General features: G+C 36.5%; 12 protein-coding genes and 2 pseudogenes across 16 annotated transcripts; 7 read left to right on the plus strand and 7 right to left on the minus strand.

The window, feature by feature from the left end:
- Positions 1–1,127: 1,127 nt before the first annotated feature.
- On the minus strand, positions 1,128–7,036 carry rps24 (ribosomal protein S24). Of its 2 annotated transcripts, XM_059517369.1 has the most exons (6): positions 6,944–7,036; positions 6,257–6,322; positions 5,938–6,147; positions 5,301–5,414; positions 1,641–1,666; positions 1,128–1,203 (listed from the first exon to the last, which is right to left on the minus strand). In XM_059517369.1, exons 1-5 carry the CDS (start codon positions 6,944–6,946, stop codon positions 1,661–1,663), a joined length of 399 nt encoding a protein of 132 aa, XP_059373352.1. In that variant the 5' UTR covers positions 6,947–7,036; the 3' UTR covers positions 1,128–1,203; positions 1,641–1,660. The 2 variants fall into 2 exon arrangements, with proteins under 2 accessions (XP_059373352.1, XP_059373353.1); XM_059517370.1 differs by lacking the exon at positions 1,641–1,666.
- A 1,572-nt stretch (positions 7,037–8,608) lies between these two features.
- On the minus strand, positions 8,609–11,113 carry LOC132110308 (pyroglutamylated RF-amide peptide receptor-like; annotated as a pseudogene).
- A 4,036-nt stretch (positions 11,114–15,149) lies between these two features.
- On the minus strand, positions 15,150–29,601 carry LOC132110623 (paladin-like). Its single transcript, XM_059517371.1, has 20 exons — positions 28,560–29,601; positions 28,076–28,261; positions 27,498–27,600; positions 27,151–27,330; positions 26,468–26,632; positions 26,184–26,344; positions 25,325–25,400; positions 24,672–24,823; positions 24,494–24,587; positions 24,182–24,286; positions 23,954–24,049; positions 23,707–23,841; positions 23,196–23,312; positions 22,908–23,087; positions 21,877–22,074; positions 21,667–21,807; positions 21,465–21,536; positions 20,717–20,857; positions 18,855–19,010; positions 15,150–15,451 (listed from the first exon to the last, which is right to left on the minus strand). The coding sequence occupies exons 1-20, from the start codon at positions 28,604–28,606 to the stop codon at positions 15,302–15,304; spliced, it is 2,655 nt and encodes an 884-aa protein (XP_059373354.1). The 5' UTR covers positions 28,607–29,601; the 3' UTR covers positions 15,150–15,301.
- A 1,781-nt stretch (positions 29,602–31,382) lies between these two features.
- Positions 31,383–34,979, minus strand: eif4ebp2 (eukaryotic translation initiation factor 4E binding protein 2). Its single transcript, XM_059517372.1, has 3 exons — positions 34,671–34,979; positions 33,643–33,819; positions 31,383–33,457 (listed from the first exon to the last, which is right to left on the minus strand). Exons 1-3 carry the CDS (start codon positions 34,801–34,803, stop codon positions 33,426–33,428), a joined length of 342 nt encoding a protein of 113 aa, XP_059373355.1. The 5' UTR covers positions 34,804–34,979; the 3' UTR covers positions 31,383–33,425.
- Positions 34,980–35,425: 446 nt separating this feature from the next.
- LOC132111131 (inorganic pyrophosphatase-like) lies at positions 35,426–39,538 on the plus strand. The gene is made up of 11 exons (XM_059518298.1): positions 35,426–35,568; positions 36,702–36,766; positions 37,128–37,181; positions 37,427–37,546; positions 37,761–37,847; positions 37,957–38,083; positions 38,169–38,296; positions 38,375–38,460; positions 38,703–38,778; positions 38,931–38,970; positions 39,225–39,538. The coding sequence occupies exons 1-11, from the start codon at positions 35,508–35,510 to the stop codon at positions 39,254–39,256; spliced, it is 876 nt and encodes a 291-aa protein (XP_059374281.1). The 5' UTR covers positions 35,426–35,507; the 3' UTR covers positions 39,257–39,538.
- A 635-nt stretch (positions 39,539–40,173) lies between these two features.
- Positions 40,174–42,566, plus strand: sar1ab (secretion associated, Ras related GTPase 1Ab). 2 transcript variants are annotated; one of them, XM_059517374.1, is made up of 7 exons: positions 40,174–40,312; positions 41,049–41,115; positions 41,205–41,324; positions 41,464–41,529; positions 41,719–41,822; positions 42,143–42,274; positions 42,387–42,565. In XM_059517374.1, exons 2-7 carry the CDS (start codon positions 41,058–41,060, stop codon positions 42,501–42,503), a joined length of 597 nt encoding a protein of 198 aa, XP_059373357.1. In that variant the 5' UTR covers positions 40,174–40,312; positions 41,049–41,057; the 3' UTR covers positions 42,504–42,565. The 2 variants fall into 2 exon arrangements, with proteins under 2 accessions (XP_059373357.1, XP_059373359.1); XM_059517376.1 differs by lacking the exon at positions 40,174–40,312 and adding an exon at positions 40,716–40,949 and having other exon boundaries at positions 42,387–42,566.
- Positions 42,567–44,073: 1,507 nt separating this feature from the next.
- LOC132110625 (peroxisomal leader peptide-processing protease-like) lies at positions 44,074–47,140 on the plus strand. Its single transcript, XM_059517373.1, has 4 exons — positions 44,074–45,199; positions 45,316–45,446; positions 46,302–46,487; positions 46,738–47,140. The coding sequence occupies exons 1-4, from the start codon at positions 44,136–44,138 to the stop codon at positions 46,938–46,940; spliced, it is 1,584 nt and encodes a 527-aa protein (XP_059373356.1). The 5' UTR covers positions 44,074–44,135; the 3' UTR covers positions 46,941–47,140.
- Positions 47,141–47,896: 756 nt separating this feature from the next.
- Positions 47,897–77,084, minus strand: LOC132110628 (testican-2-like). The gene is made up of 10 exons (XM_059517377.1): positions 76,863–77,084; positions 65,964–66,009; positions 61,757–61,871; positions 60,297–60,405; positions 59,081–59,195; positions 57,668–57,787; positions 56,730–56,948; positions 52,556–52,618; positions 50,427–50,564; positions 47,897–49,984 (listed from the first exon to the last, which is right to left on the minus strand). The coding sequence occupies exons 1-10, from the start codon at positions 77,049–77,051 to the stop codon at positions 49,839–49,841; spliced, it is 1,260 nt and encodes a 419-aa protein (XP_059373360.1). The 5' UTR covers positions 77,052–77,084; the 3' UTR covers positions 47,897–49,838.
- A 5,651-nt stretch (positions 77,085–82,735) lies between these two features.
- On the minus strand, positions 82,736–88,412 carry LOC132110629 (dnaJ homolog subfamily B member 12-like). 3 transcript variants are annotated; one of them, XM_059517380.1, is made up of 9 exons: positions 88,222–88,412; positions 86,346–86,517; positions 86,049–86,194; positions 85,780–85,956; positions 85,585–85,664; positions 84,719–84,828; positions 84,228–84,400; positions 83,422–83,552; positions 82,736–83,314 (listed from the first exon to the last, which is right to left on the minus strand). In XM_059517380.1, the coding sequence occupies exons 1-8, from the start codon at positions 88,352–88,354 to the stop codon at positions 83,428–83,430; spliced, it is 1,116 nt and encodes a 371-aa protein (XP_059373363.1). In that variant the 5' UTR covers positions 88,355–88,412; the 3' UTR covers positions 82,736–83,314; positions 83,422–83,427. The 3 variants fall into 3 exon arrangements, with proteins under 3 accessions (XP_059373363.1, XP_059373362.1, XP_059373361.1); XM_059517379.1 differs by having other exon boundaries at positions 82,736–83,310; positions 83,418–83,552; XM_059517378.1 differs by having other exon boundaries at positions 83,418–83,552; positions 88,222–88,411.
- Positions 88,413–89,325: 913 nt separating this feature from the next.
- Positions 89,326–92,127, plus strand: LOC132110310 (tRNA (uracil-5-)-methyltransferase homolog B-like; annotated as a pseudogene).
- A 1,606-nt stretch (positions 92,128–93,733) lies between these two features.
- Positions 93,734–103,786, plus strand: LOC132110631 (acyl-CoA desaturase-like). The gene is made up of 6 exons (XM_059517382.1): positions 93,734–93,927; positions 94,121–94,322; positions 95,652–95,782; positions 96,068–96,273; positions 99,634–99,866; positions 103,445–103,786. The coding sequence occupies exons 2-6, from the start codon at positions 94,136–94,138 to the stop codon at positions 103,642–103,644; spliced, it is 957 nt and encodes a 318-aa protein (XP_059373365.1). The 5' UTR covers positions 93,734–93,927; positions 94,121–94,135; the 3' UTR covers positions 103,645–103,786.
- A 2,418-nt stretch (positions 103,787–106,204) lies between these two features.
- On the plus strand, positions 106,205–112,283 carry LOC132110630 (protein Wnt-8b-like). The gene is made up of 6 exons (XM_059517381.1): positions 106,205–107,222; positions 107,890–107,923; positions 108,889–109,027; positions 109,674–109,799; positions 110,431–110,573; positions 111,530–112,283. Exons 1-6 carry the CDS (start codon positions 107,152–107,154, stop codon positions 112,091–112,093), a joined length of 1,077 nt encoding a protein of 358 aa, XP_059373364.1. The 5' UTR covers positions 106,205–107,151; the 3' UTR covers positions 112,094–112,283.
- Positions 112,284–121,457: 9,174 nt separating this feature from the next.
- LOC132110632 (hypoxia-inducible factor 1-alpha inhibitor) lies at positions 121,458–129,115 on the plus strand. The gene is made up of 9 exons (XM_059517384.1): positions 121,458–121,903; positions 123,193–123,443; positions 123,630–123,778; positions 124,231–124,376; positions 124,939–125,045; positions 126,404–126,467; positions 126,562–126,672; positions 127,135–127,227; positions 128,885–129,115. The coding sequence occupies exons 1-8, from the start codon at positions 121,676–121,678 to the stop codon at positions 127,189–127,191; spliced, it is 1,113 nt and encodes a 370-aa protein (XP_059373367.1). The 5' UTR covers positions 121,458–121,675; the 3' UTR covers positions 127,192–127,227; positions 128,885–129,115.
- Positions 129,116–129,691: 576 nt separating this feature from the next.
- On the minus strand, positions 129,692–132,311 carry LOC132110633 (CUE domain-containing protein 2-like). The gene is made up of 9 exons (XM_059517385.1): positions 132,140–132,311; positions 131,455–131,529; positions 131,213–131,356; positions 131,021–131,082; positions 130,796–130,920; positions 130,540–130,710; positions 130,097–130,161; positions 129,952–130,012; positions 129,692–129,867 (listed from the first exon to the last, which is right to left on the minus strand). Exons 2-9 carry the CDS (start codon positions 131,526–131,528, stop codon positions 129,721–129,723), a joined length of 849 nt encoding a protein of 282 aa, XP_059373368.1. The 5' UTR covers position 131,529; positions 132,140–132,311; the 3' UTR covers positions 129,692–129,720.
- Positions 132,312–142,968: the final 10,657 nt, after the last annotated feature.

The following is a 142,968-nucleotide window of genomic DNA, read 5'->3' on the forward strand; positions in this document are numbered from 1 at the left end:
ATTTAATCAACATTGTCAAATGTAATGAAACCAATTAGTGTGAAGAAAGGATATTTAATGACCAATGATAATTCCCGAGTATGAGAGAAGTGCACACTAAGCACATGCTTTACGATACACCTGTAAAATCCTCAGATTTCCCCCTCCGGTTTGCTGTTTTTATGAATCACAAATCACTAGGCCAACCCAGTTCTCAGCAGACAGGGTTACTCTGGTTACATGGGAACCCTGAAGACATCATTTGCCCAAGACTGTCAGAGCCTGCCCCCCTCCCTCCACATCAGAAGACCATGAACAGGTCAGTGCCATATTTGCTGCTAATTAATTGCACAAACACATAAGCAAACAAAGACCGAAGCCATCCATGTAGATTTAGCTTTAAATTAATTGCATTGTAATAATAAAGAACACATCCCAATTAATGTCTTTTATAGTTTTGCCAGTCCCAGTTCCCCCAGTTAGAATTTTACATTGGACTGACCAGAAGCTAGAGTGCAATAGTAAATCTGTAGTTACAGCTAAAGTATCATTTCTGCACAGCAATCTTTAGCTCAGGTCGACTGTAGTAAAATTGGATGGCATCAAACTATCGATCATGCTACTGCATCATATTTTGTGTTCAGCAAACACTAGGATTGTGATTATGTATTACCACATTAACAGTAGTCAACTGCCATTATAGTTCAGCTGAGGTAACCAAAAGAACATGGATAAAACTGGCCATTATTTAGATTTTAACATGGCTACAGGAGGTAGTGAAAAACATTTACAGTGAGTATAATTGTGAAGAGGTCACAAAACCAACACACTACCGATCAAAGGTTCAGAATTGGTTACTTTTAACAATTCAAAGTCTCTTATGCTCAAAAAAAAAACAGTAATGTGTAATATTCCAACTTAAAACGTTGCTTTTATATTTCAATATTTAAGTTAAAAATATCAGGTGATGTCACAGATATCAGATGTTGTGCTAGTATGTAATAAAGTTTCACTGTGCAGGGAGCTGGCTGTTGTAAATCAGTGATTCTCAACTAGTTCTGGGGAGCCACTGCTCAGCACATTTTGTATGTCTCCCTTATTGAACACTAAATTGCATCTCTGATTGAGCACTCAAAGACATCAGGAACCACTTTTTTTAAAGAATTTATTTGTTGACAGTGTACAAGAACATTTTCAGGCCGATGGTCTTCCCTGAAGGTCTTACTGTAAGAGGAAAGACAAAACATTACAGTGAGATTGATATAACACTTTAATACACAAACTACTCATACAAAACCTCTAATTATCAAGGACAAGCTCTCACTTCAAGGGGAAATATAACTAAGGGAGAGGTTGCTTCTGAATAATCCAGTGGGTCCTGTCAAACTTGCAGACATGCAGTCAAGTGGCTAGTTTACTTCAAATATGTGAATGCCAACCACACACATCATGCTCCAAATTAGTAGGTATTTATAAGTCAGATAAGTTGACTGGAACAATTCAAGTACATACATTAAAAAATATATATTTTCATCTGTGTTAGAAACACAGGATCCTTTAAATATCTGCAAGTGAGATGAGGCATTGGGATAGAACATGCAAAGCACTTCAAGTAACCGGTAAAAGTGGATAACAGCACACCATGCCTATTTCCACTCTACCTTCTGAAACCTCAAGTCTTTCACTTCTGAAACATCCAAGGGAGGCAAAAGAGGGCAAAAGATTGGACAAAAATGAGAACTTTCAACTAACAAGTTCGTGAAATGCTCTCTGAAATACTTTCATGGTGGGTATTTAAACTAGAGCCCGACCGATATGTTTTTTTTTGGGGTCAAAACCAATATTAGGGAGTAAAAAAAGTCTGATACCAATATATCAGCCAATATTCTGTATATATTAAAGCACAGTACCAGTCAAAAATGTGGACAGTTTCCGATTTGTGTCCAAACATTTGACTCGTACTATATATAGAGTACAATATATACATATTATATATATACATACATTTTTGCAATTATCACTCAAATGTGGTGATCAAACACTTATAATAGTGACAGAGATATGTTATGGAGGCAAGGCATTTAACAATTTAACCCAACTTTACTATCCAAAATGAGTCTGACATCAGTGCATTGAGCAGTAAAGTAAAAGGTTTATTCAACTATAATTCAGTTGAATTCCATTCAACATTATTCGGTTGGAAGTTTATTTCACTTCGGAACATTCATTCACAGATTTGAGCTACTGTCTTCATACACATATTAAGGGCACAAAGTAACGCAGGGTAAGTTGTAACACACGTGGTGTGAATATTTCTGTATTAAGTAAATTTTTAATCTCAGTTTTTATTATTCATTTAAAATGAGACAAATCTGCTATTATTTTAATCTCCAATCTTTTATCAGTTCAGATAATTTTTTTAATGCTTTGTTAACTAGCAGAAGACGCCAACCAGTTTTATATCCCAGTTGCACAGATGGGGGACATTGTAACACTGCATTACAATGTGCTATTCTATGACATTAGTGATGTTATTAACACTATTCACTTTGTGCAATGTGGTCATTATCAAACTCCAAAATCATATATATAATTTTTTAAATCATATATATATATATATATATATATATATATATATATATATATATATATATTTTTTTTTTTTTTTTTTTTTTTAAATTAAAATAATTTAGTTTGTCTTCAGTTAAGATTTTCAGCTGTCATAGGGTCGAATTACAACATGCTCCTCATTTTTTTGAGAGTAAATAAAGAAAAATGTATACACTAATTATGAAACAAATCAACATTTGTACTAGACAAGTAAAATTTCTGCGGATAAAATATTCTGAACCCCACGTGGATTTACACAAACTGAGAAAGTCCAAGTGTTACTTTGTGCCCCACTCTCTACTAACTCTCTAAATAAATACTAGGGCTGGTCCAAATACCATATTTTGAGCTTCAAAGCTTTGGTAGTAATTAACACCGAATATATTGAAAGCTTTGGAGGAAGGATATCTACGTGTCTGTCGGTTTGCATTTTTATTATGTTGAGAACAGTTCATCCAATCAACTTCAAATGTGGCAGGTGTGTTGCTGCAGACCCATTTTGGTGCAATATGGACGCAACATGTTCAGAATGAATAAACTTAAACTACAGAACAGCGTGAGCAGGAAGTGGCGTGCCTCACACGGTCTGGGATTATATACTCCAAGAACGGACTCTGCAATAGTTACACGAAACACACAGGTCTGTTAGAGCGATACTTTTAATAGATAAATTATTATTAGGCTGGGCTACTGTATACTTTTATGGCTGCCGTATTTGCAAGTATTTTCCAAGTATTTTCCAAGTAAATTAAGTGCACATTTTTATCATGTGTAAAATTACTGATTAACATGGGAGGACAAAAGCAGCTTGTTATTTAAACATCAACAATATACTATATTTCTATACAGAACTAATTTTCAAACTTGATGTGCTGTTGTAGCAGGACAGTTTCAGATGGAATATCTGGCACACTGCCTTTGTCTTGTCCTCACTCCATTTAAAGTGCTCCAACACAGCTGAGGTCTTTGGCATTTTTGCCTTCTCTTCCAGATGAACTAAATCATGACATTCACTCATAAGCCACGTTCACTGATTCATAAGCCACTTTTCCACTATTGGGCCAAAGCAGTTTCATTCCGTGCTGATCCGGGACAGTCAGCTGGGATACGGTTTAATTTTCCACTATGGTGCTTATAACGGATCTCTTTGGAATGCAAAACAAATGCGTCGGTCGTGCCTTGGTTGTGTAATATAAATAAGTGACATGGACGATGATCAGATATTTCTGTTTTTGGGACTCTTTTTTTCTGATATTTACGTCATTCAATAACAGAAAAATAAAAGACAACTCTTGACGTGAACAATAAAAAAAAAAAAAACGGAAGGCTACAATGACAGACAAACTGTCTCGGACAATTTTCTTTTTTTTTTTTATATTGAAGAGATTTATATCTGTTCAACTTGCATGTCTGTTTGATCAAATACCGTGCTTCTGCTTAGCCAGCTATGGAGAAACTGGTAGACAGGCAACAGTGGCGACATCACGCACTAACAGCACGGCCGAGAATGATTTGCAATCGTGCCATGCCGTACCAGGCTCAAGTGGAAATACAACTGTAACCGTACCTGACAGTCCTTAGAACTGTTCGGCCTGTTTAAAAAAAATTCTATATTCAAGCAAGCACGAATGAAGACCGTTTCGCAGGGGATGCCAGGTATTAATAATAATAATTAAAAAAAGGGATTATTCGAATCTCAAAATCGAAGATCAAATGCCTACACACCGAACGAATTAGAATAATCCTTTTTCACGTCTTGTGCACTTTAATGCCCATTCAATGTAACATGTACGTTCCCTTGGAACTGGAATCATGGCGGAATTTCATGTGAAGTCCACTTGCTGCCAGAGATGCTGCTCAGTGCTCCTGTAGTCTACACTGAGCAGCATAGAGTGCCCTCTCGCAGCTGTAGACGGTAATGTTTTCTCTTGGATCTTAATGAATGCGACTTATAGTCCAGTGCGACTTATATATGTTTTTTTCCTCATCATGACGTATTTTTGAACTGATGCGACTTATACTCAGGTGCGACTTATAGTCCGAAAAATACGGTACTTAAGCTTTAAAGCGTTTCATCCAGATCGCCAGTAACAAACAATGGAGTGCGCTCTGCTGGACAAATTACACCATTTCAAGCATTTTATCTACAGTATATGTTCTGCAAAAAAATAAATAAGTTAAATCGGCTGCATATTCGATGATACCGATATATCGGTGACAGGCTCATATCAGCAAAACTACATATCAGTCAGCTATAATGTAAACTAAGCCCCATAAAAACTGTCACATGAATTTGAAAAATCTGACTGTCACATGAATTTGTAAACCATTTTCAGAGAGCAACTGCAATACAGCTTGTTCTACCGATTACTACTAAGTCCAGCACTTCAGTATTAGTGAGCACACTAGTTCACTACTCGAGTGGGATTAAACAGAAGTGCCTGTAATAACTTCCAATCACATACTGGTCAATAGTAGCATTATAAATCAACATAGCAGCTAAATGTTTGGAGTTAACTTTACAGATCACTTCAGACTCTCCTTCCACAGCAGTTAGTCTACTTGTGAAAGTATTTACCTTCTACAGTCCAGATGTACATTTGATAAAGGAGGAAAATGACATGTTACACATTAAAACCCAAGATAATGACAACGAAACAAACATCTATGATGGGCAAAAAAAAAAAAAAAATCCTAAAAAAGAACATTACCTTCTTGCCCGAAGCACCAACAGAAGCTTTCTTGGTGCCTCTAACTTTCTTCATTCTGTTCTTGCGTTCCTTGCGCTGTTTTCTAGAGGTCTTTTTCTTCTCATAAAGGCCATGCTAAGGAAAACAAAAGAGAGCTTTATAAAACATGTAAATGTAATGAATAAAACGATTTTCACTGATAAAAGCGGTCATTTACTAATGCCACTTCAAAAATACCTTTTCATTTTAGGAAAAAAAAAGTTTTGAACAAGAGCGAGTGGTTAAAACAGCAAGGGTCAACAAAAATAAATTTTGATTAAAAAAAAAAAAAAAAAAAAAAAAAAAAAAACTGAAGGTTTGCGGTGCTTGTTTGCAAAGCAGCACAATTTGATTATCGAAAATGACTAAAAAATTACCATTAATCCTACAAAATAAAATATTAAATATTAACTAAAGTGTTTAAGAAAATCTTACTGTCCAACTGTAAAAATACAATACTAATATTTATGGCCATCTTAATTTCTTCATTCTTGAATATTAAACTAAACTTTGGCATATGATAAATACCACATTTCACTCTGAAACATGCAATGTATACTGAAATAGCAGCCTTCTGATTTAAATTAAATTAATCCTGTAAGCATCATGAGTGACGTACCCTTTGCAGCCTGTATTTGGGCTCATTTTTCTTTGCATAGTCCAATGAGTCGTAGATCATTCCAAACCCAGTTGTCTTGCCACCGCCAAACTGAGTTTTGAAGCCAAAGACGAACACCACATCTGGGGTGGTTTTGTACATTTTTGCAAGCTTCTCCCTGATCTCGGTCTTGGGGACTGTTGCTTTGCCTGGATGCAGGACATCGACAACCTGAAACATTAACAAAACAGAAAAAAGTAAAAAAAAATTGATTAAGTAAATACTAAAAGTGCAAACTAAATTACATTAAGCCAGCATACAAAATCTGCCATACACTTACCATTTGCTTCCTTTGAAGCAGCCGGTTTGTCATGAACTTTCTGGTCCTGACGGTGACGGTCTCGTTCTGCAAATACACATTTGTTAGAAACAGCTGAAATATCGAGGTTCAATGGAAAACTATGAGCTGGGCTTATGTTTAACTTTGATTAAACTATTTCTCAAAGAGCAGAATTCATAATTCTTGTCATGACATGATTTCTTACCCTAAACTGTTGCTTGATAGCCATGTACCGTAAAAACCCCACCAACTGTACTTATTCGTTTTATTCATAGCGATATTCAAAATGAAGCGTGAGCATCTTGTACAGACGCAAAGCAAAAGCAGTGAAGCATAAGACACTTGCTCTTTATATGGTTTACACTTCAGCTACATTAGCTTCATGGGCTCGATAACATACATGGGTCGATACAAGTTTTAAACTTTTATATATTTCAGGTCTATGGACACATATATACCTGTAATATTGTAGCCCTCCTAGCCACTATTAGAGGAGTAGCACGATGGTATGAAGACACATTATCTTACTCTACCGAAAAGTTCGTGCACATTATATCCTCTAAATGAAGGCATATATTGGTTATTTTATATATGTAGTGTGCTTTACGTCAACAATGTCAATATGAAACCGGCGGATGGAGAAGATTTAATTAGATTTTCATGACCATTTGTCCACAATCCACTCACCATCTTGGCGTCGGCTCGCTCAGGGACGAGGAAAAGGAAGAAGGACCTGTAGGTGCCCGAAAATATGCCCGAGTGGTGGTGTAGTATATTGAAGTACTGCCTGAATAAAAAGCGATGCTAAATAAAAAAAAAAAAAATTTAAAAAACGTTTTTATTTAAGAGACAAGACTTGAAAAATACTGAGATAAAAGTGTTATATGGAAATATAATAACCCACAGACCAATAAATTCACAGTTGTAAATGTAAGTCACGACTGGATGCTTAGAACGAAAGCATTTGTATCTTAATTAATTCAGTCAGTTAATTAAGATGCTAATATTTCTAAAAGTTTAATTAAACAACGAGTAGTAGGCTAATGCTTAAATCACTGATGTTATGAAATTACGACTTTCTACAGCTAGTCAGTCTCGTATTCTTCCTACAGTCCTGTTGTTTTAATCTGTCATCTGATTTATATTTATTAATTGTTTGCTTGACTTAAATAATTGTAACTTACTATTACACTTTTACCCAATTAAATAATTAGTGGTGATTTGACGTTGACTGACACAAAAACAAATACACAAGAGATCTGAGAGCAGAGTTTATTTAAAAATGTATCCTTGCCATCCTTGCCTTGATATCTTATGGGTAGCAAAGAAAAGAAATAAAAATGTTAAATCTTTTATTTAATGGTCTGTCACTGTCTTTGAGACTTTTGAATTGTGCTGTTGTTGTTGTTGTTGTGTGTGTGTATATAATATATATATATATATATATTAAAAAATTTATTAAAAATGTTCATGATAATATTAAGCAGCACAACTGTTCAACATCATGGATCGATAAAGGATCATGTGACTCTGAAGTAGTGAATGCTGCATATTCAAAATATATTAAAATATAAATCTGTTATTTTAAAATGTAATAGTACTTAGCAATATTACTGTTAATACTGTATTTTTATTTATTTATTTTTGACACAAGAATACAGCCTTGAGCATAAAAGACAAAATCTTACAAAGTCTTATTAACTCCAAACTTTAGAACATTGTGTGTGTGTGTGTGTGTGTGTGTGTGTCTATATATATATATAGTACAGACCAAAAGTTTGGACACACCTTCTCATTCAAAGAGTTTTCTTTATTTTCATGACTATGAAAATTGTAGATTCACACTGAAGGCATCAAAACTATGAATAAACACATGTGGAATTATATATGGAATTATATACATAACAAAAAAGTGTGAAATAACTGAAAATATGTCATATTCTAGGTTCTTCAAAGTAGCCACCTTTTGCTTTGATTACTGCTTTGCACACTCTTGTCATTCTCTTGATGAGCTTCAAGAGGTAGTCACCTGAAATGGTCTTCCAACAGTCTTGAAGGAGTTCCCCGAGAGATGCTTAGCACTTGTTGGCCCTTTTGCCTTCAGTCTGCGGTCCAGCTCACCCCTAAACCATCTCGATTGGGTTCAGGTCCGGTGACTGTGGAGGCCAGGTCATCTGGCACAGCACCCCATCACTCTCCTTCTTGGTCAAATAGCCCTTGATGCCTTCAGTGTGACTCTACAATTTTCATGGTCATGAAAATAAAGAAAACTCTTTGAATGAGAAGGTGTGTCCAAACTTTTGGTCTGTACTGTATATATTACAGGATACACCTTAAATGCATTAATTGCTCTCAGCAGTTTCTCTCCTCCAGAAATGACAGAGATGTGTGCATTTTTGATCTTGCAGATTGCACTTGATCAACTACATGTATTGTGGGCACGAGAGAGAAGTCCTCTTCTTCTCTGGCAGACTTACAAAAAAGTACCTTGTCCTTTGTCGATTTGTCCTTCACATCCACATGTTGACTGGACTGCTGAATGCAAAAGGGAAAGGTGGACATGCAGTTCTTCTGGAAATTCTCATTCATGAAAGCATAAATAATAGGGTTGTTGAAGGAATTTGAAAAACCTATGGCCTGTGCAACAGCAATAATCATACTGACTGTGATATCATCGTACGTCTTGTTCAGGTAACCTGGAAACAAGAAGATGAAGCTGAAATCTGAAAGAATACACTTTGAGACTGTAATGTGCACAGACATACTACCGGAAACTTTGTTTTTCTTCCTGTATTCAAACAGCATATGAACTGTATGAAAAGGTGCCCAACAGACAGTGAACAGCACAACAATGGTGACCATCATCTTGATGGCCCTTTGCTTCTTTCTGTTGCATAAAAAGGAAGGATTGCATAATGAGTAATCATTTGCAGTTTTTAGTGTTCAGTCCCTTACACATTACCAGTCAAAAGTTTTAAATAATTTTTTTTAATGTTTTTTTTAAATAGTCTCTTATGCATTTATTTGATTGCAAAATATGATTTAATGTAACTGTTTTCTATTTGTTATATTTTAAAATATAATTTATTCCTGTGATGGCAAAGCTGAATTTTAGCAGCCATTACTCCAGTATTCAGTGTCACATAATACTTCAGAAATCATTCTAATATGCTGATTTGCTGCTCATAAGTCATTTCTTATCATTATCAATGTTGAAAACAATTGTCCTGCTTAGTATTTATGTGAAAACTATTATACTTCTTTTCAGGATTCAGGTTTTTTTTTTCAAAATTATTTGATGGATAGAAATGGAAAACTTTATACTGAAATAAACATATTTTTTGTAACATTAAAATATAAAAATTACTGTTACTTTAGATCAATTTAATGTGTCCTTGCTTTTTATTTTTAGTTACTCCAAACGAATGGTAATGTGTCACAGTTTATAAATTAAAGATATTAAGCAAAAAAACAGCTTTCAGCATTGATAATAATTAGAAATGTTTCCTGAGCACCAAATAATCATGTTAGAATGATTTCTGTAGGATCAATTTAAACTGAAGACTGGTTTAATGCCTTTTGAAAATTCAACATTGCAATAACAGAAATAAATTGCATTAGTAAATACATAAAAATATAAAACAGTTATTTTAAACTGTAATTATATTTCACAACATTACAGTATTCACTGCAGCCTTGGAGAGCATACAAGACGTCTTTCAAGAACATTACAAAATCTTAATCATTCTTACTTTTAACTGTAGTGTATATTGTTAAGAAAACACTATAAAACTAGAAATGGTTTTTTATAGCATGCACTGAGAAAGGTAAAAAAATGTTACCTGGATATTTTGCTGACCTCCCTTTGGTTCATGGCATTGAGCACTGAAGAGTCTCCAATTTGTTTGTGAATCCAGAGCTCAATACCAATTCTGGTGTAGAGTAGCAGCATGGCTACAAGAGGCAGGAGGAAGAGGAACACTAGAATAAAAGTAGCATACTGCTTCCTGTGGGTAGGCTACTTGAGCTCCAGCGCTCCTGACAGCACACATGATGGAGATCATAAAATCATATTTCACCTGCACACAGAAGGAAAGAACATTTGAAATAACTGATAAGGATATTAAAACCATTATCACTAACACGTAAATGTTTAAAGAGTTAACTTCCTGAGACAGTCTTTTAACAGTGATAAGGTGAAAGAAAAGTCCAGTTATTTAAAGAATACTTTGAGAACAACAGCTCATATAAAAGTGAATTGCGTTTCTCTTATCAATATGTTTTATTTTCTGAATTACAGTATTTTTGGGTTTATTGTCAACAATTTCTAGATGGTTTAACTATTCGGAAATTAAACAAAATTATGTATCATTAACAGGCAAAAAAGTGTGTGTGTGTGTGTGTGTGTGTTCCCTAAATAAATAACAACAACAACAACATATTGCAAGCGCACTGAACATGCATATCCTTACGAGCTCTGTTTTATAATAACAATGCTCATAAGCGACACTCACCCCCGAACCATTGAGATGAGATGTCCTGCAGCAGAGTGAATGGGATGCAGAAGAGAGATATCAGGAGGTCGCTGACGGCTAGAGAGCAGATGAAAATATTTGTGGCGGTCTGTATCCCGCGCATTCTTACGACAATATAGACAACCAGACTATTGCCAATGAGAGCCAGGAGAAAAATCACCGTGTACACAATAACAAAAACAGTTTTGTTGCTGGCTAGTAACTCAGGGATGTAAATCAACGGCTGAATCTCAATAAACGTCTCAATAAACTCGTGACGAGTAATATTGTAAAATTGTAGTAGCTGCTCCAACACTTCAGAAATAATTTTCGTATCCCCCATGTGTAAATCTTGTCTTTAGAAGCGGGACGAAAGAAATCAAAGTTTTACAAAGCGCAGACTGGTAAATCAGTGTAGTCTACAGTCTCTGCACACTGAAGCAGCAGCAGCTCTCTTGACGAGATACTTCATCGGCTGTGCCTGTGGCTCAAAACCTATGAGTCGTCTTCCCTAACTCCTTATGACGCCTGTATGACGCCCAAACATGCCGTCTATGAAGGCAGCTCACTAAATTTGGCCATGTGTTCAGTAGAATCCATATTGTATAAATTGCCTGATCACTTGCAAGATATAATAAAATAAAATCATGCACACTTTTTTCACATTTGAAGAAAACAAAAAAAAAAAACTAAATATGAAACATATAATGACGAACAAAGAATAAAAGTGGTAGACAAACATTAAAGATGTATAATGTAATTAATATACTAGCACATTCTTGAGATAATCTCATGAGATAATAATTAATTATTAATAAACGTACATTTATTTTTGTGATATTTACCTTGTGAATTGTATATTGTGAATATATATATATATATATGATTCTTGAGATAGAACAACACTTTACTTAAAAAAAGGTAGATTACATTTCTTATTTGGAAATGAGTGAGAGATTATCTCAAGAATGCAGTAGTATTCATAGGAATTTTTTGTTTTATCTCATATGTGCTGATAGCTTACATAAATGTAACTTAATACGGAGTTCACTTTTTTAACTCCAATTTAACTGCTTATACGGCCGTCAATATTCTGTAGAAACCCTTATCAAAGCTGTCCAAATCATTACTTTCTCCATCAAATAATAAATTAAGCAAACATATCAAGACATTAGCTCAAAATACAAGTGGATCACTCTGGAGGACACACAGCTGCTGACACATGCTCGTGCAACTCACAGAAAGATGCTTGCATGTATATGCATCTGTTTTGCTCTAGATGTTAAATTAGAAAAAAAAAGTTCAAAGTTCGTGGAAAAGTTCATTTATTTCAGTAATTCAACTCAAATTGTGAAACTGGTGTATTAAATAAATTAAATGCACACAGACTGTCTTTGGTTCTTTTAATTGTGATGATTTTGGCTCACATTTAACAAGACAATGCTGGGAGGACACTAAAGATACAGTATGTATGAGATACAGTTTCTCCAAAGCACATGGTTTCTCACTATTATTGAGTGCCAAGCAGGGTTCATTTTATCTTACCCACAGTCCTTTATGCACAGACAGATCAGAGACATGAGCCTGGAATCAGGGGGAAAGAAACAAGACATATTCTGTGCCTTTGTTACTGTAGGAGTTGTTTCTCCCTATATACACACCCAGAGGCGTCGTGCCCATTCGAAGTGAGGGGGCACGTGCCCCCTCAGATTTCTGAGCCAAGTGAATTTTAAATGCAGCTTCCAAACCAAAAAAAAAAAAAAATTGCAGAATAATATTTTTTATATATTTGATACAATCACAGCGGTGTGATTAGATCGTTCAGTGCACAGCATCAGCTGCTAAATTCAAATCTGCGTTCGCTGGCTGGCGCTGAGCCAGAGACAGACGCGTTCGTACAACGCTTCATGATAACCAATCAGAAACTATTCTGTTGCGCTTATGGATGCAATGGCCAATCAGAGACGTCCAGAAGAGTCATCACTGAAACGCAGTGTTTTGTTCACTTGCTCGCTGACTGAATTATTTAGCGAATTCTCTCATCAGAAACAACAAAAAGTGCAGATGTGCGTACGAATGTAAGTAAGATATTCGTTTCATAATGTAAAGTGCTTCAGTGATTTTAATGGGAGTTTTTGAGAGTGCCTGAACTCTGGCTAGACTGAATGAAAATGTTTTTTGATAATGTAAATGTTCTTTACTCTCTGTAAAATGAAAGTGTTAAAATAAGTATCTTACAATATTGTTATTAAAATTTACATTAAATGCAAATTCAGTCGTATTAAAAATATTTTATGGCATGATATGGCACTTAAGTAAAAAGTCAGGTTTTTATGTGTAGTTAATAGATTACACTACATTTCCATATATTGATCAAATAGCAATCTATAAAGGTGCAAAACGCGTTTACCTACACTTATTTGAGAAACGAGATATTTCCTGATATATTAAGCATGTTTGGAATTGTTTTGAATAAAAAGGAAAAAAAATAATAAAAAAATAAGCCTGTATCAGTTATACAGTGCTTTCGTAGAATGACTTATACCCCCCCCCCCCCCCAAAATGTGCCCCCTCAAAAATCATGAATGCATGACGCCCCTATACACACCTACATCATGAGGGGAAAATCCATAAATGAGGATCAAGACAAATGTAATAATTGTCACTTGTTTTCATTCAGTTTAAATATTACACAGCTTGCATTCTAATTGGGTATATATATATAAACACACATACACAGTACAGACCAAAAGTTTGGACACACCTTCTCATTCACTGAAGGCATCAAAACTATGAATTAACACATGTGGAATTATATACACATAACAAAAGTGTGAAACAACTGAAAATATGTCATATTGTAGGTTCTTCAAAGTAGCCACCTTTTGCTTTGATTACTGCTTTGCACACTCTTGTCATTCTCTTGATGAGCTTCAAGAGGTAGTCACCTGAAATGGTCTTCCAACAGTCTTGAAGGAGTTCCCCGAGAGATGCTTAGCACTTGTTGGCCCTTTTGCCTTCACTCTGCGGTCCAGCTCACCCCTAAACCATCTCGATTGGGTTCAGGTCCGGTGACTGTGGAGGCCAGGTCATCTGGCGCAGCACCCCATCACTCTCCTTCTTGGTCAAATAGCCCTTACACAGCCTGGAGGTGTGTTTGGGGTCATTGTCCTGTTGAAAAATAAATGATGGTCCAAATAAACGCAAACCGGATGGAATAGCATGCCGCTGCAATTTGCTGTGGTAGCCATGCTGGTTCAGTATGCCTTCAATTTTGAATAAATCCCCAACAGTGTCACCAGCAAAGCACCCCCACACCATCACACCTCCTCCTCCATGCTTCTATAATACAAATTCTAACAGTCTATTCAGTAGGACTATCAGCTGTGTATCCACCTGACTTCTGCACAACACAACTGATGGTCCCAGCCCCATTTATGAGGCAAGAAATCACACTTATTAAACCTGACAGGGCACACCTGTGAAGTGAAAACCATTTCAGGTGACTACCTCTTGAAGCTCTTCAAGAGAATGCCAAGAGTGTGCAAAGCAGTAATCAAAGCAAAAGGTGGCTACTTTGAAGAACCTACAATATGACATATTTTCAGTTGTTTCACACTTTTTTGTTATGTATATAATTCCACATGTGTTAATTCATAGTTTTGATGCCTTCAGTGTGACTCTACAATTTTCATAGTCATGAAAATAAAGAAAACTCTTTGAATGAGAAGGTGTGTCCAAACTTTTGGTCTGTACTGTATATATATATATATATATATATATATATATATATATATATATATATATATATATATAATTTTTTTGCATACTTGATTCTGATGGGTCAATCTCATCCAGATAATACAGCCAGGCAGTGCTTACTGCAGAACTTAGAACCTGTCAGAAATCAGAAAATTGTCATTTGTTATTATGTACAATTCAAGTCTGAAGGACAAGAACCATATAAATTATGTCAAAGACATCTGTTTGTTCAGTCTAAAACTTAAGGCTATTCAAAACATTCAAGCTGTGCAATTTTTTTCCCTTTTAGTTCAATTAACTAAATGGAATTATTAAATTATCCTTAGTGGGCTCTACTGGACAAATAGCACAACTAAACAGTTTTGTGTAAAGACTTAATGAAGCAAACGGTTCAAAAAGATGTATAAGAAAAAAAAGAGTAATTTAATGATGTACATGAATGTAAATGATCATCCAGCAAGACGTCACATTAAGTCAAATCTCAATTCATTAAATGTTTTATATACAAATGAGGTGAAATTTTTATAACAGTGTGCAAATGTACCTTTTAAAGGTCAGCTTTAAAACTTTTATTAGCATTTATGTGTGGTTTATTAGGTTAACAACTTTCTGACAAAACATAACACTGCCAAGTCAAAGAGAGAGTCCAAAATGTAAATAAGATAACATGATGCATTAAATCACTTGATTTAATGAGTCTGACAGAAATTGTAATAAAAACATATTAATGAAATTTGAGTCAGTATTTAGTTTGACATACTGTGCCTTTCTAAATAAGTTGCCCTCGCATGGGAATAAACTGGACACTGTGTGGGAGCCAGCGGAAACGGAGCCTGGCCATCACAGAGTCGTCAGGATTCTCAAACTCAGAAAAGCCCAGATGGTTGAGGATGGCATACACACCAGCTCTAGCTGCCACCTGCAAACAGCAAAACTTGTGCATTTCACTTGAACAATAAAAGGAGTGATAATTGATATTCCATTACTTAATATGTGCATTTTCTGAAAATATATCTATATCTACTGTATAAGTGGGGTTTATGTTCATAAGTGGCACAGTTGCTCACTTGTCCTAAAAGGTTGACAGGGTGACAGTGAAATGCTTTTGTGGCTTTGACAGAATATTAAACTGGTGTATTTTCAGCGTACTTCACAATTGAATAAATTCACAGAGCTCAGCTTTCAAAAAACCTATAAAGTGCTTCACCAGCTGAATCTGCCTTAAGAACAACTGGGACTTGTGGGCAATTAATGTGGAAAAAGTCTTGCTTAACAATTCAAGCTCAACTATATCTGTTAGAACAGGGTTCTTCAAACTAGCATCTAATCAAATAAATACACCAACATTCAAACTTTTTTTTTTCAAAGAAAGAGATAAAATATTTTTATTCAGCATAGACAGAAAAGACATGTATAATGGTACAAAAGATTTCCATTTCAAATACAGGTGCATCTAAACAAATTAGAATATCATGGAAAAGGTATTTATTTATTGTAATTTTATTTTTTTTAAAAAGCAAACTTTCTTAAATTCTAGACTCAATGCACACAAACTGAAATATTTCAGTAGTTTTTTTGTTTTAATTATGATGGTTATGACATACGTCTTAGGAAAATTAAAAATTCAGTATCTCCAAAAATTTGAATATTCCATTTTAAACTTGATTAGTTTTATTAATTTTGAGTATAAATACTGGGTTCCTCTTGGGCTAGTTTAAAACATGCAACCACAAATATGGGAAAGACTACTGACTTGACAGTTGTCCAGAAGACAATCATCAACACCCTCCACAAGGAGGATAAGCCACAGAAGGTCATTGCTGAAAGGGCTGGCTGTTCACAGAGTGCTGTATCAAAATATATTCATAGTGTGGTAGGACAAGGTGCACAAGCAACAGGGATGACCACAGCCTTGGGAAGATTGTCAGGATGTCAGGAACGGAGCTTCACAAGGAGTGGACTGAAGCCGGAGTCAGCGCATCATAAGTCACCACACTCAGACGTAGTCAGGAAAAGTGCTACAGCTGTCACATTCCTAGAACCAAGTCACTCCTGAACCAGAAAAAAACATCAGAAGCATTTCACCTGGGATAAGAAGAAAAATAGTATGGAGGAAGAATGGTGAGGGACAGAATCCAAGCTGCTTGATGTCCAGTGTGATGTTTCCGAAGTCAGTGATGCTTTGGGTGCCTTGACGTCTGCTGGTTTTGGTCCATTGTGTTTCATCAAGTCCAAAGTCAATGCAGCCATCTACCATGAGATTTTGGAGAAGTTTATGCTTCCATCTGCTGACAAGCTTTATGGAGATGCTGATTTAATTTTGCAGCAGGACTTTAGCGCCTGCCCACAGTCCCAAAACCAGTTGTTTGCTGATCATGATATAACTGTGCTTGATTGGCCAGGCAGCTCTCCTGACCTGAACCTCACGGAGAATCTATGGGGTATTGTGAAGAGGAAGATAAGTAACATCTGACAAACAATACAGAGGAGCAGAAGGCCGCTATCAAAGCAACCTGGGCTTCAATAACACCTCAGCAGTGTCACAGGTTGATCCCCTCCATGCCACACCGCATTGAAGCAGTAATTCGTGCAAAAGGATCCCCAACCAAGTATTGAGTTCATAATTAAATCTGCTTTGGAGATCTTGAACATTTCTGTTTTGTAAATCTTTTTTTTTTGATTGATCTTTGAGAAAGTATTCTAATTTTTCGAGATATTGAATTTTTTTATTTTCCTAAGCTGTAGGTCATAACCATCAGAATTGAAACAAAAAACTCTTGAAATATTTCAGTTTGTGTGCAATGAATCTAGAATATAAGAACGTTTGCTTTTTTGAATTAAATTACAAAAAATAAAGCTCTTTTCCATGATATTCTAATTTTTTGAGATGTACCTGTAGATTAACTTTTTATTCAAAGAATCCCCCCCAAAAATCAGCTGTTTTTATTTCATTATTTCTGATCATGTAACACTGATAATATTTCACATCACAGGAATAAACTACATTTTAAAATAAATTAAAACAGAAAAGTTGTTTTAAATTGTCATAATATTTCATAGTATGGTTTTATATTTAATCAAATAAATGAAGCTTTGGTGAGCACATTTAAAAATGTACCGTTTGTGTTTAATGCAATTATATTTACATAATTTGATATTATTTCTATTTTATTTTTTACTGTGCTTTCTGAAGGTGGAAAATCATGAGGTTAATCATGATTATTTTTTTCTCTTCAATGCCATGGTTTTCAAAAGTATAAATAAGAAAACACTAGGTAAATTACAGTCTTCCAATTCTCTTCTACCCTGTCAATCCGAGGATAAAAACTGTGGCTATAAACTAAGGTTTGACTCAGGAAACCACTGAATGAGACAGAATATATTTACAACCTCATATTGACAGACTGACATTTTCCCATGAATGTGTCATGGAACTCAGAACTATGTTTAGCTACTGTACAGTGAGCCATTCATCTTTCCACAAGCACTGGTCTGCTGCACTATGGGTGTCCTACCATCAGCTTCTCAAAGGTACAGAAATATTTTAACCCTAGACAGGCTTGTGTGTTGAGTATGAGTGACAGGTTATAGCTGTATCTTTCTTCAGACTGAAAGTGAACAATGTAAAGTCACTAATTGAAAGTGTAACTATTTTTTAAGAAGATATCTTTAAAACAGCACAATTTATCTTGATGTTTTCAACAGAAACAAGGTCATCTGTACTCAAAAAGGCTGATCAGTAATTAATGTACTTTTTGCTATTTTTAGGTTAACAATACTCCAAAAATAGGAGACCACATTTTGAAGCCGTTTTTATTTTTTTAAACCAGGAAAAAAAGTTTTAGTATTTTGTAAAACTCGAAACAAAGAAAAGGGTCTTTATTTTAAGGTCCAATTCTCACAATTAACAAACCATTAACTATGACTTTTGCTTCAATACTCAAGTACTAATAAGCAAAGCCACTTTGTTAATAATAGGCATGCTTCTAAGAAACTAGTTAATAGTGAGAAGTGGTCCCTTTACTAAAGTGTTACCAAGAAAATGTATGAGGTAAAAATAAACAAGAAATATTAAGAGTTCTGCACTCTTAGAAGGCCTCTATAATTACTGAAATAAATACTGAAAGTAATGAGTAGTAAGTTTAGATGTGGTCATAATGTCTGATATAACCTGGGAAGTTTCTAGTCTGCCTAGTAAGAGCTTGATTAGCTGGTTCAGGTGTGTCTAATTGGGGTTGGAGCTAAACTCTGCAGGACACCGGCCCTCCAAGACCGAGTTTGGGCACCCCTGACCTAAAGTAAGCAAGTGAGTCAGGCTTTACCTGGTACATCCACTGGCTGAAGGATCGCCTCCAGGAGTCTTTCTTCTCCAGGTGGAGGTAGCAGTTGAACAGGATGAGATAAATGTAACGCTCGAGGTACTGCAGACTCCTTAACCGCAACCACTGAGCATCAGCCTCTGATTTAGCCTTCTTAATCTAAAGAGGAAGAAATGCCAGTGAACTCCTTGTTGTTCCTCTAGTTTCCCTTTTATTTTTTTGACAAAATGCTGATGGCACAACATATTCAGCTGTTCGCTCTTTTTTTTTTTTTTTTGATTATCATTTCAGGTATCATCTTCAGTATCCATTCACTTTGATAGGTTTTGGTATAAGCAGCCTATGAGATCTTCACAAACAAGTGATTCCATCAATATTTGCATTGCTTGGTTGTCTATATTTCTGCTTTTAACTTTTTGTTCCTAGTAATCTATTGAACCTCTACTTTTGTTTTATATTAGATAATTTACAAAAATATGTTTGAAAAAAGGCCTGCATAATGTCACATGCAAATGATTTACCCAGCAGAACTATTTTTCACCTTTTCCATGTAAGTATAAGTGAGATGACAGAAAAAGACAGGAAAGGAGGGGAGAACAGGATCAGGTATTTGCGTCGCCTGCATAAGGATCAAGGCACAACTTTTGTTGATTTAAATCGAGCCTCTTTTGACCTGTTATCGCAAATGTGGTACCTGCCAGGCCATGTCTGAGATCAGTTGGAATATGTTTAAAGCCAAATATCTTTCTCAGTGGTAAAGTGCTCACTTGATAATTTTCTTTGAACTTTAATATTTTACAATACGTTCTGAAAGTCTCAGATCACCAGTGAAAATACATCTGATATATATATGTGTGTGTATATATGTGTGTGCATTTAATTTCACAGTTTAACAAAATGGAAAAAAGAGAGCCGAGACCAGACTTTTAGTGTGGTGTGATATTTGAGCCTACTGTCCATAATGCTAATTAAGTGACAAATCAAGAGGAAATGAAACAATTGCAAAATAACAAGCAACTTCCCAGAGTCAATCAAGGGCTTCAGATGATGCATTTCATTCAGAATGAGGCAGCTAGGTAGATATATGCAACATTTCTGAGTAACAGGCCATGCACTAGTACACTGCCACATGCTCAAATGAATTTATAGTAACAGATCATATGTAGTGAACAAAGATTCTTACATGTGCGGTGTGGCATGGGCAATATTTACTAGTCCATGCTGATTAGCTTTAAAGAGGCTCAAAGTTTGGTGCAAATGAATTAGTACATAAACACTGAGCTACTGATAAGCTACTGTAACAACTGTTACATGACAAAAATATACAAGTACCCCAGAACATACTAACTATAAAGTCTTGGATCCTAATAAATATTTGCAGGGCTTTTTTTTAAAGCAGTCTTTTGAAGGCTCTCTGCTTATTTACACTGATGTTTTTCAAGGTCTTCACTTCAGAATAAAAACATGTTTTACAGCCTCAAATAAAACACATTCAGAGTCCTTCTAGGCTGATGCACGGCAATGGGCATTAATAATCTCTTGGTCCCTTTGAGTGCATCAGCACAAATTAGAAAATTGTACCTCTATAGATTTCTCAAAGGCTATGTTTGGTACAAAAACAAATGCTTTTGAAGCAATCTATTATTCAACATGGCTGATAAAAGCACTGACTAACTGTCCTATTAACTAGCTTTTTTACAGTTGACTTTTCATGCTGAAGTTTATGCATGCAAAACACATAAAAATTATTGAAATGAGCAACATAGTTGCAACAACAAGTTATATATATATATGTGTGTGTGTGTGTGTGTGTGTGTGTGTGTGTGTGTGTGTGTGTGTGTGTGTGTGTGTAAATCACATTTCACCTGTCTGTAAGTGGATATGATGACTTCCCGTAAATGATAATGCATGGGGGTCATCGTCTCACTAACAACATCCAGAGCAACGTCCACTTCTCTCTTCACACGATGGCCATCAGGTAACACCCTTACTACCTGCATTACCACCTGAATGCACACATATGCATGCATGGGTCAAAATTAATCGAATCAAATGTTTTTAAATCTATATCCATAATAGACACTACTTTCTATTAAATACATTTCAGTCAAAAATACCATAGACAATTATTTTAGTCAAATTTTCATATCTTTTATTTGCATGATTGTTGAAGTTAAATTTGGCGGTATGGGTCTGTTTTGAGTTACCCATCCTTTTCAAGAGTATCAAATTCCCCATTGAGAACAGAGCATGCATCAATGAAAAATGAATGAATGTTACTGATTGAGTTAAACCAAGTTAAGGAGGAGTTAGGGGAGGAGGTGGGTTGCAAGCAATGCAGTGGAAGCAGCCAAGCAGCGGACTGAGAATGCATTAAATAGGGCGCCCTGTTTGAAATGGACCAATTGAGTGCTTTGGCAATCAAATTAGCTGTTAGGTCTGGGTTTCAGCTGATAGCGGAGCTTGACTACGTGGCCTGCCTGAACTGACGGTGAAACGCTATATTAATTTACATTTCACTGGAGGGTTATTAATCATAGAATTGAAATGTAAAAAATTAACAAATTGTTTGTTTTTAGATTGACACTGGCAGCCGTTTAAGGAAGCATGTACCTCAAACTCTCCTTTGGTGTACTTGGCGTCGGGGACACTTACAATCTCATCTTCTTCACACTCAGGAAAGCCCTGAAGAAAAACAGGGTCAAGTTTATGAAAGTGATTGGAGCTCAGTTTAAACATTTTTCCTCTATCCAATGTCCTGGGGGTGAATAATTGAATTCTCATTTCCTCCCTCCACTAGCTGAAAACAACCTACATTAATGTGCCACAGGGTGAGAGTGGCGATGACCATGGCTGCAGTAGTTCGGTCTTTCCCATCATGACAGTTGAAGATGAAAGCACAGTTGGGGTCTTCAGCCAGACTGCTCTTCATGGCCTCCAACAACTGCTCAAAAACCTGAGGGGAAAAAACAACATTTCAACTAAAGCATCATATCTATACCATTCTTATAGTGTACTGACTTGCCTCTTCTTTAGGTGCGCAGCAATCAGACAGAGGGATCCGTTGGTAGCTCAGACCAGGATGAACACTCTTCTGATGGACAAAGAGCTCCTCAATGGTTTGACAAGTCTTAAACATTCTCATCTGTTTATCCTGCTCTGTAATCACCTCCAGCCATTTCTCACACCTCAGGATGTCCTGCTTCAGTGCCAGCTCCATTTCCTGTGGAGACAGCAATATTGCTAAAGCTTAGGTTCTTAGATCACAGCAGCCATATTCTTGGGTAAAAAAAAAAAAAACCTTTCATCTCAGTTTATCTTAATTTATGATGAAATCAAAAGCTACTACCTGTAACAACGAAAAACATTCTACAGTACATTATATGGACCAAACATTTAGTAACTCATGCAATAAAATACAAATAAAATATTTCAAATAAATTCTGTTCTTTTGAACTTTTTATTCATTGAAAATTAAGTTAAACAGCTGTTTGATTATAATAATAATAAATGTTTATGAGCACCAAATCAGCATATTACAATGATTTCTGAAGGATCATGTGACACTGACGACTGGCGTAATGGCTGCTGATAATTCAGGAATAATCCGCATCCTAAATATATTAAAACAATTATTTTAAATTGTAATAATATTTCACATTTGTGGTTTTTGCTATATTCATGATCAAATAAATGCAGCCTTGTTAAGCATAAGAGACTTCCTTCAAAAACATAAAAAAAAAAACTTAATAACACTAAACTTTTGAACAGTGTATCACAGTATATCAGTGTCTTTGGATATAATCTGTTGCATATCTTTTTGGTTAACAGAATTGAGTCACTTGGATGAATCAGAATCCGTACCACTAAGCATTTCAAATACACATGATGTGTTGCCAATAGCTTATTCTACACACTTCATTGAACTTTTTTATGTGCTGCATTGTGTCACATTGCACACAGTATGCAAGCTGTACCTACAACAAATTGGTCCGGCCCAGTCATATAAAGACACTACCCTCTTCAATTTCAGATCTGCCCTGGACAGAACTGCACCTGGAGCTTCTGTGGATGTTGAACACAGACTGCAATAGGCTGTTCTAGACTGCCTGGCTCTCGTGGGGTGAACGTTTGTCCATTTGCCTCCAGCACAAGCTCCTCTTGCAGATTCAGCCAGAGAATTGTAGAGTGCCCTCGCCTCTGGTCTGTCAGGTAGGACATCACGACAGCCACAGCCTGAAATGGGCGCAAACAAGCTTTGATTGTTTATTATTAGACTTATTATCAGACAGCCACAATTTAAGAGTCTAGGCTGCTGAAATGAGCATTAGAAAAAGGATTTACCTCAGAGTTTGGCTGGGCCATCCCATATAGAGCCATTTTGGAAACACGTCTGAAATTGGCCACTTTCATCTCCTTGGCTGTACTGAGCAAATCTGTTGCTAAAAATTGACTGGACACCTTTAAAAAAAATGGAAAATATTATGTGCATAATGCACATGCCTATGTTTTAGGGAGAATCTGCTGGGCTGTAGGAGGAGGTCACAGCTCGTCTCTGATAAGAGCAGGGCTAGAAAGACTGGTATATCAGATATAATCAGGGAAGAAAAGGACTATCCAAGGATAAAGTACAAAGACTATTACCAAGTGCATATGAACATATACTATATAACTACTTATTTTTATCTGTTTTAATATGTCATTTCTACATCATCACAGCAAACATAAAATATTCCCTTAAAGACAGTGAACGGTTCCCCTTTGGCTATGTTTTGGGGAAAGCACTTCCTAACACTCTATAACCATAAACTAATGTTTGGAAATGTTTTAGGAACCAAAAATTGTTCACTCTTACCAGAACTCGAATCCCATCAGTTATAAGGCTGGCTGGTGCTGAGAGTTCAGAGCTATTCATGCAGGCCAGCAGTCTGTAGATCCAAGCATTCATACAGAGCCACTGACTGAAGCTCTGAGGAAATGCCTGTGGATACTACAGTGATAGGGATACAACAGACAGTTGAAAATGATTCAAATAATGACATATACTGACAAAAATAACTGATTTTAAATATAATAATATGGTAGCATATAGTTAGCAATACCTGTTCATGAAGATATGCACTGAATACTAGTAAGTACACATAGCGTTCAAGACTTTGCAGTGTTCTTTGCAGGAAATAGCCTTTTGTGCTGTTTCCCTGCAAACAAAAAAATTTGTGAATGACACAAATATGTGACCTTCATTTAAAAAAACAATTTTTTTACATTAAAGCAACCATTTTATAGCAGTTTGAAAACATGGACACAAGAATGTTTCAGTCGGGACTTACTTGAAACTGGTAATCATCGCCAATGCCTTCAAGCTTCAGTTTGTTTTCAAACACAGCATCTTTTATATTATGCATATCAGAGCACATGGCAATAGCATCGTCAACCTGTGGTATATATACATAAAAATGGTTTACATCATATACATTTATATATGGTTTATGTAAAACTATTCATTCAATAAAATCCTAATATGGTATGTTTTTTTTAAGATGTAAAAGTGTCAGTTTCTATTTACTTTTGCAAATTAATTGAAAGCAGTTGGACTATTTCATGAACCAAGACTTTTACAAACATCTTTAATACATTCTAACCTCATCAAGGACTTGTTGACCTTTAGGTAGGCGACTGATCAGCAACTCAATCACTTGGAAATCCAATTTGTGTTCACTCTTCTGCATTTCTTGCCTGTGAAAGAGATGAAAAGTAAGTAGAACTTAAGCAGAGAAAGGACCTTAAAACACAGTAATTGAAATTGCACTAACACTGTACCTGGGGCTCTCTGCTGCCCCCTGCAGGTGATGGAAGACTATGGCTCCCAGGATTAAGCCAAGATTGGTGCGTCCCACCCCCATCTGGCAGCTGAAGAGCAGTGCAGGCAGAGGTCTGGAGCTGTCCCGCATCAAAAAGAGGTTTGGGGTCAGCTGGTGGACACAAAGGTGGGTGAATTTGTATTGGAACTAAATTATTCCAAGTGAATAACATAATGATTTAGCACAATATACATGTCTGTTTTTATTTCTGTAACCTCAAACAAGAACACTCATTAATTTTTTGTTGTCAAACTCTGATAAAGGGAAAATTAAATCAAGATGTAAAAGATGAAGAAACTGGAATTAAAAAAAAAATCTTGCTGTTTCCTGATCACAAGTGGATACCTGAAATCATTTTTCATGGTCTTAAGTTAACATTTATAACTTTTGTCAGTGTTAATATGGTTTTCAAAGATTGATGTTACTGGTGACTGAAATATAAATATGGTTTGTTGGCAAGCGCTGGGTTTAAAGTTCTGGGTTCTTGGGTTGAATTATTGGTTCAGTTACACAAGTCATCAGATATTAATAAACCAGAGCTCATATAGAGTTATTTTAAACTTAGAAAGTACGTAGAGGGAGGGGGGGGGGGAATATTCATGGAGATCTTACCCTGAGTATATTAACAAAGGCATCAAATGTCTCCTCAAGTGGGGCCCCTTCCATAGGGAGCGGTAATCTGTAATATCTAAATCCATCAACATTTGTCATTAAACAATACACAGAACTAAGAGAATTTGAAAAGTAAGATTAATTTTGATTCATATATGCATGTTTTTGTTCATCTATGGACACTACTTTGGGTTTAATTTACAACAGATTTCCTCTATTTTTAAACAAATATCACAAAAGTGTCTTGGAAAGTTTTTCCCATGCCATTATCATTCATTTTTGATATTGTTCAAATGCCTTTTATGTTTGGGGTCAATAAAATGCTGTAATTCAGCAAGGATGCATTAAAATGTATCAAAAGTGACAGGAAACACTTTTGCAAAATTGTACATAAGATTGCAAATCATCATATTAGAATGATTTCTGAAGAAACATTTGACACTAAAGACTGGAGTAATGATGCTGAAAATTCAGTTGTGCCATCACGGGAATAAACTTTTCAAATATATTAAAATACAAAACAATTATTTGAAATTGTAATAATATTTAACAATATTAAATTTTAATGTTAACACATGTTAGGTAAAAAATGTTAGCCTGAATGCACTGTAAGTCGCTTTGGATAAAAGCGTCTGCTAAATGCATTAATTTAATTTAATTTAATTTAATTTAATTTAATTTAATTTAATTTAATTTAATTTAATTTAATTTAATTTAATTTAATTTAATTTAATTTAATTTAATTTAATTTAATTTAATTCAAATAAATGCAACCTTTCAAAAGCATGAAAAAAAAACTTAGTAACCCCAACTTTTGAACGCTATTAATTTTATTCTGTCGTAAAATATGAGGAATTACCTGTGCAGTGGTTGACTGAAAAGTGGTCTTTTGTAGACCTCCTCAGTGACATGAATGTCCTCTTCTGACAGAATCTGAACCTGCTGAGGTTCATCTTTAAAATGCTCAATGTCATTATAGACATAGAACTTGTTTTCACTCAGCTTTGCAAAGTCACACAACTGGAGAAAATATCAGAGAATTAAAACCTGACATGGACAGACACAATGACCTCTGTCAACATTTCACCATAAAAGGATGGCAAGCGATCCTCCTCATACAATCAGTTCTGCTCTATAACAGACCTCTTTCCGGATGGAGAGCTCTATTTGCTCTGCACTGAGCTCTCTGTCTAGGTCATGCAGGTTCTCATGTAGGTTCTCTCTTCCTCTTGGAGTGTACGGAATAAAGTCTCCACCTGAGCGGAAGAAGACCACTGGTTCCTCCCTCACACAGATGAAAATCACCTCCTGTTCACATATTTTGTGGGATAAACAGCAGTTAACCTGATATCAACCTGAGGTCTATCTGCAAAAAATAGGGTATTTAAGGTGCTCAAGACCTCTGAGACAGAACAGACCATAATCACAATTTTACAAGTTAATACAGACATATGATTGTTTCAAACTAGTTATTTCACATGCTACACTCTTAAAAAGAAAAGTTATTTACCGCCATTAATGGCTCCAAGAAAAACCTTTCATATTTATGCATCAAATAATTCCATTGCAAAAAACTTTCTTCAGATTATTAAATTGTTCTTCACACTTAAAAAAAAAAATTCTTAACTGTACACTGACAGGTTCTTTGGTGAACCCAAAGTAGTCTGTTCTATGGCATTGCTGCCAAAGTTTCCTATTTTTAAGAGTGTATATTAATTTTATGCTACATAATAACATAGTAGTTAACATATGTAATAGTTCTTACAGGAAAAAAAGTAAGAGGAACCCAAAGTGAACTGTATTCATGGAAAGTAGCACTCACTGACCTCACAGCCGTCAATCTGCAATCTCTGGAGGACCTGTTTGAAACCATTCAGGCTAGGTTGACCCATTCCAAAAAGGGGGTATTTTCCCTTGACCTTGCGGAAGTTGGGGGCTCCGTGGCTTTTTGTAGTATTTAAGACATCAGCTCTATTGTATACATCCTGTACCATAAAAAACTCCCCCTGGACAATATAAAAGCAAGTCATAAAACATTTAATCATAAATGACAAGAAATTTCCATAATTGATCTACATTTCCTGCTCATTACTGCACTTTCCATTACATCTCCAGGAGTTTTCAAGTATTAAGCTCTAAATATTTAGTTTAAATCTCAAAAAGTGAAGCATACCAGCACTAGGTAGTGCTCTGGCAACAGGTCAGATATCCTTCCCTTTGAGTAGTTGGCAGATTGGATCTTGTCATGAATCTGAAACTCTTCCCTGCAGTTATTTCTGTATAGAGACAAAACTCATAACATTTATCAAAATGTCAAACATGAAGAACCTACAACTGATAATACATTGTCTCGTCCCTTAAAGAGATGGAAATGAAATGAAAATTCTGTCATCACTTACTCACCCTCCTCTTTATAAACCTGTTTGAGTTTCTTTCTTCTGTTGAGCGCAAAATATATTTTAAAGCAACAAAACATTTGATTTCCATAGTATTTTTTTTTCTCCATACTATGGAAGTCAATAGCTACTGCCAACTGTTTGGTTACCAAAATTCTTCAAAATATCTTCTTTTGTGTTGCAGGTTTGGAACAACTTGATGGTGAGTAAACATTTTTGGGTGAACTATCCCTTCAAGTGAAAGTGAGGTTGTTGATGTTATCTACAATTGTTTTCTCTCAAAGAGTAACATTCTGTGCATATGAGAGCCCTTACGGCTATTTTTAAAAAGCATCATGTTGTACTTGTCACTTACGTGATGACAACAGGGGCCACTTTGTTTGTGATGATGGATTTGGCTTTGCTGTTGTGAATGTTCACAGACTGTAGTGAGCGTCTGTGCTCAGCCATGCCATTCCCTTGGTGATCAGCCTGGTGTGTAGGAGCAAACGGAGCAGCCTGGGAAGTTGCACTGGCACTCGTACCCATAATCTGCACAGTGCTGGAATGAGGATTTATACTATGACTAATATAAAGTAAACAGGCAGACATGATAGTCATTTTACATGGGGTTATTTCTAACATTTGCAGTTTTTAAAGTGCCAGATGCACTTTGTGCTGCAATACCACAGAGATTCAATTTCCTTGAACCCCAACATATGTAATGCACAACAAAACCCCCAAATAAAACACATTACTGAAGCTCTGAATGTGTTCTGCAGACCTAAAACTAGTCAGACTATCAAATATGCATGTGCATAGCATCTCTGTCATATCTGATTGTTAAATGAATGGCTTACGGTCTCACAGCTGTGCCGCGTGTGGTCACATCCTTAGGTTTTTGCATCTTAGTTTCAGCAAGGGTTCAGGTCTCTCTTTAAGTGTAAATCCTGTCAACACGAAATCAGTTTCCTGTTGCTAGCAGAATCTTAACATTAAAAGCCTTTTGTTTTAACTTCAGCCACTACCGAAGATTTGCTAATCTCTTTTGTTCTCTTTCTCGCTCAGTGCCTCTCTGGTTCTCTTCTCACATTGACAGGATAGCTGCTCTAACCCTTCTAAGGGCCACAAAGAAATACAGTACATCTGGCAACCAGACGACAGTGTGGGTGGCTCCAGACATTCACAGGGACAGCCCATTCAAATGCCATGATACAGAAAGCCAAAAGTGAGAGAAAGTGCAAGATTAAAGACTTCTGGCGCCTTTGCATCTACTGAAATCTGAAAGTGTTTGAAGTCAGAATCATGAAGCCAACTGAATCTCCTCCATGCATTGCAGTGATAATGCAGTTAATTAAACAAATCCTGTTTTTCCCCTCCTCCTTCATAAGATCAAGTTTGTGCCAGATAGATATCACTGGGAAATATATGATAGCTCTGTGAATGTCATTAGGACATTCCTGCCTTTATTTATATAACTGGCTGGTCTATTGAAAGTTTGGGATACTGAGTCGCTGGCACCAAGAGCAATGCTTCCCTTTTCAGGGGCTTGATTTAAATTCCAGTTGTGTCTGAGTATCACAGTCAAAGAACAAAAAACAACAACAAAAAATCTCTAAATATGGATGGGAAAGGCCCCGGGATGCATTTGTACAATGCTGAACAGATCAGTGCACAGATATGCAGTGAGTGGGAGTGACCAGTGATTGGCACATCCTTGTTCAGGCTGAGAAATAAGGAGTTTAAAAATGACCGCAGTGTTTTGTTCATTTGTGTTAAGCTTTCAATCAACACATTCAGAATCGGAAAATACTGAAACAATGGAGTTAAAAATTATAAGTGGATGTGTAACAATTACACACACCGCAACTCAGTTAAAATGCATATGTGAGTCAAACCAGGCCCTAAAAAATAAACATAAATAAAAAAAATTTAATCAAGGTATTCTCTTAGTTAATTCACTAATTTTGCCATGTTTTCAGTTCTTCGAGCCACAGCCTGAGATTTCATTTGCTTATTGATGGTTTTTGTGGCAACTGTATGTCAAATGATGTCTTCATTTGGCCGTTAATAAAATTAACTATAGAATATTTGCAAAAATAAATGAATAAATATGTTATATACTATTCAGTGACTCTTTCTGCATAGTCATGGAATCATCCACTCAACCGATTCGTTCAAAACACTGATTCTCTCATAAACAGTATTGTGTGGCTTCGTTCTGAACTACTTTCGTGCTTAGTTTTGAAGTTAAAAAAAAAAGAAAAAAGAAAGAAAAACTGGCAATACAGTGTCTAAAAACCAATACTCTAACTTAATTATTGTTTTATAAAAACAATATCTCATTTCCTATCCATTTTGTTTCACAATGTTCTGAGAGTTCACGTAAATCGGCTCTTGTACACTTAGTAGCCCAAGTACATGCCCAGCAGCCCTTCACAGGAGGCTGACTAATAAGAGAATAAAACTTAGCGCCAAGCTAACTTCAATTCAAAAAGACATAATTGTACACGTAACAGAGCAAATATTTTTTCACCGTGAAGCAAAGACAAGGTAATAGTGAAAGTAAATATCATAAATGTTACCTCACCTGGATAAATGCTCTCTCAGAAACCTGTCAGGTCTTGAGAGAGATAATTAAACGTAGAAGACGACCGAGTCCACGTCACACTCATTTCGAGTCACTCAATCAATGTCCCTCACAGGTCCAAAGACATGCAGTCAGGTGTCAATCCATAAGAGCGATATACTCAACACAGAGCAGTGCAGATGGATAACACAGGGGGAGGAGAGGAGGAGGAGAGACGGCCACCTCCCTCTTTCAGCTGCCTCTTTCACTGGCAATAAATGTTATAGAAGAGAAAGATGTTGGTGGGTGGATTCTAATCTTTTCAGCAGTCAGTAACAGCTCCATCCCCCAGCAACGGTGCTGCTGTCGTGCCTGAAATTTTAAAAAGCCTGCGATGTGGGGGACGGAGTTTGAATAAACTGACGCTAAGTTTAAAATGTACGATTCTAATAATACTGTGGATTAGCCAGACTTGATTGTCTTGTAATGGTGATAGTTAAATCGCAATGTCGCAGAGGATAATTTTGCTCACTGGCGACCTTAATTTGTGCTTCGTTTTTAATTTGTATCGAATCTTTCATTGCATCGAAACTAGCGACTGCTTGAACTAACTGCTGGTGTGAAGTGGACACATTGTGTTGCCCTGCGTTTCCAAGCAACTAGGCTCTCTTCACGAGGCATTCATGTACTGTAATGAGGGCTTCTATAACTCCCCCTTTAGTATAACACAGTTTAGCCTTTACAAACCAGAGACAGAACTACTTACAGAGTACTAGAATCTTTTTTTTACTAAACTAAACTGCACACATACCCTACTACTCCATCCAGCGGCAAACCCTAGTATTTCAAACTAAACATTGTTTAAATGACATTCAAGCATATTAAAATAGACACAAGAATCTGTCAGAGAACACAAACACTGAAGATGATATCAAGGAACTTTTATTGATCTTGCTGCAACAGTGTCCACTGGCATTGGCATTTCATTAAAACTTAAATTGAACAGGGTCTCAAAGAAGAAAGAAAATACAGTTTCCAATTTCTGCCACATTCAATAAATCTAAGCTAAATGCATTTCTGAACGTTTCTGAGACCTGGGGAAGTTAACTTTGAATTTTTCAAAAATGAGTCAAAAAATAACTAAACCTCCATACTTCAGAGTTGAAACAAGCTGGGAGTTAACTGCAACCGATCAAAGGCAAACCTAAACCACGTTTATTTTAACCAATCCATTTCTATTACAAATATCACACTGCTGTATTGGCAAATCTTTCCATCTCTGTAAGAAAGTAAATAATAACAAACATGTTTCCAAAAATATAATGTTTTCTAGTAAAACATAGCAATAATTAATCTTATCCTCAACTTGAAAGTTGGAAAGAAATCAAACAGAAAGGAACTGATCCTGTATTTAAGGTATGAAAGGGAACAGCATTTGACACAGCTGCTCAGTTTAGTAAAGTAAGGCATGGATACAGAGACTAAGCACAAGAGATCACTGTAAGGGAGAACAAAAACTGTGCTTCAGAGAATGACTGGAGCACAGAAAGAGACAATTAAATTCAATAGAATAAGTCTTATCCTCTTTAAGTCACTGTTTGGATAATCTTTGCTTAATTCTCTTTCAATATTAATCAAACCTTCTCATCTTCCACAAGATTTGGCAACCCAAAAAACAAACTCAACAACATTTAAACGATCTGACGTGTGTACTAAACTAGACTAAGCAGCAGACCAGAAGAACATGCATAGAAGAGCATTGGAAAGATTCAATTCAAGTTTTCAAGATGTTTGATCTGAATGAAAATATGAATGTCTGGTCACTACAAAACGATCCATCTTTCAAAGAATCGTTCACATTGTGTTGCTGTGAGACAGACAATAGTAAAATGACCAAAACAACACTTCAGTGCTTACCTACCTATGATTTGATTATCAAGGTTCCTAAGGATTGTAGTAATCGGAAAGTGACAGTAGATGTCACAGCTGATATTAATGTTAAATATTCACTGTGCTATTTCTCCCATGAAAGGAGCCGTAAGGTGTGTACTTGTTAGGTACATAATGCAAGTGCTTCCTGAGACCAGCTCTCTTTTTGTCATCATTTTATAAAGCATCTTAAACCCTTGATCAATTCAACAGTACTTGGTATTGTTTACCTTTAAACAGAGCGTGTGAATTCAGAGCTGATGTTGACATTTCAAGTGTCTCGCCATGTAAAGGTAGGTACAAATCGGAACAGAAACATTCTCTCTGACCTAAAGTAAAAGTTTGGTCATTCAAAATTGCGATCAGATTTCATTACTTAACTTAAAATTAACCTGCTTAAAGGGCAAAAGGCTATGGACTGAAATGCTAATGTTGGGGTAGTTCTAAATAAAACTAGAAAATTTGTTTGGCAAACTTCAACTTAAACTTCAACTTAAGTAATTAAGGTCTGTGGTCTGTTTTTAGTCAGTTCTATAAAAAAATTTTTTCTAAGCTGAACAAATACCTGAAACAAATTTATAAAAAAAGAAAAAAAAAAAGAAACCTCTTTTAACTGTTATAAAAGACTTGGAATGAATACAGAATCCTTTCATTTTTTTAATCAAAACGGTGGTTATAATCCTGCTGTCCCTTTATAAAACTAGGGGGAATAAATCCAGTAATTGTTTTCGATGAAAAAAAAACAACAACAACAACAAAAACTTACATTTGGGAGGCCATGCACATAAAGTAACTACATTTCCTGACTTGAGTGCAAATCAGTTTACATGTAAACCAACTAGACTGCATTATGGGTATCAACTGGAACAGTGTATCTGACAATCAGCAATAAATCTCTTATGGCTGATTTGTTTATGAGTCTATTACAGTAAATTGGTAATATATCCGGGCACTTACAATAAAGAATTTTTCCCTTGCTCTGTGACTTAAGCAAGTACAGCTGATGGAAGCCCTGAAACCTAAACAAAAAGAGCTCAACAGGCTCACAGGTTAACTTTCAGGGCTCCAGCAGCCCCACTGGGCAAACTTTAGTCATTTTTCCCCATGATTATGCAGCACCCTGCAGCTAGAGAGAGCTAAAGGAGAGGGCTCACAACATTGGTTTCTACAAGCCAAGCCACTGGCACACATGTACCAGGTAATTAATCTTCAAGTTGGTTCCTCTTCTTTAGATGTCCATCTCAAACTGAGCATCTTCACCTGCAACACACAAAAAACCCATCATTTGCATCATGCATGAACATTAAAAGAGAATGGTGTGAGCTAACACTAATCTAACCCTCCAACCGCAGACCCATTAGTGTTTATGTACATAAATTGATCTCGCACAAAGCAGGGAGGTTCCAGTGGAAACAGTTCCAGTTCAGTCAGTTTTAAAGACCAACCTTGCCCTGGCTTGGCATCATGGTTTTTGATGTTGTTAGCCTCATTCCTCTTGATTTCATTCAGGACATTCTTGCTTGTCACTCCTGGGATAACCGGCAGGTGTGCTGGTGGGGTCTGGGCGATGGGCGAGTTACGTCGGTCTAACAGGAACTTGCGATCATAGATTATTCGAGTTCCTGCATTGTCATTAAAAAAAAAAAGTTAAGTTATATTTTATTACATAACTACCAGCCAGCATAAAATTTCACAATCCTGAAGCAATGTGACATATTCCCTTTTGCGTTACAAAGAAGAAAACATGTCATATGGGAACAAAAGGATGAGTATATGATGACAATTAAGTGAACTTTCCCTTTAATGATGATCATATGCTTTAGAAATTTGAAACAGAAACTAAGATCACATATTTTAATGTTTTTGAAATCACAATGATGATTAATGTGACTGATTTAATATCAGTGGTCACAACAAACAATTATCTATTTTTTAAAATCTTATTATGCCCCAATGAAAACCAAACACACAACATTACTACTGACTGACAGCAATCAAGATCACGAATGGTAGGGTGTATACCGCTGCACGTGCCGGTCTCTGTATACGTTTACTGTAAAGCGTTATTTTGTTCCGTCTTATTCTGTTCATCAGGCACTGCGGACCAATCATGTTGATCGGAGAGACGAACAGGTGGCGCTGTTTTTGTTTTGAACTACATGGCTGTGTCTCAAAAGCCAAGTAAGCTGCCTTCCTCGGCAACATGTTTTGGTCATCGAAGATTTAAACGTCTCGACAGTTTGAGCATCATCAAACTGTCTACATGCAAACTAACTAAACATTTCTAAGACCAGTAAAAGTACTGTCTACGCAGGCTAAACACTAGGTTTTGAGACACAGCCTTTTATGTGGTTACGGCTTCCTGGCCAACACAGGCCACCCTCTAACATTAGACGGTCTCGATGTAAACAACAGGCAAACGGCTGCAGATATAAGCCTGGAAGTACAGCACACGTCTCAGGCGGGTTATTACCTCCCGGGGTGGTGGAGAATAAAGTGCCTCCGGGAGTGGTGCAATAATCGTGAGGTAGCTGCGTTGAATCGTTGATCAGCACCGTCCTGGTCGGGATGGCCCTGCTCTCACTAAGCTGACGACTGGACGACATTGCACTTGCTTCGGGTGCTAATCAGAGTCGAGCAATAAGTTTTCCCGATGGAAGGCAAAAACTTCGGGCCCTTTTCCCTCGTTTCTTATCTCTTTGCCAAGGCTTTCTTAACGTTCAGCTCGTCCTCCCAGCCGTCAGCACCGTCCCCTCCCTCCGCCAGGCAGGAAGCGAAGAGCGCTGGGAGGATATGACGTCCAGGTCGCACAAACGCCCGCCCCATGAAACGTCATCATTTTCATTCAGATATTATTGGTGTATATATATATATGAATTGCTATATATATATATATATATAGGTAATGAGTGTGTAAGAATAAGATTATCGGTTAGCCTGGGAGAACACCTTTTTGACCAGCTACAGGTGAACTTGTTAGAAAATAAAGGTAAGACTTGACCAAGATGTACAACCAGCTTAAACCAGCCAAGCTCAGCAAAACGGTTTAGGGTTTTAGGTGCAGATATACAAAACAGATTGAACTTTGAACACATAAAAAGTAACCGCATTAAAAGTGTGATACATCACATTTCTTTTTACAGGATCTTCTAGTACTGTTTATTACTGCCGATTCACAAATCAAAAGAACACAGTAACGTTACTCGGGTCTTTTGCGCAGTTATTTCTCTGCGCATGCGCGATTTCCTCAAGCCAGTCACTGCTGTCCTTTTTACACAGCCTACCGGAATCAATCAACAGAGCGCACAATATGAGTTTCTCCATGGAAGAAAGAGGAATCCCTAACACTTTGAGTTATAGGCTTTATTTTAGTAAGTATGAATTCTGTTCTTCAGTGATTGGTGATGAGAAGTTTGTATGGTCAGGTCAGTCAATTGAATTAAGATGAAAGGGCCGCAAATCCCACGTGTCGCTTTTCCTCGCGTCATTTATGACCTAAACCTAATCAAATTAATACATGTAATGAATATCGAATTAATTTGATACTCGGTTCATAAAGTTTATTTTATTGTCTTGACTAATTGTTGATTTGTGATAAGTTATTTTTAGTCTGAAGGAAGTAACCTGTTATGCAGGTACAGTAATAACCTAAAGTCTCAAAAAAGGGTAATATGTTATCACTAACAAACAGTGCAACATTTGTTGGATAAAACCTAAGCTCATTAAAATGTGTAATTAAAGGACGGGTGACTACAAAGTTGCTCATTGCAGCATCGCATGCTTTCACGATGTCCATAGTATTTATTTTATGTTTTACTGTCTGCAAAATTGGGTGTTGTATTTATTGTAGTTGCACCTGTGCGTTAGAATTCTCACCTTTAGCTGCAGCATGACGTCACCTGCTCTCTTGAGACAAGTAACTTGATTGACAAGTTATAAGCACACAGGGCATGATCATTAACATTAATTTGTGCAGTTTAAAGCAATAATTCACTGAAATAGAAAAATATTGTGATTACTGATGCATTAAAGCTGACATTCTTCTTTGGAACACCTAGTCATAAGTTGTGCAGAATATCTCAGTTCATGAATAGTAGTGTGAAATTCTGTTATGTTTCGGTTTATTTTGAAAAAAAAAAAAATCAATGAATGCTTCAAAACATACAACTTAACAAAGTTAAAGTGCCTGAGCTTGACCAGAATACCATATTTCTGAGAGTCTGGTATACTCTTTTATAAAAATACTCCATTAAATGATCACACAGGCATGTTAATTTTTCTCTCACTTTAAAAAAAATAATAAAAACTATGTATCAATTTCAAGATAAACAACAGAGGACATGGTGGCATTTTTTATCTAGTTATTTTTGTTTGTGACTTTATATGGAAATCTGGTGCTCAGCCAGATAACATCATATACTGATCAAATAACATCAGTAACAGTTGCCTTTGAAATATATATTTGTACAGAAATATGCAATTCAAACTTTTTTTTTTTAAACAGAGAACTCCGATGGAAAGTACATTTCGCCATTCCATGACATACCTATGTATGCAGATCAAGCTCAGGTACAAAATGTTCATTTAATATGTTCTTAGTTTTTTCTTCTTGTAGTCACAGTGTAGATCCCCCTCCCTTATGGGACCCCTTTGGCAGTGAATGACCATTTCACAATCCAGCACAGTGTATATCAGCTCTTTATCGGGTGAAGGGACTTGGTCTGTAAGAGAAGTGATCTTTACCCTTTCAGTAGTGTCATCTTAAATCGTTCAATACTTTGGACTGTTCTGATATCTTACCTGTGTAAAACTTTGATTAATCATTCTCATTGCTTTACATTATTTTTTTAATAATATGAAGGTTAAATTATTATGGGAGTGTCACATTTAAGCTTTCTTAATTTTTTATTCATTTTTATTTTCTCTGTAGAACATTTTCTACATGGTTGTTGAAGTACCACGATGGACAAATGCAAAAATGGAGGTACAGTATGACCAGCAGTCCAAAACTACACCACTTGCAGTATAACAGAATAAAACGATGGTAACAGGCTATTTTGCAAAGTCATATATTTACACACCTAAAACATAAACGGTAACAGTACAGTTACAGAGACTAAGTTATGTTGAAAGTAATGTATTGATGTAGAAAACCTGCATCAACAACCAATTGGTGTCTGCATGAAAATTCTGTCATTCTGTAAGTCAATATTATGGTTTACTTTTCAGATTGCTACAAAAGACCCACTGAACCCCATTAAGCAAGATGTGAAGAAGGGCAATTTGCGCTATGTGGCCAATGTTTTCCCCCACAAAGGGTATATTTGGAATTATGGAGCAATCCCTCAAGTAAGCCTTCTAAATCAACACTGATCACACATTAAACACATAGAATAAACTGACTGGAGGTAGAAACCGCTTTAGTTTCTGTTTAAAAAAAAAAAAAGTTTAGCATTATACAAACTGAAATCAAAAACCTTTTTTATATATATGAATTGCAAGTTCCATTGTGTCTTTTACCCCCTAGATTTTACAACAACTTTCTTTAAATCATTTCTGACAGACTTGGGAAGACCCTGGGCACAAAGATAATGACACAGGGTGTTGTGGTGACAATGACCCGATCGATGTCTGTGAAATTGGAAGCAAGGTATAGATAATCAGTGTTTGTCTTTTGAAATATTCTATAAAGCAAGCTTTCATTTGTGTATTTCTAGTTGGTTTAGATAAACAAACCCCACAATGCTTGTTCTTCACAGGTGTGCAGTCGTGGAGATGTTATCAGAGTGAAAGTTCTGGGTGTTTTAGCAATGATTGATGAAGGTGAAACTGACTGGAAAGTCATTGCAATCAATGTTGATGACCCTGAAGCAAAGGACTTGAACAGTAAGTAACACGCATTGCTTTTCAGTTTACTTAGAATAGAGACATATATATGTGGTTGTGTGTAATTTTTTGATGTGAAATATAGACATTAGTGACGTGAGGCGACTGAAGCCTGGCTACCTTGAGGCCACAGTTGACTGGTTCAGGAAGTACAAGGTACCTGATGGGAAACCTGAAAACCAGTTTGCATTCAACGGAGAGTTCAAAGACAAGGTAAGTTGTTGTTCAAAAAATTGTTGTAAACAAGCTTTATATTTGTGATTGGTCATAAATATTCTACATTTATTCCAGGACTTTGCCATCGAGACGATCAAAGCCACCCATGGCTTCTGGAAGGCACTGATCTCACAACAAACCAATACTGGAGAACTAAACTGGTAAGGGAGTGTTTCTTCAGCGATCTGCATTTTTTTTGCTCATTTTGCATAGTATTTTATTTCAGCTCTGACTGTTTGCACTTTCATTTACAGTCACTAGATAACATGTAGAGTTGAAGGCAAGGTTTACTGCTGAAACACATCAACATAATATAAAACAATAAAGAGATTTATGTTTTTTTGCTATGCCCGCCTATTGCTTTAACATAAGTCATGTTGCTTTTTTCGCTTTTACTGTGCAGCAAGAACACGTGTGTCTCAGAGGGAGACAGTCCATTCTGCTGTTCGGTAGATGAAGCCAAAACAGTTGTTGATGAAGTAAGAACTTTGTTTTTGCTTTCAATTAATATAAGTTTATTCACTGCTTTATTAATCGTATATACAGTTGTCTAGGATTAATACTGGTGATTTATGTCACGTAAGACTTTACTAGTGTGGTACCTCAAACTAATTTTTCTTTTAACTTTCAGTCATGCCCATGTGGAGAGGCTAGTCCAGTTCCAAACTCAGGTTTGATTTTGTTTTTATCTTTTTTTTTTTCCCACAGTGAAACATCAGATCTTTTTAAAATCTGATATTTTATATATATATATATATATATATATATATATATATATATATATATATATATATATATATATATATATATATATATATATATATATATATATATATAAAATCGTTTTTTTTTTTTTTGCATTGCGTATACATTCAGTTTACACTTTTTCTTTTAAATGTGACATTTATTTTGTTGTCTTTTTCAGTTGGTAAATGGTTCTACTATGCAAAGAACTGAAGAACATAACACTGAACGGACCAGTCTGACCATGTTTCGAATATGTATGTCATTTATCTGTCTAGAATTATGGTATTTTATGAAAATGTGGGCACTTACCTTATCTGGGGGCTGAATCACAGTATCATTTAGAAGAGCTAACCTACGTCTTGCTAAGTTAAGTTGTATTTGTTAATGGTTAAATATTCTGTGTAACAGATACTAAAGGTAGCTTATAGTCTGGTCAAACTCAGGTACTGTAAGATTCTGAACAAATGCTTTAATAAAGCTTTTCTCATATGACACTGCTATCAGATACTTTTTTTATGAATACCTTATGTTCGGTATTAGATTGTCTTTACATAAATTAAATATTCTGTCAATTACTCCAACTCATGTTGTTTCAAAGCCACATGACTTTGTTCTGTTCAACAACAGATATTATGCTAGCAGCCTCACTTACTATCATAGCATGCCCCCCCCCCCCAAACAGTGAAAGTTAATGGTTACTAGAGATGCCTTTCTTAACATCTGTCATACAAGTGTGGAACAAATAATGCTGAAAATTGTTGTTTAACATGTTTTCCAACACTACCACTACCATTAAATTTTTTTTTTTTATGAACACTTCTATTTGGCAAAGGTGCATAAAGTTGATCAAAAGTGACAGGAAAGACATAAGTGAAGACTAGTAATGACTGCTGAAAATTAACCTTTTTATTGGAATAAATTACATTTTGAAATATATTTGTAAGTAAACTGTAAGATTTTATTTTATTTTTTACAATATTACCGATTTTTTTTCGATGAATGCAGCCTTGGTCAGAATAAAAGACATGTTTCAAAAACATTACAACATCTTACCGATCCCAAACTTATGAATGTAAGCGCTGTCAGACCTCAAAGCTGCAAGCCAGTCAAAATTTAGCAACCAGATGCCAACACAGTAACCTACAATCGATCTGAAACCACCCTATGCAGCTACGCAGTTCCTGTTAAACGTCAAATTCGGGGTGTTTTTTAGCAGCAGGACACAGACCACACTAACTGGTCTCCAACAGAGGCGGACAATTCCAGGTATTGATACGAATATTTCCCTATTACAACGCATTGTCTTCTGTCATTAACGATTGATGCAACATTACAAATGACGCGACTGATACAGATATTTAATAGAAACTGTTTTTAACACCAAAAGCTAGGTTTTAGGCATTTATCTATAACGTCACACTGAGCTTTTTTACCTTTACAATACTCTACTTTGCTCATTCAGTCTCAGCATATCTGGCTGTTGTTTTCAGTGTGTTTTAAAGCGCCTCCTCCATTGATGCGTTTCTGGAAAACTCGCTCTAAACATTTTGTCTGTGTATAGGCTACTACGATAGTTACATTTAAGGTACAGTTAGGGAACAATAATATTTGGTTACAGATGTATTCATTTTAATTTAGAATACAAAAAACACAGCACCGTTATTAATGTATAGAAATGAACTTGGCTTGAGTTGCCGTCGTGTGAGTGACAGCTATGTCTGTATGCTATAGGCGTCAAGTGACAAGGTCTTACAACTAGAAATAGTCTCTTGCTCATGTTGTGTGTGGGATCTTGGTTTATAGCTACGAGGGGATTTGTGCACTCATGGAGACAAAACGTTAAAACTTGGGTAATTTCGCAACGTAGCACCAGCTGTTTTTCACCTGCTTACAGTAGATTTAGGTAAAGAGCTTATTCTGGAGTTAGCAGAGCCCCTTGAAAAGTCTTGAACTGCATTGGAACAGTTCTCTCTTTCTGCTGCTATTTTATTTCTGGGAACAGGCTACAAAGATGTCTTTCATATTTGATTGGCTGTACAGAGGATTCAGCAGTGTGTTACAATTATTAGGTAAAGTATTGGCCAGATACCGAAATATTGATAAACACAAATCATAACGTAACTGCTTTTTGTGCTTTCATAATCTTATTTAATTTTAGGACTCTATAAAAAGTCTGGGAAATTAGTTTTTCTTGGTTTAGACAATGCCGGAAAAACAACATTATTGCACATGCTTAAAGATGATCGACTTGGGCAGCATGTTCCAACACTACACCCTAGTAAGTAAAGTGCAACATATTTTAATATTAGGTGTATACATTTGGAAAATAACATAATGGCTTATTCTTACAAATTGAATTCTATGTATGTTGGAACAACCATTGTACATAATGTACCGTATCTTATCCTATCTACTAGCATCTGAAGAACTGACTATTGCTGGGATGACTTTCACAACATTTGACTTGGGTGGTCATGCTCAAGGTAAATATAGCATTTATTAATTAATGGTTAATAAGTTTGGAATTTCAAATTCAGAATTTAAAATATCACTGCTAGTTTAAGATTCAATTTTTTTTATTACTAGGAACAAAGTTTAGAAACAAATTGTATAACAACCTTGTACACAATGCAGATCTATTTATCAATCACTTTTCTATTCTTAATTCTCAGCAAGAAGAGTTTGGAGGAATTATCTTCCAGCAATAAATGGGATAGTGTATCTTGTGGACTGTGCTGATCATGAACGCCTTCAAGAAGCCAAAACTGAGTTGGATGTAAGTCTACTTTTTTAATACAATCAATGGTTCTGTTTATGACAAGATATCAATGAATGTTTAACTATGAACACATCCAAACTCTCAGAAAAAAAAATAATACAAAGTCATCACTTAGGGCAGTACCCTAAGGTACAAAAGCTAAAAAGTACATCTTTGAATCTTATTTACATTTACATTACTTGTACATTTGTTTGAGAGTGCAGATGAATATCTGCACTGACTTCAGTGCACCAGTTTAAATTTCTTCCCAGTTCCACCAATCAAAACACAGCCGTGTATTTGAGTAATAATGAGGGCATGTTGCTCTTTAATCATAGGCCCTTTTAACTGATGAAACCATCTCCAATGTGCCAATCCTTATTTTGGGGAATAAAATCGACCGTCCAGAAGCAATTAGTGAAGATGTGCTGAGAGGAATGTTTGGTCTTTATGGACACACCACAGGAAAGGTAGATCATTGAGGGAATATATTTTAGACATTTTGTTTTGTGCAGTATATGTACTATGTAATACAATGAATAATGTTTTCCGGAGCAAAACGTGTCCTTTTATCTCTCTTAGGGGAATGTATCACTGAAAGAACTCAACCTGAGGCCAATGGAAGTCTTTATGTGCAGTGTGTTGAAGAGACAAGGATATGGAGAAGGTTTTAGATGGCTTTCAGAGTATATTGATTAACTTATTTAAGGTTTATTAATTCAAACCCCATGTATTTTTATTTATTAATTGATTATTTGTCTTTTAATGAAACTAGTAACCAAGGGTGTTTGCTTTAACAGTTGACTGAGTCGAGTTATTTTAAGAGATGGCATCCAGTTACAAAACACTTTTTTTTTTTCAATCCAGTGTCACTTTTATAGCATGTGAAAGGTAAACATACCATTGAACATTTGAATCAATGACTTTTAATCAGGGGAATATCACTTGTGCTGTGAAATTCTGATGTGAAATCATCAGATGATACAGAATCAGTTTTTTGTTTTCATGTTACCTCAGTGCCTTAATGTTGGTGGTTTTTCCTAGTTCTGTATTTCCCAGTTCAAAAGAAAAACTTTTGAAGTGATTTGGTGTGGATTGCCAGTGTATATACTCTTGCGTATCAACAGTACTGAGATTTAAAATGAAATATTTATTTATAATATTTAAAAGTACAAGTGTTTGATTTGTATGATGTATTTTGATACTTTTAATTCTGTGCTTATGTAACACTCGGGGCCATTATGTGACTACATTAGACAGTTTCAACACCTGGCTGTGCAATGAGTACTTTTTGACTGTCACCTGTGACTTATTTGAGTACATTGGCTTTTAAATTAAATTCATAGAATAGGCCTGTGCAATAGAAAAATTTGTCATATTACAAGGTCATTTACCCTTATAGCATATGTGAAAGGATTGGGATTTTCAATGCTGCTTATCTTTTCAAATGGCTATGGCAATTATTTACATGGCACTTGTAGCATTTATGTACTGAAGTAAGCAACAACAATAATAAAAAATAAAAAAAAGAATATTTTGGATTTTCCGTAGCCTATATACTTTGATATCAAAAAAATCATAAAGACATGTATATGACTTGTAGAAAGCTATTGGAATAAACATTTTAAACAAGAAAACAATTGTGACATCATGGTGAAGTCAAAAACGGTTATTTGGCAATATTGAATCCTTACCTTTGTGACGTGACCTTTAGAATGAACAAGTACGTTGCACAAGAACACAGATGTGTAAACAGCATCGGATTTGTGAACGAAACTTTCTTTGGAGTTGGATCTTTTCAATGAATCCTTTGAACCGGTTAACAAAACCGGTTCATGTCCAGTCGAGTTGTTTACCAATGGAACAGAACGACTCGTGCACGAATGGTTTGAAGTGAGAAACATCTCTTTCGAACATAACGATCATATTTTTATGTCTATCTATGGTATCGAGGAATCGGTGACGTAAAATAACCACTGAACGGGTTCTATGAAATGAATTGTTCAAAAGAGTCGGACTTTCAATTATAAGAACACTTCATCGACCACGTGATTACTTTTACGCCAATTAGATCATACCAGGAAGCGCTGCAGATGGATCACGTCGGCGTTAAGTTAATATAGATATTATTAAATTATCTAGCCAGTCAGAGGTATTCTTTGCAACCCTAACTAGTAGTTATTGACAAACTGTGTTTGTTAGTATGGTGTTCTTATTAATAATTTGACCTCCAGGGCCGCGTTGACATTTCTATCTGGTAATATTTACCATTTTATTGAACCAATTTAATACTGTTATATAGACAGATCTCTGTATATCTAACGTTTGAAAATGAAGAAAGCGGAAGAGTCATGTTGTGTTGTCACAGTGTACGAGAAGCCGCTTAACCTCTCATCTGGATCTCCGAATGAAGAACTGAGCTGTAGTGGAGTGTTTCTGAATTACCAATCTGGGATTGTAGTCTGTAGTGGCATTTTATTTTCACGCTTTATCAATGACAGACACTCCATGAAGAAAGACGCGAAAATATTGCATTCTGAAAGTTTCACTAAAGAGATAAAAGTGCATGTAGATTACATTCACGTTTGCGCCAACCAGTCGTGTGTAACGGACAGACGCAATACGAGCCGTCAAGATGCTCACCTGTTAATGATGATCAATTGTGTGGAGTTTCAAGATGCATTTAACAAAATCTTCAAGGGGGCTGATAACTGGGGCTTTTATAGTGGTACTTTGGATGCAGAAGTTTTGGAAGACTCCAGATTTTTAAGTTGGTTTGCACTTTTAAAAGTGCCCACTTCATCCACATGCGCCTGCAAGGAAACTATTTCATGGGTGAAGAGTGGCAGTCTTAAAAAGGGATGTCATGTCATCGCATGTGGGTCTCCATTTGGTGGTCTCTGTCCAGACCTCTTCATGAACACAATTAGTAAAGGTATAGTCAGTAATCTGGCTGGAGGTGAGAATGCCCTGATCCTGACTGATGCCCGCTGCTTGCCTGGCACTGAAGGAGGCGGTGTGTTTGTTAGCAAAGGAGGCAGATCTTACCTTGTGGGTTTGATCGTTTCACCACTGTGCTGGAAATCAGGTGAATGGATTGGGCTGACACTTGTGTGCTCTGTTCACCTGATTCTGAAAAACATGCTACAGGCTGGTGCCATTCAGGAGTCGCTGATAGAGGGGTCATCACATTCACAGTTCATCACTGGCTCTCTTGAAGCTCCATTAACTGCAAACCGAAGGTCAGGATCTGAATTTTGCACTGGAGTTGCCCTGATCGAGAACGGCCAGCTGTGGGGTTCTGGTGTGCTGCTAAACCAGAATCTGGTTCTGACCTGCAGGCATGTGGTGAATGAAAAGTCTGTGCTTACAGTCAGAGTCAACTTTGGAGAAAGGTACTGACATTTAGTTTGTTGATCTTTGTTAAACTTGTTACATGCTATTGGTATTGTTACAGTTTTTATCTTAATCACCATGGGATTTATAATAATATTTAAACTTTCCACCTCAGATTTCATACAGTAAGTGGTAAGGTGCTGTATTCATCAGTACCATCATCTCCCTATGATATCGCTGTGGTGGAGCTTCAGGAGCCCCTCGCGAACTCAGTAAATACACAGTTTACCACATACTTTCACCCAGGTAATGGGCTGCAAACCTCTTTTATTAAAACTCATATTAAGCCATGTTTGTTCTGAGATTTTGGAGTTTTTTTTATGTCTAAAGCCACCAACATCAGACAAATATTTGTTCCTTCCAGTGTGTTCTGGTTTATATGCACGATAACTTCATATCCAAATATCAGGTGGTTTTGTATCCATGTTGTATTTGTTTGATATTTGACACTGTATTCTATATTTAACCCTTTTAAAATACACAACCGACAAACTACAAAGTATATTTCATATTAAACCCCTTTCTTTACATACAAAATAGAACCTCGGAATAACTTATTTCTGCCACATAAAAAAAAATGCTTTGTCAAATCATAGAGCTAATAAGCCACAATTATGATACATTAAGTCATGATTATAAGATAAAAAATGAAATGAACAAAAAGTCTAAATTATGAGAAGTCCGATTTATGACATATCTATGACTTGTCATTATCGCATGTAAATCGAAATTATGACGAGTCACACTTAAGTCAATTTTAACAAATTATAAACTTAAAGGATGACAAAAATTCTAAATTGATTAATTGTGGCTTGTCGTTTCAAATAAATTATAAATCTTATAATTTTGATTTATCTGAATTATCTCCTATGACTTACTATCTCTTAGTTTTGACATTTTGTCATAACTATGAATTGCCAAAGCATGATGTACTAAAATTATTTGTGAATCTAAATTCATTGTTTTTGACCATACAACATATATATAAAGTCGGCATTTAAATGTATTATAAATACATATAAAAATTTATATATAATTTTGTAACTGTGTGTACTTTTCCCTGTGCAGCACCTGGCATTTTCATGTTGTGTATTTGTTTAGGTGAGGATGTGCTTGTTCTGGGTTATGGAGCTTTAGGGAGCAGCTGTGGCCCCTCGTTGACCTCAGGGATCTTATCCAGAGTTATTACCCATCAGTCACAGCCTGTGATGCTGCAGACTACATGTGCTGTGCAGTCTGGAGCCAGTGGTGGTGCTGTGGTTCGTTCTGCCACTGGAGAATTGTTAGGTAATATCATTCATACATTTATTCTTAAACAGTTTCAAGAATTAAGGTTTTGTTTATCAGCACATCAACCGGTTGTTCGGTAGAAATCCAGTATTCACTGGAGATTGAAATATACAAGACCATACAATAACCAGAAGGGGGCACCATGTGACCAATTAAGCATATATTTCTCTCTTACTATCAGGCATCAGAGTATCTAAATACACATAGGCAGATTTTTTTAAAAATCTTATATATGTTCTAATACTAGGTATCGTGTCCAGTAACACAAGAGACTTTGCTGCAAAAGTGACGTATCCCCATCTGAACTTCAGCATCCCAGTGACTGTTCTGGAGCCTCTGCTGAGACATTTTGCTCAAACTGGAGATGCTGCTGTGTTTAAGGCCTTAGACAGTGCAGAGGATGATGTCAAGAAGATATGGAGACTACAAAGCATTCAGAGCAAGCTTTGATCATTCTCCAAAATAAAACTGAAAATGAATTCACATGAATTCCTGTGATTGTTTCCAAATATACAAGACGCATTAGAATGAATATATAACTACTAAAATGAATCTTTGTGTATTGTAAAGGTGCCGAAGATGTGAAAATGTTATTGAAAAATGATAATATGACAGCTCCGTACTGATAATAAAATGGTGTAAATTTCTGAGCTTCTTATTTGTGGATTTTTTAATGTACAATAATTTAACTTGACTGATTGATTTAAAAATCCACACAAAAAAACTGCACCCCTTAAACTGATTAAATATTCTCATATATGCAAGTGAACATAATGACTGGTCAATTTAAGTAAAAAAACAAAACAAAACAAAAAAAAGGTAAAATGATTTCTAACCATTTCTGTAAATGCCAAGCAGTTTGATACAGTGCATCATTAATAAATTAAATGCATGCCAAAACTAAAACAATTACCGTGATATAAAAAAAAATTTCATCACACACATTTATTTTTTCTAAAATAGTTAGAAACCAGGGATGATTAGAAACCAAGGCTGAAAACTGGTTTCTAACTAGGTTGATGTATCACTAATCTGGTCTGGATCACTAATGTGAAATGTGTGCCAATGATGAAATGATGCAGTATTAAAATTTCAGAGAATTAAAATTTCATCATTCACATTTTTTCTCTTAATTACAGTAAGTGAATATTTCAAAGATGTGTTTACATCATGACTTCTATTTAAAGTTAAAATGTATTTTTTGTTGTTGTTGAACCCTCTGGTTACATATATGTCTTGAGAACCAGCTTTTGTTGGGTATTTTTGATAGTTATTATAAATTGCTCTTGTCAAAATAATTTTTAAAAGTGGGTTGAAAATATTGGTTTTCTCATGTCTCCAGTATCACGAGAATATGTGCATGTTGCAGAGTTTTGGGAGTAATTAGGAGAACAAATGAACAGCACTTTTGGGCCCAGTGCCTTTAATCATATTCAGGCAAGATGACACACTTGGACAAAGAAACATGCAACTAAATGCAAATATACTGCAACTCAGCTTAATATAATGTTTTCTAATAAGTAAATCCAAGTATTTACAATAATAATGGCATGTACATTACAATACAATCATACACTAGTCCCCAAGTAGTATAACGTTAGCAGACTCCTGTACACTGCTGAGTAAGACATCAGGACATTCACTATTGACTTGTAATGAATTCCATCACACCAGCAAGGTGCATCACATATGATAATCCACAAATAATTTACATTTCATCAAGATTCATTTCAATGACACTTGGAGGATTTCTATTCTTCTGTAGACGCTGCGGTACATTGATGAATGTTTACAATGGGGATGTAACCATATCAAATGAGTTTTCTCTTGCATGTGTGGAGCTTCGAAATCACAACTGAGTGAATTATCATACCAGACTGAGTCTGTAACTCATAAGTTTTACAGCATTTTAACCCTAAAAACTGATGCTTTAGATATTTTTCTCTGCAAAACTCATGTACTTCTTTACCTTAAGTCGTAGATTTTAAGATTCAGATCTTGAATATAAATCCCTTCAGCACCAGATTTACATCTAGGAACATTACAGCCAACACATCTTTCACTGCAAATGATGGGAAGATCTGATTAGAAGACATCTGCAAAGACAGATTTGTCCCTTTGGGTATATAAGAGAGAATATTTCAGAACGCATTTTAGCTCATTCCTGCCTCTCCTGTTCATCCATACACTACCTTGTTATAATAGCTGTGTTGCATCAGAAGTACCGTATTACAGCCTGACCTAGTAAAGTATAAGCAAATTCTATTATGACAGACATATGAAACCACATATCTCAGGATTTATTACTGTCCATTTCAAAGAAAACAATGATTTGGACATCGGGGTGAGGGAAAAAGCTACTGCATTGAGATGTAATATATATGAAAATATAATGCTTTGCCATCTCTGGTTTCGGAGCATTATTACACAGAAGGCAGAAGAAAAAACAGTGCCTTTAGGACAAGGATCATCTTGTAGAAGTGCATTGTGTGTTTCTGGCAAGTAGCCTAAAGTAGGTTGTAGTTTGTGAGCGTGGAGAAATTGTTCTTCAAATACATTGACAAAGGCTACTTCATCTCAAGACATTTATGACTATATCTACTTCAAGGTTGCAAAGAAAAGATGCAGAGACTGTTTCAGCCAGAACATAAAAGGGTAACAGTCTTAGCTATTTGAGCTAAGCTAAGCTAAGCTAACTTAGCTCCAGGTTTTTTTGGACTTTGTGTCTCTTTGTCTTTATAATAATCTGTGTTTATATACGCTAAATCATTTGGAGGACATTTAAAACAATTTACATAAACTCTAAAAGCAAAAACATTAGCAGCAGTCTCAATTCCCAAAGAAAGCAGTTGCTGATGGTCGACAGAAGATCTATTGAAACAGGTTAGACCATGAAGCCTGTCCATCTTTATATACATACTTTAAAAGGTTGCTTTAGACTTAACAGGTATCATTTTGGCATTTCCGAACGTATAGTGATGATAGAATGTTTTTATTAGACTTGCATAAGAATGCATCACATCACACCTACCAAGCGCCTAATACTGAGCTCGTGTTTGCAGATGCTAGAGACTGATTCAGGAGACAACTCTTGCACTTACAACAAAAACATGATGTTTCACAAGTATTCAGAAGCTCAATAATTGAAAACTCGTTCCCAATACGGTAATCTCACTATAGCTAACTAACCAAGCCACCCTCCCCCCACCCTCCCCAAGTCAATGCTGTTTGGAGTGCAGTATAAAGATGACCGACCCTTCTATGTCCACCGTTTAATGTCAGAAGATAGAGCTGCCTCTGTAGAAATGGACCACAGAAAGCTACGTCAGACAAGGTAAGAATCACGTTTTACCAAATGTATCCGCCGTCATCTACTTCCCCCACTTCCCCTTCCTCCTCCTCAGCCTCCTCGCCGTTCTCCTCTGCCTCCTTTTCCTCCTCATCTTCCCATCCAAGCCCACTGCCAAAATCGCCTGAGTACGTGACCACCTCGTCTAGAAAAGGGAAATGTTGTTTAAAAAAATTATTGCGAACGATTTATGTGCAACAAAGGCTAAACAATACACGCTTGGCACAAGGACAATAAACAAACAGGAGGTGTGACTTTGACGTTGGGCTTTTTAATTGCTATTTCATGTCCAGTCAGGGGATTTGTTCTTATCACCTGCAGGTCCGTTGCAGCCAGTAGTAATTAATCTTACGGACCTTTATTTCGGCGAGACAACTGCTCTTTTGGAATGGAAATGAACCTGGCCTAATGAATGTAGCACTTGGTCTTCTGTCAGATGGGTGACTGATGATTTTGTGGATCGAAGCCCTAAACCCTATAGCTACAGAAGGAGCATTGTCCTCTGTGTGTGTGTGTGTGTGTGTGTGTGTGTGTGTGTGTGTGTGTGTGTGTGTGTGTGTGTGTGTGCGTGTTGTGCTCATGCTCACCACAGTCAGGGTTGCCATGGATTCTGGAGCCCATTAACTCTCCTCCATGCTGGTCCACACACCAGCACTCCCCTCTGCTCTTGTCACACTGCAGTCTCCTGTAAAAGCCGTCCTCATCACAGCTGGGAATGTATGTATCTGAAATGACAAGTAGAGAGAGAAACACACAGACATGCACATTTTGAGAAACACAATGCGTGTTTTACATTCATTTTCATATCCTATATGCTGCATCACTGGTGACATTGGAAACTAGTTTGCATATTGCTGTAAATCATGTGACAAACTCAAGTGACACTGCTCATTGTAATGCATAAAATGTAACCTTGGTGAGGCTTGAGGGCTGGGTTTCTGTCTGCAGTGTCTCGAGTTATGATGTGCGATAAAAACCAACTGCATGGAGTAATAAACACCTATATGTCTACATAATCATCATGATCTATTTAGCAATGAAATGCAGGATTTAACCCTCTGATGCACTGTGTGTACTAGGGGACAAATCCGTTTTAACATTCAGAAGTTCAGATGTTACATCCCAATCACCAACACACATGATTCTATTGACCCTTACCCATAATTCATCCTGACTGTCCTATTTATGACTTCGAGTGTTTTTTATTTATGAGAACATAAATTAAACATAGCTGGCAAAAGTTATGACCATGAGCTTTGTAATGAAACTCTAGACCATAATATATACTGTACCATAATCTTGCATCGCAATAGACAGATGTACAGTTCTCGAAAAATGCAATTAATAAAAGACAGAAAATTCTTATATTTCTGTTTTAAAAAGAATATATTATATATATATAAAAAAAATATTTTGTTTTCATTGTGATGTTAGTATTTATGCATTATATGGTTAAACACAGGTTTCACTTTCTAGTGAAGGCTTTTCCATTACCTATAATTTTATGACTGTCATCTTTTCTATTTATGAAAATGCACATCATGGCTGAGAAAGGTGGAAATCCACTATGCTGGAGAATATTATGTTATTTTGGAATGCACAAATGTTTAACTCTTAAAATGTGTCATATAACAAAAAGAGCTTTATATTATAGGTTTATATCTTATATCCCTGTTTTGACAAAAAAACCTTTGCAAATTTATAATATAGTGCACAGCATAAATGAGTACATCCCCTCTGAATAAATATAAAATATGTATTTTCTTAATGATCACTAATATAATTCATGGAAAGATGGCAAAATTGAAACATATAAAACATAATTAATAAAAACAACAAAATATATGCCAATATTTTCTGTAAAATAAGTAAATTAGCCAATTTTGTTTAAATGAAAGATTGCAGAAATGAGTACACCTTAGATTTAATTCAGAAAATGTATAATATATTCTAATACTTAGTTATGTCCTCCAGAACTTTAAGTATACTGCTCTGACCCTTCTTGGCACTGAGTTTACAAGTTCATGACAAATTTTCACTTTTTGTTTTTTGTTTTATTTAGTAACTTTCAAGAGGGTGAACTAATTTTTGCAACACAAAATTGTATTACATTGATAAGAAAATATTATTTTGCTGAATAATTTTGGCATTCTTCTTTGATAATTGATCGAGCAGGCTTGCTGGAACAGTATACCTTCAAAGAACCCTAACATGTCTTCTAAGTAAAGATGAATGGTTGAATTTGTTAAGTTTTAGAGGGGCTGTACTCATTTATGCTGTGCACTGTAAATTTATCTAAGAGTAAACATGGGTTAATCTTTTAAAATTACAATGAAACTCTTAATTTGTAGTATATATTTTGGCTGAAGCATCTTCAGCGCGTCCTTGGAGAGTCCTGAGAGCGCTGCTGCCAAACTTGCAGCACTTCCTGCAACCATGAGCGCCATTCTAATCCACACCTGATTAGGGGCTAATCCCAGCCTTGTGCTTGTCATCTGTTAAATGAAACTCCTCTAAAGTCACTTCTGCCTCTTTGATCCCCCTTCTGCTTTGCTTTTACTTTTTACTGACCTTCTTTCTCCTATTCTTTTTTCTTCCATTTGTATACATTCTATATAACCTCTTTCTCTGGTTCTCCCTTTGTTCTTCTACTTCAAACCTTAATTTTCTCTTCACGAGATAGTACAGAGAGTCTCAACGGAGCGTTCATTCTTACCTGGTTTCTTTTTGGCTCCTTCTTGCACTTGGATTCGCTCAAACTCAGCCAGGCAGGGAGGCTCTGTGGAAGAAAAACAATCAGTGCCTTAAGGGAAGAGCTGGCGCTAATCTCCTCCAGAGAAACGCTTCACACAGGCTCCCGCACCAACTCCCAGATGAAGCGACATTACACCAGGGCTGCTCTCCAGGCAGCTGCACAATCAAATCACACTATCACACCCAAACACACATGCAAAAGTGGCACAACAGACAGATCTAATCTCTAGTTTTATGACAATATAATTCATGAAAGAAAGAGTAAATTACATTTTGAGTAATAGAACTTGTTTCGAATATGTTATGAACAAAATTAACACCTGTTAATAGAATATTTCTAAATTGCAATTTTCTCTTTAATGCCCTGAGGTGAAATGTACACCATTCTTCCAATACATTAGAGGAACGTTTCCACAAAAAGGAAAATTCTATCATCATTTACTCACCCTCAAGCCATTGAAAACCAAAATGACATTCTTTTGAGGAACACAAAAGCATAATGTCCAAGCCACACTTCTTAATATTATAAAAGTAAATGGTGACCACAGCTATCAAGTAGGAACCAATATGCCAAATAATTCAAAAGAATATTTCTTTTTTTTAGGTACACTCTTAAAAATAAAGATGCTTCATGATGCCATAGAAGAACCTGTTTTGTCTAAATGGTTCCATAAAGAACCTTTAACATCTGAAGAAACTTTCTGTTTTAACAAAAGGTTCTTTGTCGTGAAAGAAGGTTCTTCAGATTATAGAAAGGTAAGAACGAGATGGTTCTTTAAAGAACCTTTGACTGAATGGTTCTTTGTGGGACCAAAAATGGTTCTTCTATGGAATCGCTGTGAAGAATCTGTTAAGCACCTTTATATTTAAAAGTCTATACTCTTTAAACAGAGATAAACGGAGGCACTATTTGCCTACATTTATTTTTTATTTTTTTTGTGTAATCTTATTCAAATGTTTTAACGTTTATTTTCTTACCTTATTACACTATAGTTAAAAAAAATTGTTAATGCTTGAATATGAAATGATTTAAAAAATGAATTTATATCAATAAATATGAAAATATAACTGCCAGTAGGTGACAAGTTCCTGTTTTAATGAGTAAATCTTTTTTTTTCTTCTTTTTTTTTTACTTTTTTTGTTGCCATTCCAAATGTATTCTAATAGAGTATGATGTACATACAATACATGTAGCAGTGAATGTGTGGACTCTTTTTTTGTTTTGTTTGGTTTTTGAAATCAAATGATTTGATGATTTTGGTCATCACACAAAGATATTATATATATTCTGTATATATGAATACAGAAGACTTGGAAAGTAGCACACAAGTCATACAGACCACTTTAATGGTCCTTTTGGATCTTGACATCTCTAGTCCCCATTTGCTTCCATTGTATGGAAAAGAGCAACTTGGACATGATCCAAAACATCTTCGCTTGTATTCCACATAGGGAAGAAAGTCAAACAGGTTTGGGAATGACATGAAGGTTAGTAAATGATGAAAGAACATTTCCTTTAATAAATAAATCAGTGCAGTGCACATACTGGAATATTCTCCAATGCTTCAACACTATCATGTTTCACAGCTGTATGTGAGGGCCGGGCAGGTCAAGTCTAAAAAATGCAATGGGTTTCTATCTGACTGCCTGTCTGATTTTAGTCCCAGAGAGTTTGAGGCTGAGAAGGCTGTAAACAACCAACACTGATGTTGTTTTTCCCTCTGCAATGGCCATTTTCTATCCACCAGGGGAAATACAAGGGGAAGACAAAGTGTGACAGGCCAAAAGCAACTGTGCCCTACCCAGGAGAGATGAGAGTGCCCAGCTACATATTGTAAGCAGAATCACATCAAACAAGAACCAGGCTTGTCTAGTGTGTGTGTTAAGATACTGCTAAGATACAGCTTTGTGCCCCTCCAGTGCGATGCACAGTGGTACATACGTCTGTTAGTGTCAAGAAACTTGCCATGCTCCATTGTTTAAGTAAACACACACACACACACACACACACACACATACACGTTTGTTTTTGTGAAAAGTGGCGACATCCCATAGGCGTAATGGTTTTTATACTGTACAAACTGTATATTCTATCGCCCTTCACCAACCCTACACCTAACCCTAACCCTCACAGGAAACTTTGTGCATTTTTACTTTCTCAAAAAAACTTGTTCTGTATGATTTAAAGCTTTTTGAAAAATGGGGACATGGGTTTTGTCCTCATAAGTCTCCCTCTCCTTGTAATACCTGTGTCATACCCATGTCATTATACAGAGTTGTGTCATGATGTCACAAAAACAAGAGCACACACATACACACACACACTCAAATAATTCCTCAAACAAAAGAGAAACACACTTATGTGTCTCATTAATATGTAGGGAGTGATGTCGATAAACACATGCACATGCAAACAGACCTACACTCTCCCCCGCTGACACACACACACACACACACACACACACAGTCTGTCAGTCACCCTAGCAACACACACTGAATCACAATTCCTCCAGACTTTTGCATCTCGTCAAAAGGAATACTCTAAATCACTCTCACCACATGCCACAAACAGCTAAAGGTCAATTTACATCATCTCCAGCTCTCCCATCTCTCATTTTCCATCCAAAGGGGGTGTTTGTAGAGGAAATTAAAGATTTGGATTACAATAATCCAAACATACGTTACCCTCCGCCCCCTTAATGTTTGATTATATTTACAAAACCAATTAAACTTAATCCAGTGCAAACTGAATGAGTTAGTGGCATGAGTCTGCAGAACTCAGTGCACACAGATGGATGTTTCTAAAGCCCTGCCTGCACCGACTGGTGTCTTCTTTATATTTACCGCCTGTCCAGTGCATGCTGATGTAAAATAAATGTGCTCTACTACCAGTCGAGTCTTTGCATGCAATATCATCTTCTGGGCTTTTGTAATGGAAACCAAATATGCCCCTCAAATCCAATTCAAATATCATTTCAGATTTGAAAGCCCCAACTCACTGAAGCAGTGTTCAACACACTCAAACACGGTCTAGTGCTGGCACTGATGTTCGGCCATGTGTCCTCCTTCTGTCACGCTGATATAACCAAGCAGAGCAAACTGTGGACCATGGCACTGACCAGCAGGGTGCAGGGCACAAATGTGCAATACTGAGGCGACACTCCCAGATAGAGTTGATTTTAAATCTGATAAGTGTAATTTTTTCAATGCCAAATATTTGTTTCCTTCCAGTGTTACTTTTTATAGTGTTTTGCCTTTGGATGAAAATATTCTGTCAATTTAGTCAACATTTTTGCCAAGTCATATTCATTAATTTTGGTTTTCGTCAATTTTACTAAAATTCCATCTAATTTTATACACTATTGATTAGAATTTGAAACGAACAATCTTTCTAGATTTTTTGTAAATATATGTTTTGTACTTACAATTTTTTATATATATATATTTTTTATCAACAGTATGTTTTAATTAAAACTGGTTAATTGTCATCATGATGTAAATTTTTAAAAGGACATACACTACTGTTAAAAAGTTTGGGGTCAGTAAGGTGTTTTTTTAAAGAAATTAATTTTATACACAAAGGACACATTAAATTGATCAAAAGTCACAGTAGAGTATTGATAATGCTACATAAATGATCTCAAAATCTATTGTCTCTATTAAAATATATTTCAAATAAAAACAGCTTTTTTTCAGCACAACACTGATAATAATAATAATAATAATAATAATAATAAATATTTAATGAGCTCCAAATCATCAAATTTGAATGATTTCTGAAGAATCATGTGGCACAGAAGACTGGAGTAGACTAATTATGCTGAAAATTCAGCTTTGCCATCACAGAAATCAATTAATTACATTTTAAAATATATTCAAATAGAAAATAGTTATTTTAACTTATAAAAATACTTTACAACATTACTGTTCTTATATACTTTAAATAAGAAACTTCATTCAAAAAATTTAAAAATATTGCCCAAATATCCCAAATATTTCAGTAGCAATGTACTGAATATTTGGTAGTATATTAAATATGATTTAGTAGTATATTATATTATAAATAGAATATTTCATCGTTATTTTAAAAAGTCATTAAGGCCTGGTTCAGTTGTGTAGAGATACTAAAAACTCACTTTCTCTCCAAAAGCAGAGGCACCACTCGGCTGTGGAGACTTTGCCATCGCGGTAGGAGTCACAGGAGTTGAAGAAGGGCCGTATGCACACTTCATACTTGTCCAGATTAATGGCAGACAGCTCAGCTTGATCCAGATACAGGTCACTGTTTGTGTCCAGTTTAGAGAACATCCAGCCAATAGAGTCCTTACAGGTCGCAACAAGAGTTCGGTCCAAAACTGTGCACAAACATGCACAATTAACACAAGAGAAATGCTAGCTTATATACTGTAATACATCTGCATTTTGTGAGCTTTTTAAACTTGTTTTCTAAGAGCCATCTCTCCCAGAACCGCTGATTGCAACATAATAGCTTTAAAAATGTAATCAATGTCCTTTTAAAAGCAAAATCGCTAATAGAAGATCGCTCTGATGGCAACCATGAACAGAAGCAGTTTTTTAGACCTTTTTATTTTATTTTATATCGTATTAGGAGCAAACAATATAAATGTAACAAACAAAAGAGGCATAGGTAGTTAGAGAACTGATGAGGCATATGGTTGATCTGGCCATTTTTCTGCCATTAAATGTTAATTTTATATCGAAGTAGATGCAAATTGAGTGCTTTTAAGCATTCAGTTGCATTTCACAATTCAGCAAAACTGCTTTTTGAGTGGATAAAATCCTGCTGGTGCTCTTTGGCCATCAGGATAGGACACAATTCAAACATAATAGCTGTGAATCGGCTGGTCCTCATTAAAGTTTTACACAGCAGTTTTATTAGTGCCAATTATCATACAGTAGGTCCATTTTGAAAATACTAAAAAGAAAACAGCATTATGATGATACAGCTAAAATAAATGAGGTTAGAGTCATTGTATGCTGCTGATTAGTAGTGTGTATAGGAAGCTGCTATAATCATTTAAAATCACTGGCTAAATAAATGTTACAGCCTCACTTGATGCAGAACTGGCGACAGGATTCCCCGTGCTGTTTTGCTTGCCATTGCCTTGGAGCAGTTGGAACCAGTCCCGCAGGCGATCTCCCAGATCTGCCAGGTCCTGCCCTGTGCAACTCTCTATGGAAAGAAAAGAAGAGAGACAGACAGAGACAGTGAAAGGAGATAAGAGAGTGTTGGCAGATGTTGATATTAAAGAGTGAAGAGCCAAACGTCCTGCATTTGCCCATCTGAAATTTACAAGAAAAGCCTGCGGAGACTGAAGACACAAATCAGACATAATCAAAGTCAGCAGAAATCCACAAAGCAAGCAGCATAGTCTGTTGATAAATCTATAAAGCCTTTGTTAGAGCGAGAGCTGCAAACTGCTCAAGGGACGTGAAAGAGACAAATGGCACCATTCGTTATTATCATCAAAATATGATCCTATAAATTTAAAAGCAGGCCCTTCTATTGTGTTTAATTCGATACAGAAGGTGATGCTTTATAAGAGTATCTTAAAGAGAAAGTTCATCTAAAAATGAACATTCTGTCATTACTCAGACCTTGATGTCTTAATTTCTTTTGTGCAACACAAAATATATTTTGACGAATAGTTCAACTGTTTTCAAACCCTAAATTTACTCACCCTCATGCTATCCAAAATATAGATGACTTTGTTTCTTCATCAGGAACAGATTTGGAGATATTTGCTCACCAAATGATCCTCTGCAGTTCAAACTGCTGATAAAAAACATTGCAATAATCCACAAGACTGCAGTCCATCAATTATTGCCTTGTGAACTGAAAATCTGCAATTTGTAAAAACGTTTTTAACTTCAATCTATTGTTTCCAGCTAAATTATGAGCTCTCTATCCATAACACTGAATATGCACAGATCAAGCACCATTTACAAGCAAAAACAACCCAAACAGCTCTAAACAAATATTTTGATGGATTTGATGTGAGAAGACAACAGGGGATAGACTTTTGAAGCAAGTGTTATTATGGATTATGGATGCCTTAATAATGAATTTCTTACAAACTTCATTTCAATTTATTACAATCGTGCAGCTTTTCACTTCACAAGACATTAACTGATGGATTGGAGTCGTATGGATTACTTATGTGGATTATTGTGATGTTTTTATCAGCTGTTTTCATATTTTAGCACCCATTCAGTGCAGAGGATTCACTGGTGAACCCGATTTTGGATGGCCCGAGGGTGAGTAAATTTATAGCAAACTATTCCATTAATGGAATCCAAACAACTTACCTTTTTAAAAATAACTAATGCTGTGTTCAAAAAAAAAAAAAAGGCATACTGGTCTGGAATGCCACGAGGTTGTATAATTAATTTTCGGTAAAATTTTCCCTTTAACAAGCTTTGCTACACCAAATTGAAGCTTTTGAAGTTTGTGACAGGTAAATACCTTGTTTACTGTCCACATCTGTAGCAGGAGCCGCGGTGGCAGTACAGGGGCAGAGACCAGCACAACTTACTTTCAACTCCTTTCCTGTGAGACAAGCCTGCTGCTCCAGTTTGCACTAAATTCAGGTGCAACACACACCAACAACACAACACAGGAAGAATAAGCAGCGCCACCATAAAACTTGTCAAGTGACACATGCTACAGTTCATTGGCATCAATTGTAACCCCATAAAGCATAATTATTTCTTCAGACGAGTGAAAAACGCTGGTTCAAGCAAGACATCTCCATTAAAAGAAGCTGATGTCAACCTTCATTTCTTCACTCACAAGGTCAGAAATAGATATAGTAGAGATAATACATAATTCAACAGAACGGTTCTTTCATTCCCAAGTCCTTAGAATCCTTTCAGACAATTCTTTGACTTTTAAGGATGTCAAGGGCCAGACAACAACGTTTACTAGAGACCATTACAGCATACTGCGCAAGCAGATTGATCCATGAGTCACACAGAAAATAACAGAGATGAAAAATATGTTTTTGAATAACGTCATTATGCATTCATTGTTCCAAACCATGCAAGCCGAAGATGTAGGATATTGAAAGGATTATGCATTTTCTCTTCAGGTTTGTTGACAGGACTAAGAAAATATTTCTACCTGATCTGACTCTTAAAAACTTAAAACTCTGGTATTAATTCAGATATATAAAATCATATTTGGAACTAATCAGTGTTTTATAATCTTTAGTGTTACATTGATATTATATCATATTGGATATTATTTATCAATATAATTAACAATATTAATATTACAATGATTCACTTAAAACGACAGGTTTACTAAGTAGTTTTCCTTACCTTTAGTGAGACATATCTTGTTTGTCTTTCACAAATTATTGTGTGTTCTCTGGAAAAATTTTCTGGGGGCATTCATGAGGAAATTGTCTCCAAGAAAGTCCCAGTGGCAAATTTCTTTATAAATTAATCCAGATGGGATGTTAAACAAAATTAAAGAGGGATATATGTGGTCTTTCTTGTATGGTGGAATTCAGAAGCTCAACAAGTATAAAATATCACCAGGTACAGAAATGCACCATCAATTTATATAAATGTTGGATGTAAAAGAACTGAATGCAGTTAAAAATCATGATTAATCATGATTCATTATTTTAATGTTCTGTCAGCCACAATAGGAATCTGAATGCGGTGTGAAGTACCTGAGAGGCATAGTTGTGTCCATCAGAGCCACAAACGGGACCAGAGGAAGATATTGGGCAAGCCTTACAGTTACTCTCCTGCTGCTGTCTAATGACCTGCTGCTTTAACCTAAAACAGCCAATATTAATGTGCCATCAAAAAAATATTCAATTTAAGATATAAACTCAAGCATGCTTGGTTACTTAAATGCACAGAAACAGTGCATCATTGGCATCATTTTGTTGCATCAGCAGCCAATGCATTCGCTGTAACAGTATTCAGTGCGGTTCAAAACCCTCCACCTTCCCCAGCTCCACCGGTATAGATCTGCTACAGGGTAATTTCGTATATGCTATATACAGTATGTGGGTTGTTTTATATATATTATATGCTAAGCAGCAGTATTTCTTACACATCATCAGTTTATACAAATGTTGGATGTAAATTAACTAAATGCAGTAAAAATCACGATTAATCACGATCCATTATTTTAGTGTAGGCCTACTGTAAGCCACAATAGTTACATTCTGTTTTAAAGATTTAACAAAGCAAAAGTAATCCCTGGCTGGGAATTACTGATTTAGAGAATATGAAGCACATTTGACCCGACAAAAAACTAAATAGTTGGAAAACGCACAGAAGCATATATTATATGCTAAGCACCAGTATTCCTTACATGCTCACAGCAGCATGTCGTGGATGTATTGGCAGTAGCAAGTCTCTGGAACACGACCACCTCTCACCAATCCTCGTTAAGACTCTCATCAACAGACGTCTAGTTTTGTGTGCGGGAAGAGGCACTTTTACTACTTTTTTTTTGTTGCTAAAGTAAAGTCATAACAGTTCATGTGCTGGTCGTCGCCTAATTAGGAGCCGAAGTAGATAAATATAACGTGTGCTTTTTTAAACAGCAGTGGGAAACTCTGTATATTCATGCAGTGTGTGCATGTCAAAAGAGTAAATCCGATCAGAAGCTTGTGACGTAAACGCGCACATCAACCCGATCACTTTATTTACCGTTTATGTAAACACTACGTTCGGATTCGTCAATCAGAATGAATTCATTCCGATGGAAGCAAAAAGTGTACATGTAAACGCACCCATACATGCTAATTTTAATCATTTTAATCTAAGAGTTGTCATGACAGAACTATCATAACTTTAGGACCATAATTTTTATGACCGTTTTCAACCCTCTTGTTTTGCTGCTTTGCTGCTGTGTCTTTAAGACTGCTTTCTAAACAGCCATCTTTGCTCATAAGCACTCAGCCAATCATCTGGACCTTAAAGGCTCAGAAATGTGATTCATCATGATATGAATAATTAAAAGCTAGATTGGACAGTTACAATCTGCACAGTGCCTTAGAATGGCACCAAGCTTCTTTTATTCATACCCTCAAAAAAAAAAAAAAAAAACACTGTTCGGTCATTTATTATTGTTATGTGCATGAAGACAGAGTCCTGTAGCTGAAGGGCTCACCTCTGCTCCAGCTTTTTGCGGTTGACGCACACAGCACGCTGGTAGCCCTGGGCGACACACACCTTATGTCGACTGCATTTGACTTTCTGGCAGGGATCTTTAGTGGTGTCCACATCTGCAATGAAGAGAGATGTACTCCAATAATCTGCTATGCATTCAGATTTTATATTATTTAAGATTCTCACTGAGATTTCAATATTACAACCTTTCAATAAGTATTATGAATAATGTATTTAATTCAAAATATGCATTTAATATTTCAATTATTTATATTTAATACTTTTTTGGTTATTTATTTTAGACATTTTTTAAATGCTGCCACCACAACCTGAATCAAAGTTTTTTAGCAGCTGGATACATATCGTTTTTGTTAATACTATTGATTTCATAAAAATTTTAGTTAAAAGTTTTAGTAATTTTGTTGTGTATTTGTAATATTTATTTATTATGCTCTCTATGCTACAGCTTCAGCCTTAGAGAAGTTTAGACACAGGGAATGCTATTTTATGTTTTTCAGTAAGCCATAATTACTCCTTATATCTTGTCTCATCATAATACATATAATATTTCAAACAAACTCATAATCCTCACTGCATAAAAACAATATTTCAAGACTGACAGATTATTGCAATCTATACACAATGGCACAAGGTTGATCAGTAAGCCTCACGTCATCACAACAAGCTCAAGCAGATTAAAGAGAACACAAGAATAATGATGTTGCTATAGCAACAGTCTAACTCCTGAGTGAGGACTGATTAGCTGTTCATATAAGTAAAAAAAAGAAACTCTCTCTCTGCATCTATCCATAATCATTGCACACTCCAACATTAAATACTGTATATCTTCCGAGCAGTGGCCCTGTGAGCTTGTCCTTATAAAATGCATTATAAAGGTGATGCAAAATCCAGCATAGAGAGCCAAAGAATCTTGTCCAGTCACCGTCGCATCTTCTCTTTCATCCTTTGTTTACACACAAGGCAGCATTTAATGTGATCATTACAATCGCAGAATAGAAATATAAGGAGCTACTGACTCTATCAAGCAAAGCCAGTGGCTGAGTTAATGTAGCTAATACACATCAGCAGCCAGAGCCACTTAACGCTGAGCATATCAGATCAACTAGCGGGGAAAGGTTCACAGAGATAAGGACGCGATACATGCTGTGTCCACAGGAAAGAGAAAATGCAATTACGCTGATAAATAAAACATGCACGCATTTTAAATTAAGACGTCTCCATTTATTTTTAATAAACTGAAGCTTTGTATCCTTTTGATGGTCTATTAATTCAGGTATAGGCTGACTCAACAGACTGCTGAGATGTTCTTTTCTCAGGTACACACACTGGGAATGTGAAAAAAAAAACATCTGCTTGTGATAAACCTGTCGACGTACTAGAAGCACTTTGTTGACCTATTAATACACATTAATACACAGCTCATATGAGACCATAACATCATATATCCAACACAGACGATTAGCTATAGATATGCATGAAAATGTGCTGTCGTGGAATTTTCAGCTTAGGGGTATAAATCTGGATTTAAAAAAAAGGAATACTCAAACTACCATTCAAAAGTTCAGAGTTGGCCCAAGTAAGGTTATTTATTTGTTGGTTTATTAAATAATAATTAATCATTCATTACATTTTATATAGCACTCTTCTGCTGTTCTTGGCACTCAAAGCGTTCTTCATTGTGAGGGGGCGTCTCCTCGTCCACCATGACAAATGATGTTTTATTTTGCCACAATGCATTAAATTGATCAAAAATTATAAACGATTCTGTTCTTTTGAACTTTCTATTCATCAAAGAACCCCGAAAAAGAATTCTTGCAGTTTTCACTTAAAATATTAAGCAGCACAACAATTTCAACATTGATAATAATAAGAGATGTTTCATGAGCACTAAATCAGCATTTTAGAATGATTTTTTAGGATCATGTAACATGACTGGACAAGACTGGAGAAATTGAAGTAAAAAGAAATGTTTTTAGTGTTTTGAGAAAAGCTACTGTCACAATAATTACATCATAAATTTGTCCTGAACTGGCATGACAACCACTGCGTTGAAAACTTCTGATACCACTGAGAAAATACCTTTTCTTTTCTGACTGGTGTGCAGCACAGAACAAGAACCTGTCAATGTGTGATATGTCCTATGTGCTAACCTTTCTGCAAGAGCTGCTGGATAAGGGGTGCACCCTATGCTCAAAGTATATGTGGCCATCACAGCAAATCATTCTCTCGTAGAGGGAAGCTTGGAGATTGAATCCACCTCGCCCTCATACTGTGCTGACTTGGGATTTATCTCAGGGCCCTGTAAGGCCCTCCCTTTGAGCCGCTCAAGACTTGTGACCCCTGTCGCTTAAGACCGCCCTCCTTCTGGCGTGAACAAATCAGGCTTCAATAAAAGAGTAAACAGGAGTTTCCCAAAATGTATCAGCAACACAGCGCTCGTTGCCTTATCTCAGGGACCGAGATTATGTTTGTAACCAGAGCGCTCTATGTAATACATTTTTTAAAATAAATATGTGCATATACTGTATGTGTACATGTGTTTTTCCTCTCCACTGTGCTACCATTTAAAATTGTTGAGCTCGAGCTAAAAGTTCAACTTCCAAAAAAAAAGCACCTCGAGACCTTGCATTTTTTTCCCCCAATCCTCTCTCCTGGTCTCACGTTTTTCACAGCAAAAAGCCTTCTGTGTGAATGGCCTCTATAGAAAACTCCATATAAATAGGGCCCAATGTATTGTGTTAATTTTCAGTATTTATTTTTCACAGGTGTTTTACAAATATTTTGAACTATGCATTGTATAGTGTTGTGTTTTAGGGTTAAAGGAAAAGTCAGTAACCTTAATAGATAATGTCTTGGAAGAAAATGACCAGTACCTTTTCTGTTTTTCTATGGATTTGTTTTTTCTTACAGTGTAAGGCCTGCTTATGTATGTGATTAATACATTTGTTTCGGTTTGGTTTTGATACTTTTTTTAATGTGTTCAAATTTTTAATAGCACAGACACAAACTCTTAAATATCACATTAAGCATTATATGTGTGAACTCCTGCTCTGTAACACCTTTGACAAATGGATATATAATAATTCCCTAACTGTCACAGAGAATGACTTCAATTAATGAGTTTTAAACAAAAGATTTGTGGTGGGAGTAGTGACGGCTCTGCAAGAGGCTTTATTGCCAACTCGGCAAAATGGACCATTGGGTTCATGAACCTCTGTTCTTGGACATATGAAGCTTAAGTGGATTTGTGCTTTGAAGGAACAAAGCCAGTGTCAGTCAGTGCTAAATCAAGCCTCCGGGGCTCTTACTGGGCCTTCAGCAATTATCCATTAATTACATCCCGAGATATTTGCTAATGGACTCCTCCATTCTGAGGACTTCACTTCAACTGAAAAATCAAGACATAATGTTCAAATGTGTCCGGGCAGTCTCTTTACTCTAGCAAAATGAGGAGATGACCTCATCTCTTGTGTAAGCAATTAGTGTTTGGCAGCAAAAAGGAAAGGCTTTCTGCTGTGACAAACATAGGCAGACCACAGTCAAGCCTAACTGCACCATTGAATAATAATTACAGTGCTTACATGCCACTGTTAGAGGTTTGTTTTAAAACACTTAATATTCCATTTCTGACCAAATAAATTCAGTAATTATTTCTGATTAAAGCACTTAATATGCTGTCTGGTTTCAAATTTTAACTGTAGACAATACAATTTTTTATTACAAATGTTTTTTTGTTTGTTTTTGGTTTTTTATTAGATTAACTAAAAAGTTTGAAGAAAATCTCCCACTGACTTGTTGAAAATGTTTAAATCTATTCAAATCATTGTTATATTTGAATACTTAGTACTCTTTCTTACTGAATACAGTATACTGAATTATGACTGGTCCTGATTTCCTTGAATATATTAGACTGTGTTGATTCTTGTGTGCAACTGACAGGAAACAAAATGCATGAGTATCATAACAACAACAAACTTAATTTACACAGAAACAAAACTTAAAATTGGCACTAGTTCTGAAAACATAGTCTGAATATTTAACCTAATGTCAAATCTAGCTTCATTTGAAAATAAACTAGGTCATTGTTTGGCACATCATGCAATTTGGGCACTTAAATAAAATGGCTAAAATGTCACTTCAATAAATATTATAATGTGATACTATTAGTAATATTAAAAAGGACTTACTTTCATTCGAGCCTTGACTTTCATCCCATGATCTGATGTAATCGTCCTGACAAAAACAAAGTAAAAACTGTCAAATGTGCTGCACAGAATAAACTTTTAGCATTTAGTTAAGAATAATACTTCTATCACAGTGCATTTATCATTAACCAAGCTTAAAAGAACAATACTGAGATATTTTAAAGGGGTCATATGATGCTTTTTTAAAGATCATTATTTTGTGTGTTTGGTGTAACAGAATATGTTGACATGCTTTAATGTTCAAAAAAAAACATTATTTTTCAAATACTGTAAATTATTGTAGGTCCTCTGTGCCCCTCCTCTCTTAAACGCATCGTTTTCTACAAAGTCCCTCTTTCTGACAAGCACAGTCTACTCTGATTGGACAACTGACCCAGTGCATTGTGATTGGCCGAACACCGCTAGCACTCGTTGGAAATGTAATAGCCCTTTCCATAATCGCGAGCTTTGTCTTTTAAAATACATGTATGTACAGACAGTTCATAATGTCCTTAATTTTACCATCAGTTCAAGCCCGAAAGGGGAACAGAGCAGTGTGACAGATGATGAAGCTGAAGTGCACACACACGCGAAGTGCAAAACTCCGCATTTGAACATTTAATATATTTAAACTAATAACAAAACATACTTATACTGTAGTAGCTGATTCAGAAGCGCCAGATTGTCGTAGTCTGAAAAAGTCAGAATTATCTCCTCTCCTAGGTTCACGAAATGGTCATCCATAAAATGCGTTGGTGTACTGTTGTAAGTTATCTTCAAGATTCCTAAATGCATATCCTTTTGGAAGTCCACATAAAGTGCTTTCGCTTTCGTCTGGATACATACAGCATCTCCCTCACACGGCTGCTTCAACACTTACTGTGGTTACTGAAACCACGCCTTCTTCTTAGCATTTTGGCAACATCGCGCAAATATTTCCACATAGTGATGTAGACATGTGGGGGTGTGTTTGAATGAGCCATTTTAGGGGGGCATGGCAGTCTTAACTTTGATAAAGAATATCTCTTTGGATTTGAGACTTTAGTCTTTGCAACTTTACAGACCTTCTTCATGCACCAAGAGCTTGTTACACTCCAAAGAGAAAGGAAAAATTTAAATCGCATCACATGACCCCTTTAATTGTGAAAAGCTGTGGAAAAGCACAAATGGAAAAAGGAGGGATGGAACTTTAAGAAGAAAAATTCTGAAACATAAACAGGGCAAAAAAGGTGATCGCTTAAATGAAACGTCAAACAAAGATGCATAAGAAACTTAGACTGCACAAAAAGTGGGTTACAGCCTTGATATCGAATATTAGTATAAGCATTTTAAAAGAGACATTAAACACAAGCAAAGTCATGATACAGCACTACTGACCTCCACTTCCTGGTGAAATGTGAGATAGATGAATCAAAGACAAAAGATAAGGAGACAGTTAGAGGAGAGCGATGCATCTCTGAGAAGCAACTATTAAGAAAATAGACAGGCTCCATATGTTAAAAAAACATCTTTTCACCTCCTGGGGAAATCTTTGAATATATCCTTGATATTCCTTCATGTGTCCTTATAAAAGAGGCAGTTGCAGTTGATAATTATATGCTTAGTGCTCATAACACTTGAAATATTTCAGCACTCTAACTAATAATAATAATAACCTTTCTGTAAAGTTCACAAGCTTATTAGTGTCATCAGCATTCATTTATCTGTGCAGTTGTATGTATACACGAGGTGGAATTGCATATTGAGGGAATTTGGCTTTGTCAGCTACAATAGTGCAATAAATTTATATTTTTCTGCAGCACGTTTAAGTCACAGGTCAAGTGACAATACATATGCTTTATAACTCCCTGAATGTAGACCATTAAAAATAACATTTCCATTCAATATTTAACTTAATAGGTCTACTTCACGAATATATACCAACCACTTTTGTTGATATTTTTTGTTGATATTTATTTACTAATTCGTTCCCTAGATTTGCTAAATCGTGAGCACGATTTAGCAAATCGAGGGAACGTAATAGTAAATCGAGTGAACGCAACAGTAATTGTGTGCACGTTTTAGTATATTGAGGGAACTAATTAGTAAATCGTGCACACAATTTATTAGTTTTTTTCTTGCATGTAATGTGCGGGGCTCTGTATGTTGACCTTTATGAAATACACTACTGCTAATTATATTTAAGATTCTGAATTAAAATAAATAGAAGGACAAACTAAAAACTATTACTATATGAATGTGTGCTCCTGATGTGATATAACCTTGTCAAAACAAATCAAAGACCAGTGACTCAAAATTCAGTGCTGCATTGCTTAACTGCAACAATCCCTGGTGCTGGACAACCTTGTTATTGATTTCCTGATACCTGCATTATTTAAGTCCATTTTTGCTGTCTTAGCTTAGTAGATACTGTGTGGTGTGCTGAGAAATTAGGTTTTTCATATCAGTAAACATGGAATGGACAGAGTGGTGAAACCTTTTGAATATATTTTTTATCTTTAGTTTATGCAAATTGAAGCAGCCACCCATGCAAACACAACTCTTAATTCATTCGATATGCACTTTTTTGTGAAGAGAGCTGTACACTAAGTGTGAAGAATGTGGAAAATGTTGTGCCACATCAGTGTGTTCCTCCTCTATAAAAAGATGCAAGAATGAGTCAGAATAGAAAAGTATCGCCATAGCTCACCAAAAATATTGCCCCAACATATCATCATCTAATTTTATGACCATCATCATAACACATTATCATCAAGATTTCTTAAAAGCTTAAAAAGCTTAAGATTTCTTCAAGCTTAATAGAGTACAAAAGTGCCCAGCCACTTTTTCACTGGCATTTGTTCCAGAAGTATTTTCCGATAGTTCAAGATGTATAAGCCATGAATCAAATCAACAAGCTACAAATAAACTATACAAACTTTAATTTGAAACAAAACACTATCTAAAAAACTGACAAAAAGACAAAGGTACAAATCTGTGTACTGAACGGTTTTATTGAGGGAAAGAATTACAATCTCAGGAAACACTGCAAATAACATGATTAAATAAAAAATCACAGTAGATCTATATTTAAGTTTTTATATAACTTATAATCAAAACTCAATTCCCCTTTGGAGAACAGGATTTTTACTTCCGGAACCCTATATGCAGTAAGCAACAGTGGCTCAACCAATGGCGGAAGTTTGGAGAAGGGCTATCTGTTTAACCAACCAATTAAAGAAGAGAGCATTCAAAGGAAACCTGTTTGGAAACAATCTTTTTATTTTTACCATAAGGTGCCGCAGGTGGTTCAGATATTACATACTTTCCTTAATGAAGGACATATTAAAATTAAGAATCATCATTTTGTTGTCTTTGAGATCATAAAGACAGCAGCACTTGAGACCACAGTCTAGGAAGCAGTCATCCCCAGATGAGCATCTCCTGTATCCAGAGGCAGCTCATCTTTGGTCTGCCTTGAGTGAAGACTGCCAGGACTATCCCTCAGAGGACCCCAGTCTCATCAAAAACACCACAGAATGCATCAACCCCTTCTGTGCTTACTGACAGCTCTTTTATCCTTCATATCTCTGCAATGGAATCGGGCATGTCTGAGCATGCACTCTTTAAATTCAGCTTTGAATTGGAGGCCCTCAAAACACCTGTGTATGTTTACATGACATACAAGGAATTGACTGGCACCTGGAAGAAGATGAAAAGTGGTACAGACATACATGTGTGTGTGCATGTGTTGCAGCAGTTGGTGGGTGAACTGGATCTGTCTTTTTCACTAAAAGTTAACAGTTACATCACAATGCAGAGATAAAAATGCAGGAACATACCATTGCGCTCCTGTGTTGCTGCTGCTACGAAAACATCTGCCACAGTGACACAACAGAAAGATGTCAGCGTATTAAAATCACTAAAAATATGGGTTTATTAATAGTGACAGATTCAAAACTGTCAAATTACAAATTACCTCCACCACCTGCCAGTTATTTTATTACTTGGTTTGTACTAAGTCCTAATGTACTACGACAGTGATATTATATTTAGTATAAAACTTATTGATGATGCATACATACACTTACTGATAAGCATGCAAGCAGATGAGAACAAAATATGATTGTAACGCACAAAGTTTCACATTAAGCACTATGTAATTTTGGTGAAATGCTTTCATATTACTGGTATGCATAATCAGTAAATTATATTTTTGATCTCTTATTATCTCTGCTTTTCCACATTATACCACAATAAGCATTTTCCACATCAAGTGTTTTTGAACTACATGATGTCCAATTCATGAAAAATGACTGATCTGATTCTTAAATCAGTCATAAAAGATTCAGCCTTGAACCCGCTGTTAGATTTGAATCAGACTCATTCAGAAAGTGAATCATTCAGAGAACTATGAGTAGTTTTTGAATTTGTCAGGTTCTAAATACATCAGAACCGTGATGTGTGATTGAGGTTCGTGAGACATGCATCAGTCTATTTAATAATTGACACTGTTAATTAAAGATATTCACAACAATGCAGTGATTTGTTGTATAATTTAGTCTAAAAACATTTTCCACAAAATGCAACTAGAAAAAACACACTAATAAAACATCCTTTTTTTTGGGGGGGGGGGGGGGGGGGGGGGGGGGTTATTGAGAAATAAAGCACGATGTTCTGCACTAATGAACTATACTGAAGCACTACTGAACAATAGTGTTTGTCATTTAATTCTGTAATTTGTACAAAAAAGTCATTTTACTCCAAAATATTTTAATTTTAAAGCCAGCCCTTGTAGCTTTTTTGCCTGACACATGGCTTTCAGCTTACAGCCTCCCACCTCATTGTCTCTTTAATTTCATGTCATGCATTGTAAATTTGAGGAGATTAAAATTTGGCTGTGACTATTTTGCCTTTTCTTTTTCCACACTTACTAGAGATTCGCTCTGACAAGTGTTGATGCTCAAAATTATACCTTGTTGGAGGCGCACAGTGAAGCAGCCCTCCATAATTGATTAAAGCCGGATGGACCCTGGTGGTAATGACCTCACAATAGCCTCACACCTACGCATTCTTCACTCCACCGTGTTTCCAGCAATCATACAGGCTCCTCACAGTTCATGAACACCCCAGGCACACATCCATTCTCCCTTTGACTCTGAATCTAATCGGCCATGTTCCACAAGACAAGAAATCTAGAGGAAAAACAGATACTGTATTATATATCGGAACATTCCCAACTATGCTTTCACTGTCACACCACGGCTATAGCTGACGGGCAAGTACAAGCCTCCCACTTGATTTATGCACTGGGTCTTTTCAGACTGGGCTTTTCAGATTAACCACACACAGGCACATCAAAAGCACTGCTAACAGCCCACTCCCTTGACTGTGAACATATCCTGGCTTTCCTCATGTAGAAAAAAACTCTGGCCTGCCATTCTGTTTTTGTAGAGCCAATAGTGGCAGGAAGCTCCTCCAGGACAGAACTCCAAAGAGAGTGCTGACTTTTCAGTGAGAATACCCAGAGAGTGTTTGTCACTGACTCATGCTTTTAAGTGAAAACATAACCGAGGGTGACTTTTAGAGTTATCTCTTAGAGACATAAGAGGTTACCACGTACACTTTGATGCATGAGAGCTGTAAAAAAAATTGAGATTGCTTGACTTGAAGCCTGACTCAGTGTAAACAGATGAAGTGATCCATCTAGCACAGATGCCCAGCAGTTACACAGCACTGTAATGTGGTATAATGGACAACACACAGATGGACAATGAGATCACATTGTAATATTAACGATTTCAGCAACTCAAGCAATAACTTATAATGATAAATCATAGTTTGCCAACTTGTGCCCCAGGTTGGAAAAAAATGAAGTGCTCAAGTGTTATACAATAGTTCAATAAACAAGTTAATACTGAGCAAAGGCACATTCACCCCCCAAAAAACTGTAACTATTAAGATAACTATGATGATAGCTATATTGGCGTCAAAGGCCAATGGACAATAACGTTATGTTTATTATAATCGCAAGCTGCAGTTATGCTTCTGCCACTTTAAGCTCTTTATAATTGGGAAGATTCTAATTGGCTGTCAATGTTTTTATTGTTCATTAGCTGAAAAAAAAGGTAGCCAGACCAAAGGCAGATGGGCAACGCTAGCGGTGCAGAAATGACATAAAACACATTAAGATAAACTTTATACTTTTCTTAATGGGTTTTGGAGCATCAAATGATCTCGAACACACCCAGAAAAGTTCAATATTCTGACCTCTTCAGCATCAATAACACTCCCACAGACTCTAAGGGCCCAACTGACAGCTCTGAAAGTGAGAGTGAAAGAGAACAATACAGTGCAGATAAGCAAATCTGACACTAGAAACAGTCAATAAGGCATTCTCTGCTTGTGAAAGGAAGACGAGAAGGACTCAAATGTTTGGGTGGGGGGTATGGGGGGTGGCAGGATTGACAAGTTCATGTCACCTCCATCCGTTTACAGAGCACTTTAGACTTAATCCAGCCTCATTAATGCTAAAAGCAAAATTTACTTTAATGGGGTTTAAAACAAGTCATTTAAATTTGCCACCTTCATTAAGGATAAGCAGTCTTGGGGGCAAAAATAACACTGTAATGCTTGTATTTGTAATTGGATGCCCAGAACAAGAGCCTTTTTATTTGGCGGTTTTGGTAGGTCAGCTTGATCTACAGAGAACACGGTGTTTGGTACCCAGACTCCCAGGGGCTGCAGTAAACAAGTCAAGAGTGACAGAAAAGTCAGTATTGCACATATTGGTAAGGGAAGGACATGTTAAAAGAGTTGTAAGACCAATTTCACATCTGGAACTGGACCAAAGCCTCCAAAAATTAGCCTGGGTATGCCATGCTCCGCACCTGCACTCTTCAGATAAAAAGTATAATTCAGCAAGAAAAGCCCAGACCCCAGGAGCAGAATGATGAAAGGCCAGTTTCTCTCCACTCAATTAAAGCCCACCTACACTCCTGGCCTATAGCCAAGACGTGGTGCTGCAATGCTCTCACTCGATTTTGTCAACAGCCATCCCACTGCACTCAATTTCCCCAGCCCCACAGGCCCATGACCTCCTTCTCCGGACAATCCGTCCTGTTGAGTCTATCAAATGGGGCTGAGAGTTACAAACAGATGTGCATAAAAATGCATCCTCTGTTTTTTTTTAAAAAGCATAATGTTTAGCATTTGAGTGCACTTAATGCTGATGTCTGAACTCTTAATGGGGTATTTGGGTGTATCATCTTAAACTGCATTATTCATAATTATGGACCTTATGCTATGCTGCTCTGGCAGTTACCAGGGCATTCCCACCTTTATGAGCATATGAATGGAATCTTGATACCAAGGCCGGTGAATGGTTAAATGGAAGACAATTTTCAGTTCAGGCTTGAAACATTTTTGCCTCATTAAAAATGTAGTGGAGGAATAACAGGTGCGAGCCGACACAGCGTTCCGAGGGAAAGGGAAAGCACTGATTTTTAATGAGCTTCTTCTACATTGAGAAGTGGGGGAGAGATAGAGAGCGTTTGCCAGCCACAGGAGAATTGGCCAGTGCTGCTGTTTGTTTATTTGCTGTAGCATAGATAACGGATTCACTCCCGGTTTCTCTCTTCAACAGCCGGGTAAGGTGTGGGATGAAATTAGACAGAGTCATTTACCCTGAGTATTTCTAAATGCATTTACAGATAATGAACATGAACATATCACCCAAGAAGTTTAATAGGAAGAAAGACCAAGCGAGCAGATGCGCACTAAATTGATCCATTTCATCATTTTTTTTACTCCCTTGAATTATTCTTTTTTTTTTTTTATCATATCTCATTTATATGTACTGTAACTTTGGAAAAATCTTATTTATAGCTCACATCAAAATTAATGTTGCAAAGGCAATCGTGAATATAATGGAGATTTGTCATTTTAAATGACCCAGTCTATTACATTCTTGCTGTATATTTGGTCTTAAATACTGACCATGAAATAAGATTTAATTTTCCACTTGTATGGAAATAGATAAGAGAGCATGCCAAAAATGGTTCTCATTCAGTCCATTGAGCAGAATAATACAATGCAGTCACTGTGATTTAAACAATAAATAAATAAATACAAATTAATACTCAATGCTAATTAAAGAATATAACACTTTTTTGGAAGTCTCAAAAAATAATTATAAAATCAATCAACTAAACTTTTTTCTTAGAATGACTTTTTAAATGGACCTCACCCAATATGTTAAAACGAGAGTCTGACATACTTCACTAAGATTCCCAGATGGGAATAAATTATGATGAGCTGTATAGTTTTGACGCCTTGACTATTCTCAAAAGGCAAAATGTGTTCAAACCAATGTCTTCACTTTAAAGAAGTCAATTTTTAGGTTTATTTCATCTGTAGGAAGGATAGACAGACAGTCTGAAAGATCTTAGTGTCAACTTTCCATTTTTAGGTATCATATCTCATATGATATCATAGGTTTGACAAAACAAGGTAATAAAATCTATCCACATACCATAACAGGACATTTGAATTACAGAAGGCCTGACAGCAGGTTGCTAGTTCACATACATTTTTTAAGCATTTAGGCTGCTGTGATATTTCAAGTAATCATAAAAAATATTTATAATGAAATAAAATGTAATCAGAGCTCAGAAGAGCGAGGAAACCTCCAAAGAGTTCTCAAGTAAACGTCAACATCAGTCTCATTACAATGCTCTCATATTGTGTCTAAAAAATAAAAATGTTAAAATCAACCAAGAATGGAATGCACAAAAAACATAAAATATTAATGTCAAATTACACGCATCCATATATGCATCAGCGTGTGCTCATGAGCCTTTCATGTTCTGCTGCTTTCATCAGTGTTCGCTTGAGTTATATCATTATTCTGCTCTGAGAACCTCTGAGGAATTTAAAAGCCAACATCAATTTGGATTATTTGCCTTTGTCACAAGCAACACTTTAAAGATTAAATAAGATGTGTTCAGAGAGAGATGAATTTTCAGAGTCTACATCAGTTCCATCTATGTCTCTGAGCAAAGATAAGAGGTGATGGTTAAAAAGGTACTGAACTGTGTCAGAGGGCCTGTTGATGTCTCAGAATCCTTGTTATCTCAGAATAATAAATAGACTCATCAGCATAGTTTACTGTGATATGAAACCACTTGCAAATGCATTTTAATATTGATTTCAATGATTTTTGTTTTGTTTTGACAGTAGCCAGAGCTGATAGTCTGTGTGAGTGCATTAAAATCAATATCCAAATCTTATGCAAATTATGTGAATCCATGAAGTGTGTGGATGGGCATATCAAGCTAAAAAGTTACTACTTTGACAGTTAGGCAGCTAGTTATAATTAAAATGTGAACATTTCATTAGTTTTGTTCGGAGCCAAGTTTACTTTTTTGGTGCATCTTCTTGTTCAAGGTGTCCTACTTTCATCATATCCTGCACATATTGCATGTTAAAAGCATGTTAATCACTCACAATAAGGGATTTCCCATCTGTGCATTGGCATGACAACCCAAACAAAACAGCAGAACTGCAAAACAGCGAAACTAAATGGGCCAGTGCTATTCAGTGCTACTGAAGTGTGTCACCTCAAGTACAGTTCAAGAAACAGCAGCATTTTACAACTGTAACAACCTGTATTTTAATTACATGGTTGAGCCAGAGACAGTAAAATGGCTGGGACTTTTTTTTTTCTTGAAGCTGTTTTGGTTTTCTTTTCTTCCATCAAAACACCCGCATTTGTTGGACAAGCTTCGCTCCTCTTCTATACATGCTTTAGATGGTGTGATCAATAGCCATTGATCGGAGAATATCGAGTCTGCTGCAGGGCCGAGTTTGAATGTAAGCCACTGATGTAGAAATGTAGAAGTGTCCATCTATTTATAATCCCGGTCTAATTCACACTTAATCTTTTCGTACCTACATTTTGATAAATTCAGTGTTCTCTTAGATGTTTTTTTCCACCGTTATCATTTAAGGAGTTATACACTTAATCCAGTTCTAGAAGGGTAAAAATAGCTACCGGCCAAACACTATTGATGGAGATAAATTACAGTTTTTATTGGATGGTTTAATGTTTCATTTAGAGCAACAAAACTCAACACAAAACAACCAAGGACCTTTTTAGTTTTCAAGAACAGTAGGGCACCTGCAAACTATAAATAAACATAGGCTACATACTTTTGATTGTGTCGCATATTCATTAGGGCTATAATTATTGTTTTTTTTGACCCACCAATGCTTTCCTTACAATACTTGGGATGATTTTATGCATATTCATAAAGAAATACCATTGAATAAAGGATCAAATAACATACCTGTATAAGGACACATGCAACAATAAGACCTTTGGGTGATAAATCGATCCATAAATCTCCCTCTGAATACATGTTAAGTCCTAATCAATTATTAAAGTTGCCTATTATTACATCACATCAACCAGCTGGGCAATAAATGACACTCTAATGCAATCTGCTTTATTCTGTAATTAAAACTATTGTCAGTTAAACAGACAACAGATGTTACATTGTTACCAAGTGGGCTGTATTTAGGTTTTGACTGAAGATCTGAGCATTTTCAGAGCATTTGAACACTTTTGAAAGATACATCCAAATATTTTTTTATAAAGTCTTTTACGGATATTTGTATACATTTAAAGCGTTTTAGTACGTTTACAGCATGAACTCAACAGTTCAACCAATTCTATCTCCAAGAGCTATTCATTATCTTAAATGCAAATGCTTTCAAAAGGAAGATTGATTTCTAAGAACACTAATGATGTCTTAGGAATAACACCGTCCAGCATAACCGTTCCGAACACTTCCTAAAAATCGCTATTGATACGAGCTGAAGCAGATAGAGTCATGATTCATCGTCTCAAAGATAACTCACATCTCTGAAGCGGTTCCAGTGCTTGATCTTGCGACTGTATTGGGAAATGGTGGACGGCCACTGTTCATCTTCCATGAAATTCCCCGTTTTCTCCGGTTCTTTCCCGCTCTTAACGTCCACCTGCACGGAAACCCGTACGAGCATCATCAACGGGACGAGAAGACATCCCAGATCATTCATCCCCACCATTATTCCGCTTGTCTCGATGCCTCTTCTTTAAAGGACGAGAGACGGATGCTGAGACTATGTTGAAGTGTGACCTGATTACAGGATGCGTCTTCCCTGAGAGAGAGAGAGAGAGAGAGAGAGAGAGAGAGAGAGAGAGAGAGAGAGAGAGAGAGAGAGAGATAGCGAGACGCGCAGGGCTCGAGGGCTGCTTGGAATTTCATAAAATTCTGTTATTGTCACATTATAGAATCTTTCGAGATCTCAGTAACTCATCATCACTTGTAACAGAAAATAACTATGGGAATATAAAAATGGTGCCCATTTTACCTGCCATTTGCTTTTAAAACAGAACAATTTTCACTTATAACGCAGGATTTTCAATAGTATGTTCTTAAAACAAATGGACCATTTCATATGATTTTCTAATTTTTTAAATATAGGTGTCCCTATACATTTTGTCAGTACTATTTTGTAAAATAATAAATACATTTATAAAATTATATAGGCTATATATAAAAAAAAAAGCTAATATTATAGTTATCGGGCTATTTTATATAAATTGTATGAGGTCTTATACTGAGACTTAAATAAATTAGGTGAATCTAAAAATCTCAAACAATTTATTTATTTTAAATTTGTTGGAAAAAAAAAATGAACGGACAATGAACAAAAATGTCAGTAGGTTGGTATCTTTATGCAGTTTACATCCATATAATCATTATGAGTGCCTTCATTGTTCATTTATTCATACCTTCCGTTCTAACCGCTGCTTCATTTAGAAATTAATCAAGGGACTGTCCTTGTGGGTCATTGGATCATTCACTCGACCTAGCCTATTTGTTGAAAAAAACTCCTTCGCATTCATTAAGGAAACAAGTGACTGGCTGAATTCAGCACTGGACACTGCCACACTCATACTTTTTCTACAATGTTTTATATTGTTGGAATTGTAATAGCCACTGTCTGTGTGAGGGAATCACTGAATTATTCATTGGACTAATACAGTCAAAAAATTAATTTGGTCTAATTAATAAATAGCAAATTTCTAAATAAAAACTTGAATCGCATTTTCCCCAGTGACAAGGCCTAATATCTTTAGATCTTTAGGTTTTTCTTTAAGTAGGTCTGAAATACTTAAAATGTTGTAAAGTAAACATTTTATGTAAACTTTAAATGTTGATTTACATACGTATTTAGATCCACTCACTTCCTACTTTCTATTTTCTGCATCTGCATTAAATTTGCTTTAATACCGAACCAACTATCGTAGCTTGTTTTGTCCCAGTAATCAGAGGGGATTTTTTTTGTGTGTGTGTGTGTGTGTGTGTGTGTAATTTTGTTCCAAATTGCGCTGTAGTATCAACCTATTTTCAACTGAACAATGAGTATAAAATAGTTTGCTACACTTTCATTTGCAGCAGGCCTTCAGTTTCATTAGATTTTTTGTGTGCACAAGAGTTAATCTTATTATTTCATTGCTAATGGCAGGATATTAAGTTATACAATCTGTTTTTTCCCAATGCAACCAGTTCATATTAATGATGAGCATGAATAGGTTTGGATTGAAAACCATTTATGAGTGTGTGTATTTAATACAGCTTAGGGTTGATAATGTGTATTATTATGGACCAAAGCAAGCAGGCAAATACCATGTTTTATTTCAACGAAACTTAAAGTGCTCAGATAGAAACATGCACCTGATACTGACACCAAAACGGTGTGACATACAAAGCACTGACTGACAGGACAGAATTGACAGAACACACATGACATCGTTTAGTTGTGTGTGAATATGTCAGCGTATAGTGTAACTCAATCCCGAAAGACCCATGGGGGGTTTCAAGTGGTCATTTTTGACCATGGCTACAGTTGTCACTTGCTGTAGTTTCATTCATGAATATATGTGACACCTGATTCATATGAAAGAACATAAGCTGCAGGCAAGCAATGCAAACCCTTAACATATACTTGACATAGAACATACATACTGTACAGGTTTTTTTTTAACGCATATTTGTCACAGAACACAAAACCCCAATTATAAATATATTTATATATAACACATAAACATCAGAGCAGAACACTGACATTCATACATTTGACAAACAATTGTAGGCCTATGCAAAGTAAATTTATAGATAGATAGATCAATAGGCAAAAACTCCATAAAACAATAAAAAAATCTTGCAATTACATGCAAACTAGGACCTTCATATAGTGCATGTCATTGTAAACTATGAATATACCCACCAGACACATTTTCATCTGTGTAAAATTCAACATGGCATCTCTGCTGACTAAGGTCTATAGAACTCATTTTTATCTGTTCACACAGTCCATGGGAATCAAACCAAAGGTCTTGTTGATGCCAGCACCATGCACTGTTTGAGCTAGATAAAGAACATAAGAGACACATTGATGCTATATTACTCCTTCTCCTCTCAGATGTACTAAGAAAGAAACATCAATGTTTAAAGGTGAAGTTGTACCACATGGACCAGGACAGGGTGCAGTTTTCCCCTGCTCTCATCACTTCCCAGCACTGCAGCGCAGTGTCACTTCAGCCACTGATATGCTGCAGTGAAGGCAAATCCTACACTTTCCCTTCTTCATTTCATTCTTTCATCTTCAGTGAGAGTCTAAAAAGATTTCATTACCCTGCATGGCAAGTCACTTCTAAATTTCCCTTTAGTGATTTTTACTGATGTGTCTTTTCACCTTTGGTCTCATTTTTGGCTTTGTTGATTCAAGGTGGCAGTTTTTCAGAGGTAACTGGAGACATATGGACATATATACTAACATGGTTATAGGAAAGCTGTCATATCTCATTGATCAAAACATTAATGACCAGCTGATTATTGTCACGTTCGCGACCCAGTAAGACACAGGGAGACAGAGATCCAAGTGCAGGTATGTCTTTATTTAGGGTAATCCAAATCGTGGTCGAAAACAAGCCAGGGTCAAAACCAGAATGTAGTCCCAAAACGAACAAACAAAGAACAGGAAAGGAAATGGGAATGCGAGGAAACTCGGAGGACAAGAAGGCAGGATCACGAAAGGAAAGGACTCCATACAGACAACAGGAAAGGACTAGTAAATATAGGGAGCCTAATGACAATTAAGTGAAGGCACCTGGTGCAATTAGCAGGAGTACAATTACTGTGATGAAGGGACAAGGCTAGTGGGAATTGTAGTGCCTACGGTGAAGTGCCTAAGGGGAAGTGAGCCCATTAGTGGACACCCAGGGAAACAGAATAGTTTAATTTCATCAAATAAATTAACATAGCCTGTAGCCTAATACTGATTTAAAGCAACTGATTGTGGAGACGGAATTTCGTGGGACAAAACAGAAACCATTCTTCTTTTTAGAAGGCAGTGTTACCATCAGAATAATTTCAAAAATTATTTTGATATTTCAAGGTAAAAAAAAAATACATATACACAAATACATGTATACAGCTAGAGTGAGCAGACATCCTCTTTTTCCCAGACATATCCTTGTCGGGATTTCTACATTGCCTAAAATGACCTGCACTCAAAAAGTCAGCATCTTGCATTCTCTTTCTCTGAAGCACACAGCTAATCTTTAAAGTGGCTCTATTAATCTTCACTGAAGGTGTTAAACAATCCTTAGCCTATTATTGCCTTCCACTGTATAGAAATACCGGTAAACATAATCTTTGCATAGTTTTGCTGACAGAAGGATTTCAGTGCTGTTTTAGGGTTAGGTTCCCCAAAAAGGGGGTCAAATTGAAAATGGCATGACATTTAAATAATCACTCATCTGAGCAATAATGTCACTGAAGGAAAGCGACCTCCTCGTGGTCCACTAGATAAGTGGCTTGGATCTCTCTGTTAACCTTAAGTGTAATTTTATCACAATCTAAACTTGCTCTGCTGCATATTGGAGGTGCATAAAAGAACACTACATCTCAGCAAGAATTGTTCAACAACATCAGAGGGCCAGGAGTTTCTCCTGGCCCTCTGGGAGCCTTTTCGTCCTCCCCTGGAATAAATCAAATCTTAAATGGAACAATGTTTTGGATGAAGACACATTATTCAGACGCAGTGTGCTGGGTTATGTTCTTGATAGTACTAATCAAACACATTTCTCTCTCACTCAAGAAATGCTCCAGTATTTTGTATTCAGATTATATTATCATTCCAGACTCGGTCACAATTAGTTCATATGTAGTTCTGGAGATAATGGTTTCAAGACTTTAAATATCGGTGACCACAGACAAAACAGGAGTCTGTCTTCTTTCCTAAAAGCATGGTGTTTCTATGGTCACTTCTGACTACTCAAAGCAATCCAGGGACTGATCTGTTGCTCCTCCCCTCTCTGTGCTGCTCATTAAATAAGCTCAGTCCACGATTTCATAAAACTCAGACCACCAACACTGAGCCCACCTGCATCAGTCAAGACACTTGCAGTGTCCATTAGTCCACCTGGTTTTCATCTTAATCAAAATACTGTTTTTCAGGTTTTGAAAGGACAGTTAAATGTAGGTATAGCATTATGATCAAACATACGCGTATGTTGTTGATCACACAGATGAGGAATGGGCTTGTGACTGTGGGATGGAAAGGCAGAGTTAATATTAATATATTTGATTTTTTTTTTTTATGTGTATGCTTTGTTATTCCAATGTTATGACCACAGAAAAGATGTTGAGAAGGCTAGCGTTCATTTTTTTAAAAATGATTTCTAGTAGCAAAGCTCATGACTGCCTCCTGGTGAGCAATTTTAATCTGCAAATCCCAATCTATACTACTGTACCTTACAAAGGTTTAGGGTCAGTAAGATATATAGATATGGAAAAATATTTTTTTTTTTCTGTAACACCAAATCAATATATTTGAATGATTTCTGAAGAGTCATGTAACACTGAAGACTGGATTAATGGCTGTCAATTTAAATAGAAATATCTCACAATATGACTGTTTTTACTATATTTTTAATATGCAGCCTTAGTAATGCAGCCTCTTATCGACCCCTAACATTTGAATTGTAGTGTATGTCCAAACAGACTTACTTATTTTTCAGAAACGGTTGCCATGTTCTAAGACAATAAATAACGATAAAATTAAAAATATGATCACATTTCTTGCAGTTTTATTCCCAAAAGGACTAATAGCATTATTCCCTACTAAAATAATTAATCAACCAGACCTTAAGAATTATTTAAATATCTTTAATTTGGCCAGTTCAATTTGGTTCATCATTTTGGGTAATTACAAATATTGTTTGCTTTAGATGCAAGTCAATGAAGGGTACAAAATGAACATTTTACTTTCAGACGGACATCCTTTCTGAAGCACCACTGGATGCAAATATTTCAGAACATTAAAAAAAGAAATCTATTTATATGGCTACAAATTAACTTTTTTTTGTAAATGACTGCTGCAAACGCAACATATGCTTGGAATGTGAAACTATGCATAATTGGGTTTAAACTACATTTTGCAAAATGAAAATGTATTTATATCATCTCCAAGAAAATTTTTGTGGCTAATTGGTCTAAGCATTAATGTCAAGCATCAATGTTTTTCCTTTCTATATTACATAATGCAGACAGCTTACAGTAAGCCTGGATCTGGCAAGGCACTTGATTCTGCTTTAGAACCCTCAATCTAAATTCTGCAAAACACTGTTAAAATCAATGTTTAAAAGGCTCTAAAAATATTATTAAAATGGAAGAAAATAGTATGATACTATTTAATAAATACAATCATTCATTTTCCATTTGCATAAATATCAAACATTCTTTTTAAAAATCCAACAGGCAAAACCACAGTGAACAATTCATTGAATGCTGAATGACACCGGCTTAATCATTTGACTTTCTGTGGTCAGATAAATGGATCAAACACTACTAGAAATTTCAGAAATGGCTCAGAAAACCCAAATATTGGTATTGAAAAAAAATGCTCTGAGAAGAAAAGGTGAAAATAAAAAAAAATAAAAAGCAGTGAGCTAGCAGCATTGATTACCATTTAACAGCTGTGTACTTTCCTCTCTACCAGCTAATCATCCAATTCTTTGTTTTATTTCATTACATATTTAAATCCATATTTAAAACCATTTCACAGATGTTAAAATCTTCCATGACTTGAAATTCTCTGCAGATTCTGAAGGAGAGATGAGAGTGAACCCCTGTGGCACCAGGATGGGCTCTCTTTGCTTCTCTTGAACTGGTGCAATGCCACGTCCCATTTTAGCAAAGAGAACAGAGCATTTCTTTATGTGATCATTTTCAAATGACGTCTCAACAGGACACTATCTGAAAAATAATAAAATGACAAAACATGGTTAAAGAATGCCAACAGGTCATCTGGCTAAACTAGACAAACAATTGAAAATTCAGAAAAGCAAAGTAAACTCACATACTGCTACTCAGTGTCCATGTAACAGAACCTGTATTTCTGACAGTTTTGAGCAACTGGGTGTTGCCATTTTCTGTGCCCTTTGGAATAAGTCTGTGTCCCCAAAGTAACGTGCCCGATACAACAAGCCTTCCTCTGCAAACAAGAGCACAGATGTCTAGGTTTTCAGAATATTATGCAAAATTACACCTGCATTATGTGGACAGGCAAAGTTGAATATATGAAACATTGCTTTATTCATCATCTATGAACATGCATTATTAAACAGATCCTTCACTTACCCCTATGTCGTTCCAAACCCGTAAAAGTTTCGTTCGTCTTCGGAACACAATTTTAAGATATTTTGGATGAAAACTGGGAGGCTTGTGACTGTCCCATAGACTGGAAAGTAAATTACACTGTCAAGGTCCAGAAAAGTATGAAAGACATCATCAGAATAGTCCATCTGCCATCAGTGGTTCAACCATATCGTTCTGAAGCGACGACAATACTTTTTGTACACAAATAAAACAAAAATAACGACTTCATTTAACAATTTGTCTCCTCTGCGTCACTCCACCACTGATGGCAGATTAACTATTCTGACGATGTCTTTAATGCTTTTCTGGACCTTGACACTGTAACTTACTTGCCAGTAAATGGGACAGTCACAGGCCTCCTGGTTTCATCCAAAATATCTTAAATTGTGTTCCGAAGACAAACAAAGCTTTTACAGGTTTGGAATGACATGGGGGAAAATGATTAATGACAAAAAAATATTTCATTCTGAGGTGCAGTATCCCTTTAAGCAGCTTAATATGCGTCACATACTTTGTTGTTTCTCCTTCCAGCAGTTGTTTCTCAGGTTTGATATATAGTCCTCCTCCACACTTTGTTCAACATTCTTAAGATTCATCCCTGTATATTCTTCTGAGAAGTGGTCTCCCACATAGTAAGCCACCTTCAGAGCGGCAGTGTGTCGCCTGTTTGTGTGGCCCATGGATCTAAAGCAGGTGGAATGTTTAACGTCAGATATTTATCACTTGCATGACAACCATCATTCTTTAACTAGATAAACATATTTTCGCTTCGATTTTGAACCTTTTTCTTTAACACTGAGATTTAAAGATATGATAACAAACGATATTTTGTTAGCTTATTTTGACGGCTAAATCAAAACACACAGTGGGATAGAGAAAGTGCTTCATTATAACCATCAAACACACACCGGTGTTAAATAATAGTGTATAATACTAATACACCAAGTACACATTTTTTGTGTGTTTTAAGACAATGCACATTTTGGTCAATGTTGGTCTTACGGTCTGAGGCTGAGGCTGTATGGAGGACTGGAAACCATCATCTGGCTGAGAGCCGAGACTATGATCAGAATGAGTATTGGCATCAGTTGTACAAACAAGGCAAGGCCACCCTGGATGATAAAAATCATTCATTGAAATTAAACTGTACACCAAGACATAATGCCTGTATACGTCTTTTAAATCCATACCAACAGGCTCAAATAATGCAACGTAACATATCACAAACAATTTTTGTTCTCTTGACCAGAGATGCCACACACAGGCTTTCTGTATTCAATTTGCATCTCAAGTAAATGTATCTTTGCATCTTAGTAAACAAATCAAAAACACTGAGGCAGATATTCTTTTTTTTCTTCTTTTTTGAAGTGCAAACAACATTTAGTGTTTTCAATACATCATGTTACGATTTAAAACCTTTTTAGTCCTTAATTTGAAGGAGGGAGAATAAACACTTTTTGAGACCTGCAGAAACACATTTAATAAAGAGCAATGCCCTTCTTAATTGTCATTTCACCTGCATATCAAGATTTGTGAGCTCTAGTCAGTCGAAACAGTATATCTATGATATTATGTTATGTTGAATATCAAAGGTTGTTGTGTTTATTTGTGACTTGTGGACATAATGTTTTTAGATTTGTGGAGTTCAAATATTTTGAAGTGAAAGGCAAAAACCTGTAGTATAATTTTACATTGTGTGCTATGGCCATATTCCCCTTAATAACACACCATCTGATGCCTCATCATTCTGTACATGCTAAACTTAAATGTAAATAATGTTGCAATAAATGCACATCTCCCCCCACCTTAACCTACAAGTAAAACGTCTGCACAAAACCCCTTATAATCTCTAAAGACTGGGCTCTTACTTCTCTCTGTTGTTCTCGTCGTTCGTGACGCGGTTGATGGCCAAACCTCATTCTTCCATTGCTGTACACATGCACATTACCTAGAAGCGTAAACAGAAATGGCATAATGACACATTTTGGCTTTGAATGTATCTGACCACAACCACTGACATGTTACAATTCTAAAACTACACATAAAAAGGTCACAGGACTCACTGGTGGGAAATCCACCTCCAAAGAACATATTGAAAAGGTCCTCAGGGGAAATATCTGCCTCAAAATTTCTGTGATAGGTCCTGTGCCTGTGAGTCGGATGGGCTTTTTCTTCACCATAAACATCGTACTGCCTTCTTTTTTCAGGGTTACTTAGAACTGCATAAGCATTACCTATAGCTGTTGAAGACCAGAAAAACAAAACATTTGAGAAAACCACATGCAAACCTTCTCCATACTGATTGCAGAAACGCCGAAGTCATGCATTTTACCTTTAAATGATTCAGTTGCACCAGGCGCATGGTTTTTATCTGGATGAAACTTTAGAGCCAACTTTCGGTAGGCTTTTTTCAGATCCTCCTCAGAGGCTTCTTTACTGACTCCAAGAATCTCATAATAGTCCTTACATCTCTTAATTCTGCATCAAGAGAATGACAGATCACAGTAGAATAGGAAGAAATTAGTCAGGCGGTGAAACCACTATGCATGCACACTTATAAACCAAAATGTTTATAAATAATGACGATTTCCCGGACTTTTAGGCAAGCAGAGTGAAACAAATAACAGACCTTTTGACAGCATCCAGCTGCTCTGATGTGTATGGTTTGGTTGATTCTGTGGCACCATGTCCAGAGGAGTGATCTTCAGTGCTGTGGTTTCGGTTTTGTAATCCATCATTTTCTCTACTGTTTTCTTCACTTGTGGAAGGTCCTCCATTCTGAGCAGCAGACTCTAGTAAAGCTGAGACAAGAACACTTTCATTTAAATAAGAAGCACTGGCATCTATCTATCTATCTATCTATCTATCTATCCTTCTTTCAATTTTTTTTTGATGGTTGGCAACTAACTTTAATAGTGCATTACCGCCACCTGCTGGACTGGGGTGTGGTACTGGATTCTAACCTTTCCAATTTAAAAAAAAAAACCTTCACCTAAATTCTTTTAAATAGTCCTGTATTCCTTAGGAAACTAAATATATATATAAAACATATTACACCTGAGCTTCTTTGTAGGATTTCTTCTAAGTTTAATCTTAACTGTTTTCTTTGTAATTGTGAACTTAATCTTTGTCTTTCTTCCTGATATTTATGCTTTCCACTACACCTACTACATCTTTGTTTCCCCTTACACACTGCAGCTACATGTCCATACTTTTGACACTTAAAACATCTAAGTGGTGGTGGAATATACATCTTAACTTCATAACTCATGCATCCAACAAATACCCTTTCTGGAAGTTTATCTTCTTCAAATGTTATCACAATTGAGAGACTATCAGTAATAACTCCATCTCGTCTCGTTTTTAGTCGCTTTGCTTCCTTTACTTTGGCATTATTTATGCTTCCTTTGACATCATCCACAGATTCCCTTAATGGGATCCCTGAAATTACTCCCCTTACAAGTTTCTTGTCAAACACCACTGAACACTTGACTCCTTTGCCATTTATTTTATTAATTCTGGTTGCCTTTCTTTGCTGTTCTTCATCCTTACATGTAACCATTAGACATCCATTTCTCAGCTTTTGTGCGCTCCTTACCTCTCCAAATTCCTTATGTATTGCTTTGGTTAGTTGTATTGGACTCCTATCTTCAAATGTAGATCCCTCACGAACCAATTTCACAAAGACTTTATATTCTACTTTACTCCTTTCCGCTATACTACTTATTTCCTCTTCATCACTAGATTTTGATTTATCCTTTTTTTCCGCTTTTTGCCCCTGACTTTCATCCACGCTCCACTTTCCCCCCTTTCTTCCATTCCCTCACATTCACTTCCTGAAATATCACTTCCCCTTACACTTTCCATACCATTCCCAGTCCAGTTCACAACCTATAAACACTTCGAGCAGAACTCTAGCACTTAAAACACGAAAATAACATCCGCAGCGTTGTCTCCCGCCAGAGTGTTCAGACCCCATCAACAAGTGCTCCTCGCTGAACAAACCGGCAACACAGGACTCATCTATCTATTATAAATCCAAAAACCCACTATATATAATTATCTACCTGTATATTCAGTATATTCTAATTTTCTATATATTCAACCCATTCTATCAATTTCTCTATAAGTGATAATATATATATATATATATATATATATATATATATATATATATATATATATATATATATAAATAATAAATACTAAATTTTAATTAAGGTTATATTACATACGATTAGGTCACTTAAATTACATGTAAATACTATATAAAGACCTAGTAGAACTGATCTACATATAACCAAGAACTGTAAATATACTGTTCGACAACATACAGTTAACGTTAGATCAATTAAAGGTAGGAAATACTGTTATTTCACAGCCATAATAAAAGCTCGAGATCCCAAGGCCTAATTAGCGTCTAACTTACAGACTTCAGCCTTTCTGGTGGCCTTTAAACAGATCTCTAACGATCTCCGCTATACATTTATTAACATTACACGCACTTCTCGCCTTGTCGGTGGGAAACAATCTCTGTGCCTTCTCGAGGAACCTTCTGGCTTTGTCGGGCTCGTTATCTCGCAGCGCTGCGATCGCTATTTCGATGCAGCGCTCCGCTTCGTCCTTGTTTGATTCCATTGCGACGGCGGAAATGATGACTGATCTCTTTACTGACCCCTTAGACGCAGCCTGATGACGTTTACTATAACGTCAAGAGTTTTTCACTAGTCAATAGAACGTCCACCTTCCACTGATGAAAAGACATCAAATTGACATTAAAAAAAACAACAAACAAAATTGCCATGACGTTTATTTGATTTAAGTTGACCGTCAAATATATTGGACTAGATATAAATTAAACAAATTTCAATGTGGCATTAACTTCCTTTTGCCGTCAAAGTGAATTTAAAATGATGTTACTGCATCTTGATAAAATCTTAACTAATATTTGACGTCAAATTGCTATCAAGGTTTCCCATACTGTAAAATCTCTTAAACTTATAAATAATGATAAAAAAACACACATTTAAACGATCTTATATTTCTGACTGTCCTTTGTTTATCTGTTTGTATTTTTCCATCCCTTTTTAAGATTTGTCCTTTGTATTTCAATAGTCTACAACTAAGATACAAATATTTATTTTGAGACTGATAAGGTTTGATCTACTCCATATATATTTTTTTTTAATCTATTTTTAGTCACGTTTATTTACAATTAATTGTTATTTTTACTTTATTGATAAATTTGTTTATTCTGCTTATCGATATTTGTTCTCTTGAAGTTATTTGTATAATATAATTTATACAATTTATTTAATATATTTTATTTGATAAAAAAAATAATAATGTACAAATAATTCTGAAACAAAAAAGAATGATGATAATAATAATAATAATAATAATAATAATAATAATAATAATAATAATAATAAAATCCCTTTGTACTTCCGGAAACTTGCTGTGGTATGAAAGCAGAGTGGGCGCACTAGTAAAGGAAGTAACAATCATGGCAAACAAACAAGTTGAAGTGACATTTTATCGGAAATCATGATTACTTTATACAGTAAAACAGATAGGAATAATCACTCGTTTTATATAGGTACCAGCACATGTGGGAATTCAACGAGGAGGTAGACAAAATGGCCAAAGAATCCTTAAAGATGGATGAACCAAGTATAAATATTGCACTTAACAGGGCAGAAGGGAAAACATTTGATATTAAAAGCATTCAACATGAAATGACAGATATATTGTCAAACAGGTCGCCATTATCACAATGTACAAAAGAGCATGAGAAGTAAAACCATTCATAATAGTAGTAGAGAGCTATTTATTTTCACACATATACGAACAGGACATTCAAATCTTAACCAAAAATTACACAGTATTATAATGAAACATAATACTGGTTTATGCGATGTTTGTTAAATAGAAACAACAGTGGAACACGTTTTGATGATATGTAGCCTACTGCATGCAAGGGAAAGGGAACGACCTAACTTGAATTGCAGTCCTTAGGAATTAAATAATTCATATTAAATAACATGTCAAATTATGGTCCAAATGCAGGAAAACAATTTTAAGGAACTGTGGATTAATAGACAGAATAAGGGAATTACGTGAGAAACGAGTCATTCTCATCACACAGTAGGTGGCGGTAAGCTCCTATGAAGTTGGTTCGCAACGCGCCATAAATCCAAAAGAAGAAGTAGTAAAGGAACGTCATTAGTGCGTCGTTTGTGCAAAATACAGACAGAGCATGATAAACAATTTTATTGTAGTGTGTTTAAGCGTGTGACCTCAAGCGTTCACTGAATAGTCTGCAGCAATGTCGCATGCCTATAAAACAATGCTCTTACAATTAACATGACCACTATTGAAACAAATCATTTTATACCAAAAACATGCTTTAGTTTTTCAATAACCAGCCGCTGTGTTGTCAATACTGGCTGTAAGCTTGTAAAGAGAAGAAAGGAAACCCAGACTACCTGCTGGCATACTCTCCTTGGACGAGAGACTGGCTGACAGTGTGAAAAGTGAGATACAGCGAAGTATGGTGACCGATGCTCTGCATTTAACCCATCCAAATTGCACACACACAGTGCAACATATATCCAGCGCCCGGGGAGCAGTTGGGTGTTCGGTACCTTGCCTTGCACCTCAGTCATGGTATTGAGGGTGGAGAGAGCGCTGTACATTCACTTCCCCCACCTACAATTCCTGCCGGCCCAAGACTCAAACTCAACCTTTTGGATTATAAAGCCAACTCTCTAACCATTAGGATACGACTTTACCCAATGAACACAGAGCGAGCCAGCCAGTGACTCCTCTGTGGAGAATGAATGGCCATAGTTTACTTTCATCCTCAGATCCTAACACCTGAGGAGATATCTATAAGATTAGATTCAACTTTATTGTCATTGTTCATGTAAGGTACAAGGCAACGAAATGCAGTTAGCATCTAACCAGAAGTGCAATAAGCAGTAAGTAGTGGCTACAATATGTTACAGGTGTACAATAAATATACAGATAAGGCAGTACAATGGACATAATTTACAGATTTTTATATACTATCACCATGATATACAGATATACTATACAGATGGATTGTGTAATAAGTGTATGTACACTATAATCAGAAACTATGAACATCATACATCATACAGTAGTGCAATAGACATTAAAAAGTGCATAGAAAAATATTCCAGTGTGCAAATGGATTATTCAGTATTCTGTATGAATGATCAGACAGTAGTGCAAGTAATAAAAAATGTAACTGATAAAAAGCTGCTATGGTGGAGCACTTCACACAAGGTCCCGAAGCAGTTTGTCAGTTGGATTCTCTGTACTTCCAGGAGACCACAATGACCCACTGCAGTCATGAACAATCCCCCTATATCAGCTTCTGCATGGACAGCTCCATATCTTCGAGGAGGTGCTTGGCTTTAAGTTCCGCATTTTTAGCTGATTCTTTCTTTCAGGCGAATCGGGGAGCAGCAGAAGCTTTGTTCAAGACTCTTGCAGAGCTGAATCAGGCCTGTTAGAGGCACCCTGCTGGATGTCTGCTGTGGTGCTGGATTCATTGGCATTTTGTTATCGCCACAAATGAGGAGAGTAATTGGCATCGAGCTCATTCAGCTGGCGGTTGAGGACACCAAGTTTAATCAAGCACTAAACTGAGTTCATAACTGTGAATGTCTCTCAGGCAAAGCAGTTGTTGTTCTACCAAATCTGATGGCCACTTTCAATTCTGACGGCTAGCTGAAAATGAATCTTTGGTGAATCTGTCCAGGGCTGGCCTACATTATCGAGTTCTCAGAGCCTTGAGGAACCACCCAGCCATAAGAAGGCTTGTCTATATATCATGCAAACCTGATGGGGAGGCAAAAGTGAAAGTGACATGACATTCAGCCAAGTATGGTGACCCATACTCAGAATTCATGGTCTGCATTTAACCCATCCGAAGTGCACACACACAGAGCAGTGAACACATACACACTGTGAACACACACCCAGAGCAGTGGGCAGCCATTTATGCTGCGGCCCGGGGAGCAGTTGGGGGTTCAATGCCTTGCTCAAGGGCACCTAAGTCGTGGTATTGAGGGTGGAGAGAGAACTGTACATGCACTCACCCCACCTACAATTCCTGCCGGCCCGAGTCTCAAACTCACAACCCTTCGATTGCAAGTCCGAAGCTCTAACCATTAGGCCACGACTTCCCAAATGAGGAACATTAGATGCTTGTGCTGTAGTTCAGACTATAAGAGGAAGATCACTGCAGAAGCCTTCACACCAACTGTGACCGTCCCTGTGGACCTGTTTCCTCACACTCCTCACTGTGAACTAGTGCTTGTGTTTGAGCGATAGTGGCTGTTTTTGGAATTCACTCACTTTTTATTTTTGCCATTAAATGTCAGTGGAAAATTGTCAATGCAGTAACTCTCTTAATATATTTATTATTGTAATCTAAATCTATCAAATATATTTTTGCTACTTGAATTAAAAAATAAACATAGCAGCATCTCAGTGATACTAAAATAACACATTTAGTAATTGTCACAGTGTCTGGGTTGTGTTCCCTGGGTTTCCACTAGGTGTCCTCCTTTTCCACGGTGTCTGTCACCTTATCACTTCCTGTTCCCTTATTGGTCACCTTCCTCCTTGTTTGAGTTAATTGATTGTTCCCCACCTGTCTCCTGTTTCCCCATTATCCTTTTGTGTATTTATACCCGGTCTGTCTGAGTCTGTGTCACGGAGTCCTTGTTTAATGTTCATGGTAACCCGTTGTCTTGCCCTTGCTGTGTGTTCTTATCTGTTCTGGTTTATGTTTGGATTCTCTGGTTTTGACCCTGCCTTGACTGTTTACCCTTTTGGATTTGCCCTTTAATAAAGTCACATACCTGCACTTGGATCTCTCCTCGTTTCCTTGTAACACCGAACGTGACAGTAATGCCGTATTATTAGTTTGCTTCTAGCAGATCCCTTACATTATCACTAGAGGGTGCTATTGCGTCATCCCTCCATTTTGTACAAGGCTGCATAGATGTGGTGCACTGTTAGATAACCTATGTCACACTTTCATAACTAACTTCAGAGAATCCAGTGCTTTTATGTATACTTGCATGATTTGTTAAGTCTGATGGTAAGTATGATCAAGTTGTGAAAATAGGACAGATTCCTTAAGCATTAACAGAAAGTTTACATTTAAAAATATCAATGCAACAGAATAAACATATCTTGATGAGCACAACTATCATTTTTCACCTTAATGTGCTATGCTCTTTCTGTTTAAGTATGGACACAGATCCACCACCATGGGCTTCAGTATGACACAATTATGTCTGGTCGAGAAGGGCTGATGATTTGGATGAAGTAAGCTTACTACAAATCACCTATTGAACAAGGCAAAAACTGTATAGTAAGTGCACAGATTGAGTGAACATAAAGTAAATGCTTTTTGACCAGTCAATATACTAAGCCATTTTGTGTAATATGAAACAGTTACACAAAACAATACCATTCAATTACTATAATGTGCTCAGCATTACATTTTGAAATTGGAGATTAGATCCGGCTATGGGAAATTATAGCCCACAAGAACTTCCCTGTTTGATGAACTACAGATTTGTTCTCATTTTAGCACTCAAGGATCCTTATTTCCTCTTTGTAACATCTCTTCAGAAAATAGCTTATGTTCACCAGTACGCCCTACAGTACGCTGCTTGTTTTGACTTAACTAGTAACAAACAAAAAAACAACCAAACTCTTATTCTTTTAAAATAGCCCACTGAAAGGTTTGCATTTGTATTTACAGCATTGTGAGACGTACAGTAACCCCAATTCACAGACTTGAGATATGTTTGTGATAGAAGTGCAAAGACTTGCATTTTCTATTTAACTCATGTATATTAAAAGAGACAAGCTTTGTAGAGATGTGATGTGATCTGCATCACACACTATGAGAGTAAACAGATGAAGTGTTGCCTATTAAAGCCCATGGCGTCCACAACATAAGCATCAGATAACCAGGCAACCAATGAAACTGGTAGGGCTAGATGGCATCCTCTCAGCCTCGCCCAATTGCATCATTTGCAACGAAATCAGAGGCGTAGACACGCAAAAACTTTAAAATTAAAGCACTTGACTGGGCAACCTGCCTGCTAGCATCAAATCAAATTGCTATAATTCTTTATAGTTGCATCGCAAACAAGGTAAGCAGATGCGCGAATGCGGCTTTATTCCAGCGTGCCTTTGAGACAGATGTCACACCCATTTTGTGCAGAATTTAATGTAGGCTATTCGTTGCATGAGGGCTTTGTCTTTTAGAATAATGCTAACTGAAATGACAGGTGGCTTTTCTTTGTTGATGGTCGTGAAAATATAATCGACTCGTTCTCTTGACAGGAGACAATAACGAGCATGAAAGAAATGGCGGAAACGACGATAACAGAGGATGTTTATGACGATTCATACGAGGAGAAACCGGGCCCAAAACCTCCTGTCCAAATCGTATGGAGAAACGTTATATTAATGTCCCTATTGCACCTAGGAGCTCTTTATGGTCTGACGATTCTTCCATTTGTCTCTTCCTTAACGCTGATCTGGAGTGAGTATGTGACTGCTAATTCTGAACGGACTGACGTTTGTTTGAATCGCAACCTGTTCATGTGTTTATTGCGTTTTTATTTTTATGGCCGAATGTTTATGTATAAAGAGACTGCATAATGTTGTAATGTCTGCAATTACGTGTTTTGATCTACTGTGCGTAGATATTATATTTTAACCATATTAATTAAGACAGATGTAGGCTTTGGATAAATGTAAAGTTAATTTCACGTTTATGTTCACTGAATGTCTATTTTGTGCAGTCTTCATGTGTCTATTAGAAATACATTGGAAATCGATTAATTAGTGTGTATTTTATATATAAAAATATATCAAATTAAACAGGAAATCCTGCTGATTTGTATTAGGCTATATCAGTTCCGTTTTTTTTCTACATCCATTGACATGATTATGAATCAAACTATAAATCAGACATGGCATTAGCTCAAAATATTTAAGTAAATTTTTAATCTTTTTTATACTGCCATGCAACGTTTGCTGTCAGAAGGTATGTGTGGTGTATGGTGGTTATGTATGTTTTTATGTAGTGTTCCTTTAGCTCAAGTGGTAGAGCATCGCGTTATCAAAGTTGGTGGTTCAATTCCCAGGGAACACATGATAGGTAAAAATTGATAGCCTGAATGCAATGTAAAGCATCTGCTAAATGCAAAAATTTAATTAAATTTAATTTAATTTAACCACTATTGCTCATATATAATTGGTAAAACTCAGCAACACTCCACAGTTTCCCTTTCTTGTTTTGCAGGTATTTCCTCTCATAAGGGTGGAGGTGTTCTTCTCTTAAAGATTCAAAGTTTTGATTACTATTCCCAGATATTATCAATTACTGTGTCATATTTTTTTTCAAAAGCGAAAAATGTCAGGCCCCTTTGTCTCAGCTAAATTTGTTATGTAGCCCAATGTTAAAAGTGTTTTGTAAGCATGCGTGTGTGCACGTGTGACAGCGAGACAGTCCTGTGTATAATTTGAAATCCTACCAAAAGCTATAAATGTGCTCCTCTGTTGTGTACAGTTTTGGAGTCACATCGCCGCAAAATATTGTACCCTGGTGAACAAAGAACAATTGCTGTTGAAAAAGGCTCTCCATTGTAAATTGAGCCGGGTCATAACAGTGTTCCTTTCTTCACAGTCTGTGGCCTAGTATCCCACATCCCTTGCAGCCTTGTCTGTCAACACACAGCGAGACATTTTGTCCTCTTATAGAGCGAACCAAGGGTGCACTTACCGTTACACACTATGCAAGCTGTGTGTAGTTCGGACTAATTTGTTTTTAAACATTCTGCTCTTGTTTTCTCTCTAAACGTGACAGCGGGAGTGTGTTTCATGGTAAGCGCTCTAGGAATAACTGCCGGCGCCCATCGCCTTTGGAGCCACAGGTCCTACAAAGCCTCATTGCCATTACGAATCTTCCTAGCAACTGCAAACTCTATGGCTTTTCAGGTAAAACATTTTTAAGTGGATGAATCAATCTTTCACATTTAATAATGCAGAAACCTTATTGCAGCTCAGATGGCATAGTGGTTAAATATTTGGGCTATGTATGTGCACTCTATATATAAATTAGTACACATACACACACACACACACACACACACTGTATTCTGTACTGTACAAAATGAATATTATATTACAGTTTCATGTTCACCTTTCACTCATTTGTACTCAATGTTGAGTATGGCAGGTATACTATGCAATGACAATAATAATTTATATATATCAATTTAGAATGATATCTATGAGTGGGCCAGAGACCATCGTGTCCATCACAAGTTTTCTGAGACTGATGCGGACCCGCACAATGCCCACAGAGGTTTCTTCTTTTCTCACATCGGCTGGCTGCTGGTCCGCAAACACCCAGAGGTTATTGAGAAAGGACGCAAACTGGAGCTGGCTGACCTAAAAGCAGATGGGGTCGTAATGTTTCAGAGGAGGTCAGTGGGAAATTGTGATATTTCATAATAAGTTTCATAAATCTTCTCACCTACACTACCATATAAATGTTTGGGGTATGTAAAAAATTTTTTTAATTTATATTTTTATTCAGCAAGGATGCATTAAATCGATCGAAAGTGACAGAAAAACATTCATACAGAATATTCCAATTTTAAAATAAATTCTGTTATTTAGAAAAAAGCAGAGCTGTTTTCAATATTGATAATAATAATAAATGTTTCTTGAGCGCGAATGGGTTCTTGAAGGATCACGTGACTCTGAAGACTGGAGAAATGGCTGCTGAAAGTTCAGTGTTACCACCACAGGAGTACATGACAATTAAAAAATATATATTTAGAATAGAAAACATTTAAATTAAATTCTAATAATATTCCAAAATATTCGTTTTTGATGTTTTTTTTTTTTTGTTCCAAGTTTAGTCATTTCTGATGACCTGAAAAGGCTGTATTAGTTAAAATATTCATTACACCTTTGTGATCCCGCAATTAGGAGCTGTCATCTGTACCAGGTCCCATATTTGGCACTAGTTAGTGTGGAATATTCAATATCCCTTCCCATCACTTTGAATGACATCCAACAAAAGTCCTGAGCTTCTTGATAAGAGTTTAAAGGGTTAGTTCACCCAAAGATGAAAGTTAGTCTGTGCTTTACTCACCCCCGAGGCATCCTATGTGTATATGACTTTCATCTTTTAGATGAATCCATTTGGAGTTATATTAAACATTGTCTGATCTTTCAAGCTCTATCATTGCAGTCAGTGGATGTTGCATTGCTTCAGTCCAAAAGAAGTTCAATAAAAAGAACCCCTTCATAAAAAAAAAGTGTTTCACAAGGAGTGAACAAAGGCTTCCTGAAGCGATTGATGCGTTTTTTGTAAGAAAAATATCCATATTCAAAACTTAATAATCACTTGAATTTAGCTTGTGCTCACTGTTGTAAAACAAAGCAATTCCGGTGATTGATGTATGAGGTCAGCTGTGAGCATGTGCCACTCAGAAGTGATGCACGCAGAAACGCAGCGGAGAGATCAAAACAAAACAATGGTCATTAATTAGAAGTACAAAATGAGGATTTGTTAAGAAGAAAGTCAGGATTTCGATATAAGCCAAGAGGAGACTGGTTTTCCTTTTCTAAAGTAAGAAAACTTTGCTTCCTTTGATCCTCTTAACAAACATTGGTTTTCACAAGACTCAACGCTGACCTCATACATCATGCTCCCGGAACTGCTTCTGTGTACAACTGTTGGTGCAAGCTAGATTCAAGTGATTATTATGTTTTGAATACGGATATGTTTCTTACAGTAATGCAATGATTCACTACAGAAGGCCTTTGTTCACCCCTCGGGGGCTGTGTGAGACACTTTTTTAATGGATGGGCAATTTTTATTTAATTTCATTAGGACTGAAACACTGCAACACCTGCTGACTGCAATGAGAGAGCTTGAAAGATCAAAGACAATTTTTAATATAACTCTGACTGGATTCATCTAAAAGATGAAAGTCATATACAGTCGTGGCCAAAAGTTTTGAGTATTACATAAATATTGGAAATTGAAAAAGTTGCTGCTTAAGTTTTTATAATAGCAATTTGCATATACTCCAGAATGTTATGAAGAGTGATCAGATGAATTGCATAGTCCTTCTTTGCCATGAAAATTAACTTAATCCCAAAAAACCTTTCCACTGCATTTCATTGCTGTCATTAAAGGAGCTGCTGAGATCATTTCAGTAATCGTCTTGTTAACTCAGGTGAGAATGTTGACGAGCACAAGGCTGCAGATCATTATGTCAGGCTGATTGGGTTAGAATGGCAGACTTGACATGTTAAAAGGAGGGTGATGCTTGAAATCATTGTTCTTCCATTGTTAACCATAGTGACCTGCAAAGAAATGCGTGCAGCCATCATTGCGTTGCATAAAAATGGCTTCACAGGCAAGGATATTGTGGCTACTAAGATTGCACCTAAATCAACAATTTATAGGATCATCAAGAACTTCAAGGAAAGAGGTTCAATTCTTGTAAAGAAGGCTTCAGGGCATCCAAGAAAGTCCAGCAAGCGCCAGGATCGTCTCCTAAAGAGGATTCAGCTGCGGGATCGGAGTGCCACCAGTGCAGAGCTTGCTCAGGAATGGCACCAGGCAGGTGTGAGCGCATCTGCACGCACAGTGAGGCCAAGACTTTTGGAAGATGGCCTGGTGTCAAGAAGGGCAGCAAAGAAGCCACTTCTCTCCAAAAAAAAACATCAGGGACAGATTGATCTTCTGTAGAAAGTATAGTGAATGGACTGCTGAGGACTGGGGCAAAGTCATATTCTCCGATGAAGCCCCTTTCCGATTGTTTGGGGGCATCTGGAAAAAGGCTTGTCCGGAGAAGAAAAGGTGAGCGCTACCATCAGTCCTGTGTCATGCCAACAGTAAAGCATCCTGACACCATTCATGTGTGGGGTTGCTTCTCATCCAAGGGAGTGGGCTCACTCACAATTCTGCCCAAAAACACAGCCATGAATAAAGAATGGTACCAAAACACCCTCCAACAGCAACTTCTTCCAACAATCCAACAACAGTTTGGTGAAGAACAATGCATTTTCCAGCACGATGGAGCACCGTACCATAAGGCAAAGTGGCTCGGGGACCAGAATGTTGAAATTTTGGGTCCATGGCCTGGAAACTCCCCAGATCTTAATCCCATTGAGAACTTGTGGTCAATCCTCAAGAGGCGGGTGGACAAACAAAAACCCACTAATTCTGACAAACTCCAAGAAGTGATTATGAAAGAATGGGTTGCTATCAGTCAGGATTTGGCCCAGAAGTTGATTGAGAGCATGCCCAGTCGAATTGATGAGGTCCTGAAACACAAGGGCCAACACTACAAATACTGACTCTTTGCATAAATGTCATGTAATTGTCGATAAAAGCCTTTGAAACGTATGAAGTGCTTGTAATTATATTTCAGTACATCACAGAAACAACTGAAACAAAGATCTAAAAGCAGTTTAGCAGCAAACTTCTGGAAAACTAATATTTATGTAATTCTCAAAACTTTTGGCCACGACTGTACACCTAGGATGCCTTGAGGGTGAGTAAAACGCAGCCTATTTTTCATTTTTGGGTGAACTAACACTTAAAGAACATTTCAAAGAATTGCTAGATAAGATAGTGGGAGAATAACTGGTTAGTCAGCATTTCAAACTGCATGTTGTGTTCCAGTTGAGGTTCAACAGCTGATGTTATTTCAGAAAATCTATGACGTACATAAGGAGAACATGTCACAATCATGTACAACAGTGATAAAATGACAATGGGAATTGTTGTTTTTGATCTTTCATTTCTCTGTCCTTAGGCATTACAAGTCATCTGTGGTGGTGATGTGCTTTCTCATCCCCACATTTGTACCTTGGTTCTTTTGGGAAGAGAGTCTTTGGACCAGTTACTTAGTTCCTTGTCTGATGAGATATACTGTGGTCCTTAATGCGACCTGGCTGGTCAACAGTGCAGCTCACATGTGGGGAATGAGGCCCTATGACCACAACATCAATCCCAGAGAGAACAAGTTTGTTGCCTTCAGTGCCATCGGTAAGAACAATGTATTTTATTTTTTTAAATTATAATATATGTTAATTTATTAATTCAACTTTGAAAAATGTTTAAATCATCTAGTTTTTACATTTATTTATTAAATAATATATATATATATATATATATATAAATACAGAAGCCGTTAAACTGCTGTATGTATTTTAAAATAAAATATATTAATGTGTCAAATAATATCAATATTATTAAAGCTGTAAAAACACATTTAGTCACACGAAAAATACAAGATATTGTACATGAATGCACAAGTAAACTAAACAGAGCAACAGCATGTACATACAGTGCCATTCAAAAGTTTGAGGTTGGCAAGATTTTTTTATTGTTTTGAAAGTAGCCTTTTAAAGAGATAGTTCACCCAAAAATGAAAATTAGCCCATGATTTACTCACCCTCAGTGTTAAAGGGGTGTTAAATGCTACATGTGCTTTTACAAGTTGTTTGAACTGAAATGTGTGTATGCAGTGTGTGTACACAACCACACTTATAATGATAATAATCCACCCAGTGTTTTTTTTAATCTTGTTAAATTTCCCCTTTCTTAAATCAAGACAATCTCAAATGCCCCTCCCACAATAGTTTGATTGACAGTAACATTTCAGCACAGACTGGACTGGCGTCTTACCTTAGACCCGCCCTGAGTGAGCTATTGTCAGTCCGCCATGGTTTCACCACCGGAGCAGATGTAGACAAGAATGACTCTTAAGTGTCTTTAAGTGGTAGGTTTTCTTTTATTGGATGTAATAATGAACATAGCAGTTGTCATTTACACCTGAAATCTGAGCTGCTGAAGATGCAGTGGATAACATTTGTTTTTGAAGGGAATGCAGCCTGATCTACCTAAATGTGTCTATGTTCACGCGAATCATTGGTGATCCAACTTCACCAACAGAAGAAATTAATATAAGGTTTTTAAATCTTTGCAAATCGCCTTTCCTAATAATGTGCTAGTTTCATGATTAATGCGGCTAAAGTAAACAGTCCATTAGAAAATGGCGTGGAATTGAGGGCCGGGATCAGCAGAGCTCATTAACATTTAAAGGAAAATGCTACGAAACAGATTGCTCTGAAAAGAGAGGTTCTTGACGGTAAAAAGGGTGTAGTTTTACACTACTATTGAGAAATTTTTACCAAACTATGTTACAGACTTTTCATTAAGACCATAAAGAATCTTATCAACTTCTGGAAAATGACCCCTTTAATAAAGACTTTCTGAAGCGAAATGCGTTAGTGTATGAAAAATATAGATTTTTAAAAATGTATAAACTTCCAGTAGCTTAAAGCGGTCATATGACACAATTTAACATTTCCATTCTCTTTGGAGTGTTACAAGTTCTTGGAGATTAGAAGATCTGTAAAGTTACAAAGACTAAAGACTCAAATCCAAAGACATTCTTTATAGGGATATGCCAGTATCAAATTGTCCTGTTGCGATTTAGTTAAAAAAAAAGTGGTCATAACACAGTATAACAGGTTAAATGACTATTTTCTTATAACAAAAAATAACTGAACATTTAAATACAATAAAGCAATACAGAAATATATATAAAGTTAAAGGTATTACACAGATTAAAGCATAAAAGAACTATAAAGTTAGTTAATGCATTAACATTCACAATGAGCAATAGATATATTTTATACAGAAGTTATTAATCGTTGTTAAAAAATACTTTAATACTAATTCTTAGTTTACTCATTAAATAACACAGTTGCAGCTTTTGATTTTAACAATGTGTTATATATTGGAATATCTAAGATTAATGAATGTTCAGAAGAATTTTTCATTGGCAGTTTATGTTAACTAATGAATTAACTAATGTTAACTAATGAAGCCCTAATGTAAAGTGTGAATGAACAATAACAAATCAAAACACTTTCAAACAATATCTAGAACTTTTTGTAGTCCAGATTAAAAAGAAAAAAAAAGTTTGAAAATAAATAGCCTATTAAATCTAAATATTTAAGTATTTGGCGCTGTGATGAACACCATAAAATACAAAAATCTGAATGGCTATTTAAAATTATTTAAATATGTTATAGAAAGAAGGGCAGCTGCTTTATTTATGGGGTTTCCAGGGTAAAGGCTACATTTTCTGCAGTTTATCGCCATCTGCTGTCATCTGCTTTCATTCAGCACTTCTCTCACGTGTTCCCCCATGTGCTTCTCATGCATGCTTGTTTACATCAGAGCGCACACAAGTCTGTAAAGCAGCATACAGCTGTGTTATGAATTTTGACCAGTGGATGGGAATAGTATTCTTAAAATGCATTCCAAATTCTGAATATTTTGTAATATATAATTATTTACATTTTCACGCATTAACGATTACTGGCACATGACCATTTCTTTATAAAAATTAAGAGTTAACCCAACCCTCTAGGGACACCTTGGCAATTGAATCACCATTGGCTAGTAATTTTTTTGTTTACTCACCAGACTGATACACTCTTAACATGAGTCAGTCAAACATTATAATATGATATTAGGGTAATCAAGTATTATTTAATGATAGAACTTGAGCAATTATAATTAAAACTTGGTAACCATGTATGAATGCATGGACATTTTAACTGAATTTAGGACTGGTGGTGGTGCTTTTTTGGTCATTCATTGTCTCTGTAAAAGAAAAAAGGGTAAAAAAGAACAATAATATTGATACGATAACAATAATAATAATAACAATAATAATATGAATGCTGCTAATAAAAACAGTATAAAAACACTTAGGATAACCGAGCTGCTGGATTCATGAATATTAATCAGGTTGTGTGCGTTCACTTGAACTGATTTACTGAAATCAATACGGATGATAATAGATGAGCACCAGCCAATGAGATTGCAGTTTGCGCATTAGTTCTGCCCATTACTGGAAAACCCAGCAGTTCTTAAAAGCTGAAAAAATTCAAAGGAACTTTATTTTGACAGGAAAATACAACAGAGAATATCGTTTACATGTAGCGCGTCAATTCTGCAGACTCTCTCACTCTCTCTGCTCTCCCCAAAACAATGGTGAGTCGTGCGCCAATGCACTAGAGTTTACGGTACATCAAATGCAGTTGCGCTGAGCATCCATTGAGATGAAATGAATATAGCACAGATCACTTGATGGAGAGTGTAACTCAGAAGTGCTCAGTCAGAGTGGTCAGTGAGGGAAAATATTTGTGCTAGACTTATACTTAGCTTCCAACTCACACACTGGCGAGAACAACAACAATAAAAAAAAAAAAAAAAAAAAAAAATTGCTCTGCGACTTTGTTCATCTGAAAGAGGACTGTCAGATAAACCTAGGATGCCCTGAGGGTGGGTAAATCATGGGCTAATTTTCATTTCTGGGTGAACTGTCCCTTTAAGATCACCAAGGCTGCATTTATTTGATCAAAAATACAGTTAAAACTGTTATATCATCAAATATTTGAAATATAAGTTTTTATATATATACACTGTTTTTTTAAGTGTTTAATTTTTTTTCAGGATTATTGATGAATAGAAAGTTCAAAAGAACAAAATTAATTTGAAATTTTATATGTACTGATTGGAAAATATATACATTTTATTTTCAGGTGAAGGATTTCACAACTATCATCACACATTCCCCCATGATTATGCTACAAGTGAGTTTGGCAGTCGGCTGAACGTGACCAAAGCATTTATAGATCTCATGTGTTTCTTTGGACTGGCCAAGGATTGCAGGAGGGTAACTCGTGAGACTATCATGGCCCGTGTTAAACGCACCGGTGATGGCAGCCACAAAAGTGGTTGATTTGTTCAGTACATATCAGAAAACAAAACAAAAAAAGTTATAAGACAACATATACAAAAGCATTTGCAGCATTTCGTAGTGAGCATTGAAGATTGATCTATATACACTCTCATTTTAAATAAAATCTCTAGAGTGTGTTGGACTAATATGTGTTCTTAAGAATTATTTCCTTTTCATGAAGTGTATTGTACTGTGGGGTATTATTTTCGGAGATTGTAAAGGCCATAGATTGGGAGGATAATTATGTCTCAGTCTGCCTCAAGAGGCAAGAGATGGTACTTCACTAGTTAAACAGCTATGTGTCTCATTACAGCCCTCTCTCATGAATAGGTTGACCCATGTTTTCTCTGGCTTAAATTAGAAGTTATTGTTCTAATTTAAAAATATCTTTCCAGCATGCTATGCAAGCTGTAAAATTAAGATGACATACTATTAATATATATATTTTTTTTAAATATTTCTGAAATTATAAAAGCTGATTTCCATTTAAAACTGAAATAATTTTAATGACCACATAAAGACTTATTTATAGGTCAGTATATGTAGTCAAATATAAGACTATGCCACAGAAAATCCATGGGAAAATTGTTCTTGATTGAGTTAAAATTTTGACTTTATACAACTGTGGTTAGTTTTGTTTAGAATGGGTTTGTTAGTTTTGACAGTATGCATGGAAATACATTTTCTGGCATTATTGATTAAAATATTTCATTTTGCATTTCTTATTTATTTTAATTTATTTTTTTGAAAATATTTTACATGCCAGTGCGAACGTCCTCAGAGCAGTGGTGCTTATAATGAAAAATTCCCTAAAGGAAAATGAGCAATTCAGTTTAATTTCTTAATGATCATTTTCCATGTTGCATAGCCCTTTATCTGGTTTCCTTGGACTCTTGTGGTCCTGTAAAAAAGTTAACTCTTTTCTAATTACAAATATATTAAAGTATCAAAGGACTATTCAAAGTATTATGAAAAAATAATTAACCAAAAAAAAAAAAAAACAGTTTGAAAGAAATTTGACTTTTGAGGTAAAAGTATTAAGGTGTACACTTACTCTAGCAGATTTATTTATTTGTCTAGGACATTTATTTGTTCTTATGATATAATCCAAGGATTGGAAAGTTGGATTGTCTTCATCAGATAGCATCTTGCCCTTTTCCTTTATACCTTCAGATTTGGGGTTAGAAAATTGAAAATACAAAGATTATGTATAGCATCAGAAAAATTTTCTAAATTTATGAAGTTTTATGAAATCATTCAGGATGGGCTCTTTTCTTGGCTCTTCTGTGACAAATGAACAATCACCTGTAGCTCCCTGTATAGGCCTATATTTTTTTCTCATAAATGTTTGATAGGTTGATATGGGTATGCATTTTTTCAAATGCTATATAATATATATATATATATATATATATATATATATATATATTCTCACTAAATGCTTTATATATTTATATACACCCATATTTAAAAAGGAAACACAAATTGACACTTTATTTTTTAACTAAATTATTTATACAGTGTTGACCTTTGATGTCGGAGAGTTTTAATGGGCACAGTTTCAAGGAATGATGTTTCATGTACCATAAACCAAAATTTCAATAAGTGGAAGAGTTTTCCGAATTGTACCGTGAGTTTTATGAATCCATATTAATCTTTTCTTAATTGAATAAAATGTGTGTATGTCTGAAAATGTAGTCTCAGCAAACCTTCTTTTATATCGCTGACCACAGTTTATATTCATAAGTGTGTGAGAACAGTTGGAGAACACCATGTCGCATACATTAAACATGATTCAAATAAATGTTATTTAACTTTTTTAATTATCCTGATTTAGTTCTCTTAATTATTATGCAATTTATACAATAAACTTTATGTATTTTAAATAAATAAACTTTTTATTATTAATTAAGAATAATTACACTTTACATAAACTAATTACATAAACCTGAGGATTATGCATTTAAAATAAATAGGTTTTATTATCCTAATGAAAATAAATCGTATAAAGTTTATTTGGTAGATTTGTGTTAAAATTATGAAAAAAATATAAATGGGAATTTGTTATGTAATAAAATTACATAAATCTTAAATTTTGGGTGAAATATTTCTGTGAGTGAAAAAAATAATAATGCAAAAATAGCTACAGTTTACTCTATGCGATGATGTAAACGGTCACTCGTGCGTGAAAATGACAGCGGTAAAGAAATCGTGAAAAATGTTTTTTTTTAAATATAGTATTTTGACTGTATTTGAGTAATGATTTTGTATGTAACCCAAATTTATCCCACCCAAAAATAGATAGATAGATAGATAGATAGATTTATGTAGGCTATTTATTTATTGAAATCTGAACCTGTATTAATAAATTCCTGATTTTTAATTAGTAGTTTTAACTATATTTCAGCTGCGAAAGAATAACATTTTTGGGAGTAGCCTACATGGTAATTAGTCGATGATTGCGCATCGTTTTAAAATAAAGAATATTCATTTTGGAACGTTTCTTTTAGATTTTTACTAAAGTAGCCTATAATCTACTCACATTCAAATAGACCAAACGGGATTTAGAAATGAATTTAGAAATCTCTTTACGGCGGCAAATTCGTTTTACATCAGTCTCATGAAAGCCTTTCAGAAACATCCCTCTGGAATCTCCCAAATAACTTTCCTAATCCTAATTTGCACACGAGAAGATACGCGGACGTCAAAGATGCAGAACCTAAAGGTCATGAAGGGTCAGCTAAGGACTAAACTGAGAGAAAAGGTAAAACAACACTCTAAAAAATGTCATAGGCTATATGTTAATTCACGCTGTTTATTTGAATCTAATTAAACTCATCGCGCGCATGGATTAGGCTTTGCTGCTTTTAAATAATAAATTTAACGGAATCAGCGAAATTTATTAAATCAAATAAATGTTTAAACTATTTTTACTGAATCCAATTTATTAGCCTTTCTTTGTCGTATTTAAACGTGGCTATAGCGGATCCTGGCTAAATTGGTAGATTAAATCGAACATGCTTATAATAGTATAGCTAAACTCCTCAAAACGCTACAGAACATGTCTTTTGATCCAGCAGATAATGTCAGTAATCCCTGAGTTTGATCAGCCACTACTGTATCAAACCCTTTAATGCAGCTCTTGAAATTGAGTTTTAAGGCACAACCTTAGAGATGCCATCCTGATTTCATATTAATTCACTCCAACTGTTAGCACGCAGGGAGCTCTTCCCAGCTATTTGTCCTGGAGGAGCCCAGGGTGCCCTTTTGATCATTTCAATCTCTCTCTGGTACAATAGTTCTGATTGGCTGAACGAGTAAGAAAAGGGAAAATCTTTAATTAAGCAGATAATCTCTTGTTGGGATGAGAGGAGCTCCATTTCAGAACCCCCTTGGCTCACACATGAGACCCCCAGCCTCTGAATCCTGGATGTAGGTTATATAGAGCTCTTGCAGACCCCTCTGCTTTCCAAGGTGAAGAGAAGTCTGCCAGTCGCCTTTCTCAGGATGTTCATGCATTTGGAGGTTTATTATTACGCTTTCATCCTGATGGCTCACATGAAGTCTTGCTGCAGTTGGTGAGTTCAGCGTTTTATTTTTATTTAAGCAGACGATGTTGATGCTAAATGTAGCCTATTTATATCGAGCGTTTACATTCTGTGTTTATCTCTGGATCTCTGTCTGCACTAAAAAAGTCGGGATGAAACAGACACTCCAACTCATCAGTTCCCGTAAAGTCGCGTTGAGCCTCGTTTCATTGGTTAGAGGAAAAGAAAAGCGAAATGCTGTGTTCAAATTTATAAACTTTTAATTATATATATATATATATATATATATATATATATATATATATATTTACCAAAGAATATTTGTATGAATGTATGTGTATATATGTGTGTGTAAATTCATACACACACACACACACACACACACACACAAACACACACACACACACACACACACACACACACACACACACATATATATATATATATATATATATATATATATATATATATATATATATATATATGTATGTGTGTGTGTGTATGAAATTCCAATGAAACCTTTTATTTTGAGACTGTAATTTCCATATGAACATGTGGTTGAGATCAGTAAACTATGTAATTAGATAAAAGGATTTAAAAAAATGATTTTTATCAATGTAAAGCTTTACTTGTAATTTCATGGGGAACGTATACAAGGTATGGGTCAGCTGACTTATTAGGCTGCTCTGTCTTCCAGGTCAGTGAATAATTTCCTGATGACTGGCCCAAAGGTAAGCCAACATCTTTTGATCTGCTTTGCTGATCTTTATCAGGAGAGAGAAACTTCAAAAAGTCAAAATCATTAATGGATTCGGGTAGTTAATGTTTGACGGTGACCCTGTGATCACAATGCAAGCAAGTGGAGAATTAAAAGCTGATAGCAGCTGTATTTCTTGAACGTGTATCTTCTGTGGATTAGGTATTACTTGCTGCTTGGGGTGGACTGGACCATATAGCTTTCACACACTTCAGTTCATTCACTATGTGAAGTTGTGAGGACTTTTCACTGAGTGGCAAGGGAAGGGGCCTTTGGTGGGTGGTCATCATTAGCAAACCCAGCCGCCTATGAGAGCACTTGTGGTGCTGTCTCTTCTAAACCACTTGAGACATATTAGATTGTATAAACCATAGTTTCACAGCCACATAGACCCTTTTTGTTTACTTTTTGTGTGCATTTCTTGTGGAACAAGGAAAAAAATTACCCCAATATTTCTAATATTTAAAACTTTAATAATATTAATATTATAATTACTTAAGGAATAATGCTATCATTTTGAAGGTTTTTTTTAAAGCTATAATTGTATAAATGAATATACAGCAAACATACATTTTACACCACTTGGGAACCATAGGGAAACATTTACCCTATTTGTAACAGAAGTAATGGTGTCATTTTGGTGCTCTTTTTAAGTGTTATTTTAGTATCAGTTAGATAATTTTATTATTATTTTTTTTTATTTATCTTTTGTTAAAGTTTCAGTATTTTTCTGTTTTTATAATTTTTTATTAGTCTTTGATTTTTAATATGTCTACATAGTTTGTATAATTATTTCAGTTTTGGTTACTTAAGTACATCAAGTGAAACTAAATTAAAATGAGTAATGTTGCTGAATTAAAAGGTTTATATATGTATATAATATATATTTAGTTACAGTGTGTTTTGTAAACGCTTGATATTGAGCCTGTATTGTTTCAGGCCTACTTGATCTACTCCAGCAGTGTGGCCGCAGGAGCTCAGAGTGGGATTGAAGAGTGCAAATATCAGTTTGCGTGGGACCTCTGGAACTGCCCGGAGAGGACTCTTCAGCTCTCCACCCACAGTGGACTCAGAAGCGGTGAGAACTATGACCTGTGCTGATGCCTGTTTTATGTATATCATGCTTTCAGGTCTCTAAAAATACATATATTTTAATAGAATAAAAGTACAAGAGCATGTGTTATGCATACTGTGTGTCAAATCCCATCTGTATCGATCACAGATACAGCACTTAAAACAAACACAACAATCCTGTTTAAACCACAGAGAACCATCTCCCAATGTTGATGTGCCTGAACACTGCATTCTTGAGTCAATTAAACCTGGTCTGTTAATAGGCAAATAGAAAAGGCACCAAGAGGATATTGTGCACCAGAGTGAGTGAGTGAAATGGACGCCCTCTCGAGTCAAAGGGTGTGGGTCAAAGGTTTACCTCAGACTCCTTTCATTAGACATTCCTTAAGTGCCAAAGAAGGGACCTGTCGCAGTCCAGTGCCGACCCCAGACCGTCAATGTATGAGAGCAGACCAGCAGCGCTACTGATGCACGGGGAATAAGAGTCAAAAGCCATCATTACTGAGATGGATGATAAAGATTTGAGTAAATCATCTAATAAGAATGAAAATCAGTGATGTTGAGTGCTTGTATTTTCATTAGTCTATAATAAAATAAAATAAAATTCATTTCCACAGCATATTTATTTCATATGTTATTTCTAATCACAGCAAACAGAGAGACGGCGTTTTTCCATGCCATCAGCTCTGCTGGAGTCATGTATACCCTCACCAGGAACTGTAGCCTCGCTGACTTTGACAACTGCGGATGTGATGACACAAGGAACGGCCAAAGAGGTGCTAAACTAAATCTCAAAATAGATTGAAAATCAGTCAACATTAAAAGGATATGTTGTGATGCGCATTTAAATATACTGTAATTTTAATGTGGAAAAAATCACTTACTAACCTTTTCTGTGTAAAGATATATTCAATATTACAACTTTTGTTCCCATGACTTTCTAACTGTAACCCCAAATGATCCCAAGAATGATGAGAACAACATAAAAAAGAAAACCCTGGATTTTAACAGATTAATTCAAGTACATTTATATATAAACTACCATTCAAAAGTTTGGAGACAGCAAGATTATTTTTTGTTTACCAAGGCTGCATTTATCTGATCGAAAAACAGTAATACTATTAATACTGTGAAATATTATTATAATTTAAAATAACTGCTTTCTACATTAATATATTTTAAAATGCCTCAAATTTTCACTTTTTAAATTCTCCAGTATTTGGCTCTATTTTAAGTGTGTTCTCATAATCTTGATTTTGCTTTTTTGTAAGGAAAAGGAAAAGTGCAAATTATTTTTGAGGCAATCAGTATTGTTTCATAAATGCTGTTAAAATTGAACAAAAGTAGTTCTATAAAAGTATATGCCACACTTATATATATATATATATAATTCTGTTGTCATGTCAGGTGGTCAGGGATGGCTATGGGGAGGCTGCAGCGATAATGTTGGATTCGGAGAGGCCATCTCCAAGCAGTTTGTGGATGCTCTGGAAACTGGACAGGACGCACGAGCCGCCATGAACCTGCACAACAACGAAGTAGGACGCAAGGTATATGAAGTCTTTTGGGCTGGTCAGGGCCTAAAATTGAGGCATGTCCGGTGGCCAACAACAGCTTTTGAATCATTTTTCAGTGCTTCTAATGATAGCTTACCACCCAAGAGTTTCATTCACGGCTCTATAAGCAAGGTGCCACTCGTTCTCCCAATAGAGTGTGCGCTGTACCAGAAGGGCCTATTTACAGCCTGTGAATGTCCTTTATGACAAGGCCTTAACTTGAGATTCTTGGGATCAGTGGTGCAAGCTTAATTAGACGACCTAGGGGTCCACACATTGCAAAGGTTCTGTATTCTGTTGCTTCCCAAATAAGTGTTTAGTTTTATTCTTGCAATAAGGATCTTACATTTATGTCAGTCTTTGTTGTACTTGAGAGAGCCACGGGGATCACAGCCATGTGGCTCAAGTGCTCTTTGTTTATCCTGTCTGTGCCCCGTCTGCAGGTTTTGTCAATACACTGGCACCTGGAGCATCATTGTAACTGAAAAAAATGTGAAAGAATTCTTTTTCACTTCCTTCTCAATGGACTTGCCACTGGGTCTGCCTATGACAGAAAACATGTCAACAATGGCTATGCAAAATAAATACACCCCTTTCCTGTGCCGAACAATCTAGCTCGATGTGAAACCGTGATTCTGCGTCTTACGTGAGCGAATGAGAAAAGAGGCGTTCCTTTTTAAAAGACAGCTGTTTGTTTCAGCCGAAGTCAGGAATTATTGTACGACCACCAAGAAAAGAGAAAACCCAGACTTGAACCTTGAACCTCTTCCTCTTAACTCACAGTTTCCCTCTGTTTGTTTAAGTGGATGTATAGGGTGCCTACTAAAGAGCGCATTGTATATTTTGACTGATGAGTTCAGTCCTAATTAGAATGTTTTGAAACATGAACATTTGCCTCTAGAATGCATGAATGACTGAGTTCTTTAACACGAGATCCTCTCTTTAACCAGGCAGTGAAAGGAACCATGCAGAGGACGTGCAAGTGCCATGGAGTGTCTGGCAGCTGCACCACTCAGACCTGCTGGCTGCAGTTGCCAGAGTTTCGAGATGTGGGTAACTACCTAAAGGAGAAATATCACAGGGCTGTGAAAGTGGACCTGTTGCGTGGCGCGGGCAACAGTGCAGCCAGCCGTGGCGCGATTGCGGAGACCTTCAGCTCAATCTCGCGCAAAGAGCTGGTGCACTTGGAGGATTCCCCTGACTACTGCTTGGAGAACCGCACTCTGGGCTTGCCAGGAACAGAGGGCCGCGAGTGCTTGAGAAAGGGAAAGAATCTGAGCAAATGGGAGAAGCGTAGCTGCAAGCGGCTGTGTGGAGAGTGCGGTCTGGCTGTGGAGGAACGCAGGGCTGAAACCGTGTCCAGCTGCAACTGCAAATTCCACTGGTGTTGCGCTGTAAAATGCGAGCAGTGCCGCAAAATTGTCACAAAGTACTACTGTGTGAAGAGAACCAAACGGGTCAAGAACGATAGTGCCAGCCGTAGGAAAAGCTATCGGTTGAAGAAGAAGCATTAGAGATGCCATGAAGTGTTTGTTACAGTGGTCCAGAAGTTAAGCAGATGTTTTTACATCCTGAGCTTGAGAATGAACTGAAACGTCCATCTGAATGCTTTAGTGAACACCTACACTCTTAAAAATAAAAGTTCTTCATTGACATATATGGTTCCATGAAGAAACTTTAACATCTAAGTTTCTTCAGATTTTTTTAATGTTCTTCATTCTAAGAAAAACTATGGGTCTTTTAAGAATTGATCACTGAAATGTTCTTTGGGGAACCAAAATGGTTCTACTATGGCCTTGCTGCAAAAAAAAAAAAAAAACTTTTGGAACCATTATTTTTAAGAGTGTAGATCTCCAGGAGGAGACTTTCAATGCATATTTGATCTGTATTATTTCACAATTACTCCCGTATATATTTGTAAGATAGCACTGAACACCACATCTAACCAATATATAGCACAAAAGACTGTAAATAACTTTTTCATTCACCAACAGGGATGTACTTCGATGGATAATTTATTTGGAATGATCATTTTTTAAAGGGGTTTTGAATTCACGATCTGGCCACTTCTCCAGCTGCCGTAAGAATCAGTTCTTGCCTAATTGTTTCTTGTCTGCTTCTATCAATTATAGAATTCTGACAATAGTTTCACCCTGATACTGTATATGAACTGTAAATAAGAGGAAGCACTTTGTATATTGTTAATTTATTGCACAGATACTATAGTGCTGTTTTTCTATGATAGTTTCTTTCTCTGTTTTTTTTTTAATTACATAATTAAAGATACATAATAATATCTTCTTTTAAAGTTTTCATCCATTTAGATTAGCTGAATGCATCTTAGCATGAATTAACTGAGCCACTTGTTGTTTTGTGTCGTTAAACATCATCTGCTAATTTCCTGTGCTCGGAAAAATAAATGTGCTTCACAATAATTACATTTTAAGTATAAAAAAAAATGAAAGACCATATCATAAATCCCACATATTGTAAAATCTAATTATTTAGTGTAGACTGCTGGTAAGACCTAATGATTTCTTTTTCTTTGGTATATATAGCTCTTTTCTTTCTGTATTTTTCAGCTTGATGTCTCATAACCCTGGGGCAGAGAGACAACAAGAGAGAGCATTTAATTATAGTCTTCCTTCTTTCACGCCTCTCTCAATTTCTTCTTCACACATGCCTCCTTTTCTGTTTAAGTAATCCTCAAAGCACTGTGCTTTGCGCTTGGATGTTTCTTTACTGTTTAAGACTAGTTTAATTAACTTTGTTGAGACAGAGGAAAAACATGAACCAAGTCGCCCCACAAATCATCTACCCTCTAATTTTGTATGCTAATCTCCTTTTTCATGCCGCCATCTCGGGAGAAAAAAAAATATTGTTGGGAAAACTTCATGTAGCCTGTGTTGGGCTTCCTGTGGATGTTTTATTCCAGGCCCACCTATTTGGCTCTTTTCAGTCTTCTAGGGCCTTCCTTTGCTCGATTTAACAATGAATGCGAGCTAATCAGCTCCCTCGGAAATGCACGGCTGCTGAAGACGCTAATCCCCTTCTCCTCCTCCTTCAATGGGCTGTCGCCTTCAAAAGGACTTTGGGAAAAGGCTTTGCATGGATTCACACTGTTTGCTGAATAGAAGTTAGTTCAAGTATTGTACCCAAACAAGTAGGGTTTATAAACAAATACTTGCCAGCTACCGTCCCATCGGCAAAAGTGCCAGTCCTACAGTAAAACACAAACTGTGTTCCTTTAAAAGTTGACTAAAAAAACTAATTAAATCTCAATTAATTGGTGATAGCTTGTTCTACTGTGCTTCTGTGGTTTCACTGAAGCACCTCACTGATATCTTATTTACGAAATCAAGAAACTCCCCTTGACACCATGCTAATTATGCAAAGATGAAGTGAATTCCTCCTATTTTTTTCCAAAACAACCGCCATACACAACCTTTAGTTTTCTAAATTAGCCAATGATGGCAACTGACTGTTACAGATATATTAAATTGAAACGTGCATTTTGATATTCACATTCCAATTTCGTTTTATATGAATTCAGTCAGCGTAAAATGACCCCCCCCCCCACCAAAATGGAAGAGTTATGCAAAAAGCATAGAGATGAAACTGCATGCATATAATGAAATCAGCTGTTTATCTTGCTACTTATATGGAGTAATGGAGTTAATAAATCTCAAAAATACCCAAACTAAGTGTTCAGTCAGCCCCAAATATATGGTTGAAAATCCAAGCCCTGGTTGATTCAGCCTTAAACCCTACTGCTAAACTTCAATTTTTTGGGGGTTCACATGAAAGCAGGGTCACGACTGGAAGGCTGGACTTGCCAGGGATAATTTTCAGTGGGGCATGAGTTTAAGGGGGCTGAGAGTGAGCTGACACACTGGAAGAGAACAAGATTAGACTTTGTCATGTTTGGCATTTCTCATGTCAGCTATGTTGTCAGATTGTGACGATCGCTGCCCAGAGAGACACAGGGAGAGCGAGAGATCCAATTGCAGGTATTTATTTATACAGGGTAATCCAAATCATGGTCAAACAACAGTCCAAGGTAAACACCAAAAATCAGTCCAAAAACAAATGAACAAATAAACAAAACAGGGAACAGGGAAGGAAAAGGTACGGGAACTCGGAGGACGAGAATACAAGGAGGAATCTCGGAAGATGAGAAGGCTGAACATACGAACGGAAAGGACTCCATACAAACAACAGGGAAAGACAGGCATTTATAAGGAGGCTAATGACAATCAAGTGACTGCACTTGGTGCAATTAACAGGAGTGCAATTACTGTGAAGACAGGACCAGACTAGAGGAATTCTAGTGCCTACGGTGAAGTGCCTAAGGGCAAGTGAGCCCACTAGTGGACACCCAGGGAAACAGAGACTAGACAGCGTGACATTATCCCCTCCTCCACGGAGCAGCTGCCAAATGCTCAACCCGAACCCAAGGAAAAACCAAAACACACAAAGAGACCAGGAGGGAGGTGGAGCGGCGGAGGACCAGGGGGAGGGACGGAGGGCCAGGTAAAATGGGGAAAACAGAGACAAGAGAAGTGCAACACAAAACAAGGAGTCCAGGAGGGTGGTGGACCGGCAGAGGATCAGGGGGAGGGACGGAGGGCCAGGTCCATGGGAGGAAACAGAAAGAAAAAAAAAAACAACAACAAAAAAATAAGTCCAAGAAGGACATCACGTGACGCCCACCAGGGCGGAGCAGAAGACCACCATAACCTTGTGGTCGGGACGGACGCCCCCCAGGGCGGAGCAGAAGACCACCACAACCGTGTGGTCAGGGCGGAAGCCCCCCAGGGCAGAACAGAAGACCACCACATCCTTGTGGTCGAGGCAGAAGGACCCCAGGGCGGAGCAGAAGACCACCACAACCATGTGGTCAGAACAGACGCCCCCCAGGGCGGAGCAGAAGACCACCACAACCATGTGATCAGGGCAGAAGCCCCCCAGGGCGGAACAGAAGACCACCACATCCTTGTGGTCAAGGCAGAAGGACCCCAGGGTGGAGCAGAAGACCACCACAACCATGTGGTCAGGATGGACGCCCCCCAGGGCGGAGCAGAAGACCACCACAACCGTGTGGTCAGGGCGGAAGCCCCCCAGGGCGGAACAGAAGACCACCACATCCTTGTGGTCGAGGCAGAAGGACCCCAGGGCGGAGCAGAAGACCACCACATCCGTGCGGCCGGACCAACAGGAGGACAAGTCTGGTTGGGCAAGTCTGAAACATAGAACATGAACATGTTAAGGGTAGCCTCCGTGGCCACAACAGGAACAGTCGGGTGCTCAGAGAGTTCGACTGAGACATGAGTCTCTGGAAGTTCCGCAAAGGCGAGGAGAGACTCTGGTAGTTCAGCAGAGACATGGAACGGTTCTGGCAGTTCATCAGAGACGTGGAGAGGCTCCGACAGCTCAGCAGAGACGTGGGGAGGTTCTGGTAGTTCATCAGAGAGGTGGAGAGGCTCTGGTAGTTCCACAGAGAAGTGACGAGACTCTGGTAATCCCATGGTGTTTATACTGGATTCCAGAAGATCGGTGCTGACTTGACTCTGCTCATTAAGATAATTGGTGACTTGCATTTGTTCATGAAGATCATTGGTGACTTGTATTTGTTCATGAAGATCACTGGTGACTTGCCTTTGTTCATGAAGATCACTGGTGATTTGCCTTTGTTCATGAAGATCACTGGTGACTTGATTTCTCCCATGAAGAACCCCGGTGACTTGACTCAGTCCTTGAAGATCACCAGTGACTTGGCTCGGTCCTTGGAGATCACCAGTGACTTGACTCTGTCCTTGAAGATCACCAGTGACTTGACTTGACTCTGTAAAGTCCATGGTGACTAGTCCTGACTCTGGAAAGTCCATGGTGACTAGTCCTGACTCTGGAAGGTCAAAGGTGACTAATCCTGACTCTGGAAGGTCAAAGGTGACTAATCCTGACTCTGGAAGGTCAACGTTGACTAACCCTGGCTCTGGAAGGTCGACGGTGACTAACCCTGGCTCTGGAAGGTCGACGGTGACTAACCCTGACTCTGGAGGGTCCATGAGCACCTGACTCGAATCGGGAGGGTCCACGAGCACCTGACTCGACTTTGGAGGGTCAACCGGAACCTGACTCAACTCTGGAAAGTTAACGGGCACCTGACTCGACTCTGGAAAGTCAACAGGAATCTGACTTGATTCTGGAGAATCAACTGGAAAGTGACTCAACTCTGGAAGGTCAACAGGAACCGGACTTGACTCTGGATAGTCAACTGGAACCTGACTCAACTCTGGAGGGTCAACGGGAATATGACTCAACTCTGGAGGGTCAACGGGAATATGACTCTACTCTGGAAGGTCAACCGGAACCTGACTCAACTCTGGAGAGTTAACGGAAACCTGACTCAACTCAGGAAAGCCCACTGTAGCGGCCATCTTGTACTGTGGTGCTGGCTCCGCAGACGTGACGTGAACAGTCTCTGGATCAGCAGACATGACGTGAACACTCCTGGGAATCTCTAGGATCTTTGACAGCATGGAGACATAATCCAAAAACGTCTCAGTGGCCATTTTGGGCGTTGGCGCTGAGCTGGCGGCCATTTTGCACCGTGGCGCTGGACTGGTGACCACCTTGTGCTGTGGCGCTGTGCTGGCGTCCATCTTGCCTCGTGGCGCTGGGTTGACGACCCTCTTGTGCAGTGTCGCTGGACCTGCGGCCATCCTGGGCAGTGTTGTTGGGCCGACGGCCATCTTGTGCTGTGGCGCCGGGCTGGCGGCCATCTTGCCTCATGGCGCTGAGCTGGCGGCCATCTTGTGCTGTGGTGTTGGCATGGCTTCCATCTTGCCTCGTGGTGCTGAGTTGGCGGCCATCCTGTGCAATGGCGCTGGGTCGGCGGCCATTCTGCGCAGCGGCGCTGGGTTGGCGGCCATCTTGTGCAGCGGCACTGGACTGGCGGCCATCTTGTGCAGATGGCCGCCAGACTCGGCAGACTTGCGCCTCCTCTCCCCTCTCGGTCCACAATGGGGAGAGAGCGGCTCCCATCCGAACCCAGGATCGACGGGGGGCCACAGTGGCGAGCGATGCTGGACCTCCTCTCGACCACTCACTCCTGCGCGACCTCCCCTGGTCCCACAGAACACAACCAGGCGGGTACCCTCAAAACCATTCCTCTCCCGCTCGGTGGCTGGGGAGGAAATTTTAACAGACATACCTCTGGATCTCGGTGATGGAGTCCTTCTTTGACGATCGTTGCCCAGAGAGACACAGGGAGAGCGAGAGATCCAATTGCAGGTATTTATGTATACAGGCTAATCCAAAACTTGGTTAAACAACAGTCCAAGGTCAACACCAAAAATCAGTCCAAAAACAAATGAACAAATAAACAAAAGAGGGAACAGGGAAGGAAAAGGTACGGGAACTCGGAGGACGAGAATACAAGGAGGAATCTCGGAAGACGAGAAGGCTGAACATACGAACGGAAAGGACTCCATACAAACAACAGGGAAAGACAGACAGACACACAATCAAGTGACTGCACCTGGTGCAATTAACAGGAGTGCAATTACTGTGAAGACAGGACCAGACTAGAGGAATTCTAGTGCCTACGGTGAAGTGCCTAAGGGGAAGTGAGCCCACTAGTGGACACCCAGGGAAACAGAGACTAGACTTAATTAGCAGGAATTAATAGCAGAGAACATTATTTTATATTGAAATGTGTGTTGTTGTTTATATATATATATATATATATAATATTTTTATTTAATTTTTTTTTATCGTAATACAATATTTTATGCTTTATTGTTGTCTTTGCTTAATTTATAGCTTATAGAATGTTGCATTTTTTTGGTGGAGATATGTTTAGCAGAGTGACTGATGGCCATATGCTCTCATAGCATACATAAATGATGAAACAATTCACAGAAATTAGGGAAATTTCATTTAATGCCTCTGAAAAACCTTGACTAATGGGATTTATGACTTAAGTCATCTGGGGGAAGAACAGCATGGGTCAGCATGGGTTAGTGTAGCGGTGGGTGGGAAAAGACTATTTGTCTTCTCCCTTTGACATTCCCCTAGTTTTGTACACCAGTTGGTTTACACGACTTTCAGATTAAAATATACATTCCAAATCATAGTTCAAATATTTAAAACATTGTGCAGTACAACATTCATCATGGTTATTCATTTGATACCCCAAAATTTTACAGCATTTTTTTATTTTTTACATTAACAGCTGCTTTTTGAGAAATATTTGAATTTTGCACAATTTGAGAACAACCTGCAATTTCCTATATTTCAAGGTCACTTCTTAGTCCTACTTGAAGTTAACAGGAGTTAACTTTCAGCCATTGCAAGAAAAGTTGGTCATTCCAAATCTGTGATTTCTCAAATATTGCAGTGTATCTATGACATAAAAGTCCCCCAACAGGCAGGTCATCCGTCCATGTAAGAAAAATGCACAAGAAGACAGGATAATACGAAGACTCTCAATGGGAAATCGCTTCAACACCACAGCTGGAATTGCTAGCCAGTTCAGTGCTGAACTTTGTTTAAGAGTTGTACTGAAAGCGCACTCTGCAGTGACCAAACCTTTCATCAACAGAAAGAATCAAAAGGCAAAGCTCACCTTTGCTGAGGAGCATGTTGTGTGGACAGAGGAGAACATGGTCCAAAGTTCACTTTAGTGATGAGAGCAATTTAAATTTATTTAGGTCTGAATGGGAAACATTTTGTTTGGCGCCAAACTGGGAAAAGAAGTCAGTAAAAGGTTAAGGAGGAAGTGTCATGGTTTGGGGGATGTTTTCTGCAACAGGAGTTGGGACTCTTATGGGTTACATGGCAGGGTGAATGCAAATATTTATCAGAACCTCCTTCAACGACATGTGGTACCTTCCCTGCAAGCATCTGCGATTTTCATGCAAGACAATGCTCCTGTCACACTGCAAAATGGTTAAAGCACTTCCTTGAAGCTGAAAACGCTGAAATAATGAAATGGATGGCCCAGAGTCCTGAAACCCAACTGAAAATCTCTGGAAAATTCTTGACGAGAAAGTTATGGCTAACAAACCAACTAAAGTTACTGACTATGGAAGAGAGTGGAAGAAGAGTGGACCAAGATCACACCAGAGCAGATTGAGAAACTAGTGATGTCCTGTGGCTGCAGATGTCCTAAAGTCACTCAAAGCAGGGGCCTCTACAATTACGAATAATTTTGACAGCTGTTACCCCTCCAAAATTTTTGTTGTAATCTTCTTTCATCCAACAGTGGTTACTGTTCTTTAATTTTGATCACAGTGTTTTTCCACAAAATAAAAGATGTTGTTGAAATGCCTTGGTTATTTTGTCAAACATGTTAATATAACAGTGATATACCTATACAGCTAATATTCCTTCAACTTTTGAGTATGAAGAGGAACAATATTTCAGAAAAAAAACAAGTATTTATAGATTGTTTTCTAACTTTGATCTGTAGCTGTAGCTCCATCCGCTGGTGAACTGATTATTGCCACAGACAAGATTTCTAGTTCATAACCGTGAGTGATTTCAAGCTTGAGGTGCTCCGTAGTCCTAAAACCCAGAAGAGAATTAGCATTTTAGAGCCAGAGGCAACCATATGTATATATTTACTTTATAATGTAATTTATAAAAAAGCAAAATAGGATCTATGGGTATCATTAATTATACTTAAAATACTATTATACATCAAAAGGAAAATGCATCCGTCTTGTCTTAGATTCAGACTAGGCCAAAACAAAAATCAAGCATGATATTGTACACAGCTTGATTTTCCCGGACGAGTTTTGGCGCCCTCTGGAGGTTACCTGTATTTTACAAGAAAAGCATCTGTGAAGGCTAAAGGGGAAAGTGAAAGAAAAAAAAATTGATTTGATAACACAGTTTGAAAAGGTTACTTTGTGTCACTTTTAACACAGCATACAAATGACCCATCTGTCACAAGAGGAAGCAGTGACAGGTGATATGGTTACAGGTAGGCCTACTCTTAAAGGTACAGTTCATTTAATTCTGAAAAGTATGTCATAATTTACTCAAGTAGGCTATGCAAAACACTTTCCAAAATATTTGTGTTCAACGGAAAATGTCGGATCACGGATTATGTGTTTTTCAAAATATCTTTGTAAGGCATCCAGGCTTCATCACATTACCTGGATTCAAAATTTTGGGGTTTATTTACACTAGTGCTAGCATATTTGGGCCTGCTAGTGTTTCTGAAGGTTCCAAGTAATCCAGGTGGTATTATGTTCTAGTGCTGTATCTTGACTTAGATGTTTTTTTTCTGTTGCCTAATCAGAAAGCATTTCTATTCATGTGATGCATAGTGCGATAATAAAAACACATTCGGGTAACTAGAATGAATCTACTAGAATATTCTTAGCCCCTTATGGCCGACCACGAAAAGCAGTCAGTTGTCCAATATCCCCATCTACTGTTCAATCCGCACTCTGGCTTTTTTTTAGAGGACTTTTCAGATTTTTTGGAGTGTTAAAAGTGTTTTAATATTATAATTAGCATGTGAATTGAAACAAGAATTTTGAACCTGTTCAGATTTCTGTTTTGGAAAGTATGGAAATGAGCGTAGGCTTAAATTTAATTATATGGTGCTCATTTGCATATTCAAACACATTTAATATTTTTTAATACAAAACGATTGGCTTAATGTACTGTGATCAATCAACTGAGGAAGTGTGGTTATTAGTTGTTTTTTTACCCAATCAGCTGTGTTGTCTTGCCTACTAAAAAGTTCATAGTTTTGTGAGCTGTGCTGGTGTCTTTCGTTCTTATTGCTCACCCTCCCACTCATTTATAAAGACCAGCGTCCCAGGGTTTAAAGACTTGTATTTTGAAAAAAAATTAAAAAAAAAAAAAACACTTCCGGTGGGTGTTAAGAAAGCGTCGAGGGTTTGTCTGTTTTCATCATGCTGCTTGTATGACTCCGAGGGTTGCTCTGTTCGGCTGTTCGCTGTTCGCGGTTCTCGCGCTCGCTGCTCTTCTCTCTGCTTAACGGCTGTGCCGTACACCCTCGTGCGACTTTACTGTGAAGTAACAGCAATCCTCTGGCGCACTTAGAGGACATGGCAGCCGCGACCGTGGCTGAGGCGGACCCAGCAGAGACCGATGGAGCTGCCGCCGCCGCCGCCGCCGCCGCCGCTGCCGCCGCCGCCGCCGCCGCCGCTGCCTTCACGGATCTTCGCGACACAGGCTGGAATGAGTCGCAGCTTCGACAGTATACTTTTCCAACCCGACAGATACCGCGGCTATCCTATACAGATCCGCGTGCCGAGGTCCTCATCAATAACGAGGTAACGTTAACATGTTTGCAAAATTCTGCATCTTTTTTGATTGTGATAGATGACTGGAGATTCGTTCGGATGGGTGCAAGGTGCACTAAAAATGAAAAGCTGATTTAACCAAACTCAAACAGCAGGCTATTAAACACCTTTGTCTAATAGGACAAAACATAGATCGTGCTGGGATTATTGCTGAAACTTCTTAATGTGTTTGACAGAGATCCTTTAAGCAGACAAATTTGATCAGTTATAAATAAGTTTATCCCTTAGTTACAACATAGTTCGGTTTGTAACTGCCATTTTAAGTTATGTTTTCAATGTAGATTAGTTAGTAAATTAGTAAACGGTTCGATATTTATAATTTCTGCATAAAGTGAAAAGTTCACGGTACATTATCTCAGTTAGATTTCGTAATGTAGTGCATTTCCTAAAGCAGTTTGTTAACGTTTTAACTAGATGTTATAATATCTATAGCATTTATTTCTATTATTTAATGATAGATCAGACGTATAAACATTTTATAGTGTTTTTACACGGCCTAGGGAGGGAGTGGTTCCTGAACCAAACCGAAAGGAAAAGTATTAAAACAAAGTAGAAAAATATCTTATCTTATAAATTAAAGTATAATCAAAGTCTTAATCTGTACACAGAAACTAATGTGGTAGTGGGCTGTAATGAGATCAGTCGAAGCACGTTGTTCATGTTGTGTTGATTGCTGTCTCCTGTGAGACAGCAATCGTTAGAATTCTTTTAGAATGAATGAAGTCTAATTTTATTTTTAAGAATGTTATCTATATATATATGTATAAAATAGTAATAGTAATAGGTTTGTTCCTGTAAGTTAGCGGTCGTCTGGTGTAGCTGCAGCGGAGCGCGAGAGCGTGGATTGTTCAATGCGCGTGCTGGAACAGTCTACGTTCTTCTGGTCACGTAGCACTTGTCACTTTTTTTATGCTGCTGCATCAGGATAATTCTGTCAAATAAACGGCGAGCCTTGGAGGGGTCGCTGTGGCTGCACGACTCGGACCTTATTTTTGCGGTTCGGTTTAATGTAGTATTTAAGCTGTTGTCTAAAACTTTGCGTTTGAATGCAACCATGAGTGTGATAGTGTGTTTGGGTCTGCAGGAAACATGCAGCAAAGTTAAAGGTGATTGCGCTTACAGAATGATGAAGAGAAACTAAGAATGACTCACCAAAAAATAGCATTCATATATATTATATATCTGTTGTTTTTAAAACCATTATGTCTGACTGATTAATCTAAGTAGTTTTTAATTAAATTTTTCTTTTTCTTTTGTAGGAGCCTGTTGTATTAACAGACACCAGTTTAGTATATCCAGCTCTAAAATGGGACATACCCTACTTGCAAGAGAACATTGGAAATGGGGACTTCTCTGTTTACATAGCAGAAAATCACAAATTCTTGTATTATGACGAGAAGAAGATGGCAAACTTTCAGGACTTTGTGCCCAAATCTCGTCGAATAGAGATGAAATTTTCTGAGTTTGTGGACAAGATGCATCAAACAGAGAAACAAGGTGGAAAAGAAAGGTTAATTTTATTTATTTATTTATTTTTTAAAGTGAAGGCACATTAATTTGTAACTGTTTGCCATAAAAACAAAGATGGTTGCTCTGTCTTTTTTCAAAAATTCTGAGAGGTAGAATTGCATTTTGAAGTTAGATTTAATTTTTGACATTTTTAACATGTGAAATGACATTGCTGTGTAATTTGTAGAGTGTACTTGCAACAAACTCTGAATGATACAGTTGGCCGAAAAATAGTGGTGGATTTCCTTGGATTCAATTGGAACTGGATTAACAAACAGCAAGCTAAACGAAACTGGGGACCGCTGACCTCAAATTTGCTGCTCATAGGCATGGAAGGTATACAGTTTCAGTGCAACTTATTCTCTATATAATTTATTGGCCTGATTAGTTAAAATATATTGATTGGCTTTTCCCTCTTGAAAATTGTCAAACATATCCCTTTTTTTTTTTTTTTTTGACTATGCCGGTTTTAATGCCAGTAGAAAGCTCTTTTATGAAGTTAGTTCACTTATTCAGTAACATTTTACCTGAAGAGAATTTTTATTATGTTAATTAAAAAGTCTTGTATAATATTACTTGCACAGTGTTTATTTATTTCCTTGGTTTTATTGTGTTTGTTATTTGTATTTTTGTAATTAAGCTTTTGCCTTCAAAAAAGCCCTCAGGTGCTGACATGGCATTAAATAAAATTATACATCTACTACTACTTGAAAATTGTCTACATTTAAGATGGTGCAGTAACCATCTAATTTTTTGTGTTCGTTTATCCTCTCCAAACGTCTCACCAGGTAATGTGACACCAGCACACTATGATGAGCAGCAGAATTTCTTTGCACAAATCAAAGGACATAAGAGATGCATCCTGTTTCCTCCAGACCAGTTTGACTGCCTCTATCCTTACCCAGTTCATCACCCATGTGACAGACAGAGTCAGGTATTGTATGTTTGATAAAACTCTAGACCAGCAGTTCTCAATTTTTGGTATGTGTGATTACCCCAGAAGTTTAGTCTGCTCTAAAAATCTTTTTGCTGTATTGTGTCTAGTAATCTATTGCATAGCCTACTTTGTACTTCAGCAATACAGCATGAAAAACTAATGTTCAAGTTAATAATATTAACAAAAAAAGCTAAATATTATGTTCATCAGTTTGTCACATGACTTTTTCCACTCCTCTACCATGAGTGGGCTGAGTTGAGGGCAGTGAATGCAAAAACATTAAACAAACAGAGATGCCAGAAAATATGCTGATAATTGTATTTGATTTAAACTAGGTCCCAGAAAACATTTTTTACAGATCTCAAGTTAGCACCAACACTTCACAAATATTAATCTGCAGTTCTTCTCTCTATGTTGCTGGGATACCCAAATGGCCTCTAGACTGAATGTTGTACAAATGTTGTTTTTGGTATGAAAGGTTTGAGAACCATTGGCTGAAAAACGTTTTTCATACTCTTTAAGACTAACAATAAGATATTTTTTTTTTTTGCATTCATAGGTCGATTTTGAAAATCCAGATTATGACAAGTTTCCTAATTTCACAAATGCTGTTGGATATGAGGCTGTTGTGGGACCAGGTGATGTCTTATACATCCCAATGTACTGGTAAGATTGCTTTCAAATACATGGAAAAGATTGGTCACAGTGATTACTTTAAGATGAAATGTGTAATTTTGCCAGTCTGGCTCAACCAAATGTGGAGTTTGATACGGAACTATCTGTTTGACCAACTAAAGGCAAACAGGATGAGTGCTTGGGAAAACCTGTTAGGAATATTCAGCAGGCCTCTGGCTCTCTTCCTCCGTGGGCTGCTGACTTAGTTTCAAGCCTGTGAGAGTGACTCAACCATGACGGCTTCGTCTTCCAACTCCTTGCTCCCCCTAGTCACTGGAGGGCAAAATGATGCCAACCAGCTGTGTAATTCTACAGTCCATCCTTTTTCCTCATGGCTGCCTGAGTGTGAACACCTCTCCGTTTGAATTAGAGAGTGAACACCAGAATGTTGTACTGTTTTCCGAACGTTCTCAGAGTTTCCTTGTGTGTGTATATCTGAACTCTACTCTGACACATGGACAAAGAGTGGTGCACAGGGGCATCATGCTGCATATGTACTTAAAATCAGGCACACTTTTCAAAAGTGAAGCTTGTTGCCATGTAATGGTTCAAGTCTCTCAAAAACTTTCCTAGCAGGTTTTCATTAGCTGTGTAAAAGTGCAGTTTATATGTGTTAAGTGCACACTGTGTTAAGAGAACCATCACAATTTGGCAGGTGTGCAAGGAATGTCCGGTGTGGGATTTGAATGGTTTTTCAGTTTGACTTTCCTGCAGGCATGGTGCTCTTATCTAAATTGTTTTAAACATAAATAGCAAAGGAATGTTATTGTATGTAAAAAAAAAAAAGTGTTCATTCATTTTAGAATTGTTTTAGAATATTTCGATCTAAATGCATTTTTATATGATTAAGGAATGATAAAGCAATCCAAAAATGAGTGAACATATTTAAAAGTCAATTATTGAAATTCATAAAATATATTGTTGTCCCCTACTGTTTAAAGGTTTGGGTCAGTAAGATTTAAAAAAATGTTTTTGAGGGAGGTTTATGCTCACTTAGGTTGCATTAATTTAATTATGAATTACAATAAGAATAGAAATTCTATGAAATGTCTATTTAAAATTGTTTTTTCCTGTTATGGCAAAGCTGAATTTTCAGCACCTTTACTCCAGAAATCCTGCAGAAATCATTCTAATATGATGATTTGGTGTTCAAGAAACATTTTTTTCTTTCTTTTTTCAGGATTCTTTGATGAATAAAGAGTTCAAAATAACATTTTCTTGCTGAATAAGTGTTAAATATATATATATTTTTAATTATATCTTAATGACCCCCAAACTTTTGCATAATACTGTATTGGTTTATGAAATGATCTTAAATGATAAATGTATGCATTTTTCATTTGATAAAGGTGGCATCACATTGAGTCCCTGTTGAATGGAGGAGTGACCCTCACAGTAAACTTCTGGTACAAGGTATGCTTTTGCAGCACCATCTCATCCACTGTCTTATTTGTAAACATGATATATCTTAGCACCAATCAACCAATATTGTACAAAATATTTCCAGGGGGCACCCACTCCAAAGAGGATAGAGTACCCTTTGAAAGCTCATCAGAAGGTGGCCATAATGAGGAACATAGAGAAGATGTTGGGAGAGGCCTTGAGGGACCCGCATGAGGTACAGAGAAGTAGAACAGTCAATCAAAGCCTTTTCCGTTTTTAGGTCCTCAGATATGAATAATGCATTAAGGAATTCCCTGTGTATTTTGACCTTGACAATAACCCAATTACACGTATATTTGTGGCTAACCTGCTTTAAACCTGAATATAATTGTGCATGCCTACATTTGACTGTGACCTTTTTCTTCTTCCACTACTTTAATTGTTTAATGTATGTTTGTTCAAAGACAGGGTTTCTGCAAGTCTTAAAACGTCCTAATTCGCCTTTCTACAATTAAATTTGAGCTTGAATTCTTAAACTTTTAAGGTCATACCTGGCAGGTTTTTTTGTTTTTGTTTTTTTATTATTAAATATTGTTTTAAAAAAATGTCACGATAAAACATACTGTAAGTCATTTTGCTTCTCATATTCTAATGAGGTATTAAAGATTATTTTTTTTTAAATCCCTGTTTTCAACAGGTTGGTCCGTTGCTGAACATGATGATCAAGGGCAGATATGATCATGGACTGAGTTAAAGGCCTGAGCTGAACTCTCTTTAGTGTGCTGCTAAGGTCTGTTTATATGTATGTGTGGATATGAGTATATGCTTGTGTGTACATTCAGGCTGTTGAAACAGACTGTTGCCAGTGCATGGCAGTATTTTGGAAGTATAAAGACTCCTGCCTTTTGTCTGCTTTCATTTTCTTGACCCATTATAGCTAGTTCTGTGTTGGTGTTAAGAGGAAAACCACTGGTGAGGAATCTTGAGTTGATCTCTCCTTAACAAGTCCTTAAATTCGTATGTGTGCAGCATTACATGCTAAAAAATAGACTAATGCATTAGCAGAGACTGTAAAGCACTTTTGCACCACCCAGAGCGCCTGTTGTCAGGTTTTGTCCCATGTTGGGACAAAGAAGGTGCCATATGTCACGATTTAACTCCTGTGGTTCAGAGTCCGTGCAGTGAAACTGGCAGAGTGCCTCGAGCATATCCACAGAGGAGCTCATTGACGGTTTTAAACTGTTGATACTACCATCATTTTATGATGTTTTTTTTTTGTGTGTTTGCTTTTGAATTTGATCTCATGGCTTAACCTTGTTTCTGTTATGATAGAGGTAATGCAGAATACAATGGTCAGCCACAATATGTTTTTACAACAAAGGATTTCTTATCCTTTGGTATTTGACTCACTTTTTTTTTTAGGTAAGTGTACTATAAGGCAAATGTTTTAGTTTCTCTGTGTTATATTTTTCAATGAAACATTTTGTGGTACCATTTCTGTATGGATTGTAACTTGGAATGAACTACACTTGCCAAGTGTTAGCTGTCTCCATGAATTGAAAGGAAATAAAAGATTTGGAATGGTTTGGTCTAGATTTAAGTCTTTGAAAATGCAGTTAAACTCTTTGGTTTTATCCTGTTCATTTTTTTTTGTTGTTAAAATGAGGGCTTTTAAGATGCAATGTATCTGTTTTTCCACTTTTGCTCAGGGAAGAAAGCAAACAACACAAATGGCCACTTTAATTCTTTAATGAATATACAGTGTTTCAAAGTTTTCTTCATTACATACACCTATTGGTATATCATGGACGTGTATTAGCTGACTTTACCATCAATTATAGTAGTCATATCATCACGAACACACAATATGAAATTAATCATAACTCTAGTTACAGGCATTCTTACAAATATTACATAGGAATATAAAATTTGGACAAGATTATTTAAGTGTTTGGCCTTTCACAGACATGTCTTTTGTCTTTAAAAGAATTATTTAACACATGTTCTAGTATTGTTTAACGTGCTTTAGATTGTGATCCAAGTTGTGTAAAATGTAAGAGAACGGAACCTGTTACTTCAGACTATCTGCATGATCTTTAGATTTCTGTAGTTCTCAGTACTGGTTTCTGAGTGGCTTAAAGTGGTTTTGTCTGTTCTAGTATTTAAAGGAAAACATGTTGTCTTTTTTCTCACCTTTGTGTCTTTAGATGTGTATATTCCTCCACACTAAAATTAATTCATTCTTTAAACACAACCTCATTATTCTCTTTAGTGTACTTAAAGGTAGAAAAATCGGTTTCAAAACCGCTTTTAGTTTAAAAGCATTTAAAGTAGACAATTGAGGAATGACAACATTCATAAAACAATTATTTACTAGTTATTCTCAAAAACACCAGTCCTTGAAAATTAATGTTAATATTTATTTGAATCTAATCACTGCACTTCAGTTTCAGGGTCATGGTGGTGGTGGGTGGAGGTGACCGCTAATGTTGACAGCGGATAGAGCGATTCTGTGGCAAAGACAACATGGTTTACATGTAAATGGAGTACATCAAGCACAAACAAATCTTAAATACTGGTGTAATGTGGATATGACCATGCAATTGTTAATAGTGAACACAAAGCACATATATTTTTAAATCTATGCAAAGCAATTGCACAATAAATATAGAAGAAAAGTAACTAGAAAATATGCAGATGAAGCTTTGGTCTATCCAAAGCTTGTCCAGTGTATATGTGGAGCTGAATCCCGAATGAACAGGCAGACATTGTTAGTGAACTACATCTCAAATCAACTGTCACACAGACCCTGCTATTCTATAGTTTCTTTTATTTCTGTATATGAAAATAAACGTAATGCAAAATGCAAACACTGTTGTTCAACCGTTTCCTGCCACCGAAAATAATCATAACTGGTTGATTTTATAACAAAACAACCACTTTGCAGAACATGTCAATGACTTTCAGTAAAATTATGTATGTCATATGTAAACACCATGTTTGTAGGTATAGCTTAAGGTTTTAGTAAAAAGTAGTTAAAAAAAAAAAAATAGAGTAAGATAAGGACTCGCTGGGAGATTACACAGATCTGCAAGTCAATTCAAACATCAAAACTCCCAAGAAACAAAACCTCCAGCACCATCTATGTAAATGGACACACATTTGGACCAAGATACATTTAAATAAAAACTAAAACATTTGTTTCCAGTCACAGATAACCAGACACAAATATCAAAAACATGGAGGGCTGACTCTGAATGGTCCATCAGCAAAATGCCTTTTATCAATGAAAGCGATATTTGTGTGCTGGTTTGAGACTAACAGAAGTCTTCTTCATGTCATCCGGTTCTTCTTTCTTGACTAGATGGTAACGCTCTCCCTTTGTGGTGACCACCTGACTGCCGTGATAGCGCACCAGTTTCTTAGGAGCCTGCAGATGACCATATAGGAAGTGAAAAGAATTAATATCTACTTAATTCATCAATGTTATATAATGTGATCACTGAAAACATACTTCTTTTGGAGTGACTGGTCTGTGCACTTTCTTGTCTTCTTCACTATCAACCAGCATGTACCTGCGGGTCCAAACATTTGATTAAGCTTTTTCTCAGCTGGCAGTGATATCCAATATAAAAAGAGAGATCAAGGTAAAAACTCACTTTTCTAAAATGCTTGCTTTAAGTTTCTGATCAACTTCAGCAGAAACCGTCTTCCCTTGGTTTGCCTGAAAACATACAACTTTAAGGCATCAGTGTTATTTTAGTATTATCTATATCTAATACTTAAACTTTTTTCTTTTAACAAATATATGACTAAACATTTCATTTTCTTTAAAAAAATTTAAAACTAAGTTTTTCGAATATTTATGTTATTTTAGCCTCATTTCAATTAACAAAAAATATTTTTTAACAGTTTTATTTATCACCACTGAACTGATTTGCAACAAAATATCCCTATAATACCTTTCAAATATATAAAAAACATTAATCTTGAATAATAGTTAAGAGACAAAGGGCAAAAAAAACTATTTATAGATCATTTTATCTATAATTAAAGTTTTATGATGTTAAATTACTTTGAAAAAGCTACAAATTGAACTTACATCGAGAGACATTGAGCACTTAAGCTGGACATCTCCTTCAATAATGAGACGAACAGCTTCCTCCATGTCTCCTTTAGCAATCGACAATGCACTTCTGGCCTCAGTCACACTGCATTTAGGAAACATTTCAAGAAGATGTTGCTCCTGTTGGTCCCAAGATGATTCAGTAACCTGAAAACACATTTCCAAACACTTATTCACTTGGCAACCAGCATCTGATCTGGTACATTGTGAATGTGCTTGAAAGGCCCATTACCTTAGCTGTGGCTCCCTCTGCCTGTAGTGTGAAGTTGTGTGTCTTTTCTCTTGAACCTCCATGGATTAAAGAAGAGCTTTCTGAGAGGGGAAATTTAATTTCCTCTATTTTCATCTCTCCAGATTCTTTGACAGACAAAAATCATATTTCTTTTTTTTTATTTTACAAAACAAATGCATCTAATACAATATAATAAAAAATGCAATTTTATGAAAGGAAAATGACCTGTATCCCGGGCTGAGGCCATCTTTGATGCCAGATTAAACATCATCTCACAGACTTTGACACTATAAGAAAAAAAAAATTAATAACAGTCAAAAATGCATGAAAATATGATACAATTTTAATACAAATTGAAAATAAAAAAATTGTAAATCTCAGTAGGACAAAACTTGAGATACATCAGCCCACAGTTACCTGTCAATATCTGAGAAACCAGGAATGTAGGCCTCCAACATTTCAACAAACACCTCTACATCAAAGTTCTCCTCCACACTTTCTTGAAATCCCAAATCTTCTAGCACCCCAGTGATGTAGGACAAAATCACATCATCTAGCGTACTAATCAAAATAAAAATAAAAACACGTCACCGGTATATTTTCATGATTGAGGAGAAAAAATAAACTTTAATTTAATGTATGAAGTGACACGCCCTCACCTCAGATCCGCGTGAGGAATATATGAAGAAATGAAGTCGTGCAGAGCGTGGTGGATTATTTTTTGAAGATCCATCCTTCATGTAACGTTAGTCGGATTATAAAGGTGAAGCGATAACAAAGAAGACATTACAATTTATTAGAGAACCATACGAGACGCTTTAATGCAGGTATGTTTCAGAAAACAAACACGATGCTAAATAACTGGCAGAATGCTGGAGATTGTGCTCAACATCAAATGACATCAAAGTGAAGGTTAAGAGTCTGTATCATTTGGTTCTCAAAAGTTAAAAAAAGTTAAAACGTTTTTTTTATGCAAGGCCTAAATAGTCCAAAAACTGATTTTTGTTTTGCGTGCTTCGACGTGGATACGGGGTTCAGTGCACTTCTTTAAATTAACTTTACCAAATAATTGTATTACATTTGTTGGAAAACGTTTGCAAAACGGCAACGCTTGCACGCATCTCTACACATTATTTCTGCGTTTAATCATACGATTGTACATTAAATCTTATAGTTAACATTTTATAAACACGGTGGACAAATGATATGCATTCATACAGAAGCATTTGATTCATGTCATTTGATTCCGATGTCATGGTTTGTTTATCTATGCTCAGTTGGTAGCCGATGGCTAACTAGCATAGTCTTATAACATGCGCAAAGGCCTTTAGATGTTCATCTCACCTTTGGATCAAACCACACAGCTAAAAGAATAAAAATAAAACAAAACTCAGCTCGTAAAAATGTATTACTTGTGTTGGCAAGCTGGCAATAAATCGTAAACTGTTTAGCTAATTCACTAGCCCTGCGCGCGGTCGCCGAGGTTCAAAACATTTGACGTCACGTCCTCTTTAATGTAAACACACCCGCGTGTCACTGTTTTGATTGCATTTATAGAGTTACAAAGGCATTTTATTCTCTTTATTCACTGTTCTGCTGTATGATACAGTTTATTTAGCATTCAGTGTCATAGTACAGATTTACGCCTGGAGTTCAAATGTGACCCTACCTGTTTTGTGCTGCAATAATTGACTAATTTGTTATGATTACTGTGATTACTAAATTGTTGTTGTGATATATTTTAATGGAACATTTGTTTTGTCATCATCTCATTCACAAATAAACACGTTTTTATCGTCATCAAATTGCAAGTAGAGATTGAACAATTTTAAGTCAGTCAGATAAAAATGCAATTTGTGATAGTTTTATTTCTACAGTACATTTGTCAGAATAATAAATTAAAATCAGACTACATTAATAAAAATGTAAATAAAATATATGATGGATATTTTATGTATAATAATAATAATAAACCAAATATGTTATATAAATAATAATATATTTTTTATATAAATTAATAAATTTAAAAAACTTGCATTAGAAATATTTTTATTTACAGATATATACACACTTGTTTTTTTTTTGCTAGCATAACTACTGCTTTAATAGTATTATTATTGTCCTCATCATTATTGTGCATAAACTATTATAAATAGTTTATTTTTATTTACATTTGTTTTTATTGCTTGCATAATTAATTACTACTATAATAATTTTGTCTTTTACATTTTTGTGGTTGTACATGGGAAATAATTTTTCTCTGTTTTGAGCTCTTTTAGGTCAAAATGCTATGGGTCTCTCAGTTGAGAATTAATATCTGTAATGTGAATTGAGAAATGTATGCAAATAATACAATGAATTAGCTACTTTACCTGTGAAACTGTTGTTTTCTGTCAAATACGATCTAGCAAAGGATGTCACTTACCGGTAGACCAAATACTGATTAAGAATATCAACAAATAAATCAAAATAAATCCATTATTGATCCGTCTCTAATAGCAAGTACTGTCTGTGGAGTTTTACTGATCTTTTATAAGACCCTTCCACACATACATCAGCATCTGTTAGCGGACATACAGTATAAGGGGCAAATAGAGCTCCAATGTTATTACACTAGTGTATGCTGTCACACCTCCTGATTACAAATTGGTTTCATAGATGTTTAGCGTTGCGTAATTAATGCTTTATCGAGTGTGTGTTTTATTCAGTTGCACTGTTTCATTATTAGTATGGGAAATACAGTACATGAGGCTGATAATGAGTCTAGGAGAAGACGTTTAACCCTCTCGGTTCAGTGACATGTAGAATTGTCTTACAAACTGAGTGCATTAATGAAACCCATCACTATTCCTTACACAGCAAGTATATAATAAGAATATAGCAGTGTATATATTTATTTAGACTTAATCCTGGACTTGTTAATGAAGCTGACGACAAAAACACAGCCTAATCGTATGGATAGTAGATGCTAGCTTTTAATATGCATCAGATAATATGCATTCTTAATTATAAATGCATATGACTTATTCACAGGAAAAAAAGGCTGTAGGGTAAGATCATGATGTAAGTTACATGCTCTAGAGGTGAATTAAAGCAGTACATTTGTGTTTTTATTGGGTGATGGGAAGTAAATAAAGAGGCTAATTGTCACTTTAAATAAAAAAAAACATTTCATGAAACAGTAAAAAGTAAATGGTAACATACAACAAAATTGCAATAAATTAATAGTTTAAAAAAAAAAAAAAAATTGGATTTGAAATATTTCCTTAGTTTGAGGCATAAATTTTGATATAGATTTGGAGATATATTGAAAATGTTTGGTGAGATTCACGGTGTGAACACTAGGTGGCTGCATTGAGTCATGATGCACTTTTGCATCGTTACCCTGAAACACCGACTGAAGCTGTTCATAGATCGGAAAATAAAAAAATACTTTTCTCAACAGTATCGCATTTAGTTTTTATGGGGTTTACAGCAAAATGGTTATTTTCTAGTTTCTGCATGTTTGTTTTGTATTGCATCTAGAAATAGAATTTAGCTGATTTTCGTACAGAAACATCTTTTAATGATTAATTTAATATAATATTGCGTATTAAATGAATGGATATAATTTATTTAGCATTATATAATTAATTTTTTTTCCTGTTAATGTAAAAATGCTTTTTGAATTATGGATCTAGAAAATTAATTAATTTTGTAAAAGACAAAACATTAGGTTGTACTAGTTTATGTTTTAAACATTCATACTGGTACTGGAGGGAGGCACTGTTATAGTTGGCCTAGTCTTGATTTGCATTCTCTCATTTGCCATTACTGGCACTAGAGAACTATTTTCCAGTTGAAGGCACGGTGTGTCCCATCTGCCAGTGTGCCAGAACCCTTGAGCTCAAGGTGGGCCACAGAGACCCTGTACTGAACCTGCAGGGACCACTGTGTCATGAAGCACATCCCATAACATAGCTTTAACATACTGTATGAAGCGCAATGCATTTACATATGTTAAAATGTTCTGGATGTTTGTAAAACACACCCGGTTGTTGCTCTGTGCGCTCAGAAACCAGATGAGAAATCAAAAACTTACAGCTGTATTGTGAAAATCTGTGTTATGCATTTAGTTTGGAAAGTTTATTTTGGGTTTCCCTCTAAAAATAGTTTCACTCTGTTTTGAAAAGATTAATTTGGTAGTTTGTATAGACAATGTCTTTTGATGACACCTATATTATTGTTTTTTTTTTTTTGTATATCAGGATAAATCTTTTTACATTTTTTTTGTCTTTCTAAAAATACACAGATTTTACACAGACACACTTTTAGTTTTTAAATATTTTATAATTTTATTATCTCATTTGTATGTTATAAATGAATAACTACATCTAAAACATTAGAAATTAAAATATTAAAGAGCAGTTAAAAGGTTTTCACTCATAGTTAATGGTATGCTCAAGCATGTCGTTCAGCAATGGAAGGCCAGGATACACAATGTGGATATTTCGTTAAAAGAGAAAGATTTCCATTTGATCAGACACAATGGAGGAAGACTTGATCTCCGCTTTGCAATTTCCTCTCCTTCGTTAGAGGAGCCAAACAAAGTACGAATAAATTTACTGCCAAATTAATAACCTTTCCCCAACTTTAGACAATAATACCAGAAGCTGTCTATCGGAACACATCTCTAATTATTTTATTAATATTTGATTCACAGTTCAGGCACAGCGATTTCACATTTTTTATTAACTTTATTATACTTTGAAGTGAATGTGTATTATTATATATTAGATGATCTGAATTGAATTACCCAAGTGCCAAAATCAAATCAACAGATTTTTGTTTTCATCTCACAGATATGTTAAAAATGTAACAAATCTATTGTGCTTTTGAAGCCACCGAGTTTTATTAATGAGCTTTTTCAAGCTTTTCACAATTTGCCTCCTAATCCACAAATGGTGAAATAAATGAATAGAATTTAATCACATAGTCATAGCGCATGAAACTGCTTTCCATTAACACTTAAATGGGAGGGAAAAAATCTGATACAGTTTTTTTTAAATAAATATATATATATATATATATATATATATATATATATATATATATATATATATATATATATATATATATATATATATGCACAAATTGTAAAGTACAGTACCATGTAGTTTATTGTTAATTTTATTATCTTTTATAAATTAGTATTATTGTGCATTCAAACTTGTGTTTTGCCGGGTGATGATCTCTGACACTTATCTTTATGAAAGACTAGTAGCAGGAAACTCAATTTCAAACAGTAGCATGCATTCTGCAGGCATTACAAACATTATTTAGACCCGCTTCTGTGGCCAGGGTATCAGGCTTGGGGGTCTGGAGCTGTATCAAGCCATCAGAGCTGGCTTATCCGGACTCCTGCAAGGCAATGCTTGCCTTCCCGTCTGGCTCCTGCTTAGATCCTGTCTCAAGGAAATGGGCACCAGACTGGCCACTGCTCCCTAAGACCCGCTGTGAACCAGAGGTGTAATGCGGTTTTGTGCAGTGGGTCTTGTCCTACTCTAATGTAGATGAGTTTAAATGCTTGAATAGACCGCTTGACTCATGGTAAATGAGCATGTCTGAATTTGTTGATTCTGAAATTATATTTATTAGTTAAGCCACGACCATTTAGCTTGTGCAAAGCAGCATATTTTCTACTTTATTAAGTAGCTTTCCATTTATCACAAAGGTCTGCTTGTCCTACAGTGAAGTCGTCTCTTCTCTTCTGAAAATCTCCTCTGGAATCGAGTGTACAGTGTATATGCATGCTACAGCATCTATATATGACAGATCTTATGGCTTATGATGTATGAATTGCTTCATATCAAATGAAGACCTTGTTTCTGGCTCATACTTTGTGATATGACCCCAGCACTTAACTGGTTAAAGTGTGTCCGCAATCCATCTTCAGGACCCCCTGCATATTAACATTGATCTGTTGGAAATGAAGAACAGTCGTGTGTTATGGTTTACAGTGGGAAAATGTTTCTTTTCATGATAGATTTGGAGAGCAACATTTCTGACAAATGGCCTTTCTAATGTGTTTTGTTTCCCTTCAATATTGAGGCTCTTCTCTGGATTGTGGATCAATAGAAGCAAACGCTCTTTGTGGAAGAATTTAAAGGGATAGTTCAGCCCAAAGAGAAAATTCTATCAGTATTCACTCACTTCATGTAGTTCCAAACCTGTATGACTTTAAATTTATGTAAAACAGAAAACGAGTCGTTTGGAAGAATGTTCAAGCTTCTCTTTTCCATATAATGAAAGTGAGTGGTGACCATGGCTGTGCCAGGGGGAAAAAATACCATCATCTTTTGTTTTCCATGTAAGAAAGAAGGTCACACAGGTTTGGAATGAAAAGAGGGTTCGTGAATGATGACAGAATTTAAATCTTTTGGTGAACTGTCCCTTTAAGATTGCTCTTCAGTGATTTCTTGCTTGCCTTTTTGTACAAACTTTGGCAACGGTACTTTGCTTTTTATGTGTTAATACCCCTCTGTGTTTTTGAAAAAGTGTCCATGTCCTGCTCAGTGGAGAGTAGACTCCCCTCGGTAGAAACATCTGTTGTAGAAGGGCCTGTCACTTTCCCTTTTGTAGGCTCTGTCTCTTCCTCAGACTGAGACTGTCATCAGGTTTGATCACTTACGTGGCTCAGAGAATAATGTAGCAGAATTGGGCATGCGTTCATGCAGTCGAGTAACTTTGAGCGTATACGGGTTTTCTCCATCAGACTCTGTTTTGAGAGGAGATGTTGTTTTTGTCACCCAAACCAAAATCTGAAGAGAGATGTCTTTTTTTTTCTTTCTTTTTTTTTAATAATTTTTAAATTGTGAGATTTTTGACAAGTTTTAACAATATACTTTATATGTTTATGTGATGAATTCAAGAAGCCAACAAACCTAACTTTAATCCTTCTTTATTTAGGCATTTGTTGTATTTTATGTCATGATTTTTATGTTGAGGCATTAACGTCATAAATAACAGATGTGATAGACTTAAATATATGCACAGACAGACAGGCTCGTTCATTCAGCCTTATCTCAAAGTTTTCGAAGATGAGATGTGCCTGTATCTAAAATGGCCCGAAGGTGTTGTGTCTCTCAAGACAGACAGGAAATGTTTTGCCACAGTGCCACAAGGCTCTTCACCTTCAGGTGTCTTCAGGTCAACTGCCATTTATCTTGTGTCAGAGAGCACCTTGAAGTGATTCTTCATCTTATCTTGACATTAGTGCCGTGTCAAAACATGATGTCTGTGCCACTGGAGGGAATTCCTACTCAACCTTCATCTGCATTTATTCATATACTAAAGTGCTGCCATCGCTGTACGTATGCTGAAGGGATTCAAGTCTAAGGCCAGAAGAATGAAATATGTGTCATTTTGGGATAGTTCATTCATGAATATTTAGCTGTGGAATTGAAATCATCCCTTTTTTCAGCCTAGTTACTGAAAAAGTTTGTATGTTGTCGCTCACTGTTTGTAATGAAGTCATTAGAGTTAAAAAAAAAATTATAAAATTGTCATTTGTAAATTTGACATTTTTGCAACTGCAACTTTTTTTTCTTGTAATTGCAATTTTATCCAAGTATGCCTACTTTCTATCTCACAACTGTAACCTTTTGTAAATGTGACTTTATATCACAACTGTGACATAATTGCAACTTTAGCCTATAGCTTGGAATTGTGACTTTATTTTGTGTAAGCGTGAGCTTATATCTCAATTGTAACTATAAATTTCCCAATTGCAAGGTAATTTCTTATAAATGTAAGTTTATATTTCAACCTTCTGGGAATATTTGTTAATTGTGGCTTTATTTCTCACAAAGTGGCTTTATTTTTAACTTTATTTAATTATTACCTGTTTTATTTTTGAAATAGAAAATGGTGCTTGCATACTTTGTCAAGTGATATCTCTGAGCCTTTTGTAAAGTTTAGCTCAAACAGGCATCTGATTTCTGTTGGGACAATTTTTCACTTCAATAAGATATTGACAAGGATTTCATTGTTACAACAATTATTGACACTTTAACAGTTACTTTATTAATAGCTCTTGGCTGTCTCTGCACAGTTTGAGTTGCCATAATTGGATTAGATTTTTTGCTCCTTTGTTTATTATCATTGTAAATGCGGCACATATTTTTTCAGCACAAAAATGCACGGCAAAATACACCTTTCACAATTAGATTAAGCTCAGCCAGACCTTTGCAGCTGGATGCACAGGTGACTACAGGGTTCACCTGACCTCTGTAAAGATTGTCTTGCTTATGAAAATACAGGTTATTTCAGGAAAACATGCATGGCTTCAGTGTAAGGGCCCTGTGCCACTCTTGCCTGTCACCATATTGCTCATCTTGCACAGCGAGTGGAATTCCAGCCCTGGTCTGCTCGCTCTCTCGCCAATGTGTGCGGTTTGTTCAGAGACTGTATTCCATTCTTCTAACTTTGTTCCATTGACTGAGTTGCCCCGAGTGAGCTATGAGAGACCCTGGCTTTCTGTGCCAAAGGTACGCTAGCATTACTGTCTGAAGAAAATAAAGCTTGCTGTTTCGCTTTGCTGCCACCAGATGCAATTCGCTTTGCTCTGCGCTTTGCAAAAAAATTGCAGGGTGCTTTCTACTCTAAACCCCCCATTTTCATTTTCAAATGATACAACAACGGTAGTCATTTTTCTTTTTTTGTATTTGTCTTTAACTCGTGGTGAAGCTCTGTATATTTTCTGCAGATAATGTGATTTCATTAATTCATTTTTGTTTACTATAAAAGTGTCAATTTTGGGGGAAAATTATATAATTTTATCCTAGCTTTGTGTTCCCATAATTAAAGATTTTGTCATCCTAATATAGAATGTATGAATTAGTTTAGCTCCATGATACTGTGTCTTTGGTGTGTTCTGAAGTTTACGCCCGTTTAAGTGTTTTGTTGCTGTAGATTGGCAAATAATAATAATAAAAAAAGGGATTACAATTTCCTGTCGCTTATCTACCACAGACAATCCCTTGACACACATACAGTCTTTTCCCCATGGCCAGTTAGCCTACCAGATCAACTTTCCAGGCTTCTGGTTTGTGTGTTTCCACATCTGTGCTATAAAATAAAGGTTATTTTTTAGCTTTTTTTCACTTGTATCTGAGATCTACTGTATTAAAAAGCTTTTTTTTTTTAAGTAAATAAAACATAACTTTACAATAATATTCTACTTGAAAATTTCATGTTTAATACGCTACTTGCCAGTTGTCTTTCCATTTGTCTTTGTAATTTACTAGCAATTCCTGAGGAAAATAGTTTTCTACACCATTTTTGTATACTACTGTAGATTGGACATGTAAATAATAATGTAATACAGACATAAATCATTTTATTTATTACATTATTAAATTAATCATATATTTTTTAATTGACCTTTATGAAATCTTTATTTAATGTATTGTCTGCATGCTTGTATAGACACACAGACACACACATGCACATTGTTACATTACAAGGTCAGTATAAATTTGTAAGCAATGTAACATTGTATTTGCCCCCCAAAATGTTCCTATGTCTCCATGTTGCCATTTTTTTTGTTTTCCTCAAAAATAATTATGGAAGCTTCCTCAAGGTGAAAGAGGCAGATTGGAGAGGCTTTTACATGCTTCCGATTTTCAGTGGAGCCCATGTCATTTTCATATTGATTTAATTATCTCCCCCTCTGACGTTCCAGCAATGAACTGGCCCCTTCTCTATCTTGGAGATATATTTTATCTTCCTCCACCATTCATGTACACATTTATTGAATGTGGAGACCTCGGGATTCATCTTTTGGCCACCACAGAAGCATAACTAATGGCAACATTAGAGTGGTTTTGTGAAAGAGGCGACCGGATGCAGGTTAACCAAGCAAGAAATAATCTAGGATTTTATATCTTGCATGGACGAGTTTAGGATACGCCAGGAATAAATTCATCCCCCAAAATAATTTTGGGAGGGTGTGTTTTCAATGGGACTGTTTTTGGGGAGTCGGATTGCCGCCGCTGGTATGAAAGGAAGGGACTCGTATACGCATGTGTGGCATTTCTCAAGCGATAATCGCTGTCAGTTTAATGTTTGGTCAAGGTCAAATAATCTATTTTGTCTCAGACCACACGTCTAGACAGCTGCCATTTAGCACTTCACATTTCTTTGTGTGCATTCGAGACTTGGCCCGTTCTACTTCTCCTGCCCAAACAAGGATTTTTCGAGCGGTTGACATTGCCACACAAGCTGTCTGTGGAATCCCCTTTAATTAAAGTGACATTTGAAGCTTTTCTTGGCCACTAATAAACCTGGAAACCCATTAAGATCTTCCTAATTACTCCGTTTTGGAGGAAAGAGAAACACATGGGCAGACAGCACAGGGGTTAGCCCGCTGGCATTTGGCCCCAGAAGCTTAGAGCCACACAAAAGAAAATGTCCCCTCGGTTACCCATCCCTCCCTGCGGAGCTCTGCTCCCCCTTGTGTTTTTGCTCGCGATGAATGGAACTATATGACATGTCAGTCTTAGAGTGTCCATTCATGGAGTTTAGGGAATGTGTGAATGAAGCCTCTTAATTAGAGCGGCCTTGGCAAGTCACCTGGCTCGTCATTTAAGGTGGCATTAAGTGAGCCCTCTGTTTTAATACAACCAGGGGAGGGAGCGTTCCTCTTTGTGTGCGTGAGTCAAACATGACTGTGAAGAACTTTGAAGGAGATGAATTGGAAGGTAGTCGAATGGATAGTTCGCCCCAAAATTTAAGTTCTTTCGTTATGAACTTACATTCATATTGCTGTGTGACTTGCTTTCTTCTGTGGACCACAAAAGAAGATATTTAAAAGAAAAAATAAATGAATGAGTGATTTTTTTTTATTTTTATTAATATTTTATGTTTCCTATACAATGAAGTCAGTAGGGTCCAGTGTTTTTTTTTGTATCCAGCAAATTTCATTAAATGGCAGACATATTTCTCAAAATTAGTTTGTTTGAGTTCCATAGGAAGAATGTTAGTCCTAAAAGTTTGGAACAACATCATGGTGACTAAATGATGATAAAACTTTGGTGATCTATTCTTAAAAGGCAAGGTTTTCCAAACATTTTTTTAACGTGCATTTGGGAAAACAATGTGTGCTACAGTATGTTGACTTTACTTACATTTACATTCACATAATTGACAGAATTTTACAGAATTTCACCAATATTCTGCCAAAATAAAAGCTTAGGGATTTGTCACGTAAAAATCTTAAGGGTTCGGACATTTGAAACGGAATCATTTGAGATGTAGACAGTTGTATCGTAACTTGTAGTGTTATTTCTTGTAAAGAATACACCGTTTGGTTTGTTACATTTTTGAAATTTGAATGTAAAATCCCAGAGTTCTTCAAGAGTTTTAAATTTAAAGGGGTTTTGCTGACAAAAAAAATTTATAAATTCATTTGGGAACCCCTGCTTTAAGGAATTCTATATCCGTTGGAATTAGAAAATTATACTAAAACCATGGTTATATAAAAAAAATAGTCTGTGTTTTACCTTATCTGATGTTTTTTTTCCCCTCAGGTTAAACTGTAGAGCACCAAACGTGACTCGTGAACCCACTTGTCTCCTAAAAATGGATGCTGCACAAACAAATAAAGATGATCGAATTCTCTTATTGTTATTTCTCCGTATTTCGCCCTCTGGTATTTTCTGGTACAAACAGGCTGATGTGTGTTTAGTGCATGTCCTAGTCGGCAGATTAATGACATTAACGGAGTTTCCATTAGGACAGTGATGGGGGGAGACAGCGATGGGGGGAGACAGCGTCCATGCGGAAAGCCACATGACTGAAGCACTGATAAGAGAAAATGAATCACATCTCCTTGGGCCAAGAGGGGCCAGGAAATGCCACTCCAAATTAGCCGCCGGCCCAGTTTGTTGTTACTTCATTAGCCCAACAGCCTTGGGAAAAATAAAGAGGGAGGTTACGACCTCTCCCGTGTCCAAATGGGAGGCCCATAAGAGAGACTCTCCAAAGTTTGCTTCTCTCCCTCACCCTGCTCCCGCTCTCTATTTCTCTTTCTCTCTATCTCTATCTAAAGACAGGTGGCTGGGAGGGATGTTACTGGCACCAAACCAGAAACGACAAAAACCACACTAGATAACCATTTATTTACCACTCAA

Source organism: Carassius carassius, chromosome 30, assembly GCF_963082965.1.
Source record: "Carassius carassius chromosome 30, fCarCar2.1, whole genome shotgun sequence".
Classification (NCBI taxonomy): Eukaryota; Metazoa; Chordata; class Actinopteri; order Cypriniformes; family Cyprinidae; genus Carassius; species Carassius carassius.

Bases quoted from the DNA above. Each gene is read 5' to 3' on its own strand.
- LOC132110630 (XM_059517381.1), top strand. From the start codon at position 107,152: ATGTTCATGCATTTGGAGGTTTATTATTACGCTTTCATCCTGATGGCT. The intron at 107,223-107,889 runs GTGAGTTCAGCG...TCTGTCTTCCAG, and splicing joins ATGAAGTCTTGCTGCAGTTG to GTCAGTGAATAATTTCCTGA. The intron at 109,028-109,673 runs GTGAGAACTATG...TTCTAATCACAG, and splicing joins CCACAGTGGACTCAGAAGCG to CAAACAGAGAGACGGCGTTT.
- LOC132111131 (XM_059518298.1), top strand. From the start codon at position 35,508: ATGAGTTTCTCCATGGAAGAAAGAGGAATCCCTAACACTTTGAGTTAT. The intron at 38,461-38,702 runs GTAAGGGAGTGT...TTTACTGTGCAG, and splicing joins AATACTGGAGAACTAAACTG to CAAGAACACGTGTGTCTCAG. The intron at 38,971-39,224 runs GTTTGATTTTGT...TGTCTTTTTCAG, and splicing joins TAGTCCAGTTCCAAACTCAG to TTGGTAAATGGTTCTACTAT.
- LOC132110633 (XM_059517385.1), bottom strand. From the start codon at position 131,528: ATGGATCTTCAAAAAATAATCCACCACGCTCTGCACGACTTCATTTCT. The intron at 131,083-131,212 runs GTAACTGTGGGC...TTTTTCTTATAG, and splicing joins GGTTTCTCAGATATTGACAG to TGTCAAAGTCTGTGAGATGA. The intron at 130,162-130,539 runs GTAAGTTCAATT...GTATGTTTTCAG, and splicing joins AGTGCTCAATGTCTCTCGAT to GCAAACCAAGGGAAGACGGT.
- LOC132110631 (XM_059517382.1), top strand. From the start codon at position 94,136: ATGAAAGAAATGGCGGAAACGACGATAACAGAGGATGTTTATGACGAT. The intron at 95,783-96,067 runs GTAAAACATTTT...ATATCAATTTAG, and splicing joins CAAACTCTATGGCTTTTCAG to AATGATATCTATGAGTGGGC. The intron at 96,274-99,633 runs GTCAGTGGGAAA...CTCTGTCCTTAG, and splicing joins GTCGTAATGTTTCAGAGGAG to GCATTACAAGTCATCTGTGG.
- LOC132110628 (XM_059517377.1), bottom strand. From the start codon at position 77,051: ATGGTGGGGATGAATGATCTGGGATGTCTTCTCGTCCCGTTGATGATG. The intron at 61,872-65,963 runs GTAAGTCCTTTT...TCTTCATTGCAG, and splicing joins AAGTCAAGGCTCGAATGAAA to ATGTGGACACCACTAAAGAT. The intron at 59,196-60,296 runs GTACTTCACACC...ACCTGAATTTAG, and splicing joins GACACAACTATGCCTCTCAG to TGCAAACTGGAGCAGCAGGC.
- LOC132110632 (XM_059517384.1), top strand. From the start codon at position 121,676: ATGGCAGCCGCGACCGTGGCTGAGGCGGACCCAGCAGAGACCGATGGA. The intron at 123,779-124,230 runs GTATACAGTTTC...ACGTCTCACCAG, and splicing joins GCTGCTCATAGGCATGGAAG to GTAATGTGACACCAGCACAC. The intron at 126,673-127,134 runs GTACAGAGAAGT...TGTTTTCAACAG, and splicing joins CCTTGAGGGACCCGCATGAG to GTTGGTCCGTTGCTGAACAT.
- LOC132110623 (XM_059517371.1), bottom strand. From the start codon at position 28,606: ATGCAAAAACCTAAGGATGTGACCACACGCGGCACAGCTGTGAGACC. The intron at 28,262-28,559 runs GTAAGCCATTCA...TCCTCATTCCAG, and splicing joins CGCGGCACAGCTGTGAGACC to CACTGTGCAGATTATGGGTA. The intron at 23,842-23,953 runs GTATTGCTAACT...CTATCACTGTAG, and splicing joins GTGCATATCTTCATGAACAG to TATCCACAGGCATTTCCTCA.
- LOC132110625 (XM_059517373.1), top strand. From the start codon at position 44,136: ATGAAGAAAGCGGAAGAGTCATGTTGTGTTGTCACAGTGTACGAGAAG. The intron at 45,200-45,315 runs GTACTGACATTT...TTTCCACCTCAG, and splicing joins AGAGTCAACTTTGGAGAAAG to ATTTCATACAGTAAGTGGTA. The intron at 46,488-46,737 runs GTAATATCATTC...TTCTAATACTAG, and splicing joins TGCCACTGGAGAATTGTTAG to GTATCGTGTCCAGTAACACA.
- rps24 (XM_059517369.1), bottom strand. The intron at 6,148-6,256 runs GTAAGTGTATGG...TTAATGTTTCAG, and splicing joins TGCTTCAAAGGAAGCAAATG to GTTGTCGATGTCCTGCATCC. The intron at 5,415-5,937 runs GTACGTCACTCA...TGTTTTCCTTAG, and splicing joins CCAAATACAGGCTGCAAAGG to CATGGCCTTTATGAGAAGAA.
- sar1ab (XM_059517374.1), top strand. From the start codon at position 41,058: ATGTCTTTCATATTTGATTGGCTGTACAGAGGATTCAGCAGTGTGTTA. The intron at 41,823-42,142 runs GTAAGTCTACTT...CTTTAATCATAG, and splicing joins AAGCCAAAACTGAGTTGGAT to GCCCTTTTAACTGATGAAAC. The intron at 42,275-42,386 runs GTAGATCATTGA...TATCTCTCTTAG, and splicing joins ATGGACACACCACAGGAAAG to GGGAATGTATCACTGAAAGA.
- eif4ebp2 (XM_059517372.1), bottom strand. From the start codon at position 34,803: ATGTCGTCCAGTCGTCAGCTTAGTGAGAGCAGGGCCATCCCGACCAGG. The intron at 33,820-34,670 runs GTAATAACCCGC...ATGACAATGCAG, and splicing joins ATTCTCCACCACCCCGGGAG to GAACTCGAATAATCTATGAT. The intron at 33,458-33,642 runs GTTGGTCTTTAA...TGTGTGTTGCAG, and splicing joins TGATGCCAAGCCAGGGCAAG to GTGAAGATGCTCAGTTTGAG.
- LOC132110629 (XM_059517380.1), bottom strand. From the start codon at position 88,354: ATGGAATCAAACAAGGACGAAGCGGAGCGCTGCATCGAAATAGCGATC. The intron at 85,957-86,048 runs GTAAAATGCATG...GGTCTTCAACAG, and splicing joins TGCAACTGAATCATTTAAAG to CTATAGGTAATGCTTATGCA. The intron at 84,829-85,584 runs GTAAGAGCCCAG...TTTATCATCCAG, and splicing joins GACGAGAACAACAGAGAGAA to GGTGGCCTTGCCTTGTTTGT.